Genomic DNA, 120,403 nt, shown 5'->3' on the forward strand with positions numbered 1-120,403 from the left:
TTTGAGAGCAGCAGGTAGGACATCGATTGGATCACTGATGGCAGCTCTCGACCACAAAGGTCCTTGAGGTGAGCACATGAAAATTCCACAGCAACAATGCAGGTATGCAGTCCCTGCAACAGTGCCACCTCAGTGCATGCCCTCACAGTGTGAATGAATGGCCAGGCCAGTTATCACTACACCTTTGCCTTCTCACCAAAGCCCCATTGTGCTGTTGCTGTGGGGACAATGGTCGACTGGGACAAGTCTCCAAACATCCCTTATGACTGAATGCTGAAAGAGAATGTGAACCTTGTGTCATGGTGTCAGAACAACAACCTAGAACTTAACGTCGCAAGACAAAAGAGCTGGTTGTTGACCTGAGGAAGCAGGGGGGTGAACTCAACCCTATCCTCACCAACAGAGCTGCTGTAGAGATGGTCGACAGCTTCAAGTGCCTTGACATTCATATCGCCAGCAACCTCACCTGGTCCCTTCACACTGTAGGGCCATGCCCTCTTCCTGACGCTGTCATCAGGCCGGAGGTAAAGGAGCCTGAAGACCCACACCTCAAGATCCAACCACAGCTTCTTTCCCTCTACCATCAGGTTCTTGAACCGATTTGAAAAACTCTAACACTGCCTTGGACTATATTTCTTTACCTCTCTCTCAATTTGCACTAGTGTTGTTTTGTTTATTTTGTTGCGTAAGTTATGTATAATTTATGTTATTTTAAGCTTACGTTAACATGTTTGTCATGATTGTAATGTACTATGCTGTTGCTGCAAAAAACTAATTCCCATGGCATTTATACCCTGTCTATGTATGTCTATGGGAATAAACTTGAACTTGAACTTGATGCAGTGGTCAAGAAAGCACAGCAGTGTATTTACTTTCTTAGGCGTCTGAGAAGATTCGGCTGGTCCATGAGAATTCTCTCGAACTTTTACAGATGCACCTCAGCCTGGTGTGGCAACTGCTCTGCTCTGGACCTTCAGAACTTGCAGAGAGTGGTAAACACTGCCCAGTCCATCACAGGCTCAGCACGTTCTTCCATCCAGAGCATCTTCACGGTGCGTTGCTTCAGGAAGGCTAGTAGTATCGTCAAGGATGCCTCCCACCCTGGCCATTCCCTTTTCTCCCTTCCACCTTCTGAGAGAAGAGAGAGAAGCTTGAAAGCTTGGACATGCAAACTTAAGTTTCTTACTGCTATTAGTAAGAATACTGATTCCTCATCTTCCTCACTGCTATCAAACTTCTGAACCAATCACTTCCCCTTCCCGGTGGTGCTGCCATGTCCTCGTCCCCTTAACTCCACCTCTCTTGTTTATTCCATTATTGTCGCTTTATTATTTCTTTTTGTGCTACTTCAGATTGCTTGACAATCTTTGAACAATTCTGTTGTTTTATGTCCGTCGCTGTATTTGTTGTTGTATTTATTATTCCCACGTATACTGATTACACTGTGAGCTTCATGCGAACAAGGAATTTCATTGCACCCTGGTCTATATGACAAATCTGTGAAAAATAGAATTTCCCAAGCAAAGGGTTAACTGTCACCCAAGGTAGACACCGTGAGTAATGCAGAAGTCCATCTGCTGGGGGTGCCAATGTTTAGTTGGATATTAATGACGAGGGTAAAATTGAGGAATGGTCACTGCTCCTGACGTATGCACAGAGACCTCCTTTCCTTTACTATACCTTCATTTTTTGACAACTACAGCAAATTCCACTCTGGCACACATTAGACTGTAACCAATGTCAAAATCTTCCATGACCACAGTCTCACCATTGCCAATTTTTTTTTTCCCACAATGACACACCAGTTAGAGGTAAACACAAGTTGAAACCACTTTGGTCTGTAACCAAGTGTAATTGCATGCCTCATGTACTTATTGATTCACACTGCTGAATGTCAGTAATCCCACTGATCATTAGACCAAGTCTTGAACTGTTTCCATTAATCCACCCTCTGCCCACGAAGAACTTCTGTTTCCAAGTAACTGTACCCAGTTGGAAGGATAAGGGATGGGCATACAGACCTGTAGGTGATATGCCTATAACACTAAGGAAGTAATGGTATGCTTGGCACTGTACCAGCAGAGTGGTGCAATACCTTCCAACGTGTAAGTGATTTTCCTTGGATGTGCGTCTGGTTGGTCTCCCAATATCCACAAATGACTCAAAATAATTGCCCATTGCTGTCATTTTTCCTTTAACACCCATTAGCTCTGTGAAATGCCTTTGTGTTGAGGTGAGCTCCGTCTAACACTTTTCTTCCATTCCGAGAAAGGTACAAGAAAAAAATAAGCATATACTCTCTCGCTTCTGGCTTCCAATGTCTCTCACGTCTTTCCAGGTTGCCTGAGTATCTTATCTGCTTTGCTGCTGTTGTCATTTCCCCTTTAGGAATACAAGAACATAGAAGCAGGAAAAGGCTATTAGGTTGCATGTGCTTATTCAATGAAATTGTGGCTTCCCTGTCACCTGACTCTTCATACTTGCTCTTTCTCCATTTCCCTGAACAAAAATCCATCGGAGTCAAGATCAACAAGTGACCTATTTGTTGATGAAAATTCTGAGCTCCTACTACACTGTACCTGTAGAAATGTTTTCTAATTGCTGATGTTTATTTGTATTTCTTCCCTTGTTCCCAGATGTATGGAAATTATTTTTCCTTAAATCCAGTTGAAACCTCCGATCACACCTCCTCTTAATCACACAATACAAGCCTAGTTTGGGTAATCTCTCAATCAACACTTGGGTCCAGGTTTCATTCCAGTGAATCTACACGGAACTCTCTCCGAGGTCCATATACCCTTTACAAGGCGAGGTGTTCAGTACTCACATCTCCTCAGTTTTCTAAGCAAACACAGAACTTCCGACCCCCTTCTACTGTGGTTCCAAGGTAAACACAGATGAACAGATAGCTTAGTGCATCTATAGGGGGCCCTAATTGTGTCTTAGCTTATTCCCAGTTTCTTATAACATAGAAGGAGGTCATTCAGCCCACCCAGTCTATGTTGGAAAATTTCCCATCAGTCCCCCATACCTCCCTACAACCTATTCTCTCTCACATGCCCATTAACACCTCACTGATTCTCCCACCGGCCACTTGTATTAGGGATCCTTTACAAAAGCCAGTTATCCTAACAACCTTATGTTCGTCCTACATTAATCCTATTTTCTTCTCCCCACGTTCTCATCTGTCACCCCCCCCCCCCCCCCCTCCAGCTTCTACCACTCACCTAGGAGGAATTCACAGCGGCCAATTAACCTACTGACCCACACGTCTTGGGGATGTGGGAGGAAACTGGAGCACACAGAGGAAAGGGTCCCAGTCACAGGATGAACATACAAACTCCACACAGACAGCACCAGAAATCAGGACTGAAGCCAGGTCATACTTTTGACTGTTAAAATCTTCATATAGAGAGGCAAGGGAAAGGAAAAGGCAAGACCTGCACCTCTGCTTATCTTTTATGACCTCAAGAGAGTTTTATGGGAAACTAGGTGCCTTTATCATGTCATTTATCAGTCAACAAGGTTCTGTGACCAGCAATGTAATCTGTTTGAGGAGTTATCAAGGTGTCAGGGACTCAGATGATGCAGAGGGAGAGTTTAACACCACACCCAGGAATACCACTCTTCCCCAGTCCTGCACTGGTGCGCCCATCTGGACTTAGTGTTCAGTTCTCTGGGGCTCGAACCCCGACCCTTCCTCAGCCACATTAACTCCCGCACTTCACATCAGACGCCTGGTTATTCAAACTCTCGTGTGTTCAAAGACAATCCTTCAGACAGAGGAAAACAAATAGGCCTCAGCGTGGGTTTATTCAAAGGCTGGAATCCCATCTGATGACTCACGCCTCTTTTACAAACATCAAATATAACATTCTCAAACTGAATCGGGAAGCATCCATGTGTATAGTGTACTAATAAAATCCACTCGCAACACATCTATCAAATCAAAGTGAAATGTACAACCTGACGGCCCCTCATGTTTCTAATCAAAGTGGCAGATCCTCCTGATGATTGCAGGGAGGTTTCAAAGTTGGCCATCTAGGCCTGTGATTCCGTTTGTTCTGAATCCCATAAAATGGTCACTGTTTTAACCCCTTTCTGACCCCAACTATTGTTCCTGGTGCAGATACAAATGTACTCAACTTACGATCTACCATCAATCTCTTTGATTTCCTTGGCATGGTGTTGGGACTGTTCCATGACACTTGACATTAACAATCACCGTGGAGACTGAAGATTCCTCCTCCCCCATCTGGCCTGAATTTCAACCCACACTGCAAAATTACTGGAGGGGCTGTCCCTAACAGAGTACACCACCCACTCTTTCTTAGGAAGCAGGAAAGTCATTATCCCCTCTCGAAGGATGAGTTTCCAGCCAAACTCTTGTAAACATACGGCATATTGCAGCTGTCAGCAGAGACAGCCCACTCATCACAGCATACAGAGTGAGCTGTGCATGCCATGTGGGTACATCACCCAACAATGTTACCCCATGACAAAGCTTTCTCCTCTAGAAGATGGAAAGCTAGCTTACCCAGATCATCATAGGATCCTGCAGCACAGAGCCATTACACCCACTGCGACTGTGTTGGCTCTTTCAAACAGCCATCCACCTGGTCTCACTGTCTCCCATAGTCATTCTGTAGAGTCATAGATCAATACAGCACAGAAACTGAGCCTTCCACCCACTGAGGCCTCACCGACCATCAACCACCCATTTACACTAATCCCACATGAATCCCGTTTTTTCATTCTCCTCACATTCTTATCAACTTCCCCCCCCCCCCAGATTGTACCACTCACCCACACACTGGGGGGCAATTTACAGCAGTCAATTAACCTACCAACCCGCACATCTTTGGGACGTGGGAGGAAACCGAAGCACCCAGAGGAAACCCACTCGGTCACAGGGAAAACGCGCAAAGTCCACACAGACAGCACCGGAGGTCAGGATCGAACCCAGGACTCTGGCACTGCGAGGAGGCAGTTCTATTGGTTGCACCACTGTGCTGTCCTCAGCCATTTATCCAATTATGCTTTGGGTGATTCAATTGTCACCACCTGTGCTGGACCATAACAAGTCATTACGTATGTGAGAATAGATCTCCCCGTCTTTGTAATCTGGTTACCAACCCTCCTGCCCTGCTCTTGGGTTCTCCCCCATCACCTCTATTACATCTCCTCAGACTTCTCTCGCTATGTGCCTGTGATGCCGCTGCAAGTAAGTTTTCCATTCCATTGGTGCATACATGTACTTGTGCATATGATAATAAGCTTGACTTTGACTTTAGTGGGGAGCAGTCCCAATTTCCCCTGCTTCCCATATAACAGAGGTAACTCATTCTTGAAGCTAGTGCTAAGCTATATCTCTTGGAGAGTAATACAATATATCTCTATCTATATAAATATATCTCTATCTATATCAGCTATATCTCTTGGAGAGTAAAAAGAGTAATCATATTTGTCTATTAAGATTACCTGCGCCCCCCAAGGGGCAACTGCTACATTTATTTTATTTCAAAAATAAACATTATTCATAATAAGAAAGGTATATATATGGGTCTATACATTCATGTTGCTGATTCTATACAACAGCTGTGTTAGCACATAGTACATAGCACCATTGCCACTCATGTGGCCCCCCTGTGGTGATACACCCTTCTGTTGTCTGAGGGACTTCCCTACTGAATTCAACCCCTCCGTGTGTGGTAGCGGAAGGAGCCTAGACTGTCATCCTTCCCCACAGAGCCTTTGTGTTGGCTGCACTGAGCATCAGTGCATCCCTCAGCACGTACTCCTGCAGCCTGAAATGTGCCATTCGGCAGCACTCCCTCATGGACATCTCGTTGTGCTGGAAGACCAACAAATTTCAGGCAGATCAAAGAGCGACCTTCATCAAGTTGATGATCTTCCAGCAGCACATGATGTCTGTCTGTGTGTGTGTTCCTCGGAACAGCTTGTTATACAGCTGTTCGGGATGAACCGTAACAAGGACACTTTTCCAGGCCGCCTTTAGCAAATCCACAGTCATCCTGAGGGCAGCGTGCATTGGGAGTAATATTCCGACTGTACATGAAGGATCTGACCAGGCGGGCCCCTCTCACCGCCAGCCAAGTGCTTGTTGGTGAGTTCCGGTGATGAGGCATCCTGCCAGATGATTTGGATAGTCTGGTCAGGGAACCATCCCACAGTATCCCTCGAGCCCTTGTCCACGCTGACCACTGCCTGATGGACCTGTGGTCAAAGGTGTCTGTCTGGAAGAACTTTTCCACGAAGAACAGGAGTTTTGGCAATGGCCAACTGACCGGGACGTTGCGCTGCAATGGGGTCAGGCCCCTCCTTCACAACACTGGGGACAGGTAGAACCTCAGCACGAAACAACACCCGGTGCCAGTGTACTTTGGTTCCAAGCTGATCCTGATGCACTCACACACAAGGGCGGTCATCAGGATCCTGAGGGGTTGACGGGGTACATGTGGAGTGGGTGTTTCCTCCTCTGGGAGAACCTAGTACTAGAGTCACTTTTGAAAAAAGGGGGTTGCCCAATTTATTCAGAGATGAGTGGATATTTTTTTCTCAAAGGGCCGTGAGTCTTTGGAACACTTTTTGAAGGTCAGTGGAAGCAGAGTCTTTGAATAAATTTTAAGGCAGAGGTAGATAGATACCTGATAAGCAAGGCAGTGAAAGGCTATCAGAGGGAGATGGGAAGGTAGAGATGAGGTTACAGTCTCATTTAATTATGGAACAGACTCAAGAGGCTGACTGCCCTCCTTCTGCTCTTAATTTGTACGTTTGTACGCAGGACCTTTTCGCCTCCATTGGTTGGACTTGGCTGAAGTATTGTCTCCCAATTCTGGAAGCCTTATGAAGGATGATGAGGATGTCAAGAAGGTTTTCTCAAAATGGAAGAGTGTTGCCTGGAAAGGGAATTGTATAGGGCTGTGGGGAGCAGCAGAAGGCCTCGGATGTGATGGATTGAATGGCCTCTTATATTATAAGACTCAGTGATTCTCCATGGTGCTATCTTTCCAATGTCCCAGCCATGGTGGATACAGGGGCAGCAGCCAACTGGAGTGAAAGGCTCATCCAGAGTCCTGGTACCTCTCAGCCTGGGTCACTGACCAGGTAGGTGAACTGCACCAGCCCTCAGTTCTCATGGTGACCTGGGACTTACCTTCAGTGCAGAACTGGTCCGATGTTAATGAATAACTGGACTAAAATGATTGCCTTACATGGCACATACAGCAGGTTCCCCACATGTTTGCTGCAGTTGCCTGTAGTCCATTAACAACTACAGTGAAACTTTACGTTGGAACATTGCCAGCAGGTGATTATCCACTGGGCAACTCTCCACAGTTGTGTCCTGACACCAGTCTAAGAGTCAATATAATTTGCGATACCTTCAATAATGTGCATTTCTGGAAGCAGTAGGGTTTGAACTGAACTTAATAGGGATTATATTTTCTACAACAGTTAATCACTAAATTGCCATGGCTTTTTGTGACCCCACAGAGATGCATCTCTCATCATGCTATTTTTGCCTCATGGTGTGGCGGATTCCCTTCCAAAAGCTCCTCTTGTGTGTCCAGTATTGGGCAGGGAATTACTCCACTCTATACTATAGAGACAAAGTGATCAAGGAACCCAGGTAATTTATAAGCATAGCAATGGGCCATTTAATATTACAGGAGAGGACAGTGGTCTAGCAACTCTCCAACATCATAAATAGACTCCAGCCAGCAGAACTCAACAGGGACAGCATTTTTTCTCAACCAATGGAGTCCCATGTTGCTGCCTCCAGTATAACTCTGGTCTAGTCAGCCATCCTTCGTAATCTGCTGTGATGAGCAGCACAATGCTAATGAGTCTCTGCATTTGATTTGCCCCTACCCTCTATCCTTTCCCACCGTCTAACTTCAGAACACTTAATCCAAGAAAGGATTTGGAAAAAAAATGTCAATGCTTGGCTTTTAAAAACCAGTGAGTTGAGTCATGGGTTTAGAAGAAAGCATAATAAAGGGTGGTTTCCTACAGCAAGCAGAAGTTATTTTCCCAAATCTAAACAGTTTCTAGTTCTCAAGTTTATGTGTACATTTGAGAAAAATGCATCTTACCCATTGTGTTGGAAAGTTTTTGATATCCATCTGCTGGGAAAGTAAGAGAGAGAGAAACAGAGAAAGAGAAAGAGAAAGAGAGTGCCAAGCAGCAAATAAAGGGGGCTCATCTTTTCAACAGAACAGCTGCAAAATCCTTACAAGAGTAACCTCATGTCATTGGTTCAGTTAAGTCAAGTAAAGTGGGGAATGGTAGCACATTCATTGTTTTCATGTCATGGGCATGGGTTTTATTCATTGACCCAAGTGAACCAGAATAATCACTCTGACTTGTCAACTTACTGTGGAACAATAGTCTAATGACTGTCTCCGAGCCCTACTATCCAATATTAAGAGAGACTGAAGTAAAAACATGCATCAGACAGGGGTGGAGATTAAATTTGGGTGGAGCAGAAGATGGTTCTACTATTATTTTCCTGTTTCACTACCACACAAGCAGATACAGGGAGTGTGAGCAATGTATGTAGAGATAAAGAAGAAACTAATGTTCCTGAGCCTTAGAAAGTATCCCTCAGATAATTCCAATTCACATCAAGCATCAATTTTCAAGTACAGTCATGCACCAGAGGAATTTTCTATCAAAAGCAATGTTTGGCAAGAGTTTCAGAGGTTTTTTTTTCCATTCTCCTTATTTAAATGGGTAACAAAAAACCTCATAATCCAGCTCTTAGCTGGAGACAGAAAACAATTGGTAGTTACTCACTGATGAAATATTTCTCCGCAGCATATGGTTTTTATTTATGTTTATCATCTCCTGGATGTAGATCGTGAACAGATGAGGTTTAACTTGTTAATGTGAGCAAATTTTTCCCAAGTAACCAAGATTCATCCAAGGCATCTTCAAGCAGGAGAAAGGCCTCATTCATTCAGCATAGAGCGTGGCACTTGCCTCCTCCTTCTGTTATAGTGGCTCCTGGTCTGACAACTCTCCTGTGTCTTCACCCTCCTTAGTTTTGCAAGCTCCCCCAATCCTACAGCCCACCAAGATTTCTGCTCCCCCTCCCAATGCTGGAATTCCATGCCCCTCGATTTGTCTTTCAATCATTGGAAGGTTAGCCAGGGCACTGGTGAGCCTCAGCTGGACTACCGTGTACAGTATTTGTCTCCATATTTAAGGAAGGACGTTAATGCATTGGAAGCGGTTCAGAGAAGGGTCTGAGATAGACTGATGCCGGAGTGGGGCAGGTTGTCTTGTGAGGGCAGGTTGGTCAGGCCTGCCCTGAATCTGTGAGTGATGAGGTGACGTTGCTAAAATCCTGAGGGGTGTTGACAGGGCAGAATGTAGAGAGGGTGCTTCCTCCTCTGTAGAATCTGGAACTAGGAATTACTTTAGAAGGAAGGAGCCACCCACTTAAGATGAAAATGAGGTGATTTTTTTTTTCCCTCAGAGAGTTGTGACTCTGTGGAACTCTCCTCCTCAAAGTGTGGGTGGAAGCAGTGTCACTGAATATTTTTAAGGCAGAGGTAGATCGATTCTTGATAAGCAAAGGGCGAAAGGTTACTGAGGTAGATGTGGATACAGACTGGAGGTTACAATCAGATCAGCCAAGATCTAATTAAACTGTAGAGCATGGGTTGAGTGGCCCTGTCCTAATACTGTGTGCGGATGTTTGTTCTACGCTCCTTCAATCAGCTTGACCAATACGATACTAGCCGTGTCAAATATTTTCAATTAGACTCCTGACAAGCACCTTGGGAGGTTTACCAAGCTAAAGGTGCTAGATCATTGCGCATTGTTGGCATTTATCACCTCCAATCTTCCGTGTCCTTCCTGGTAACACGTTGTCCATTATCGGGCTTAGTTTGTGGGCCCAAGTCTCTGTGTTGAGTGGGATCAGGTCAGGATCCCTGAGAGCATGTGGACCCGTGCTGGCAGAGCCTAATTTTTACAACCTCCCCCACCTCCTGCCTTTCACCCAAAGGATGGCGCCACAGGTGACATTGGCCAACTCTCCTCTGGTTCACATCAGAATCTGGGAGACTGTCATAGAGTCCTGCAGTCTCTATGATACAGCATGGGAAACAGGCCCTTCAGCCCACCGAGTCCATACCGACCCATCAACCACCCATTTACACCATCCTACATTAAGCCCATCTTTCATTCTCCCCACATTCCCATCAACTCCCTCCCAGATTCAATCACTGACCCATACAGTAGGAGCAATTTTACAACGGCCAAGTAACCCACTAACCTGCACGTCTTTGGGGTGTGGAAGGGAACTGGAGCACCCAGGGGAAACCCGAAGCGATCACAGGGAGAACGTGCAAACTCCGCACAGAGAGCAACCCGAGGTCGGGATCGATCACTGGAGCCATGAGGCAGCAGCTCTACCAGCTATAGCCACAGGAGGATGAGAGCTCTGGCCCAGGCAGAGAATGGCCGAGGTCCCTCTTGAAGGTGTCCTATGGACAGCGATACATTATCCCAGACACCATCACTCTCAACCAGAATCTGTTACTACCTCCAGGGAGATTTCCCACACCAGACCTGTGGACCAAGCCTCACTCGCTTTCCATCAGTGACCCTGTGGCCCAGTTTCCCTCTCTACGGAGCACCAAGCAGCTTGAAGGAAGGTGATACCACCCATCACCAACTTGTTGCTGTGTGCTGTGTTGACTTAATAGAACATCTGTTCCTACAATGTTTCCCACTTCCACTTCCACTCCAGCTCTCTGTGTGGAGGTAGAGCTGATCACTGATATTTCTCTGTGGGAGTCCCAGGTGCTCTGGCTTCCCAAAGGTTCGAGGGAATTTCTCAGATGGAGTGAAGTCATGTGGCCAGTGGGAACAGATTAAGCCCCGTGTGGAGTGTAATTTGTTGCTAATGTGGTACTAGACTAATTTTCTAGCAATGATATTATTTAAAAACAGAGCAGTCTTTGGCAAAGCGCTGTCCATGGGGACTGTGAAGACCCACTGCCTCCCACTCGTTCATATTTCTGGTGAATGTTTTGCACAGCACTTAAGGATTCACTTTGAAAAATGTTCTGGCTTCACATTGGGAATATTTGTTTTCAACACTTTCTCTTCAAGTGAAGCGATTTGACTATTCGTTTCGCTGCGAGCTGTGTTCCAGCTCACTGGGGAGTGATCACAATCAATAACAACTGACTGACGACCCACACATAGCAGATGTGGGGGGGGGGGGGGCACGGGTGGGGGGAGAAAAGCGGAGAACTCGGAGGCTGGTCCACATGCCTCGTGACCTCTACATCAATCATGCACCGACCAAGCTCACAAGCCCACAGCCTCGTAGTTCGAGAGACCCTGGTTCGATCCTGACCTCGGGTGCTGTCTGCGTGGAGTTTGGCAGCTTCTCCCTGTGACCGTGTGGGTTTCCCCCGGGTGCTGTGGTTTTCCAAAGGCATTTGGGGCTCTTTAAGATTAATCGGTACTGTAAATTACTCCTGGTGTAGGTAGGAGGCAGGAGTATCAGGGAGGGGTGGGGGGGAAGAGGAGAGAGACTTGATGAGGATATAAGGGGATTAGCATAGATGGAAGCTTGATGGTTGGCTCAACGATGCAGTGGGAGAAAAGATGTGGTTTCCATGCTGGATGACTCTATGATGACAAGGTTGGTCACAAGGTGGCACCAGTGGATACCTCCACTGTAGAAACACAGAAAAGAGGAAGAAAGTTAAACAAAAGGGAAAAGTATATGTCTGTAACCTTGTCACAACCTGAAGTATGGGGTACGTCGCATGGTAAGGTGGGAACATAGTAAGAAACATTCCCCATAGGAGAGGTGTCTAAAAAACCAGAGGCCACATACTTAAGGTCAGGGGAGTGGAGGTTTAGAGGGGATCTGAGGAAAAACTATTTTTCACTCAGAGTAAACTAAGGAATACAGAAAGTAATGGAAGGGATGGTTGGACCCTGGAACTACTGCTGAGAGGGCAGTAATAGAAACAGAGGCTCTCACAACATTTAAAAAGTATCTCGAAAAGCTCTTAAATCACCAAGGTATGGTAGGCTGTGGAACAAGTGCTGGAAAATGGGAATGGTATAGATGGGGCAACACAGCAAGGAGCTGGAGGAAATCAGCGGGTCAGGCAGCATCCATGGAGGGAAGTGGACGGTGGACGTTTCGGGTCGACACCCTCTTCTTCTCTTCCAACCTCCACTTCGGTGGGTGGACCTCCAGACGTCCATCCGAAAATGTGACGCCTCGGCCAGCAGGAGCCATCCAAATACGTCCTCGTGGGGACTTCCCGAGGATTGTGTTCCGGCTGAATGGCCGCTGCTAGCCCCCAGGCCGGCTCCCAATCCACTGTCATCGAGTGCCCCTCGACAGCCCCCTGACCATTTGGCCTGGCCACCTGGCCCTTCATTGCCATTTAGGGTCTCGACCTGAAAGGTCAACTGTCCACTTCCCTCCATAGATGCTGCCTGACCCTCTGAGTCCATCCAGCTTTTAGTGTGTTGCTCCAGATTTCCAGCATCTGCAGTCTCTTGTGCTTCCATGCTGTAGGTGGGTACTTGATGGTCAGTACAGACATAGTGGGCTGAAGGGCCTGTTGCTGTGCCGTATGACTCCATGACCCTTATCTTTAAGATTTTATAATCCCACAAATAATGAGATAATTTCTGAAACAAACATCCATTCTGCTGAAGGGTCTCATAACTGTAATTGTTAACAGTTTCTCTTTCCACAGATGCTGCCTGACCTGCTGAGTGTCTGTTTTTTTTTGTTTCAGATTTCCAGCTCCTGCAGATATTGGTTTGATTTTTGGAGGTAATTTCCGAAGTGTTGCCCCTGCCCTAATGTTAGACACAAGACAGTCATCTGAAGCTCAGCAAACTCCCATAAAACAGCAGTATGATAATGACCAGATAATCTGTTTGGCTGACATTGCTATTCTTAGTCAAAGAAGTGTCCTTTTTCTGTCTGGTCTGCAAGGACCTTGGTTTAAGGTGCAGCCATAGAGGGAGGACCTATGGCCCACCGAGTCCGTACCAACCATCAACCAACAAATGAGATCCATCCAACTCCCCTCAGATTCTACCATTCCCCAACACACTGGGGGCAATTAACCTACCAACCCACAAATCCTTGGGATGTGGGAGGAAACCCACGCTGTCACTGGGAGAATGGGCAGACGCCACACAGACAGCACCCAAGGTCAGGATCGAACCCGGGTCTCTGGCGCAGTGAGGCAGTGGCTTTACCCGCTGCGCCACTATGCTGTCCATAAATTCAACAGTTCAGAGTTTACAGTTTAGCCAAAAGGTAAACCCGGTGGTAATGTGGTAATGTAGGTAGACATCTCTCCTGGATTTCTAGCCACCACTGTCGTCCCCAGCCCCCTCCTGGGATGCACTTGGTACCTGGAATGGGCAAATGGTCTTTGGAGGAAAGGTTGGATGGGTAAGGCTTGTAAAAGATGGAGCCTGGAAGAGGGAGAGGGGACGACTTAAACATATAAGATGCAAGGGGTGAGTGTGGAGGGGGTGTTTCCTCTTGTGGGGAAGTATCTAGAACTAGGGGCCACTATTTCTCGGTTTATTGCCTGTGCCACTGTAATGTTATTATTTGGTGGCCTATAGACAACTCCCACCAGTGACTTTTTCCCTTTACTATTCCTAAGGGCTGGCACGGTAGCGTAGCAGTTAGCGTAATGCTATTACAGCGCCAGAGACCCGGGTTCAATTCCGGCCACCATTTGTACGTTCTCCCCATGCCTGTGTGGGTTTCCTCCTGGTGCTCCGGTTTCCTCCCACATTCCAAAGACGTACGGGTTAGGAAGTTGTGGGCATGTTATGTTGGCGCCAGAAGCATGACAGCACTTGCGGGCTGCCCCCAGAACACTCTATGCAAAAGATGCATTTCACTGTATGTTTCGATGTACATGTGACTAATAAAGATACCTTGTCTTGTCTTGTAACGCCTGACCCGCTGAGTTCCTCCAGCTCCTTGGTGCGTTGCTCCAGATTTCCAGCATCTGCAGTATCTTGTGTTTCCCTGGTATAGATGGGTACTTGATGGTCAGTACAGTTAAGAGAGATGATGTCAAATTTTTCTCTCGGAGGAGCTTTGGATCTCTCTTGCTTAAAGGGCAGTGTAAGCAGAATTTTGGGATATTTGTTAAGGCAGAGGTAGGTGAAAAGCAAGTGGGTAAAAGGTTACCAAAGGTAGGTGGGAGGGCAGAGTTGAGGTTACAGTCAGATGAGCCACAGTCTCACCGAATGCCAGAGCAGACTTGAGGGGCCTAGTGGCCTGCTCCAAATTCAGATGTTTGTTTCTTTCCAAACCACACACGAGATACTGAGCAATGAACAGAAAGATCTTACCAAGATAATCATTACCCTATGGTCCAGTTATTTGTGGTCCTCATAGAACATAGAACACGACAGCACAGTACAGGCCCTTCAGCCCACAATGTTGTGCCAACATTTTATCCTGCTCTAAGATCCATCTAACCCTTCCGTCCCACTTAGCCCCCTATTTTTCTATCATTCATGTGTCTATCTAAGAGTCTCTTAACCTCATAGATAGAGAGGGGAGGGCAGGTTGGGCCCTGAGCCTCTGTCCATTAACCCTTCACCCAGGCAACCAACGGGACATCAGCCAGAAGAGGAAGAGCCAGACGATGAGTTGGACCACAAGGTCCCTCTGGCCAGAGACCATGGCATCAGTTCCCCAGTGTGTGACTGTCGGAGGTGCCTCTGGGGCTCGCTGGCTGACCCCAGCTCATAGCTCACCTTGCCCCAGTTCCTGGGGACTGCAACCCCCTTCAGGGAGATTTGGGAAGGGCACCAGGAGATGAGATGGTTTAGTCTCCTTGCCATTCTACCCCCCGTACGAAAATGATAGTCTCAACCAGATGATGATAGTGATTAGTTAACCAAAGTGAATACTCTGTGTGCCAGCTGTTCCACTTTAGAAGGTGTCCACTAATAACTAGCTTGGGTTAAGATTGTTCTCTGTGGCGCATTCTCACCATGCTATGCAATTAGAAAAGCCAAAACTTGTCGTTCTACAGCACCTTTTGTGACCTCAAGACCTCCTGATGCACTTCAGGGAAGTGTGATTGAAATGCAGTCACTATTTTATTGTGGCAAGCACAGCAGCAAATCTGTGCACAGTGAGCCCCCACAAGCAACAGCAATGGACTACTGTTGGCAGCTTTGGTTGAGTGGAGGGATCCACTGCTCACAATCAAGTCATTCGATGGAATCCTTTGGATCGATGCAAGGGAATAGAACAGTCCCCGGTTCCATGTTCCTTCAGGGAGATGGGAACTCGGACATAGAGTTTATTGTGCCCGGTCCTGGAGAACGAGAGGATGGCCATTCCGAGTCAAGGGGTGAAAGACCTCCCAAATGAGGCAATTCTAACCCCAAGCAAGATCAGAGACACACTTTGATGGATCAGACTGGACTGAGAGCTGGGCACAGATCCTGGGTGAACTGATGTGCCAGTCATCTCCTCAAAGTACAATCTAGCTCTGTGTTTAGAAGTGGAAAGCCAGCCTTAACCTGCTGACAGAACATCAAAGAAACCTGACATTCAGGTGAATAGTTATCGGCTAATTTAACATGATGGGTACATCAGAATTATCAAGTGGACTGTCTAATCAAGTCAGACGATGTAAGGAGCTGAACGAACATTGTCAGTGCATTACTGGAAAACTGCATATCTAATTTTTTGTAAGTGTTCGGGGAAAGTTAACAGAAAGATCTGCGCGACGTGGGGGCTGAGGGAAGCAGTTGGAATTGGAGCTGATGGTTGGCCCTTTCTGGAGAAACGGCGCCGCCTGGTGATCGCAGGCGGGAGTTTGGAACCCTGAGAAGGGGGGTTTGGGACCAGTGTGAGTAATGGATCTTGGAAGGCACTTTGGGTAGGTTGAGTTCGCCTTTGCAAGGCATTTAGGCTGAGTATAATTTTTTGAGGTCCTCCCAGTTTAGAGACGCCCAACTCTAAGCTGGTTGCATTCCTCCTCGCTTGGAAAAAGAATCCCCAAAAACTTTACGCTTCCCATTTTTGTTTAATTTGTTGTTGGGCCATGTAAAAACAAAATCTCGAGGAGAAAGTTACAAAGGAACAGTCGCTTTTTGAAGGTTTCATCGTCTTTTGAGAGAAGGAACGACATACCGTTGGCAGGTAGTAAAACACTGTGTGTATGTGTGAGAAGTTCTGAAACTTTGCTTTAAGTAACACGAGCACTTTTTAAAAATTAGTAATTACAGCTTCTAGACTATTTGTGAGTATTTTTGCAGAACTCAGTAAGATGTATTTCTAAGTGGCAGAATATGATTAACGCTAGAAGATATGTGGGGAATTCTTTCTATAGTTTGAACTCAATCCTTTTCAAAAAAAACTAAAACTAAATATTAAGAGTTTGCATGACTGTTGTTTTGTAGTGCTTTTTTGTTGGACTTGCATTATATTTCTGCTGCATGTTAATTTGTTCTCGATTTGCCTGTCCCATTAACCCTTTAAGGAGCTACTGAACGATGTCAGACGCACTCCCCAAGCTTTAAAGTGGTACCATAATTCCGTTCTAATAATTGGAGAGGTTATTATTAATTGCACAAAATGTTGCGATTATTTTGAATTGAATACAAAATCGTGTGTCCTCTTAAAAGTGAATCACAAACAGGCTTCGTTTCTTCCTCAAAGGGAATTTAGTTTTCTCTAAACTCGTTAAAATCTGTTTCCCCACTTCTGAAAAATATTGAAACAATCTATCGCAATGTGGAGTTTGAACAATGAATTTAAGGTACAGTAAGTGGCTTTCTGGCTGTTTACAAATTGCTTATTACAAGTTTTATTTTAAAGTGCATCCCTAGTGCGTTTAATTAACATCTTACCCAAAAGAGCAGACTCGAGATGTTTGATTCCGACAAACCATATATGTAGGTCTGTGCCATGGCATTTTTTAACAGTTTCGTTTAGAAACAAAGTTTTGGATTTATATTAAATTAATTACACGATTCGGAGCTGCTGCAGAGACGTTTCTTGAGATGCCTGCCCTCTAGTGTTGCCACTGTGCTCTGCAGCTCCAAGTAAAGTCATTCATAAACTTGCCATGAACTGTGAGATCAAAGTGTAAGAACTGTTCATTTAATTTTTTTTGATTATCGAAATATTTCTGATTTATTCCGTACCTGGGAGGAACGGGTTTTTTTACAGCATTGTGCCATCTTGAATGTTGTTGGAGTGTTCTGACTAAATGTTGCTGCAGTTTTAAGGTGGCTGAGAAATACTTCCCTGGGCACTCAGTCTTGGCCCTGCTTCTAGTTGCTAAGGCTATGTGACTCTGTCCCTTGCCTCCGACATGGGCCCAGCTAGCCCCCATTAACTTCTCCCCTCACCCAGACTCTAGGGAAAATAGAACTTGTGTATGCAAGGTGCTACTGCCTTGCTATCTGCCCACAAGCTCACTAGAGCAGGTTTGGAGGCTGGTGATTGAGGACCTTGGTGTGATCTGCCATCCCACTGACAGTGGACCAGAGCAGCCTGTTTTTCTTGTAGTTCTTGAACAGTGAGCAGTAACAAGAGCTTGCACCTAACGTCAGCAGCCAGAGCTGCTTGTCGTAGACAAGGTCATAGAATTGGACAGCACAGAAACAGGCCCTTCGGCCCACCACGTCCATGCCGACCTTTTTGCCCATCTACACAAATCCCATTAGCCCCCATTAGGACCGTATCCTTCGATGCCTTGCCTGTATAAGTGCCGGTGTAAATGTCTGTTAAATGTAGCGATTGTATCTGATTTCACCACCTCCTCTGGCAGCACGTTCCAGATGTCAACCACTCTCTGTGTAGGGGGGAGAAAGCTTTCCTCTCAGACTCCCTTAAAACTCCTCCCTCTCGCTTTAACCCTATGCCCTCTTGTTTTTGATATCCCTGCCTGGGAGAGGGTTGGGGGGAAGATTCTGATTATGCCTTTTATGAACCTCCATGAGATCACCCCTCAGCCTCCTTTGCTCCAGGGAAAACAAGCCCAGCCTATGCAATCTCTCCCCATAACTAAAGCCTCCTGATGAATCTCCTCTGAACTCTCTCCGGTGCAATCACATTCTTCCTCTAAGTGTGGTAACCAGAACTGCACACAATAATCCAAATGTGCTCTAACCAGTGTTTCGTAAAGTTGCAATATAAACCTCCAGTTCTTATATTCTATGTCTCAACCTACGGAGGCAAGTGTGCCATACACTTTCTTCACCATCCTGTTGACCTGTGTTGCCACTTTAATGGAACAGTGCACTTAAACCTCAAGGTCTCTCTGTTCGTCAACATTCCTTACCACCCTACCATTTACTAAATGTGTATCACCCTATTTGACTTTCCAAAGTGCATTGCCTTCCACTTGTCGGGATTAAATTCCGTCTGCTGACGCTCCACCCAACTTCCTAACTGATCCATAATGTTGCCGAAGCCATTGATGCAGTCATCAGGGTGACCAGCGAGGCGTGGTACTTGGCTTTATCAGAAGCGCAGGAGTCTGCCTGGGATCTGGGCTCCGATCGTAGGTTAGACCAGTAACCTTCATTTCTATAGCAACTGCATGACCTTTGGGTGTCTGCAAGTGCTGCTCGGCCATTGAAGCACTTCTGAAGCTAAACCGTGTAGGGAACATGGCGGCCAATTTGTACAGAGCAAGATCCCACAAACAGTACTGTGATGGCGGTCGGATCATCCATTCACAGTGACGGTGGTTGAGAAATAAATATTGGCCTGAGACAACTTTGTGTTCATCTTTAAACTCGTACTGGAGTATTTCACAACCACTGGGCACAACCCTGGTTTGACATCTCATCCGGAAGTGCGGCACTCCCTCCAACCTGCACTGGGAGCACCAGAGGTGTTCAAGTCCCTCTGGAGTGGGACTTGAAGCCCTGATCTTCTGTCTTGGAAGGGATACTGAGGTGTCTCTGCCCCTCCCTGTCTCTGCCCCTCCCTGTCTCTGCCCCTCCCTGTCTCTGCCCCTCTCTCCTCACCACTTGTCCCTCTATTTCTGGCTAGTTCCGCCAGTGTGCAGCCCTTCTACACATCTGTAATCAGCTGTGGCACAAGAAGGCTTCATGAGCAGTGATTCCCTCTGTCACCATTTACTGAAATAAGCCCCCCCCCCCCCCCCCCCGTCATACTTTTCAGAATTGGGGGCCTAAAAGGGTTAAATTCCAACAAAATGTTTCTCAGAACCAGGAAGATGAGGAGCTGGTCTAATGGATTCTCTAGAAAAAGACAGAGAGAAAGTTCTTCCTCTAGTGGTGAGATATGATTCTACACAGCTCTCCAGTAAACAGAAGTGCTGGTGTTTAATGGTATCTACGGTATTGCCTTCGTTTCTGGCAGCCTTCTCTGCGAAGGGTCTGTCAGCCTCGGAGGCGACACAGGGTCCTGGGGGGTGGAAGAGTGAACTGTGAGAAGGGGTTGGACTCCCCGGAGTATAGAAATTTGGCCAACGATAAGTGGAGGTAGTGAGAAACTCTGAAGGAGTCCAGCAGCAGGGGAGAAATTGGAGTGAGATTATGAAGGGCGACATCAGGGAGCATTTCCTCAGGAAAAGGTCGGTGGAAATCTGGAAGCCACTCCCTCCACAAAAGGTTATTGGGGTGGGGTGGGGGGGTGAATAACATATAAAAGATTTTGGATCGTTAGGTTGTGTAACAAAGATGCTTGAGGTGGAGCCAAGGCAGGTTGATGGAGGCAAGGTATGGATCAACCGTGATCCAAGGGACAAGATAAGATTTCTTTATTAGTCACATGCACATCGAAACACACAGTGAAATGCATCTTTGCATAGAGTGTTCTGGGGGCAGCCCACAAGTGTCGCCACGCTTCCGACGCCAACATAGCATGCCCACAACTTCCTAACCCGTACGTCTTTGGAATGTGGGAGGAAACCGGAGCACCCGGAGGAACCCCACGCAGACACGGGGAGAACGTACAAACTCCTTACAGACAGCGGCGAGAATTGAACCCGGGTCGCTGGCGCTGTAATAGCGTTACGTTAACTGCTACACCACTGTGCCTGAGTGGCAGAATGGACTTGAAGAGCAGATTGGCCTCCCGTGTCCTTGGATCTGCTTTGGAGCCTGGTCAGCTTCCTCCGTGGGTGGTGTTGAGGGCTCCACTTGGGATTGGATGGGGCTTCGTCGGTCCAGCCAATAGGGTTTGGAGGCCCATAGATTAGTTCCATTACGTTGCTCCGGGGGTGGTATCAGATGTCCCTGCTGGGTGGCACCCCTGCTTCGCAGTCGGGTTCCCCAGTCCTGAGGGGTTGCTGCACTGTCGATGGAACCACCTTTCAAATGGGAATATTAACCCAGGCCCCACCCCGTCCCAGATAACTCCCCTGTTCGTGTTTTTCTTGAAGTTGAGCAGGGGCAGTTCTCTCCAATCTCATGGGTTAATATTTTCCCCCTCAGTCGACCTCACCTAAATAGATGATCTGCTCAATTACCATGTTGCTGTCTGTGGACTCTTGATGTGCACAGATGGGCCAGTGTGTGTCTCCCCTGTATTCCCACTGTGGCTGGGGCTGGCTGGCCGGCTGTCAAGTGCTTCAAGAGATCAGTGGCACTTTGGAGATTCCTCATTGCAAACTGGAGCGCACTGTATAGGGCAGTCGTTGGGCTCCGCACAGAATCTCTGGAAAAGATGGGGGAGGGCCCTTTGCTACGGCTTGTTCTGCAAAGAAGAGGTGCCCCTGTCTCAACCCAGCCGTGTTCTGAGAGGTGCTGCCCGTGTCTCCGTGGTGCGTGGAGCCAAAGCGATTCTTCATCCCAAGTATCCGCAGGATACTTTTTCAATTGAGGAACATTTCTCAATTGAGGAACAGCTGCCCCAGCTGTTGAGTTACTGAGTGCCAGTGCATTGGACTATGTGCCCCCCCCACACACCCCCCCCTTCAATGGTCTGGTTATTCTGGTTGGTAAGAGTGGAGATGTCATCTCAGGAGTGGAGCCCTGGCAGTAACTCTTCCTTCGCCCCACCCTTTGGATGCAGAGTTTGTTGCTCACGGACAGACGATCCCAACTCCATGTTCTCTCCCTCCTGCTGTGGTCCACCTCGAGCAGGAGAGTAAGTCGATACAGAAGACCTGATTCGAACTTGGTGGAACTTCCACGTCCACACTGCACTTTCTCTGTAGCTTTACTCTGTGACACTTTACTCTGTACTGTTATTGTTTTTACCTGTACTACATCAATGCACTCTGTACTGACCCAATGTAACTGCACTGTGTAATGAATTCACCTGTACGATCGGTATGCAAAACAAGTTTTTCACTGTACCTTGGTACAAGTGACAATAATATACCAATACCCTGCGTCCGCCCAGCTACAGCCGAAACCCCTCATCCGCCCCTTTGTCGTGTTCTGGACGTAGATATTCTTAAAAATTCCCAGCCCCACCACCCCCTCCCTGAGAGCCTCCTCATCTCTACACCACTTGTGAGTGTCAGCTCAACAAACTCTTCCAACCCATGCCAAATCACGGAAACGCTCAGCAGGTCAGGCAGCAGCAATGGAAAGAGAAAACAAGAGTCATCGTTTGAGGTCTGTGACCCTTTCTTAGGTGCTGCCTGATCTGCAGAGTGGTCCCAGCATTCCCTGATTTTATCTCAGATTTCCAGCATCTGCAATTCATTTTTTCTCTCTAATTTTCCACACCGAACCCTGTTTGCCCATCACTGGTGGACCAGTGTGCATTGGCCTGCAACCTCCCAGCACCTCCAACACAGAAATTACCTCCTTGTATGTAGATTACCTATCACCCTTCTTCATCTCTGCAAGCTCCACCAACAATACACCCCCTCCCATCACCCATCCCTGTCTTGCTTCTTCCTTTGCCCTTGGTCTCCCTCCGTTGGGAAGACCTTGAGCTCTGGATTTCTACCCAAAACTTCTTGCTTTGCTACATTTTCCCTCCTCCACTCTCTTTAAACCTTTCCTCTTTAAGCTTTCCGTTCCTACTGTGTCCTTTACCTTAGCCTTCAGTTCATCTATAAAGAATTTGGGCCATTTTTTTTGGGATATGGGCATTGCCAGCAAGTCTGTTCCCTATTACCCTTAAGAAGGTGGTGGTGAGTCACCTCTTTGAACCCTCTGCAGGCCAAGCGAGCACACCAATACCTCTACTTCCTCAGAAGGCTAAGGAAGTTCAGCATGTCCCCATTGATCCCCACCAACTTTTACAGATGCACCATAGAAAGCATCCTATCACAGTTTGGTATGGTAACTGCTCTGCCCAAGACTGCAAGAAATCGCAGGGAGTTGTGGACACAGCCCAGTCCATCAAGCAAACCGACCTTCCCTCCACTGACTCCGACTACACTTCCCGCTGCCTTGGGAAAGCCGCCAGCGTAATCATGGACCCCTCCCACCCCGGTCATTCCCTCTTCTCCCCTCTCCCATCAGGCAGAAGATATAAGAGCTTGAGAGGACAGCTTCTATCCCACTGTTATAAGACTCTTGAATGGACCTCTCATTCACTACAGAAGAACTTTTGATCTCCCAATCTACCTCGTCATGGCTCCTGCATTTTGTCTACTTGCACTGCACTTTCTCTGTAACCATAATATTTTATTCTGTATTCTGTTTTCTTTTTTACTACCTCTATGCACTTGCATATGGAATGATCTGTCTGGGGTGGCAGGAAAACAAAATCTTTTCACTGTATCTCAGTACATGTGACAATGATAAGCCAATACCAATTATCAATATGGGAAAATGAGTAGCTTGCTCAGCCATTGAAGACTTGGAGGACCTGGAGTTGCATTAGGCTAGTCCAGGTACTGATTTCCTCCCCTGAAGAACATTAATGAACCAGATGGAGTTTATAAAATCAGCACAGCAACAGGCCCTTCAGCCCACTATGTCTGTACTGACCATCTATTGACCATCTATTACCCATCTATACCATGGAAATGCAAGAAACTGCAGGTGCTGGAAATCTAGAGCAACACACTAAAAGCTGGAGGGGCTCAACGGCTCAGGCAGCATCTATTGGAGGGAAATGGATAGTTGACGTTTCGGGCCGAGACCCTTCACCTGGACTCGAGCTGAAGCATCTTGACCCAAAAAGTCGACTGTCCATTTCCCTCACAGATGCTGCCTGCCGCGCTGAGTCCCTCCAGCGCTTTGTGCGTTGCTCCAGGTTCCAGCATCTGCAGCCTCTTGTGTCTCTAGAGTTTGTAAAATGGTGGTTTTTGTGGTCATTATTTCTCATGACTCATTTTATTAATTCCAGATTATTAACTGGAGTTAAAGTTAAATGAACATCCACAGCTACCCTACAGGATCCTCAGTGGGATTTGAACTCGAGGCTCTGGACTTGTAGTCCAGTAGTTTAACCACTGCACCACCGTTGTGTCATCGTTCTGCTAACCCTGAATAAGGCCAAGTGGTGTGACTGCGCCAAGCCTTCCTGGCTCCAGATTTGTGACTCCCTCTGTGTCTATTTCGCTGTGTCTCACAGGCCCTGTGGATGAAGATGTGGCTACCGTTCTTGGCATTGCTGCTGACCAGCGGGGCCTTCATTGAACCTGTGAGAGGACAAGCTTTAGATTACAGCCCTGATGATCTGCTGCCCACTCCTGGCCCCCCTGGATGCACAGGTAGGACACTCGAGAGGGGTTTGTTGTTCTGGAGATATTGCATTGAATGGTGTCACTCAGGAGGCATCCACCCTCCGTGATAGTCGCTGGGGGAAGACAGCGCCTGGTGTTGTCAGTGAGCCATAAACCCCAAAGAGCCCATTCCAGAGTTCAACTTGTCCTCGACACCCCCACGCCCAGCCTGAATGTGTGACCAGGGGTGTGCATACCAGCGTCAACACGGGGGCGGCCTCTACGGTTTGAATCACTCCCTGGCTATCTCGAGATCTTAAAGGTCTGTCCTTGGGATGCGGCCATTGTTTGCAGTTCCCTAGTTATCCCTGGGGGTGGGGGGTGGGAGGGGCGTCGGTAGGCATAATTCTTCGACCACTGCAGTCTATTAGGTCCATGCATGCTGTTGGGTTTGAGACAGCGTGTGGCCCCAGTGTGGTGGTCCCGTGCAGCTGGTGCATGACTTCCCAGCAGTTTTTTTTCGGCACTCCCTCTAGGTTCTGGTTGAGTCAGGGAACCAATAGCCTCGCTGTGTTACCTCCCACTGGATGTCCACCCACAGTGTGAATCTGATTGGCTGAAGGCTGGAACTTATTAGGAGGCCACTTGCTGAGATTATGTTTGGTGCAGAACCTATCCACTCTCATCAGGCATATTTCCAAAAGTTTCATCATGTGATGTCCTGCATTGAACTAACCAAACCAGAGTCTTGCCATTGAGTCCAACCAACGGTGCTTCCCAGCCTAATGGGAAGCAAATAGGCTATTGATTATCTGATAGGATGTTGCAGGAAATTTTGACCCAAGCATGTGAGGGAAGTGAGAAAAAATTCATCAGTGTAATGTCCTCTAAATATCTTTCCCAAGCAGCAGGCCCCAGAGACTGTAACTCAATCCTAGCAGATTCCCCTTGAATCCCAGCATGACTCTGTGGGATCAAAGTTCACCCTGCTGCCGGAATGCCGTGCGTCAGTTGCCGCTCATTGGAATAATTGTGGGGATCAGGCAGTCCCCAGTTCCCTGGGCAGTAGGCAGCAATTCCATCCAAAAGGTTCTGGTCCTGCCTCTCAATCAGGCCAATGATTCCCCTTCAATCCCATAAAGAAATCATTGGCCTGATTGAGAGGCAGGACCAGAACCTTTTGGATGGAATTGCTGCTTGCTGCCTACCGCCCAAGGAACTGGGGACTGCCTGATCCCCACAATTACTTCAACCCGAAAAACTTGTACAAAGGAAGCAGTTTTAAATAGACTACTTTAGATCTGAGCCTTTCATGAAACCCTGAGGGAGCTACCCATTCTAATTACTCTGACCAAGAGGGCCTTAAAGTCCAGATGCACCTTCTAATATTGATCTTTATTGGCCGGGATGTTCGTCGTCTTCTCCAGACCACCAGGCAGAACACTTGGGTTGATGAGAGAGGGCCCATCACATCCAAAGCCATTAAGAGGCTCCTGTAGCATGCTGCCAAGGCTCCTTGGTACTTTGACAAGCAGCAGCCAGTGACTGAATTGAACTTTAGTGTTCCTGTGATATAAATGTTCTGATTTGACGTAAAATTAACGTAAATGGAACAGGGGGAATGAAAAATGCAGCAGGCAAAGACAGCAACAAACCCTCAGCAAGATGGCTTGTGCACATAGTTTTAATGGATGAGAACAATGCAGAATCCTGACTATAGTCTTACAACATGCCCTCAATTCAGGAACTGTTCTCTAGATTGGAAAATGCCACTCTGAGAGATGAAAGTCGGAGAACTAGAGACTCGTCAGACTAACGCCCATTGCTGGAAATTACTCGAGTGTATAATTAAAGGGCAGAGTGACTAAACGTAATGAACATTTGATCAGAAAGTCAGCTTGATTTGTCAAGGGTAGGCCATGCACGATAAACCTAATTTTTAAAGAGATGGCTAACAGGAATGTATATGGATGTTACTTTATGGATTTCTGAAAGCATTTGATAAAGGTCCTGACAAGAAACTGTGACCTAAGATTGAAGTTTATGGGACTGAAGAGAAGTCATTGGCCTGATTGAGAGGCAGGATGCAGAAAGAAGAGGTGATTGGCAAGTCATACAGGAGAAGTATCTCTCCGGTTCTCTGCTCGGGCACACTAATCAATAGATTTGTAAACGATACAGATGGTGAGATGGAAAGCCAAGTGCCCAACTTTACCACTGGGATGGATGTCACTGGTTTTGTAAGCAGTGTAACTATTGATTTAAATAGATGTATTAATAGATAGAATAAAGAGATCATTATTGGGGGTCTGGCTCTTTGCATCTTGTTGAGCTAACAGCGTCGCGATCGCTGTCAACTGTTGGAACCCTTTGTGGGCGAGCTTTGGTAGTGAACCTTTCTGTCCATAAGGTTGGCCTGATGGGTTGTCCCTCCCCCAGTGGTCTGGAGTAGAACTGTAGTGGGTGCTCAGTTTTAATCTCCAGGAAGACTCGCTACTGCCCCCTGTCTCTCGGCTAAGGCTTCCACCTTCTGCATTTTGCAGAGCCCATTAGGATCACAGTGCTGTGATTTATATTTAAAGGCCACCACTTGTAGCGAGTAAACTTCATCTCTGCTATTTGTACGCAGTGAGGGTTTCATCTGTGCTTGGCATTTCTTAATATTTCAGGGTCTTTACCAGACTTTTTGCTGTGTTTTGGTTGTGTTTCAGAGAAGCTGGAATGTCCAATCAGTGTGTACTTTGTCCTCGACACTTCGGAGAGTGTGGCCCTGCAGTCCCGTATCCATGGCAACCTGGTCACCAGCACCAAAGAGTTCACCAGACGCTTTGTAGAGAGAGTGACAGACGGGGTCTTCAAGGCCAATGTGGAAATCATCTGGGAGTTTGGAGGGTTACACTTCTCTGACGAGGTGTTGGAATTCAGCCGCATAACCCCCGTCAAAAGAAACTTCCTATCAGCTCTGGACGGAGTTGATTACATCGGCCGTGGCACCATCACAGACTGTGCCCTGAGGAACATGACCAACAACATAAAGCAGCAGGGCCGGCCCGATACCCGCATCCGTTTTGCCATCGTCGTCACCGATGGTCATGTGACAGGAAGCCACTGTGGTGGCATCCAGCCTGTAGTTGAGAAAGCCAGGGACTTCGGCATCAGGGTGTTTGCCGTCGCTACTGATGACATACGCGCCAAGGTGGATCCCAGCTTTGAGCAAACCCTCAAGACCATTGCTAACTTCCCGCACGAGCTGTACCGAAATAATTACACAGCCACATCTGCCTTCGATCTGAAACAACCCGAAAATACAATTGATCGAATCATTCAAGTCATGGTAAGGTGTTATTTGTTGAAGAGTATCTCCACTTGGGATTATTTCTGTTTTTTTGCTAGAGATTAGAACCTTTGGGATAAAGTCAAATCCAGAAATTTTTATGGCTGTTTTAGTCAGGGCACATGAGGTGTTACTATAGTGTAGGGAGTTATAAACAACAGCTCTCTTGGGTTAAGGAATTAACAGGTTGATCCCAGGTTACTAACGTTTCCTGTGAACTGTTAGTAACGCGGACAGTTCACAAGTCGGGAAAGCAGCTGCAAACAGAATTCCCACACAGCAGAAGATGCCTGCAACCCTGCAGCAGCCGGCAAATCCATCCCACCAGTCCTCAGTCTTGAGTTGTACATAAGTTGGGCATTTGTAAGCTGGGGAAGACCTGTATTCTCTGTTCTGAAACCAACAGATGTATAGTTATGGGTACAGTACTGTTTAAGTTTATTCAAATTTTAAGTTTATTGTCATAGGCATACATACCCAGGGTATAAATGCCATGAAAATGAGCTTTTTGCAGCAGCAACACAGTAAGATATAAGATATCTATTTATTTGTCACACGTACATCGAAATACACAGTGAAATATGTCTTTTTGCTTTACTGAGAATGTGCTGGGGGCAGACCGCAAGTGTAACCACTCTTCCGGTGCCAACATAGCATGCCCACAGCTCCTAACCTGTACATCTTTGGAATGTGGGAGGAAACCGGAGCACCCGGAGGAAACCCACGCAGACACAGGGAGAACCTACAAAGTCCTTACAGGCAGCAGTGGGAATTGAACCCAGGTCACTCGCGCTGTAATAGCGTTACGCTAACCGCTATGCTACCATACAAGATACGTTACAAGATGAGGACAAACATGATTTAGCATAAACTTAAATTAACATAAATTATATATAACTTGCATGACAAAATAAACGTAACATTAGTGAAAGTTGAGAGAGAGAACAAATATAGTCCGAGGTGATGTTAAGGTTTTTCAGATTGGTTCAAGAACCTGATGGCCTTAAGGTAACAAAACAATTCAAAAACCCTTAAGAGCATTATATAAACTTAGTAAATGAAGATCAAAAAATTACAGATGCTGGAACTCTGAAATAAAAACAGAAACTGCTGGAAACACTCAGCAGGTCAGGTTGCATCTGTGGAGAGAGAAACAGAGTCACCGTTTCAGGTTGAAGACCCTTAGTCACAACTAGGAAGAGAGAACGTGATTTGGAATTAAGTTGCAGAGAGGGTGGGGGAGGGTAGAAGAAGGACAAAAGAGACAAGAAGAGAAACGGAAACCACTGAGAATGAACAAGGGAAGAGAGAGACACAGAGAAGAGAGGAGCCTCTTCAAGGTTGTCATTGCTGCAAAGGGAAGCGGCAGTGAATTCAACAGTAAATGAAAATCAAAACTTTTGATCTTTTCAACAAAGTTCAGTCCTCTTTTGGAGTTCCGGTCTCCATGAGGACACATTGAACTGTGGGCCCTTCATTTTGGGGATGGGCCTCACCTGCATCATGAAGGAACAAGGAAGTTGTACTTTGCAAGGTTGGCAATGCTTTAGAAGCAGCGCATGAGGTTGTAAAGGGTGCTTGTGAGGAACAGCACCCTAAAGTTTGGGAATCTCAGTCCTTCGGAGTTTATAATTCGGAGTTGTATAGTTTTAAGAATCAAGGGATCTGATTGGCTGTTATACTTTACAACATTAGCCGTACCTCATTGGCCACAGAGTGTTTGGAGTATCCTGAAGTCATCAAAAGGTGCAATGTAAGTGCAAACCCTTCCCATTAGGGGGTTAGAGATTGATAGTTACTTAAGGTTAATGATCGACAAACATTGCTCATGCGTAACAGCTAATGAGGTACTTCAGAGGTGATGTCAGTGTAACGAGGAGTCGTTGATCCTCTACAATTTGTCAACCCTGTTGGATTGTTCATGAGTCACGGAAGAAACATAAGAAAATAGGAGCAGGAGCAGGCCACTCAGCCCCTCAGGACTGCCCTACCATTCAATATGATCATGGTTGATCTGCCCCAGACCTCATCTCCTCTTCTGTGCTGATTACCCACAGAGCTCAATACCCTGATCTACGATGTTTGTGTTGAGCAGTCTGACCTTGACTCAGTGCAGCTGTTGCCCTTTGCCGCAGTAAGGAGTAACAGTACTGCCCAATTCTTCCCAGTTAAGGATTGCCTGTTGTCCAGGCCCACTGCAATGCTGGCAGGTCTACAGAGTGAAGAATTGACAATTCATCTTCTTAGGCTCTTCTTAAGCAGTTCCTTGGGGTTAAGGATGACTTCCTTCCACTTCGGCTCTGAGAGGCCAGTGTGGGACAGGTAGACTCTTCCACAGGTGGGGCAGGATGTAGCCAATGGGTCAGGTGGTGGGAGCAGTTGTCAGGAACAACGTGCACACCTTCTCAGAATCAGATTCATTATCACCAACTTGTATGACGTGAAACTTGTTGTTATGCGGTAGCAGTACAATACAAAGACGTAAAATTACTTTAAATTACGAAAATAAATAGTGCAAAACAAAAGGAATAACAAAGTCATGTTCATGGATCATTCAGAAATCTGATGGCGGAGGGGAAGAAGCTGTTTCAGAGTCATTGAGTGTGGGTCTTCAAGTTCCAGTACTTTCTTCCTGATGGTAGTAACGAGAATAAGGCATGTCCCAATTGGCGAGGGTCCTTAGTGATGGATGCCACCTTCTTGAGGCACTACCTCTTGAAGATGTCCTTGATGGTGGGGAGGGTTGTGCCCCTGATGGAGCTGGCTGAGTCTACAACCCTCTGCAGCCTCTAGGGACCCTGTGCATTGGAGCCTACATACCAGGCTGTGATGTAACCAGTCTGAATGCTCTCCACTGCACATCTATAGCTTGCGCTTGGCTTCCACATCCTCCTATCATATCAGGGTTCCCAGTGCCAACCCAGATGCTCCTCCTCCTCCATTTTGAGGGGCCATGGGCCAAAGGTTCCCATAGGTCAGTAAGGTTGTAAAAGTTTTTTTCAAGGAAAGCTTGAGAACAACCTTGAAGTGTTTTCTCTGTCCTCTTGGTAACCTCTTGCCATTGGCAAAGCTTGGAGCAGAGAGCCTGTCTCAGACACGTGAGACGTGGCTAATCCAGCAGAGCTGGTTGATCCTGGTCACAGCCTCCGTGCTAGGAATGTTGGACCAGGAGAGGAGACTGAGGTTGGTTCGCTTATCCTGCCAGTGGATTTGGAGGACTTTGTGGCGACACCGTTGGCAGCACATCTCAATGGAGTGACAGCCAAGACTTTTGTGTTCATGTCTCTGGAGTGGGATTTGACCCCAAAACCATGGCTGATGGTTCAAGCAGTTGTGGATTTTTCTTTTAATTCCAGAGGGTTAAGGATTGGTTACTCTACATGAGTGACATCATTGGCGATGGTTTGAAATTTGTGGCTTTAAATTCTTACATACTGATAATTCTATGGTGGTCAACAGGTAACAGATCAACATGGGGTTAAGGATTGGAAACTTTACAGCTGTAATGATCAGCAGTGATACAGTATTATGGATTGACTGTTCCTCACTATTAAAAGTTGATGGAAAAGGGAAAAACGCTTAACTCTTATTTGTTATTCACACTACCTCACATTTTTCGGTCAACATAATTCGAGTCTCTCTTTCATTTATTGTAATATTTTATCTCTAATGCTCAGTGTAATGTAATAAACCTAATGCTCAGTCCCATGTCTCTCCTAGAATCACTGAGTTTGAGATTGATACTGCATACCAGGAGGCCATTCCGGCCATCCTGCCGGAAACATCCCTTTGAAACACCTATCCAAATTGTCCCACTGCACCATCATTTCCCATGGTCCTGTAAACTTTCCCCCTCCAATTCCCATCTGGAAGAACTTACTGATTCTGTTCCAGAACAATTTCAGGTGATGTCTTCCAGAAAGGAAAGTTCCCTCTTCTGTTCCTTTCACGGTTACCTTAGGTCAGAGTCCTTTTATTACAGGTATTAGAAAACTACTTGATTACAAATGAGCCTCCATGATTTCGTGAAGTCCTTTATCAAATCTTCCCTGTTGCTGCCTTCTTCACTGGTTTGGGTCACTCTGGACTTCCTTGGATAAGTACACATCTATAAGGTGAAATTGTAGTATTGATAAAGACCTACTGAACCCTAGGGATGAAAGGCTGGTTCTTTTAAAGTTTTACTTAAGGCAGCCAGTCAGGTAACTACTGGCAATGCTGCGACACTCTGGACATTTAGTGATTTTGTTAAGCCTTTTGTTTAATGGTACAATTTTAATCTGATCTATGTAATTGTGACCTCCTTAAAAAATGTTTTCTTCTTTGTTTTACAGAAAACAGAAGCCTTCAATGATGTAAGTCAGTCTACATATATGATTAACATTGCTTCACTTATGACTGCTCAGTCCAGTTAAATCTTACGGCTGTTTGTTATGCACCAGTCATTTTGATGGCATTTGGTGGGAGATGTTGCTCTTAAAGCAACAGTTACAGTTTTTTGGGTGGAACTTTCAATTTTGTTGTAACCTGGTCAATTTGCTGGCTGTTAGACACACCCTTCCTGTTCCCTGCCCACTCCACACTGCCAGTTTTCCTTCCCTCTTCACCAAGATCATCCTGGCAGTAGAGACGGAGTTAGTTGTGATGACCTCGTTTTGTGGAGTCCCTGAGAGTACTGGGATAATGGGAGGATAGAAGAGGTGTATCTTTTTATTGAGCATTGTAGGTTCAAGGAAGTGGCTCTATCACCAACAGCTGATTTTATATTTTCACCTGGTGAATCAGTGACAATTTACCATATTCTTGCCCTTGCCATTTTCCTTGGAGGAAAGTGCATGTCCACTCTTGGGAAAATTGGACCTCCATCATTAGCCAGAGTTCTGCAACTTACTTTGCTAAGAAGTAGCTGTTGGACGCAGGTCAGTCGCAAGCAAGTGGATAAATATCGGAGAGAAATGCAAAAGGCTGCGGGGGGGGGGGGGGGGGGCCATGGAGAAGAGAGGAGTGGGGATGTAAAATTAGCACTGACAGCCCTGGGTTGGTGCCTACTCCAGAATGGGTGCATTGGTTTGAATGGTGTCCTGCTGAGCCAAAGTGTGCTAAGGAACAGAATGTGTGAGTGGTGTCAGCAAAACATGGAGGGCAAGGATAAGACATCATAAGATTTAGGAGCAGAATTGGGTCATTCAGCCCATCAAGACTGCTCTACCATTCAATCATGGCTGATTTTCTTTTCAACCCCATTGTCCCGCCTTCTATCCAGGCCTTTCAGTATCTGGTAGGTTTCAACGAGATCCCCCCTTCATCCATCTGAACTGCAAGTACAGGCCTCAAGACATCAAACGCTTCTCGTGTGTTAAGCCTTTCATTCCTGGGATCATTCTGGTGAACCTCCTCCGGACCCTCTCCAGGGCCAACACATCCTTCCTTAGATACGGAGCCCAAAAGAGTGAGCACCCTCAGAACTTGGTCAGTTCTTAAATACTGGGATTGCTGGGATAGTATGTTTGTGCTGTTATTAAAGCTTGTGCCTGTACTTCCCCACCATGAGGTCCCTGGCATGAGTTTGCAATCGCCACTTTCACTTGCGAGTTTCAGCTTGAGTGCTCTTCCAACAGTTTTGGAATTAAATGAAATAATACTCAACACCCCAACCCTGTCGTTTGTTGAAGTAAAGAAGAGCATGGGTGAGATGAATAGATGTTTTGAGGTCACCAGGGCACCGATATCCAGCCCAGTGCTGGTTATCATTGTTTAAGTCAAGCTTAGTAGGGAAATCAAAACTGGAGGAACGGGAGTAGTGATCTTTTTACCCATGGGAAAGATGGTGAGCTGGGCTTAAACGTTGCCTTTCCCTTGTGGAGAGTGAATCCACCACCCATCCTCCCAGCTCCCAACTCCTGATGCCTCTCTCATTGATTATTGGTCCACAGCACCAACCTACCCAAAGTAACGCAAGGGGATAGGAGCAAGAGTTGGCCACTCAACCCCCAAGCCTTTCCTACCATTCAATATGATCATGACTGACCTACCCCAGGCCTCATTATCTCTTCTGCGCCAGGTCCCCTTTGCCCCCAGTCCCCTGATCTTTCTAAAATGTATCTACCTCCTCCTTAAATATCCCTAATGATCTAGCCTTCCCTACCTTCCAGGGTAAAGAATTCCAGAGATTAATCACCTTCTGTAAAAAAAAATGGATTTCATTTTCCTAGATCTCCATTAATTTTGCAGCTCATTAAGGAAAGCCTTCAAAGGAAACGAAAGAAGGGCCACAAGTTTAATGCCATTGCAGTCATTCTCCTGGATTGCTTATAGTAGCCCCCAGGCCATTGATGCTCAGTCCCTTGAGTCTCCATTATTGAAAATCAAGAATGTGACCTACATCGTTGACGAGGAAGTGCATGAAGGCCTTCTGATCCCTGTCGTAGATCTCCAAAGCCTTGCCCCTACTGTAGGCATTAGCCAAGCTCTGTCTCATCAATTTCCACTGCTCCTCTCACTTCCTTGGACAACACAGAAGTAGCAAAGGTCTGTGTCCTGGTTAATGAGCTTTGCTCTGGAGATGCAGAAGTCACTGCCTGCATGATTTCTTTAGCAGCAGGATGCACTTGAGGATTAGGCTGGCACTGTTTAAATTGAAAGGATTTCGAGATCCCCTTTATTAGAGTTTTCCCTCAACAGCTCTGATTGTATAAATGGCTGTTGCTCATTTGCAGTCATGTGCATTTCCTGCATTAACCATGACTTTTCTGTGACTTCCAGTGTTACAAGAGGAAGTGTCTGTCGTTTACTGGAGGTCTTGGTCCGAAGGGCTTCAAAGGACGGAAGGTGAGTAAATCCAAGTCCCTCGCATGCCTGTGATAGAGACGCCTTGAGCTCCTGTCTGAGGAACCTCAACTTGTGCTTTCACCCCTCTGTAAGTCAATGGCCTCGGTCAACAGGGAATATTTCTTCTGCCTTAAGCTCCTCTGTGATAAATAATATCACCCTCTCTCCATTTTTGCAGAATTGCCCCTCACTCCCTGGTATTGCTCGGATTCTCCCTCTTTCCCCCACCCCCTGGCAGGGCTGACATTCTGCCCTGAGTTAAACGAGCCAGGAGAAATATCTCCATGTGGGGTTAATAGATCCAGGGCAGCACTTGGGCTCTCTAGTGACATGGTGGCTGGTTGTAATGTCCATGTTGCTATCCTGCAGTCCCTTCCTATGGAAGTTAGCTTTAAGCATGGTGTGTTTGCAGAGTTAACTCAGCCCCTGGGACACTCGCCTCCGGAATGGAGTCCTGTTCTGAGACTCAATGAGGAGAAGTTCGAGCTCCCGTGCTGAAGGCCTGCTGCACCGAGGAGTCAGTTCACAGCTGAGATGTGAAATCCAAGATCCACCTGTCCTCTCCCACTGAAGGGGAGCCTAGTTCTCCCCGCCAGTCCTAATTATTCCCCTCAGGAACTGAAGATTAACTTCCTAAGCCTTCATGGAATGCAAGTCGGTGATAATACAAGATGCCTGCCTCCCCTATATGGCAGCAGTCGCTGTACGTGAAGCACTGGGACAGGAAATATGTTGCCATGTAAATACAAGTCTTTCTTTTCAATAGGTGATGCACTTGAAACCAGTTATAATACATTTATGTCTTTTACAGGGAGAAAAGGGAGGAACTGGTCCCACTGGTGACCCAGGTCCACCAGGTCGTCAGGTGGGTCTTTTTTTTTATTCAAAATTTCTTGAAAACTTGAGCTTTAATTTGTTTTTCACATCTGAAACTAAAATTCTTTCTTTCCGCACAGGGTGATCCCGGTATTGAAGGACCCATCGGCTTCCCTGGTCCTAAGGTAAGATGCATATCCAGCATTGGCTCTTCTGCTGGCTCGGGGCCATCTCAAGATTTGGGCAATGAATACCCATCCCGAAAGAATTCACCACAGGACTGGGTGGAGTTGAGACTTTACATCTTTCCTGATGTTGAGTTTCTGGTTCCTAACTGAAGGAAAAAAAACATATTGCAGATACTAAGAATCTGATGTAATATCAGAAAATGCTGGAAACATTCAGCAGGCCAGGCAGCATCTGTGGGGGAAGAAACAGAGTTAAAGTTTCAGGTCAATGACACTTCACCGTAACTGGGAGAGTTAGAAAACAAATTTTAAGTTGTAGCGAGGGGGAGGAATGGAGAGAACAGAGGGAATGTATATTATAGAGTACTGTCTAAGAAAGAAAGATGAATGCTTATTAATCATAGTTGATTTTCTGACCAATAATTTTCCTCAGCTATGACTACCTGATCCTGAATTCCAAGCATTCTTGGCCTCTGCCCTATCCTGCTCCCTGATTAGTTTTGAATTTGTCGGGAGGTAGAGAATGCCAAGTAGGGTGGTCTCAGATGCTAAATAGATAACAGGTATGGCCAGTTTTGAGGCTGAATTCACACGATGGGGTCAGCAATGTTTATCAAACACATGGCTTATTTTTAATCTTTTGGCTGTGGGAATCATCTTTTTCTTCCCCCAACAATATACATTATTCATAACATTACCAGTAAGTACCCCAGTTGCACAAGACCTGCCGTTGCATTTGCTTATAAGATTCTTATCATAACATCGTCGTCTTTCACATACATTCCATGACTGATAGCTAAGGGTATGTTTTACATGCATTCCAGCCCCTCAGTATGCGGTGATGGGAGGGCCTTTCTCCACAGAGCCTTTGTGATGGTTTCCCCAAGGTTTCAGTGCAGTCCTCAGCACACCTGTAGCTTGGGATGCGCCAGTCTGCAACATATGGCTGTGAACGGGCATTTATTTCACATCACTGGTTGTCCAGGTACTGGTGGGCCAGTATGATCCCATACCAACCACATCGATGTGAGGCTGCATGTAGACCAGTTCAGGTAGAAACTCCGTCAACAATATTAGCAGACCGGTCAGGCTTTGGCAATAATTCAACATACTTCATGGTCTCTTTTACTGGATCATCTTATTTCATTTTATTTTCATTGAAATATTATCCTCTTTACACTGGATTCAGCTGTCATAAAAGTGCAAATTACTGCAGATGCTCAAAAGGTCAGGCGGCATCTGCGGGGAAAGAAAATTTGTTGATGAACTTTTATCAGAGCTGCTGTAGTGAGATGTGAGGGCACCTTCTCGCTAGTCCAGACCTCTGGATTTCTAGTCTGGTTAAGTAATCACCACACCGTAGACTGTGTCAGTTGGTCTCAACTCAGTAGATGCGGGAGCTCAAATGAAAGACGTCCCCCCCCAATCCCACCTATGGCCAACAGTCTTGTAGGATCATAGAAAAGTAAGAGCAGGAGTAGGTCATTTGCTCCTTCGAGCCTGCTCTGCCATTCAATACAATCATGGCCAACCTTCTATCTCAATACCATATTGCTGCTCTTGCAACCCCCGCCACCCCTTGATGCCTTTTGCATCTGGAAATCTATTCACCTCCTCCTTGTAGTAGTGACTTGGCGTGCACAGTCATCTGGTAGCAAACTGCATAGTTTCTCCACCCTCTGAGTAAAGAAATACACTTCCTCCAAGTGCTGAATCTCTTGCTGTGTAACCTATGAATATAGACCCACCCCTCCCCTGAATTGGGGGAAAGATTCTCCGCACATCCAGCCTGTCAAGTCTTTGACCCCTTTGAAGGTCCTCCGAATACAAGCCTAGTTGACCCAATATCTCCTTGTACCTCTGTCCCACCATCTCAAGGGCAACTCTCTAAAAGACCCTTGGGGAGGGCTGCAGTGGAGGTGGTGAAGAAAATTCAATGGCTATCTAAGGCTTGGGATGATGATGTGCAATTCCAGGAGAATCAGGAGAGGCATGCAGGGGAATGCTTAATTGTCCAATTATAGGACACCAGTGAATGGGACAGGTAGCCAGCTGAGTCCAGCCCTCCAACCATGCTGCCTCCTACAGTTCTTAACATAGAATTTACAGCTTATTAACCCAGTCAGTCCAACAGGTGTTTCTACTCCACAAGTCTCCTCCCACCCATCTTTATTTCATTATCATATCATTTTCCTTGAGTACATCCCCGCCTGACTCTCTAGCTGTTAAGTTCTCCAAGCTTGCCTGGGACAACCTAACTGAGTTTGGACCAGTGGTAAGGATGTTCTCAGCATCATGGTGTTACCGAGGAGAGAACGCGTTCCCAGCCTCCTGCTCCTCGTTGAGTTGCAAATTGAAATCATCGTGACACTAAAGGAGGCCAAGGTGTCGGAAGCGCAGACTACAGCTAACCACTGCCCAACCCTGGGAGGCCTTCAGGCAAACAACGTGAGCCCTGCGTGGTCTGGACACACCAACCTCCGTAGTGCAGTGCCGCCGAGTGACCTCAGCAGAGGGAGGAGAGTTCCTACACCCAGCACTTCTGGCTGCACTAACATGGGAGGGGCCATGTAGAGAGTAGAACGCCACTTTTATTAGCCGAGAAATAGTCTGGTCCAGTGGATCGCCTGGCCCCTGATTGTGCAGGATCTTCAATGGGTGGGCTGTCTCTCTATCAAGTTGGTGTCTAGGTACCCAAGTTAACCCATGCTTAGTTAATGCTCTGCTCTCCATCACTATATCTCCTACCCAAGCCAATGAACCCTTTGTCCAATAGCAATGGTGCCATCTACACATGGGTTACCATGTAGGACTCAAGTGATTGAACTGCACCAGGAAGCTGTGCCCTAATTGGTTATGCTAATGCCATTTCTTTTATCTCTTTTCCAGGGTTATCCAGGATTGATGGGAGACAAGGTGAGGCATCTTCCAATTCTCCACTCTTTCAGAATGTTGGTGTGGTGATGACTGTGGTTAGTTGGATATGACTTCAACAATTCTGGGGAGCCCCTGGGGACTTGGTCAGGAGCTCAGGTTTACTCGGGTCTGAACATGAAAGCCCAAACTTCAGCCTGTCGGCCACATCCTCCCACTGGTAGCTGGTCGGAGCTCGGTGCCTGACATTAGGAAGGGTGCTGAAGTGCAAAGCTGCCAGGTTTGTTGTTGGTGCATTTCAGAACTGTCCTGCTCCTAAACCCTGGGCTGTATGCGCCAAAATACGTGTCAAATTAGCAGTACTCATTGGCAATATGACCTACAGCAAGTTGGTGTCCCGTCTTCCCTAGATTCTGTCAGCCAGTGGTCGAAACCCCCCTGCCCATCCCCACAGCAGCAGGTTGAGCCTGTTGTGGGCACCAATTGCCTCCTGTTGCCCAGCATTAGGACCCAAGATGGAGGGGGCAGTGACAGAGGGAAAGTCAGGGTCCTGTAGTGGGTTAGTGAGCCAGCAAGGGGGAGCATTCCCGCTCCTAGCTACTGTAAGTTTTCCAAATTTTGGGACCTATTTTCAGCCTCCTGCTGCAGCCTGGCTGATTAAGACGATCTGAAGTTGAGAAAAGCCTGATATCTTGGCTTCACTAAGCAAGAAGTGGGAATTACAGGTACAGTGGGTGCATGGAATCTTGAACCTCCACCGAAGAAGTTGCCACTTTGCCGTTAAACAGAAAATAAACTCAATTTAAAGCCAAACCTTGGCCACAAACCATTTAATTCTAAAATTGCAGAAATTGAATGGATTGTGGAACAGAATTCAGAGTTGTGTTGCTCACTCTGGTGTTTAAAATGATCTGTCATTGCTGTGAAGTGCTCCAGTAACCACACAATGGATGCATGCAACTGATGCAACATCATCCCAAAACTTGTTGTCCACATTGTTAATTTTGTTATTGACATGTTCTGTGTTTCATTTTCAGGGTGAAATGGGAACTGATGGAAAGAGGGTAAAACCTTTTTATTTTAAAACACTTGAGATTCATTGTAATATTTTCCTGTTTCCTGTATGCTCCCTATCTGCTCCTAATGTGTCTGTCTTCTTCCTTACGAATCCTCCAGGGTATCGCTGGATTGCCAGGTCGAGATGGGATTGACGGACAGAAGGTAGGCTCTTCGTTCCCACCTGGGGCAGAGCGATTTGAGTAATCACATATTCTACTTTGGGACGCAGTCCTGTTTGTGGCCTGCCTGAGGTGGGGCCGGTGTCTTGGTTCCAGGAGCTGGGTGCAGATCAAGCACCGACTGGTGGGAGAGTTTAGGCCCAGGCAGCCATGCCATTCAGGAGAGCAGATAGGAGGCATGCTCCATGTTGGAGGACTGTGGAATTCCTGCCAATGGAGAGAGTAGCTCCATTAAAACTTTAAATCTGAACAATGGATTGTTGCCAGTCTGGGGAGTAAAGGATATGGAGCCAGAGGTGATAGATAGTTTACTAATTCTATCTGCCCGTGGTCTTGCTGAGTAGGATAAATGTTTGAGGGTCTGGATGGAATCCTTTTTTCCCGTGCTTTTCAGGAAACACCCAAGATGTGAAATGAGTCCATGCTGATCCAAAACAGGTTCCATGCTGATCCAAAACAATTTTTTAACATCCCCCTAATGCCCACCTAGACTAATTGGTGGGGGGGGGGGGGGGGGGGCGGGGTCTATGGGAAGTTAGTCACTGAGTTGTACAGCATAGAAACAGGCCCTTCAGCCACTGCCTCTATGCTGCTGACTATGATACCTATCTATACTAATCCCACTTACCTGCATTAATTCCAGATCCCTCTATGCCCCACTCATTCAAGTATCTGTCCAGATGCCTCTTAAATGTTGTTACTGCCCCTGCCTCCACCACCTCCTCTAGCAGCTCATTCTAGATATGACTACTGTTTGTCTGGGGAAAAGTTACCCCTCAGATCCCCTTTAAACTTTCTCCCTCTCACCTTAAACCTATGTCCTCTTGTTTTAGACACACTGTAATTTTGTACATCTCTATCATATTCTCCTTTGTAATGTTGATATGCTTCAGGATATAACTGTTCAATTCCCTGAACTCACTAGTTTCCTGTCCTTCTCCATGATAAATACAGACCAGAAGTATTCATTTAAGACTTTGCCCATTTCCCATGTTTCCACTCATAGGTTACCACATTGACCTTTAAGAGGACCTACTCTCTCCCTAGCTACCCTTTTGCTCTTAATATACTGATAGAATTTCTTGGGATTTTACTTTTATTTGCCAGGGATCTCTCATGGCCCCTTTTTGCCCTCTTAATTTCCTTCTTAAGTGTACTCTGACATCCCTTGTACTCTTCAGGAGACTTCCTTGATTTCAGCTGCCTATACTTAACATACACCTCCTTCTTTCTCCATACCAGACCCTTAACATTGCTCATCAACCAAGGTTCCCCAATCTTGCATGCTTTGCCCTTCACTCTAACAGGAACATGCTGACCCTGAACTCTCCCTATCTCAGCTTTGAAGCCTCCCACTTGCATGCAAACAGCCTTGCCCAATCAACTTTTGAGAGTTCCTGTCTGATGCCATCAAACTTAGCCTTGCCCAATCCAACACTTTGACTTGAGGACCAGTCCTATCTTTTTCTATAGGTATCTTAAAGCTAATAGAATTATGGTCACTGGTCCCAAAATGCTCCCATGCTGACACATCAACCACATGCCAAGCCTCATTTCCAAGGAGGAGATTGAGTGTAGCCCCTTCTCTAGTAGGGGAATAGCTACCACATCCTACAGCTACTATTAGAACATCCACATATTGCTTGAGAATACTTTCCTGGACACGCTTAACAAATTCTGTCCCATCTAATCCCTCAGCACTAAGGCAGTCCCAGTCAACTTCTGAAGTTAAAATTGCCTACTATTACAAAACATGTCTGTGATTTCCAGATATATTTTCTCCTCTAATTCCTGATGATTACTGGGGGACCTCTGGGATAATCCCATCAAAGTGATCATCCATTTCACATTTCTAAATTCTACCCATGTGGCCTCACTGGACATTCCTCAGGGCTATCCCTCTCTTAAGTACTGCCATGATACTCTCCCTAGTCAATAGTACAGCTCCCCCTCCTCTCTTTCTTCCTCCTCTATCATGCAAGAAGCATCAATATCCTGGAACATTGAGCTGCCAGTCCTGCCCACCTCTCACCCAGGTTTCGGTAATAGCAATAATATCACAATCCCATGTGCCACATTAGAATAGAGCATCTTCATTGCTTGTAGAGTAGAGAATGTTCAATGCAAACCCAGCTGATCTACAAGGAAGTGCTTGAAGAGGTGCCAAAAGTCGGACCTGATGCACTACTCTCTCCCGCCTCATGGTGTTGGAAGATTTGCTTCCACTCCAGAAGAGAGAGTTGTGTCTTGGCTATAAATTATGCTGTGAAGCTCGAGACTAATTGGTTCAAACATGCATATGTAGGTAAAACCACGGCAGTGGATCTTTGGAACATCTTTCCTCATCAACCAATCCCACTACTGTGTTTAAAAATACTCTACTCTCCAACCACCTTGTTAAACTGTTGAAGAGGCAGAAAGCCACAATGCAAATAGATGCACCATACCTATGTATTAGTACTTTCTCCATGGGGTAAGCATAGTGTTTGCAATAGATCCATGTTTAATAACACTATTCAGTATGGAATTCAGAGTGTAAAACATATCCATATTATTGCTTTGCTTGCTTTATATCATTATGTCATGCTATATGTGACAAATGCATACAGTGTACCCAAGATGTTATACCATTGCAATTAGCAGCACAATATTATTGATTGTGTGCATCGTGTGTTGTATACATTTGGATAACATAGATTACTAGTAGTAACTGGAATAAAGGTTGTCTTTTTATGTTGATTTCAGGGAAAGCTGGGACGTATTGGACCTCCAGGATGCAAAGGAGATCCTGGTGACGTGGTAATTTATTCTTCCCTTTTGATTGTTCTTTGGATAATTGTGAAGCTACATTCATGTTGTTACACTCAGTAATTCAGATCATCTAATTTGAGATTGCATTTGAGCTTTGGGAAATGCCACGCAGTGTGGAATGCCACACTGTCTCTATGGTCGAGAACAGAGAACTAACTCACAGCCTCGCACCACCTTTCCCTCTTTGTTTAGCCCTCTGTAGCCTTGCTCATTAATTATCCATCTCTGCCTACTTGCTGTTAATTCGACCTTTTGCTCCAACTGCATCCCTTTTAATGCCGACTCAGTGTTGTGATGCGTTCATTTTCCTTCACCATATACCTTCTCTGCACACACAGCTCCACCCCTCTGATGCATCCAATTCCAGTGGCTGTGTCTTGATCTCTCTCTTGCAAGAAGCCCAAGTGGCCATTGTGGACAGAGTGCAAGTGCCCACAAAACAGTCAATTTAGCCAGAGTACCTGTGCTCTCTCCGCAACGGCCACTTTCAGCTTTCAGTCGCATGTTATTTCAACTCACCGCCCCATCCCCACACCGACCTGTCTGTCCTAGAAGAACGGCACCTCTTTTCCACTTGGGTAGCCTGCAGCCTAATAGTAGAAACGTTGAATCTTCCAGTTTCAGGTAACCTGCACCCCCTGTGTTCCTTTCCCATTCCTACTGGTCCACCTGGGTTCTCTCTCCCTCTGTTCATCCTTTCCGTGCCCCCCCCCTTGTTACCTAGATCCGTTACCGTCCCCCACCCAATTCCATCTGCCCATCGTCTTATCCACCTGAGTTTCTTCTCCTTTGGCCTCCCTTCCTATATACTCCCCCACCTGGTTCCATGGGCATGTCATCCCTCTCTTTCTGGTTACACTTATCACCTTCCAGCCTCTGTCTCTACCTTCCCCTTCCCCCATTTGGCTCCATTTCCCACCCCCACCCTCCCACCTGATTCCACCTATCACCTACTGGCCCATGTCTCAGCCCTCCCCCTCACCTATTTATATTGGCCATCTCACCTCCACGCTCTCTTAGTCCTGATGTAGGGTTTCCACCTGAGATGTCAACCGTTCCTCTGCCTCCACAGATGCTGCTTGACCTGCTTAGTTCCTACAGCAGTTTGTTTTTTTTTCCCCACCTACTGATGTTCTTGGTTGTGAGACATCCAGTGGAATCCCATGTGCCTACCATCACTACAAGTCCCTTCCAGAAGTTTAATTTCTGGTTCTGTGCTGAATGTTTCTGGCCAGCTCTTAAATCTCTCTCAGGTCCAACTCCGTCCCAGTTGTCTGATATCTGGCACCCACCTCACATACCAGGATACGAAACAAAAGAAGCTTTGCTGAATCCTCCAGCTTTTGAACCTTCTTCGCCCTAGTCATTTCCATCAGTTCTTTTTGCAATCCTACTCTGGTTATTGCTGTGTAAATTTGTGCCTCCTGAGTGGTAAGTGAACCATGCTATACATGCCTCTTCATTGCATCCTATCTGTGCAAGAAATGAGACTTGAAACAAACTACCATTTACCCCAAGGACACCTCCATGGCTTGGTAGACGTGAGCTGATTATTATCTGATTTACTTCGCCTTCTCCAATTATTTTCAACATTTTTGCTGTCCAACCACACTAACACCCTAAATTTATTAAGGCACATCTACCAAAGTAAAATGTTTCAAGGTTCTTGGACAGCAGTGTGGAACTTCACCTTGATGACTCATTAAAATAGGCATGCCTTTAGAACCACAGCTCAGTGTGTAACAGGTCATGTTTTCAAAAGTCAGAAGGCAGAACGTCTTAGGCAGAGCGGGGCAAGCATTTATAACACACTTTCTGTAGTAGTGGAGCTGATCTTGAGAACTCATGAGAAACTGTTCAAGCTGTGGCAACTGCACTCCAGGAGCAAGGTCATCCAAACCTCAGGCATCAAGCCGCAGTATACAAACATTGCTTGCATTTGCGCATACAATGGCACCAAGCTCCAAACTAGTGTTGTTGCTTCCTCTGACACTTGAAAGAGGATGGGCTATGCATTTGACATCCACAAGACAAAAGTCCACAACTGACCAGTCTCTACGGCAACACACTTGGTCAATTGGAGAAAAGGGAATTTGCAGGTCAAGAGAGACACAAGACTGTAGATGCTCTATTCTGGAATAAAAAAAAAGCGGCTGGAGGAATTAGGCCGGTCAGGCAGCATCTGTGGAGGCGGGGGCATAGTTCACATTTTGGGTTGAGACCCTGTATCAGGACTGGGAGTGTAGAGGGGAGGATAGCCAGTGTAAAGAGCAGAGAGGGAGGGGTGAGGCAGGAGTTGGCAGGTGATAGATAGAACCAGGTGAGGAGAGATTGACGGGCAGATGGAACCAGGGGAGGGAGGGGAAGGATAGAGGTAGGATCAGAGGCTGGAGGGTGACAGCGGAGATAATAGAGGGCTGCAGATTCTGGAATCTGATGAGTAAGGAAGGTGATAAGTGGAACCAGATAAGGGATGGGTGATGAGCAAGTGGAACCAGTGGGGGAAAGGATAGGGGACCCAGTGGGTTGGGTGTGTGGGTGAGGGGCAGATGGGGTAGGTAGGGAGAGGGGAAACCTGGGTAATGGGGGGTGGGATTTGGAAAGAAGGACGGGGTGGTGTTGGGGGGGGGGGGGCGGTGGGTGGTTGGTGTGTGGGTGAGAGAACCTGGGTGGATCAGAAGGAGAGAGAAAAAAAACACTGATGTGAGTTATAGAAATTGGAAATTTAAATATTATGCATGAACCAGATGCCACCACTTCCTCTCAGTTTCTCTGTCTCCGCTGCACTTGTACTCAAGATGAAGCCAGGACAATCGAGATGTTCTTTTTCAGGAAACTCGGCTTCCCCTGAGATTGATGGAGTCCTCACGTATCTCCTCCTCCATTTCCCGCACTTCTACTCTCATGCCCCCCCCCCACCACCCAGACAGAACAGGGATAGAGTTCTCTTGATCCTCACCTTTCACCCTACCAGCATCCAAGTCCAGCACATCATTCTTCAACATTTCCACCAGCTACAACGTGATCCCACCACCAGTCGCATCTTCCCCTCCCCTCCCCTTTCTGCTTTCCGCAGGGACCACTCTCGAGACACTCTATTCCAAGCTTGGACATGGGCAGGGATTACCTGATGGACAGAGGAGGACATTTGAGGATGTGCTCAAAATCAACATGAATTGCAACATTCCCACCAACTGTTGGAAATCTCTGACCCATGACCACTCAATAAAAGTAGAAGGAACATTTGGGATGGGAGTGAGAACTTTATCCATGCATCAGGAACACACAAATGGCGGAAGGAGCGCCCCACTTCACTACCTACCCAGTCCATCAGCCACTGCTTGTGGAAGAGGCTGCAGTTCCCACTTTGGTTTCATCAGCCACCTCATCAGAACCAGCCTATAAGCAAGTCATCACCGAATCGAGAACTGCAGAAGATCATTTATTGCCACTATTATATGCTGTGAGGGAAAGATGTGCAGAGCAATTGAGGGCACACCCCATGCCTCTGATTTTTCCTTACTGACTTATAGGAGAGTGAACAAAGTGTGCACTTGATATGATGTGGCCATCTTTGTGTTGCCTTTGAGGTGGCAGTTTCCATAAGTCTGTCATATCCTCTCTTAACCCTCCCACTCCCTCCCTGTGGACATTACATTGTCCAATTTCCAGACCTACATAAGCAGCAATAATCCCCCATTAAACACCGAAGACCTTTAGTTCCTCCCAGCCTGTGTCAGAAAATCTAGACAGGGACTCCCTGGGTTACAAATGACCTGCCTTATGGGAATCCAACTTTATGCAAATTCTCCCATGCATTTTTAAAGCATTTTTCAAGCTGCTAATAATAAAATATCCTGTGGTATTCATTAATGATTGGATACATGATATATTCTATTAATTTAATTATAAATAGTTGTAGGGTGATACTCAATAAAATGAAAGAATTACAGCAAGTGTATGTGGTGTGATATGATGTGGGTTACTATAGAAAACCAATGTTTCCAACTTGCAGAGAGATTGGCTTAAGGACATTTCTCAGGAATGGGGCCCTTACATAACCCAGGGACTGACTGTACATCCTCCATCCAATTCATCTCTGTTTACCCTCTTGGGTAAAAGAAAAACAGACAGTTAAAACCTCAGTGTCGCACTGGACCTTGGAGTGGCTGTGGCTTCGTAGAGTTGCCTGGTTCCACCTGCTCCTGAAAACATTCGTCTGCCCTCCTGTTACCTCCAGACCTCGCTGTTCCACTTCTCTCCTGTGTCTGCGGACACATGAGCGCACACCCCCCCCCCCCACCCAAACCAGGCCTTGTAAAGCCCCACCTCCGCCAGGCTTCGCGAGGCCCCGCCCTGTGTGGTCCCATCTTGGCAATGCCCTGCCTGATGAGGCCCCATCTCCACTAGACCACCAGCCCCTCTGAGGCCCCGCATTCTGAGATCCTGTCCCTGCTTGGTCCTTCCCCTGCCTAGTCCCAGCCCTTCCTCTGCCAAACCACACCCACCCCGACTAGCCCGGCGAAGACCTTCCTCTCTCCCACGGCCCTGTTATCTTCCACTCCTGGCCACTTGTGCAACCTCATTCCCTTTGCTACACTCCTACTGAGTGTGACCCAGAACCCACCTGCAAATCTCTGGTGATCTCTTTCTAAGTCTGGCCTCAGCCCCGAGCCCTATTAAATAATGGATGCAAAGATATCCTCCTGATTTAAAATGGAGCGCAGCTGACTGGAGGCCAAGGTTCACCAATCACAGAGCAGGAATGAGGGGAAATTTTAACACCAAAAGGGGTCGCTGCTGTTCCTCCATTCACCCATGATCTTTGCACTAATGAAATTGTGGTTTCACTGTTCACAGGGACCCCCTGGCTACCCAGGAGATGCTGGTGAGAGAGGATTCCCTGGTGATCCTGGGACTAAGGTGTGTATGTGTTCACGATGAGAATTTATTTCAGTTAAGTTGTCCAAGAAACATTGCCACAGGAGAAACAGCCTGACTCACCCCCACAGGTGCTTGGCCTGTAGATAATGCATTAGTCAACCATCTGGCGTCGAGGTCCTGGGTCAGTTGGGAGAGGTAATAGATACTCACATTGGGGGTTCCCCTGATATTTGGGTTAAAGTGCAATAATAATTGAGCCCCGCTCTGACGATGCTACAAAACTCACAAGAAAGATGATGCTTAATCCAAAACTCACCCTTCAGGTGAAACCGTTGTATATCTTGCCCCCATCAACACTGATATGGAGGTGAAATCAGTGGTGAATAGAGAATGCTAAAAGGTGCCGGGCCGTACATCTGCGAGATGCCTCATGACCTGCACCTTCTGCCCTGCATGAGGTGTCTAAAAGGGGTGGCTGGTCTAAAATGAGGCCCTGCACCTCAAACCTTTATCCCCAGAGCTGCCGCTGCCTGTCCCATCTCCCTGGGCAGACTGCGTGTTGTAGGTGGCACATATCAGACCGCCCACCTCAGCGAGCAGAAGAGCCACGTCCTGAACGTGGAGCAGGGTGGGGTAAGTATCTCAATGACTGTAGAGTGCTCTTGCAGAGTGGGTGGTGTAAGGTCCATAGTGATCCAGCCTCTCATCTGCTCTGCTCCTCTCTGGCAGATATCTGCAAGGGACCTAATATAGCTTATTCAGCTCCTCAAATATCCTGTTGTTAAGGACTTCCAGTTATGCCTGAAAATTGAGTAGACTTGATTCTACATCGATCATTTCAAAGGAGTCCTTGGGATGGAAGTCATTAATTCCCCCAAATCAGGCCCATTATTCACCCATAAACGAAGTCTAAGTGCTAGCCCATTCTCTATCAGTGACGTTATTGCTTCATTCTGGTGTGTGCCAAGGAAAGGATTGAGGGTGGAACTGAGCTTGCTGGTAATATCCTTAACTGACCTCAACGGCACCTTGGGCTGTAGTTTGCCTATTTTGTGTCCAGATTGTCCAGCGACCCACAACAGACGTGTAGATAGGGGCAGCAGCTAGTGCTGCTAACTAGGTTGCAGTGACCCAGGTTCAATCCCAGCCCTTGCTGCTGCCTTGTGTAGAATTTGCATGTCCTCCCTGTGATCCCACAGTGCTCTAGTTTCCTCCCACATCCATGGTTAATTGGCCACAGTAAATTACCTCTTAAGTGTAGGTGTGTGGCAAAAAAAAGAATCAGAAGTGAGTTTATGGGCACATGTAAGGGAATAAGATGCAGGGAAATAAGGAGAGGGGGAATGGGGCTAATGGGATTGTTCCCCTAGCATGGATCTGATGGGCCTCTATGCACTGGAAGCCTCATTAATTCTTTGCATTGACTCAACAGTCGATTATATAATATCCCAGCTTTGTAGGAGTGATTATTCCATCCAGCCATTGGGTCATCAGTGGATGTGTTACTGAATAAGACTGTGTTTCCTTTCCCTTTCAGGGAGATGTTGGACGTCCAGGAAGAAGTGGCCCTCCTGGACCTTCAGGAGACAAAGGTGCCGAGGTAACACTGAGGAAACCAACTGGTGGTTCTGAATGCTGATGGTGGTAGCCCATTTTACTGATAACCCTCTGCTAATTGACTGGTGGATTGGATGGTGGGCCGCCCATCCCGTTCTTGTGTTTCCTGATGTTTCCCTGCATGCTTTGAACTGTGGGCCTGGGGATGCTTCAGACCAACCTGCCTCATTCCCATTCAGGGCTGCTAAACTTGAGGATGCAAGAAGAGTGTTTGGGAGTTTCTGCTGGTTAGGATGATGTAATTAGACCGACGTATTTGGCCATAACACCATTGTTCATTTCTTTCTTGTGGCAGGATGTGGTTGGCTGGGTGTCAACCAGTCAGAAAGCATTAAGAGTCACCCTAAAGTCAGGGGGTTTGTTTTCCCCTTTCCCACCTGTTGGTATCCTAAGGTTGAATTGCTCTTTTGTACAACCTGCCAAAAAAAAAATTGTCCTCCTACATGTGCACCAAACTTCACTGGAACAGAATAGGAGGACAGAGAATCAGAGTCAGAGTCAGATGGAGAATTAAAATGAGAGGCAACTGGATCCCTTGCAAACTGAGCGCAGGTGCTCTGCAAAGTGATCACCCGGTTTTCCCAATGTGCCCACACCGTGAACACTGAATACAGTATGTTTCTCGAGTTGCGAAAGGGATGTGTCGCTGCAATACGTTCTGTTGAGCAAAGGTTTGTAAATCGCAAAGGCTGTATATACTGCAAATTGGGAATTTTGAAGCTGTGTAATCCCATACACACAGAGTGGCATGCTACTATGGAGAAAAAATAGCTTTATAAACCCAAAGGCAATCACCTCAAAGAATCAATGCCATTACAGTGACGTTTAAAGGAATTACTGTGCGCTAAATTGGGAGAAGTTCAAGTGAATTGCTTCTTCACCTGGAAGGACTGGTTGGGTGTTTGGATGGTGGGAAGGGATGAGGTAAAAGAGCTGGTGTTGGGTCTCTTCCAATAGGGTGGGAAAGTGCCTTGAGAAGAATGATTGGTGGAGGTGGAAGAGTCAATCAGTCAATAGTGTTATGGAACAGTCCCTTTGGAGTGCTGAAGGGGAATGGAAGGAGTGATGGAATCTCATTGAAGGTGACAGAGGTTCTGGAGAATCATTCATTGCAGGCTGGTGGTGTGGAAGGCGAGGACAAGGGGAACCCTATCCTTGTTCAGGGTAGGGGAGATGGGGTGAGAAGAGCAGGATATGGAACCTGGTTGAGGAACCTTGAAATGGTTGAGGATCCTGTCAACTGTGGGTCAAGGGGAAATCACAGTTATGGAGAAGGAAGCAGGGTGTGGAAGGTGGCGTCATTAGAACAGATGCGATGGAGACAGAGGAACTGAGAGAATGGAATGGAGTCCTTACAGGAGACAGGGTGGGAGGAAGTATTGTTGCGGTAGTTCTGGGAGTCTGTGGATGTGTGCTAATTTATCTTTGAAGCAGAGACCTAAGTCAAGGTAGGCAGGTGGACCACGTGAAAGTGAGACCAGACCAGGGTGGAAATTGACAACAAAATGATGTGTTGCACAATTTATATACAAGTGCAAGAAGCAGCATTACTTGAAACTTTACCCGGAATGAGTGAGTGTCCTCTGGTTTTGTTGTCCTTTTGTACCACGAGGGCCAATGATCTATGTTTCCAGCTCTGTTGTAACACAGATTGTCTCTGAGACTGAAGTTACGAATTGGAGTTCCATTCCAGGAATTTGTGTCAGCCTAGGCCATGCAATCTCCAGCACAGGACTGATGGAGGTGCCGCCTCCGGATGAGCAGTGAAACTGAGCTCTGCCAGGCCCTTAAAGTGGACCCAAAGGATCCTGATGAGCTCTGCCAGGCCCTTAAAGTGGACCCAAAGGATCCTGATGAGAGTAAGGGAATCCTTCCACTGTCCTGAACGATGATCATCCCTCCACCAACAGTGCTGAAACAAAGTATCATCACCTCAAACTCAAACAAAAAATGGCAGATACTGGAAATCTGAAATAAGAACGCGAAACTCTCAGACTCAGCAGGTCAGATGGCAGCTACGGAGAGAGAAACCGAGTTAATGGTTCTGGTTGAAGGATTATCATCTAGATGGAAAAAGCAGTTTTCCTGGTTCTGATGAAAGGTCATCAACCTGAACCATTAACTCTGTTTCTCTCTCCACCAACACAGCCTGACCTGAGTATCTCCAGTATTCTGTGTTATCATCTTGCTTCTCGTTTGTGGAGACTTGCAGTGCGCATATGGTGGTCCCATTTCTGAAACCGCAGCGGTGATTAAACTTTAACTATTAATGAATTGGCTGTAGAGTCCTTTGGAATGCTCACCAACTGAGAGTTGTTGCACAGGTAAAAGCCTTTCCACCTTCCTTTAGTGGAACAGCTTGCCTGAGTGTTGCTACTCCGGGTCTGTCACATCCTGAAACAAATGCTCCCTTCTTCACCTGAGGATAGCAGTGGGACTGCACCTTGAGGAGGAGGAACAGCAGTCTGCAGAGCTATTATGACATTGCCCCTTCACCTTCCTTTTATTTACTGTGTTTATTTTCCCTAGGGGCCAGTTGGACCTCCTGGGCGTCCTGGACTCATGGGCCAGAAGGGAATAAAGGTAATTATCAGCAGTCTGAATCAAAACTAGTCCAGCAGTTCCTGAGAGATGCACTGCCTACCATCGCACCATGTTCGTGGGTTCAGCTTCGACCAGATGGGTGGGACGAAGCTGTTGCCTATTCACCGTTAGAGAATCTCCACAAGCACTCCTGTAAAGTGTTTGTTACTCCTTCACTGGCTCTTTATTTATAGCTCATATTTTCAAACTAATGCCGGACCCCTCTTGTTTTCATGTTTGTGACTCTTCCTGATTAACTTGGAACGACCAACTTCTACCTGTGCATCTGATTCTTCCAGCATCTTGTTTTTGTATTGCTACTGTTTCGTCCTTTCCTTTTCTGATCCTGCCTCTTTCTCCTTATCTCATTTTCCAACTGCTTCTCTCATTCTTTCCCTTCCTCTTTTGTTCTTCTTCCAATTGTCTGTTCTTCTTCCAATTCTGTCTGTTCTGTCCCTTATCATTGCTGATCAATTGTTCACTTCAATTTTAGCTCTGCATTTTTGTTTCTCTTCCTCCCTCCAGCCCAATCCCATTTTCTTCTCTCTCCACCCATACCTCTCAATTATTTTCCCTCTCTCTGCTGTATTTGACCTTGTTCTCCCTCTGCTCTTTTTCCCTCTGTCAAAACCATTCTCCTTCCTGATTAGTTTCTCCAGCTCCCTTTTCTCCAAAATCTCTTGAATTTTATTTCCTCTGCCGTTACTGGTTGTTTTTAAATATTATTTTGTTTAATTTCACAATTCATTCATTGGAGAAAAAAAGCATCTGAATAAATTTTGTTTTATATTTGCAATTTCTTATTAATATACTAGCATGTAATACCTGGGAATGAGAATAATTAACATCAATCTATTCCAGTAGTACAGTCATCATTTACTTAGCTGGGGGAGGAATGACAGTGATTCACAAAAGGTGTTCTCCTGGGATGAGGCTAGCTCTTTGCACATAACACCTGCAGTGTCTTCAAATGCAGGATATTTGACTACAACGTTGTGGTAGTGAGGGACTATGTACATCCTTTTTAAATAAGAAGTAATATTTAACCTTTATATACTCTGAAGTAACTTTTAACTTGGCGTGGACCTAAACCTATAGCTCCAGGATTGGATGCCAATAGATATTCCAGACCAGCCTCTTTCCATTGAACGCACATGATCACTCTTCATGTGTTGAACTTAAACTGAGAAACAAGGGAGTTTTACCTCAGTTGGCCCCAGCATTTCCTGTACAGAACCAGGACAGATCTCTAGCCAATGCATTGGGAGGTCTGGGAGGAACCAAGCCAATCCTCTTCTTTTGTTAGACCCACCCCTAAGTGGGATTTCTGCCCATGTCCATTGTACCAATGGGTTCCGTCAGGGATTTCCCAAAGTATTAAATGACTTCTAGGAAGCTTCTGCCTGGTATGAGCCAGTGTAATTCTCAGTACTCACCACAATACATCCAGGTCTTGCCAAAAGTAAGGTAACTGGTTAATTTTTTTGGGTAGAGGTTAACCATTTTGGGTAAAGGTTGGCATTATTTGTGTTTTTTATGAGCACCATATGTCCCCACCCTGGACATGTTAATGACCCTGTCCATGCCTTCTGGGATGGAATTGGCATCCTTGGCTACAGGTGGCAAGGTGTGACAGTCTACCACTTTCTGGCAGTGAGAAGGAGGATTGAACATTCAACCAGACAGGTAAAGATGCCATTCCTGAAGGTTGTGCTGCACTTGATTGGTGTAAGAACATAACCAAAGAAATGGGAGCAGTGGTAGCGGGTGCAGCCCATCGAACCTGCCGCTGACCAGATCTGACCTTGGCCTCTGTCCACTTTCCTGCCTGTTCCCCATAACCCACCAATCCCCTATAAGTAACATAGCAGCCCAGACAGTCTCAAGACAAATTGAGGCACTGGGGAAATGGACTACCCAGTTTCCCTTTTGCTTTCCCTATTATAGAAGAGATTCCATCATGGGTGCAGAACAGTGTGGATTGGGTATAATAACTGTGCATTATTGTTCTTCAGTGTCTTATTATTTGACATTGTTCTTTATTTAATTCCACAGGGAGTCAAAGGAACTCCAGGCCCTAAAGGAGATGTGGTAATTTTTATTGAGTTTATAAAACCATATGTTATTTACTTACAAACAGTCTCTTAAACTCACAGATGTACCATGGAAATGCAGCCAAAAGCTGAAAATGTCACACACCACACTTCACTTGCACAGGAATGTGACAGATGCTAATCCATAATGTCACCCATCTGTGTGTATGAGTAAGAGTTTTGTATGGTCCTAATGCGAGCAAATGGGGCTAGTGTAGTTGGGCAAAAAGGTCAGCATGGATGTGGTGGACCGAAGGGCTCCATGACTATGGGTAGATGGCAAATCTTATATTTGCATATGCAAGGATGCATAGACACATGCAGACATTCACAAAGATACACAAGCATGCAAGTGGGTTCACTGATACATGTACAAAAACACCAGACGTGCCTAATACACCCACAACGTTGTCACTGGGGTTTCCGGGAGCAAGGACTGGCCTTCTGACACAGTTCTGGCGGGTGTTTTTGTTGGGCTAAACTGTAGCAGTGCAATCTGACGTTCACGGCTGTTGATTCTTTTTTTGTCACTCTTCAATGTCAGGGCCGCCGAGGTGACACTGGACCCAAAGGAGCACCTGGAACAAGAGGGAGCGCAGGAGAAAAGGTGAGGATGTTACTTTTCCATCCCAAGGCGTTTCTTAGCAACGGGTGATTAAATGCAGGAGGTGGGTGGATGGTGGAAACAGACAATATTCAGTGGGATTTTCAGCACGAGGTAACCAGTCAGGAACCTTTTAAATGGTGGAACCTGTAAATGTGGCACCATAATCGGTTTGAGTGCTTAATGATGTGGGATACATATTTTTGACAGATGGATTTTGATCCTTACTTTTGTGGGGAAGGTTCCACCTCAGAAGATCTGTAACCACCAGTACAGGAATCACAGCATCACTCGCGATGGGGGTGAGGGGTCAGAACAATAATGGACTGATAATGACTGACCGGATATGTTCTTGTGTCCTGAAAGGGTGATGTTGGAATGGAAGGTAGTGCGAGGTTTGCCAGGGAAGCTGGACTGAAAGGAGAGAAGGTAAGGAGCTGCCTGCTAACACCTGAATGAGCATGATAATAATCTGACAGCTAATCTAATAAATATTTCTGTAGGTCAAAGGATGGAGGAGTCCAAGTAGAGAGATGGCTAAAAGCCATTGGATGTACAAAAAAATAGCATATATCTTCACTGGAATGTTTCTTTTTCCAGTGGGAGAAAGTGAGGTGTATAAGTAAAGGGAGGGGAAAGATTTCTAAGCCTGCAGAGAAAGGACAGATTGGTGGAACTGGAGACTTCCTCTGGTAGAGGGCGAGCACTGATACAATGGACCAAATGGCTGTCTTGTGCTATAAGCATTCTGTGAAACGTACAGAGCTCTGGTCTGTCCAACTTTAAATCCTTTTTTGAGATCTGAGTGTCACCGGCAAAGGCCAGTATTTTACTGCTCATTGCCCTGGAGCAGCTAGTGGTGAGTGTCCTTCTGAACCATAAGAACATGAGAAATAGGAGCAGGAGTAGGCCATCTGGCCCCGTCGAGCCTGCTCCGCATTCAATATATCATGGCTGATCTGCCGTGGACTCAGTTCACCTACCTGCCCTTTTTCCCCATACAATTCCCCTACTATGCAAAGATCTATCAACCCGTGTCTAAAATATATTAATGAGGTGGCCTCTACTGCTTCCCTGGGCAAAGAATTCCTCAGATTCTCTACTCTCTGGGAAAAGCAGTTTCTCGTCACCTCCATCCTAAATCTATTCCCCTGAATCTTGAGGCTATGTCCTCTAGTTCTAGTCTCACCTACCAGTGGAAACCACTTTCCTGCCTCCACCCTTATCTATCCCTTTCATAATTTTATATGTTTCTATAAGATCCCGTCTCATTTTTCTGAATTCTAGTGAGTATAGTCCCAGGCGACTCAATCTCTCCTCATAGGCTAACCCCCTCATCTCCGGAATCAACCTGGTGAACCTCCTCTGCACCACCTCTAAAGCCAGTATATCTTTCCTCAAGTAAGGAGACCAGAACTGCACGCAGTAATCCAGATGCAGCCTCACCAGTACCCTGCACAGTTGCAGCATAACCTCCCTGCTCTTAAATTCAATCCCTCTAGCAATGAAGGCCAACGTTCCATTTGCCTTCTTGATAACCTGTTGCACCTGCAAACCAACCTTTTGCGATTCATGCACAAGCACTCCCAAGTCCCTCTGCACAGCAGCATGCTGCGATCTTTCACCATTTAAATAATAATCTGATCTTCTATTTTTCCCTCCAAACTGGATGACCTCACATTTACCAACATTGTACTCCAGCTGCCAGGACCCGTGCCCACTCACTTAACCTTTCTTTATCTCTCTGCATCCTCTGCACAATTTACTTTTCCACTCAATTTAGGTTCATCGGCAAACTTGGATACATTACACTCGGTCCCTTTTCCAAATCGTTAATGTGTATCGTGAACAATTGTGGGCCCAGTACTGACCCCAGCAGCATCCCACTCACTACTGAATGCCAACCAGAGAACATCCATTTATCCCAACTCTCTGCCTTCTATTGGTTAACCAATCCTCTGTTCATGCTAATACAGTACCCAAACTCCATGCATCCTTGTCTTATGGATAGTCTTTTATGTGGCACCTTATTGAATGCCTTCTGGAAATCCAAGTATATAACATCCTTCTGTTCCCCTCTATCCACTGCACTTATTGTATCCTCAAGAACTCCAGTAAGTTTGTCAAACAGGACCCTGCCCTTCCTGAATCCATGCTGTGTCTGCTGATGGAAACCACTCCTATCCAGCTGCAGTCCTTCTGGTGATGATACTCCCCACAGGGCTGCTGGGAGGGGCTTGCATGGTTTACATTGAAGTACAGGTGATACTTTTCCAAGTCAAGATGATGTCCAAATTGGAGGGGAACCTGCAAGTAATGTTGCTAAGGGAACTGGAACCAAAGAAAGTAGATGGAATTAGAACATGGAATTAGAGCATGGATCAGCCATGATCTGACTAACTGCCAGAACAGATCTGAGGAACTGTCCTAGCAGTCTCCGGTACTTCTGAATGAAAGCCCCTCCTGATATCACTGTAGTATTGGGAGGTTATTGTGCGTTAGAACTAGAAAGCTGAGAGTTTTGTTATGGTCAGTCTAGGACAGGAATGGTGATGCCAGGCCAAGCTGAAGATTAGTAACCTAGGATCCTGATCTACTGAGGAAGGCACCCACTAGCTATCATAGAACATTAGAACACTACAGCGCAGTACAGGCCCTTTGGCCCACAATGTTGTGCCAACATTTTATCCTGCTCTATGGATCTTAATCTAATCTAACCCTACCGTCCCACATAGCCCTCTATTCCCCTATTCATCATGTGTCTATCTGAGAGTCTCTTAAATGTCCCTAATGTATCTGCCCCCACAACCTCTGCCAAGCAATGCATTCCACACACCCACCACACTCTGTGTAAACAAAAAAAAATTACCAATCACCTTTAAAATTATGTCCCCCCCCCCCCCCCCCCCCCCCCCCCCCCCCTCCCCCCACCCCCCCCCCCCCCCCCCCCCCCCCCCCCCCCCCCCCCCCCCCCCCCCCCCCCCCCGTGTATAGTCATCTGTCGCTCTGGGAAAAAGTCTCTGACTGTTCACTCGATCTATGCCTCTTATCATCTTGTCCACCTCTATCAAGTCACCTCTCATCCTCCTTCTCTCCAAGGAGAAAAGCCCTAGCTCACTGAACCTATCCTCATAAGACATGCTCTGATCATTCAACTACTTGGCATTATCAGTTCGAGGTGTTGAGGCTTTGGAGTAGGAGGCCCAACTGTTACCAGCTGACTCACTGAAATTTTCACTTTGTTCACAGGGAGATGTTGGCCTCCCAGGACCAAGAGGAGCCCCAGGTGTGCCTGGAGGATCAGGTTTGAATGTAAGTCTCACTTTCTGACCATCAAGCAACAAACTCCATTCCTGGGTTTCATCACATGATCTCCCATTCTCCATTTGCCTGCCTGCTTACTGTTAAACATAGGTAACAAACAAATGTGTTCAAAAGGATTGCAAAATAGATGCAGACGATTTTTAAAATGACTCCACAGTTTACCTCCTGGGTTGCTGACTACTGAATCCATGCAGTCAATCAATTCCAGAAGGCTCCAGAGGCTTGAGCTGGGGTAGTCCAACCTATCAGTAATGTCCAGTGTTAGAAGTGTGTTTGATGTACGCCCTGTCTCTCGGGGACCCCAACTAGTTGGTTGGAGAACATGCTCTACAACATATCTAGTGCATGGTGCCAGCCTTGTGAGTGGTATTTATGGGTCCCTGCATGAACTACTTCTGAGGTGGATCTGTTCAATAATATAACAACCTATGCTTCAAAAGCCTACATTAACCCCACTCTCATGCTCAATCTGGACACTGATTGGATTGAGTTACTTCATTGAGGTGTGGGTCGATCCCTAAAGAAGTGGCTAGAGTGGACACTAGATGTGCACTCATGTCCTGGGCTATATATCAGTCATTAGCCAATAAAGAAGGGACATAAAACTTAAAAGGGCTTCTCAAACTATATCATCGCTTTGCCAGCAAGCAACTTGTTTTGCATGTGCTCCTCTCCTCTTCCTCAGCTTCCTTTTGTTTTAAGTTTGCGGCATTAGCTTGAAGCATTTGGTGATGAGCTGAATGTTCAGGTCCGAGGTACGCATAACATCACAGCTGGATCTGTGTGTTACTGGGCAAGCTAAAGCTCTCCGTATCTCTGGGGTTACTCTGGAGATCACATTAATGGTCAAATTTCATTCCCTTTTGCATTAGTTACCAATTGGTCAGAGAAGTTGTCATGTGGCCAGATACAGCGCCAACTCGACCTTTAAGTTCTCTGATGACACCACTGTTATAGGCTGGATCAACAACAATGATGAGACAGAGTGCGGGAAAGAGATTGTGAACCCTGTGGCATGGTGTCAGAACAACAACATAGCCCTTAACGTCAGCAAGACGAAAGAGCTGGTTGTTGACCTCGGGAAGGGGTGGAGGGGTGAACACAACCCTGTCCTCATCAACGGAGCTGCTGTAGAGATAGTCGACAGCTGCAAGTTCCTCGTTATCCATATCACCAGCAACCTCACTTAGTCCCTCTTTCACATCCCCTTCCCGGTGGTGCTGCCTCGTCCTCTGACTCTCAATTCTACCTCTCTTGGTTATTCAGTTATTGTCACTTTAACATTTCTTGCACGACTATCTTTGTACCATTCTGTTATTCTGCGCTCATTGCTGTATTTATTGTTATATTTATTATTACCATGTATACTGTTTACTCTGTGAGCTTCACGCAAACAAGGAATTTCATTGCACCCTGGTGTATATGACAATAAACTAACCTAAGCTGAAATTCTCACCAAGCCATGATAATGGAGGTGGAGAGGATAATGCTGTTGGAAAAGGGAAGAGTCCAAAACTTATTGAGGAAAATTATAGAGGAAAACAAGAGGGAGGGATTGGAATGAGGGGGAGACTTTGGATAGGAATTAAATGGTCGAACTTTATGGTGTGCATTGTAGGCCACTGAAAGAAGTCCATGAGGACATAATAATGAGACGCCCTTAGACGTGCCAGTTACACTGAGGAAGTAGCCAGTGTAATGCCTCCTGATCAAGAAGGGACCAAAGGATGAGCTAGATTTGGATCTAAGGTTTATCGTCACTTCTGATAAAACCAATGATTATTCAAAATAAGTTTAGTCAGCCTTCAAAAGTGTACAACATTATCGAGGACAGACAAAAGGTGCCTTTGACGAATTAAGGGATTACCTGTTGAGGAGTTGCTGTTTTGGAAAAATTGCTAGACATGAAGCCGAAGGTTTTTCAAAAGGTGTTTAGTTAGGAGCCTTACAAGAGGTCCACCACAAAGCCTTGGGCAGGATCCAACACAGTACAGCAGCAGGGGTGGGGAGGGCGGATTGGTTGACGGTCAGCAGAACCTTTCTCCAGTTCGTGGGAAGGGGGAGAAGGGAAGAATAGTGGAAAGTATGGTTGAGGAAATATTGGCAGTGCAACTTCAGGGTAAAGTTGATCACTGAGAAAATGAGAAGAGTTTTGGATAGATGTTTATACGCAGAAGGTTGTGGGAGCATCAAGTGCTTGACCACAGGACATGCTCAAGGCAAGGACTATTGCTTCAGTCGTTAGCATCAATATTTGAATGACTGAAAAGTGGGCAGTTGTGGAGAAAGCCAGGGAGACTTGGATTAGTTTGAATTATTGAAGCAAAGAGAGGCCCTGCCTCTTACACTACTCTCTGTTACCCCTTCCCACCTTGCTCTCACTTCCTCCCATCTCACTCTCACTCTCTTACCCCAACCCCACCTATCTACTCCCATGCCCCTCTCCTCCCCCCACCATCCCAATCGCTGCCTACCAGTAATGGGATGACCCAGACACAAAATCTATATCAGTTGAGTGTTCTGTAGTTTCACTTGCTGTATGGTTTATGGATTCTACAACCAATTTAAAAACCTACCTCTCCCTTGTTGCAGGGATCACGAGGAGACACAGGCGAGGTTGGACCAAGAGGTGACCCTGGACCTCCCGGCCCCAAGGTACGCATTTGGACAGTTGACCATAAGCATTGTTGGTATGTTGTCAAATGATGTCAGGTAAGTGTGAAGATTGCCATTGAGTCAGGTCCCTGACTGACGATGGATAATGATAATCTTTGAATCTAAGCAACTTCTGCAGTATTTTTTAAAAGTTTAAAAAAAACTGCAAATCTCAAATAAAAGCAGAAAATGCTGGTAATACACAACAGATCAAACAAGATTTGCACGGAGAAGCACGGTCAGTGTTTCAGATGCAAGATCCTTCAACAGCACTGGGTAAAATTCTGAGTTAATATAAGTGCTGAGTTGTGCAGAAAGGGATGAAGAGGAGAGGAGACAGGAGAAGGTCACTTATCTTCACCTGCTGAGTTTTTCTAGCATTTTATTTCTTGTGATTGCAGCTTTATAAAACTCTGCTTAGGCCACATCTAGGGTATTGCATTCCGTTCTGGTCACCCCTTCATAGGAAGGATGTGGAAGCTTTAGAGAGGGTACAGAAGATGTTTACCAGGATACTGCCTGGATTAGAGGGCATGTGCTATAAGAAGAGCTTGAACAAACTAGGGTTGTTTTTGCTGGAGTGGTAGAGGCTGAGGGGAGATCTGATGGAAGTTTATAAAATTATGAGATGCATGGATAGAGCCGATATTTTTCCCAGGGTCGAAATGTCTCACACTAAAGGGCATGCATTTAAGGTGAGAGAGGGAAAGTTCAAAGATGTGCAGGACAAGTTTTTTTACACAGAGAGTAGTGGGTGCCTAGAATGCGCTGCCAGGGGTGGCAGTGGAGACACACATGATAGAGGTGTTTAAGAGGCTCTTAGATAGGCATGTGAATATGCAGAGAATGGAGGGATATGGACCATGTACAGGCAGAAGGAATTAATGTAATTAGACATCATTAGCTTAATTAGTTTGGCAAAATGTCGTGGGCTAAAGGCCCTGTTCCTGTGCTATACTCTTCCATGTTTTATGTTCTAATATACTTGGTTGGCACATGTAGTGGTGGGTAGGAGAAGGGGGGAGTGGGTTAGAACTAAGAGTCCTCCACGTTTAAATTGCACAGACACAGGTTCTTGTGCTGAATATACCATAAGGCTAAGCCTAATAGTCAACCAGATGAGCTACAGGGAAAGACTAGAGAAAGGCCAATGAGACAAGAAGATGCTCATTGAATTTAAAATGAACTTCAAAGATGATGTACTTTGAACAAATCTACCAAGTTGTTGTCAAAACTTGAGGGAGTTCAAGATATATTGAATGCAAGAGAGGCTGAGTGTCAAGAAGGAGTAAGCTCAAAAGGCCAAGTCTTCTTTCCTTGTTGATACTCTAATGTTTGCCTCAAAGTTATCTCGCACCAAGAGACCAGAGTAAGTTAGGTGCCAGTGGCTATCCATGCACTGAAAGAGGTAGTGCTGAGGTCCACCCAGTGTTGGGTCGTGGGGCCTCCTTTCCCCCAGTCTGATGAGGTGCAACTCTCCATTGGGTGTCCGCAGGCCAACCACTAACCAACAGGATTTCCCTTTGGGCTCGTACCCAGGCCGGGAAAGATGCAATTGGGATGGACGAGGGAGGTCAGGAAGGGGCAAAGGTTCAGCTTAGAAGAGAAGGGCCAACTGAGAGAAGCGATCGAGAAGGGGAAATACTCCAGAGAGAATTGAAATGAAGGGGAAGCCATTGAGCATGATGCTGAGAGATGACATGATGGGGTGGGGGGCTGGCTGCTGTCATTTCAGATCACAAGGAGGTGGGGAAGCCTTTGGGAACTGGAAGTAGAGTGATTAAGGTCGGGGTGAAATGAGGAGGCAGGGCCAGACAGAATTCAGCACAAAATGTTCGGCACTGCAGTGAAGCCGGAAGATTCACTTCTCTGCCTGCTCTACCTTCTGATAACTACGTTTTTTTTAAATGTGACTTTTGTCTTTTTGTTGCCATACTTCCTTTAAAATTCTGCCTCATTCATGTTTTCCAAAAGCGAAGAGGCTTCAAAAGTTCGTCACTATCTAGGTGTCATCAAATATGCTATACCAATGCAAGTCTTTAGTTGATCAGGTTCCTGGTCTGTGTTGCCTGTGTAACTTTCTTCTTCAACTTGTTTTTAGGGTGACAAAGGAAGGCAAGGATTCAGTTTCCCAGGACCCAGAGGAGACCAGGTAATGGGGTGATGTGTTCATTACTTTTCATTAAATCCTTCCCTGCTTCAGAAATTTTCTTCCATATATGTTGAACAGGCAGGATTTTCAGACTATTTGGAAGCTGCTTATGTAACCTGGATGTGGAGCATTTCGATCATTTACAGCAAAAAATATTTCTAACAGTAAACACTTAACCAATGGCTACAAATTCTAGTATCTATTCAAACAAATCATAACCAGTTGCAGCTAATCTGGCGTTACAACACGGGCTGTTTAGTTTGGAAATTCTGGAGTGCGCTGATGGTGTTTGAACATGTCACGTTCATCCTGTGAAAAATGTTAATCTTCATTGCAAATGGATTAATGTTGGTAAAGGCGATAACAGCAAAGAACTACTTGCCTCTTCCTCTCAATCTATCTCTACCCTCTTCTCTCCTCCTCTCTTCCCTTTTCCTCTTATCCCTTTCCCTTCTTCCACCTTTCTCCTTCTCCTTCCCCTTCCCCTCTCACCCCCTTCCCTCATTCTCCTCTGCCCTCCTCCCCTCCCCCATTCCCTCCCACCCCCTTCAACTTGTTCCGGATCCACTTCTTCTAATGATCCAAATTCATTGTTTTTCTCATTCTCATTCACGCTTGACCCCAATCGATCAATGCCATATTTTGTGCTTAAATGCTTGAACGTCGCTCTGATTCTTGATGTGTTACCCCTCTCTGTGTATCACTCTGTGGTAGGACAAACCTGAACAGAAAGGCATTACTGTTTCTTTCCCTTTGCTCCTTAGGGTGATGAAGGGGTGCAAGGACCTGATGGGTACATGGTGAGTTGATGTCTCCGTTGGTTTGAAACTGTTTGCAAGCACATCTGTTAATCTGATGAATCACGTGATTGAATTTCGAGTGAGGCAAAACAGAAGTCCCTGTAAGCTGACAGTGGTTAGCACGTGAGTTGACCTTAGAAAAGGAGGCTGGATATTATGGTCCAATGAATGTTGATGATCTAGTATATGATCACTGGAATCAGTAACAGACCAGTTAAGAATTCAAGATCATGCCTAAGACTCTTGCTGGAACACAAGAGAAAAGGAACAGGAGTAGGCCTTTTAAACCTGCTCCACCGTTCAATGTTGATCATGGCAAATCTGCTCCAGGCCTTGTTTCCTCTTCTGTGCCAGTTCCCAACAGCTCTCAATTCCCCAATCTTTCCAAAGTTTACCTACCTCCTCTTTAAATACCCTAATGATCCAGCCTCCACAATCCTCCAAGTAAGGAGTTCCAGAGCTTCACCACCCTCTGTGGGAAGTTACTACACACCTGTATTTTGAAAGACCATCCCCTAATCTTGTAACCATGTCCCCTCATTTGAGAATCTCTCACAGGGGAAAACATCTGAACATCTACCCTATCATGCCCACTAAATATCTTATTGTTTCAGTGAGATCACTGAAACAAATAAGATATTTGTTATCAGACATTCTTCAAATAAGACATTCCTCTAAACTCCAAAGAATTTTTTAGCCGCTCATAATATGACAACTCTCTCATCCCAGAAATTAGCCTGATGAATTTCTTTTGGACGACCTGTAATACCAGTTTATCTCAACTGATGCACTCAAATTGAAAGCTTAAGAATTTACCATCTCTCAAGATGTGTTGTAAATTATGTACCAAGACCCCAGTGTAGTGGTCAACAAGCCTGCAGACTTTCTGTCCAGCAGTGTGCTTTCCACTATGTTGGGTGAGAAGCATCTTTTACGAATGCCAAGGGAGATATTATGCAGTCATTGATACCAGTTTTAGCTACTTTCTGTGGAGGCTGAAGTGTCCTGCAACAAGGCTGATAACTACTTTATTTGAAAGTTAACTCTGGCAGAGCAGTTCTAGTCCACATTAAAGCACTCACTCATCCATTGTCCCCATAGTCCCCATAATCTTGGATCCAGACCTAACCCCCACAATCCTCATTCAATCTCTCTCCCGTATCAAAAAATTAGGACAAGAAAATTACAGATGTGTTTAGCTGTAATCTTCCAAAACACTCGAATGGTGGAAGGGGTACTAAATGCAGCACATGTTCACACTCCAAAAATAAGTGACATCCAGTTTCAGGGCAAAGGTCACTCCACAGAAGAGCAAAGTCAAATTATCCAATGTTAAGACTTTTTTTTCCCCTTCAGGGTACCAAAGGAGAAATGGGACGCAAAGGACAGCAAGGAATCAAGGGGATCATTGGTGAAAAGGTAAGTCTAATTTCCCAGAATCCAGTCAACCTTGCGTCCAGAAACTTGCTCAGATCCAATGTTTGGTGCCTTTCCAAGTTGCCAACTAGATACCCTTTCTATTGATAGTTCAACATATCCACTTGAAACAGTCATAATGTGGATCACATGAATGTGTTTATAATTAAATAAAAATCACAGTGCAGCTTATTTCCTTTTGTTCTAGGGTGATCCTGGACCAATGGGTGAGCCAGGAGAGAGAGGGCGACCAGGAGAACCAGGACAAACAGTGAGTGACACTTGGCCTGACCTGTAACAGAGGACTGAAAGTTGAATTTGTTTGCGGCAGTGTTATGTGTTACGTAAATAGGTTCAGATGCAAGTATCCAGAACTGCCTAGTTGAAGTTCAACATTCACAGCATGAATGGCATTGTGGGTTTCTCACATTTCTCATGTTTTCCTGCAAAACAGGAGGCATTCAGAGCATCAATTCTGTGCTGCTCTCAGCAATCCCATTCCCCAACTTATTTCCCTTGTAACTTAGTTTCATTCACATGCCCTTCAACTTCACTCTAAATCTCATGCCACCCACCTGCACCAGGGTAATTTACAGCAGACAATTAACCTCCTAACATGCACATCTTTGGGACGTGGGAGGCACCCAGAGAAAACCCATGCAGTCACAGGGAGAATGTCCGAACTCCACAGAGACTGTGCCCGGGGTTGGGATTGAACCTGGGTCGCTAGAGCTGTGATGTAGCAGCACCACTTGCTGTGCCCTGTGCACCCAAACCTCACCTGCTTTTCTTCCATGTGGCAAGGTTGATGAGTCTGCTGGTGGATAGGGCTGGATTGTGGATGGCAGGCTGACTTCAGTTATTGTTCAGTTTCTAGGCTAGGCAATGAGGCTCTGATTTTTTTTCTCCCCCCTTTTGCCAAAGAGAAAGCTGGAAAAGCAAACCATGAGGCTCAGAGGTGGGAGTACTGCCCGAGAACTCTGGTTAGGCCGCAATTAGAGTATTGCATGCAATTCTGGTCACCTCGCTATAGGAAGGATGTCGAGGCTTTAGAGAGGGTGCAGAGGAGGTTTACTAGGATGCTCCCTGGATTAGAGGACATGTGCTATCAGGAGAGGCTGGACAAACTTGGGCTCTTTTCTCTGGAGCAGCAGAGGCTGAGGTGTGATCTGTTGGAAGTGTATAAAATTGAGGGGCATAGATAGGGTGGACAAGCAATATCTTTTTCCCATATTGAGTGATCCAATACTAGAGGGCATGCATTTAAGGTGAGACAGTGTAGGTTCAGAACAGACGTGAGGGGAATGTTTTTTTCTGAGTGGTGGATGCCTGGAATGTGTTGCCTGATAGGGTCGTGGAGGCAAATTCATTGGGGGCTTTTAAGAGGGGCTTGGATGGGCACAGGTATGAGAGGAAAGTGGAGGGATATGGGCATTGTGTAGGTAGGAGGGAATAACTATGTCGGCACAGCATTGTGGGCCGAAGGGCCTGTTCTGTGCTGTACTGTTCTATGTTCTTTGTTGGAGGTCAGACCAACTTACCAGGACCCCTAATGTTTTACGTCTCAATGAGATCATCTCTCATTCTTCTAAATTCTGAGAGTATGGGCTTAAATCTTCCCGCAAAGATTCAGGAGCTGGAGGAGAAAGATGATGGCAAAGTCTTTCACATGAATTGTCCAAAGCCTCCATGAACTAACCACAGCAGAGAGTGTCTCCCTGAATCCAGACTGTATCCCTTCTTCTGGATCCCAGAGCCATGAATGCCTATAGACCTGGATCATAAATTTCAGGAATTACAGGTGAAGATGTTCGGCGTCTACTGCTTGGGTTTACCAAAGTCGGGTGGAAATGTTGTTTGATGCACCAGTCACAAACTAGAAGGTGGTGTGTTGGGATACTGATGGCAATTACTGTACAAAGTGAGCAGATATGTCCCCCCCAGAGAGTGAACGGAAGTGGATGCATACACTGAACCAGCAAATTTACAAAGTGTCTAATCAAATTCACTACAAAACCCTATGGAGCATTAGTCATTCATCAAAAGGAACACGCAGCTCCAGATCACTGCCATTAGTGTGAAGGAGTAGAGGAACAATGGGCACGGTAGGTTGGGCAGGTCACGTTGCAGTGATTGGAGATTGAATAATCTTTGAAGATTTTCATTCTGGTCCATCAATACCACCACCAACACCCCACCCCCCACCCTGACTCCATGAACTGGGAACAGGACTCGGGGACAGGGACTCAGGACCCAGCCTCTCCCCACCCCTCCAGGGTTTTCTCAGAGCCCCCATGGTTCAGGCGACCAACCTTGGTGGGGCCCAAAACGTAGGGCCCTGCACTGTCAGGGGAGGGGGGTGGGCATTGGTCTGGTTCCAGTGGGGGTTGGGTGCACTGGGATCTGGGTCCAAAGACTGCAGAAAGTGTAGACGTGACCTGAGCTGGTGAACTGTGAGAGCTGTCATTCAGCTGAACAAGTTCAAGGCTCGGACGTTTAAGCATTGCCATAGGACAAGCAATTGCCTTAACGTCTAACTTTGCTGATTTTCCTTTACCCTCTCCCCACCCCATCTCTGGCAGTCCCATCTTGACCCCTCCCCTGCCTGCGGTCATACTGTGCCAGATGAGGAGAGCAGCACTGGGGGAGGTGCAGCACTGTCAGAGGAGCAGCGCTGCTTCTCCCGCACTGCAGTGCTTTCACTTTGTTACTGCAGAGCTCCTTTGGCACGACCCGTCCCACAGCACGGTGCTCCCTTCCACAGTGCAGTGCTCCTTCCTCACTGCCCCCATACCCACCGCCCCACAGTGCGGCGCTCCCTCAGTGCCGCCCTTCCTACAGCACGGCACTCTCTCCCAGAGTATGGCGATCCCTCCGCACTTCCACTTTCTCCATCCACAGACACCAGTCCTGTCATCTTTCCTGCTTTCCTGGTGCTGGCATTCATCACATCCACATGTGGAAGAAGACCACACAGCCATTCCCATCACTATGACTTTGCTCCCTGCACAGGCCAGTGTCCTGATCCCAATTCCTTCACCATTGTCCCTGTTATTTCCACACATGCTCCTCTTCTTTTCCACCACCAACCACCCCACCCCCCAAACACCCCCCAAACACCAATCCTCACCAACAGCTCAAACACCTTTGCTTGAACTCCCTCACTTGCCAGTTGTACACCAGGCAATCCCTCAGCACACGATCTAAAGAGGGCTGGTGTTGCACCTTTTATCCCGTGTCTTTACTTGGCCTTATTTCTGTCCACTATCTCTTCTGATCCCCAGTCACACATACCCAATGCATCACAAGAAAAAATCTCTGTAGGTGCTGCATTAAATTATTCCATTTTACAATATAATCCCCACAAAATAACAGTGATAATAATGAGATAATTCAATATTTTGATCGTGGTCATTGAGAGAGAAGTTATTGCTATTTATTGCACTATTTATTTAATTTATTTTATAGTTTAGTAATTTTATCTCTTTGCACTGTACTGCTGCCATGAAACAACAAATTTCACATCATACAAGTCAGTGATGATAAATCTGATTGAAAAGTATTGTCCAGTGATGCAGCCAGTTGAGCCGCTGCCTCACAGCTCCAGCAACCTGGGTCCAATCCTGACCTCGGGTGCTGTCTGTGTGGAGTTAGCATGTTCTCCCTGTGACCACACGAGCTTCCCATGGGCGATCCAGTTTCTTCCCACATCCCAAGTATGTGCAGTTGATGGGCTGATCAGCCTCTGTAAATTGCTCTAAATCGTTATACGGATCAGGGGGAGTTAATGGGAATGTGGGGAGAGTAAAATGGAATTGGTGTAAGTGGTTGGTGGTCAGCACGGACTTGGTGGGCCAAAGGGCCTGTTTCCATATTTCTCTATGATTCTACTGGAGAGAATACTATAGCAACACTCTAAGCTGGAGGAACTCAGCAGGTCAGGCAGCATCCATGGAGGGAAATGGACAGTTGACCTTTCAGGTCAAGACCCTTCATTTGAGTCCAGATGAAGGTTCTTAACCTGAAACAATTTCCCCAATAGATGCTTCCTGACCCACTGAGTTCCTCCAGCTTGTGTGTTGCTCCAGATTTCAGCATTTGCAGTCTCATGTCTCCAGTCTCCAGAGTACTATAGGTTGGTGACTTATTTCAAGCTAATGGTGTTTTGTTTTACAATGCAGGGTACCCACGGGCCTCCAGGCGACCCTGGTCTAACAGTAAGTACTTTCTATTCAGGGACTTGGGTGCTTAGGGGTCAAAGGGAAAATCCCTAACCAAACCCCAGCTCTCTTTCTACGTACCCAAGAGGATTCAGCACCAGTCTTCAGAGATCCCACCCTCCTCCACTTGCCATTGGTTGCCCACCACATCCACTGTCATGGTACCTCCAGCTTTCCATTCTGACTGGAAAACTCTGTAACCTGATTGACTGACTCTTGACTGTTGGGCAAGCAAATTACCACCATCACCCATCTGCCAAGCGCTCTCCCTCATAGCCTGCACCAAACAATATTTTTACAGATTTAAAAAAACCAGAAGGGTTATTCAGGGGAATTGGGGAAGGAAACACTAGGGCAGAAACTGCTACTTGCCTACACCAGTGCATAAACTGACCCTGTGTTGGGGGCCAACTCCCATTTTATGTTTGGCCTGCAACTGCAGTCCTATTCTGCACAAGCCTCGGGGTGCTGTGTGCAATTAAACCTGCCTTCCTGACTTGCCCGCACAAGGGGATATCGTCTGCTCGTGGAGGAAGCACCTCAGACACACATCACAGAGTGGGTTGTAATGGTGTGATGCCCAAAGGGTGTGGAAGAGGGAGAATTAGAGCTTCAATCATGGAAGCAGGTGGAGATCAGGACTTTGAGGATCGGGTCATCATGAGGGAAGGAGGGTGTGATTGGTTGGCATCAAAGAAGCAGCACGGGGAAGTTAACCTGTTGACTCCAGCATCAAACTCTGTAGCAACTTGGTCCACCTGCCATTCATAAGCAAAAGATTTTTACACGGGTGTTGAATAAGGTTTGCTCCCACTCAGTGACATCTGCACCAAGGTAAGCATGCTCAATGTTTCAAAGAGACTTGGGTGCAAAAGCTGTGCTGGGCGATAGAATTGCCAGCCCAATATTACTTAATGCTCCCCTGTTGCTTTTTGCTGCTGTTCTTGGACTATGGCATGAAAGCATTACGGTTAGTCCTTTAGACTAGACTCCTGGACCATTGATCCAGAGGCACAAGTTCAGATCCCATCAGGTCAACTCAAAAATGTTAATCCAAATAATTAAATAAAGGTGGAGTAAAAAGCTGATATCAATATTAGCATCCTTAAATTACCCAATTATTGTAAAGAGCTGTCTGGGTCACTAATGGTCCTCCAAAAAGGAAATCTTTCTGATCTGGCCTGTATGCGATTCCCGACCCAATGAAGTGGTTGCATCTTGCGCTGCCTCATTACAGGGGGAAATTTGAGGGGGGGGGGGGGGGTAGTTGCAATAAATGCTGGTTCTCCCAGTGACATCCACATCTAATGAAAAATAAATAATACAAGAAAAGTCCCAAAGCAATCCAGACCCAACCCTGGGGCTGAGCAGTGAGACTTGAGGCAACTACAGCTTTGTGTTGAACCCCTTACCCTTTGAGCTGGTGAGTTGACGACAGCTGGATGGAACCACACATGACAAGAAGCAGAGTTAATATTTCTGGGTCAGGTACATCTCTCCAGAAAGATGTGAACCTTTCAATGCTAGATTTCTGATGGAGGGGCAGTGCCTTGATACATTAATTCTGTTTCTCTGTGCTTCCAACATTTCTGTTTTATTTCTGATTTCCAGTATCTTTTGGTTCTGTTTTGCTGGAGGAGAACCAACCACTGCAATGGAAGGCGGTGATTAATTATTAAGTCCTTCCTTGCCCAAGGTTGGGACCTGATGGGCAGTGGGCTGGGGACAGGGATGGAGCAGGGTGAAGCATTGCCATTTCCTATTTTAAATCCATCTGGTAAGCATTAACTGGTCATCTCAAGTTCCACTGAATCCAAGCTGTAGCCCACTGCTAGCACAAGAGCAGTCTCCTTGGTTGGACTTAATGCTGTCAGCCCTGCAGAACTCGCAAATTTCCTAGATACTGCTCAGAGAACAAAATTGTATTTCTTCCAAATTCTTTGACTGTTGTCATCAATTAAATATTAAAATATTAGGGATGAGGTTTCACCAGCTGTTAATAATAATCCGACAATGGACTGATGGGTTCTCTTTCCAAATGGCCTTGAGAAGATGATGTCCCTGGTGAAGCAGTGGAGGGAGGTGGAAAGCTGGTGTGTTTTGTTGAAAGAGGGAATGTTATGAAGTTGTCGGCAACCTTGGAGTTTCCAGAAAGCTTCCGCCACTTCATTCGGTGCTCACAGCCTTCTCCCTGGGCTCGTCTTTTAGTTGGGTTTCTGTGGAAGGCTTCGGATTGTGCTCCTCTTATTGCTCCTGACTGTCACTTCGTTCTCTAGGACTGTGATGTGATGACGTACATCCGGGAGACGTGTGGATGTTGCGGTGAGTCTGTTAGTCCACAAATTGAAGAACTTAATACGCAGTCAATTTGCAGAGGCATTTTTCAGTGGGTCTTTCACAATAAAGGGGAACTGATGGAGGGAACCATGCCTGCAGTACATGTACGTCAACACATCGTGGTGCCAGCTTCTCACTGGGTTTCCACTTGACTGATCTGGATGGAACATTGGGACAGATCTTCCATCATTGGAGCATTGGCTACTCCTCTGCTACTTTTTCCAGTAGAGTCTTGGGTGCAATTTTCCACTGGGTAGTTGGCTCTCTGTCTAACTGCAGGGCTGCCCCCAATGTAAGTGGCCCACTGTAGTGATAAGAATGGGGCTGACAAAGGTGGATCATCTCACTGGCTGCCAAGCTGCTGGTTAACTTCTTTTACAATAACAGCACAAGTGGTGTACCTTCCCAACACCAGGATAGTCTACAGGATTGGCTGGTTCTGTTGTCCTCCAGCAACCCCATTTCCCTATGTTCTTGTGGTGACTAGTGGGGGTCACTGAATTGACCAGTCAATGCACTGGATTCATAGATTTTGGATTAGTCTGCTAACATATCAGATTGTTCAAAATGTTTGAGGAAAAAAATAGCTTAATTGTGTTCAGTTCTGGTTGCCTCATTATAGGAAGGATGTGGAAGCTTTAGAGAGGGTGCAGAGGAGATTTACCAGGATGCTGCCTGGATTGGAGAGCATGTCTCATGAGGATAGGTTGAGTGAGCTAGGGCTTTTCTCTTTGGGGAGGAGGGGAGGATGAGAGGAGACACATGAATGATAGAGAAATGGGAGGGGGGGCAATGTAGGAGGGAAGGATTAGATAGATCTAAGAGCAGGATAAAATGTCGGCACAACGTTGTGGACCGAAGGGCCTGTACTGCGCTGTAATGTTCTATAAATACACAAATCTTATCAAAATGTGTTTCAGAAATGTTCATTTGGCATATTTAAACTTTTGTTTCTTTCCTTCTTTCCTCTCTCCAGACTGTGAGAAGCAGTGTGGACCACTGGATATTGTGTTCGTCATTGACAGTTCAGAGAGTATTGGGCTAACCAACTTCACCTTGGAAAAGAATTTTGTCATCAACACTGTGAGCCGATTGGGCACATTAGCCAAAGACCCCAAGTCTAAAACAGGTCAGCAACTCAGGAAGGCACCCTTATGCAAAGCTACCCCCTAATCAGGTTAATGGAAACCTGTCTTCACGTAATCTTATGTTTGGAATCCTCCCTACTCCATAATTTGGATCGCCATGAAATAATTCACGGCTTTATTTTTATTTTGCCTGTCTCATTCATAGAGTTGCACAGCAAACTTCGGCCAACCATGTTGCCTATTGGCAGTAATCCTCTTTGTCCACGTTAGGACCGTATCCTTCTATGCCTTGCTGTTTGTCATAATACCTCCAATGTGTAGTAATTGTACTTCATTCTACCACCTCCTCTGGCAGCGCGTTCCAGATACAACCTTCATCTGCAAACGCTCGGCTTTCCGCATGTGTGTAAACCTAATCCTCAAAGGGAGTTGATCAGGACCTAGAGTTAGAATGTGACAGTCCTCCATGTCTTGTGCCCTGTCCTTTGCGTTCTTCCTGTCCATTCTGTTTGGCTCCCAGTGGAGCTTCCTCCTGACCTGTTTACTCTCCATTATGCAATAACCTTACAGCATACGTTGAATTGCAGGAGCCCGTGTTGGCGTCGTCCAGTACAGCCACAATGGAACGTTTCAAGCAGTACAGCTCAACGACCCAAAAATCAACTCCCTCTCGACGTTCAAGGAGGCGGTCAAGCAGCTGCAGTGGATTGCAGGTGGGACGTGGACCCCCTCCGCCCTCAAGTTTGCCTACGACACGCTGATCAAGGCCAACAAGCGCGACAATGCAAAGGTCTTTGCCGTGGTGATCACCGACGGGCGCCACGACCCGCGGGACGATGACACGCTGCTCACCTCCCTCTGCCAGGGCGACGTCATCGTCAACGCCATCGGCATCGGTGACATGTTCTACAGAGCGGAGGATGACGAGACCCTGCAGTCCATCACCTGCAGGCAGGATGGGCGCGTTCAGAAGATGAACCTCTTCGCCGACCTGGTGGCTGAGGAGTTCATCGACAAGATGGAGGAACTGCTCTGCCCTGGTAGGTCCAGCTTATGGGAAGCAGCTCAAGCATGTCCTTTGGCAGCTTGGCTTACTCCTCAATGTCGAACAGTTTCCCCACCCACCCCTCCTATAGTGGCTCATAGACCTCTGTTGTAAACCCTAACATTAAATTTTTTGACTAACTCATCCTCGTGAGATACTTAGACTTGCCACTGCACGGAGTGGTTAAGGTCAACGGTGAAGGGTATTGAAGGGGGAGCCCTGTACACACACAATCGTCTCATTGATGGGATAAGATGCAGAAGAGTGGGGGAAAGCTCTTGTGAAGTTGATAAACACCCCGCTGATGTTGCTGCCTTGGTTGAACTGACAGCAGGTTATAAATGAGGGACTCCTCACTTCCCTTCACTACCAACCATTTCCTTCAATGTATCGCAAGCTTTCAAAAGCCCTTCAAAGGTGACACAAGAGACTGCAGATGCTGGAATCTAGAGAAACAAACAATCTGCTGGAAGAAAGCATCTGTGGGAGGAAAAGAACTGTAGGTCTTTCAGGACTTGATGCAAGGTTTCGACCCGAAATGTTGACAATTCCTTTCCTTCCACAGATGCTGCTCGACCCACTGAGTTCTTCCAGCAGAGTGTTTGTTGCGCTAAACCCCCTTTAAATGTTGATGTCAAATCATCACAGTGCCTCCAACACCCACCTTGCCCACCCCTCCTTCAACTTCTTGAACCCCTCTCTGTTTCACTGCCCTTCCAGATGCCTGCCAGTAAATGCCTTGTTCCTTATGTCCAAATTCAAGACACTTGAAAGTTAAGCTAGCCTCGTATGAGGGTGGTGATGAAGGCAAAACTATAGCAAGGTATTTAAGCCAGATTTGGGTGCATGGTTTGGGCTGAGGGGAATTTGTGTTGAGGAACCTATTACATCTCTTTCTAGGTAAAGGTGGCTTTTTCTCCTTTCTATCCATCTGACTCTGCAAGTGCCTGGTTTAAAGGTGCATAATGAAATATTGCACAAAGCTACATGGGGTGGGTATACAAGATCATCAATCACCATCAGATCAAACTCTCCATTGGGGAAACTATATAAAGAATGGGGCCTGCAATTGGTTTACTGATTAGGGAATGGTGCACATTACATGATAGGCAGGGGAATAAATGAGTTTAATTGAGGATATTACTCTGTTAAATTTGTTTTTAGGTCCTTACCAAAGGTGTGAATGATTTTACATCCTGTTTCTCTTTCTTTCAGAACCTGAGATTATCTGCCCTGATCTCCCATGTAAAACAGGTATGTTCCACATAAATCAAAGCACATTGAGTAACAGCATCACTTTGAGACATTAGACTATACATAGAGAGGAGGCAAGCTATACAAGAGGAAATTCCGCATTTTGACTACATGTAAACAGTTTATAGAACTACATGGACTACTTTTGACTGAACACACAACATGTATAAGTAGACCATAGCACACAAGGTGTAGATATGTAGGCAACAGAATGTCTTCTCTCACCCATTACTTTCCCTTGTGTTTAATCTTAAAAGAAACAACTTTGACAGAAAACAATAACAGCACATAAGTCTTGAATTGTAAATATTAGGACCCTTTTCCCATATGGAATTGTAGAGACACTTACCAAATCTTTTTCTTTATAATCCAGATCCAAAGGTAAGAATGTTTGTGTTTTTTCTGTTTGATGAATAACTCATCGCTGAAAGGATGGATCATTTGCCATGAAATGCAACTGACCTCTTGAATTGTATAAAATAAAATAATAATCCAGGTACATAAAATTGCTAGCTGGAACTGGACAAGAATGGTGTAAATGAAGTGCCATCCCTTTGGGCATCTAGTCATGGAGGCAGATGGAAAACATGGGCACTGCATCCTGATCCCTGTACCCTGCTGAAAGGAAGGTCCAAATGGTCCCCAGGGAAAGAAAGGCTGAAACTCCTTTTGATCCTGTGCTCAATCCTCTCAGTAAATTGACCTGCCTGCCTATTTTATGAGCGGCCAACTGGTGGAGCACACAGGCCATTCACCCTTTCCCATCAGCCAATGGTAACCCTCGTCCTCGCCCTCGCCCCATGATCTTGAGGTCCCGGGCTGGCTTACATTAGGCTTACCTGGTTCCCCTCACCAGGCTGAGGTCAGTCTGGGAAAGCCTCTGTCTAGCCGAGCTGTGGTGGAGGTTTGTGTTCTGAGCTAGCAGTGGTCCAGGTTACTTATGTGGGTCCCAGAGTAACCTCTCCTGATTCCCTGGGACCCTCATTGATAATTTGACTGCTGCTTTTGCCAGTCCTCTCCTGTTCCACCACTTGTGGAACTTGTCAGTCGGTGACAACCTGAAGTAACGTAGGACACCATTTGAAGTTGAAAATTGACCTCTGGAGCCGTACATGGTTGACTGCCTGTGGAATACTAGCTGGCTCAGGCCAAAGTCTCTGAGGTATCATTCCAGCTGCAGCAGAATTGGGAGCCATCTCTGGATACTCGAACAGTCCAAATTCTTGAAATCAGCCAGTCACCTGTGTTCTTCAGTTACTTTTGTTTTTGGGTTTCAGTTTGAAGTGCCACTGCCAAAAAGCATTGGTCATTGGGTCTGTACACACAATAGCTGTCACCAAGTCCCATCTTCCTTCAGACACAGCAAGCGGGGAGAGTTTTGGGGACCAATATCTCAGTCTTTTCTATGGAGTGGTCACCACTGATAGAAAGCTCCCTGCCTCCCAGCTCCAGGGAACCTGGGTTTGATCCCAGCCTCGGGTACTGTGTAGGCAGAGCTTGCCCTGCAACTGCAGGGGTTGCCACTGGGTTCGTCCCACATCCCAAAGGGACGCTGGTAGGTTAATTGGCCTATGTAAACTAACCCCATTGTAAGAAGGTGATGGAGGGGAGGTGATCTGCATGTGTGAAAGAGAATAAGTAGCAGGGCTACAGAGAACTAACAAGAGGGGGTGGGATTGAAGGGATTGCTCTTTTGGGAGCTGACATGGACATAATGAATGACCTCCTTCTGTGTCTTATTATTGTGGTGGGGGTGGGTATGAACCCTGAAATGGACAGGGCATGTGGGTATTACCATGGATGTGTAAACCTGACTGGCCAGTGGAAAGATCGGTGATGCTGACAGAGCCTCTTAAACTAAAGTGAGGTCACTGTGGAAGTGGGAAGGATGGTTGAACTGTGTATGAACGTAGAGACCAAGCATGAAGCTAACCGTATGTTCCGCTAACGGAGATGGCTGCATGCGCTCGACTGCTCTTTACAGCAAGCAGGATGCAGTGCCAGAACATGCACTGTAAGAAGGGCCAGGACTGAGCTAAACATAAAACGTAGCTGTATGGACAAAACTATGGGATGCAGGAAGTGGGCTGGAAAGGTGAGGGGAGGGCTTGGTGTGCAGTGAGCTATGTTATAGGAGCATTGTCTGCCAGTGTACATTACAGGAGCATATGATCTGTAATTGAACCAGATTTGTTTGTACTTTGAGAAGGATCTGCCAACATGTCAACAACTACAATAGCTTCTGAACAACTTGGTGCATAAAGTTACTTAGTACCATTTAGGGTGGCTTTTAAGGAGTCTTGTGCATGCACTATTATTACAAAGCTACATGCACAACCTTTCCTGTTCTGGCTGTAACCCTAACCTCGCTGCTGACCCTCCTTGGTAACAATGGGGTGTGGAAGACATTTGTCTTTGAACGGGAGTACGTTGATTGGTTGTTGTTCTCGCACCTCTCCCCATTCAAATCCGCAGTGTTACCGAATGTTGGGAGGTGAGTAAGCTCACACCTGCACACGATTTCAGTGCTCGCAATAAAAGACTAATTGCTCCCCTGTGATTGCACATCACTGACTTGCCAACCCAAGGAGACGGCGTTCCATACTTTTTAAAACAACAATGTAGCTTTAGAAACTTCAATTAAATCTCCTCATTTCCATCCAAATACTGTGGGTTGTGGCTTAGCAATAACACTCTTGCTCCCAAGTTAGATGGTTGTGGACTTAAGTCAGATCCAAAGCAGAGGTTGAAGATTGGCACTGGGGTGTGGAACCGAGGGGAGTGCTGTGCCATCAGGAATGGCATCGTTGAATAATACACCAAACATCTACTCTCTCAAGAGGGGCATCAACGTCTCCCAGGAAACTGTTCTGAAGAAGCATGCTGACTTCTCCGTAACTTGGCGAACCACTGATGTATTTCATTGCTGTTTGTGGGACTTTGTTGCAACGCTGCAGGACTTCATAACATCAGGCATCTTGAGAAAGTGAAAAGCACTATGTAAATGCAAGTGCCTTCCTGCCTTTTCCCCTCCTTCCCTTAACCTCTTCCTTTTTGTTCTTTATTTTTCCTTTTGATTCCTGTTCTTCTCTTGCATCCTCTTTCCTCCTTTTACTTATTCCACAGTGGCCTCTGCATTGGTATTCCATACTTCGGTATAGACCGTGATGCTGTTTCATGGCACATTGAGCAATTGTCTGTTCTCTTTGTAAGCTGTGGCCAGAAGGATTTTGATAGGAGCTGTGCAGGTTTACTGGTAACTGAGGGAATGGTAGTCTCTGACAGCCAATGCCAGCGAGCCTAAACTCTTCTTTTTAATCGTTTTCAGATGAATTAAACAGTAACGATGCAAAACCAGGTAACCCGTCCTTCCCAGGGTTTGAGAGCTACCCTGAGAACTGGTTTTCCACAATCCAGGAACTTAAAGCAGCCATGCAAACTGCTCAGCACCCAGACGCCTACACCAAACTGGTGGCAACCATGGCCTACACTGCAGGGATGGCCAAATTTGCCAGCGGAGAGGAACGCAAAAATTGGACAGAATTATTCATAGATTCTTTTAAAATGGTTTACAGTGACCTAACAGGGAATGTCGACAAAGCAATGGGGCTTTGCTAGGGGAAGCGTGCGATTATTCCGCAGCTGTGACTGCTTCACGGCACGCGCCGGTTCCCACTGTTGAAGGACGATGGAAAGCCAGCTTGTTTCCCATTCTGAGCCTTACATTGTGGTCCCTCTGAGTCATTCGCAGCTGCTCAGGGGGACTGGCTAACTGGGCATCAAAAGCCACCCACTGCAGTTATGCCCAGGTTTTCCCAGCTGCTTAACAGTCCGCCATTGGTTTGGGATGGATCCCAGGATGCACACAACCCATGGAGCCTTTTCTGCAAAGGAGGCCATTCAGCCCACTGACTCCCTGCTGGCTCCTGGTCCCATTTGCACTCCTGAATCTGACTTGCTTATCCTGACGAAACAACCAGACGGTCAAAGAAATCTGAGTACATGAATCGTCTGCCGGGGTAGGGGGAATGGGATTTAGCAGTGCAAAGGCCACAGGGTCTAAAGTGGATCTCCTGGAATCCAGACTGAATGCAGACCCATTTAACTAGAATCGGAGCATTTGGGCAATGGGGTGGGGGTGAGGTGACCTGAAATCTATACTTGGCTTGGACTTGTGAAGTAAACACTTGCTCCAATGAGAAGTAGAAATTGTTGGAGGTGAAGTGTAGGCTAATCATTATCTAAAGAATCTGCATGTAGACTCTCCAGTTGGACCTTGAAGCTCCCAACTCTGGTTTGATATATCTCCAAAGGTTACACTTCATCACTTCTAGCATCCCACCCCCCCATGATTGGGCTACTGGACCGTTGGGTATCTTCCCAGGTTGTTTGGAAAGGGAGTGGCCTCTCTTTATCCCAACTCCAGTATTTTAATAACTGAACCTCGGAGATATATCGATTTTCAAACAATGCACACTTCATGCACCACTCTGTGAAAGTACTCCTGTGATTTTTTTTTTCTTCTGGCACAGCTGTGTCCTGGGAATTGATCTCCAGGACCTGCCTGGAGCTTAGCAACCCTAACAAACTGAGCTGAAGGGGAGCCTCTGGAATGTGAACTGTCTGCTCCCCCTCCTCAGATGCCCATAGTCTGTGTAGTATTCCCAGCACTTTCTGATTCCCATCACTCCCCCACCATTCTGCCTCTCTACCCCTGCCCCGCCCACACAAGCGGAGGAGTCTGCTGGCGATGCTTGCTTCTGCCTTTTTGGATGCGATTTTCAACATGTATATGTATTATTCAATAAACAATTCATTTTATTCTCAGATGCTGGATGATGTTTTAATAGAAAAGAACAAACTTGTATTCTTCTACTGCCTTTAACCGTGGTCAATGTTCTAATGCAGAAAGGCCAGCAGCCTGTTTTCACACAGTGAGATCCCACAGACTGATGATCTACTTGCAGTGAAGTTGATTGAGGAACAAATATTAGGCAGGGTACCGGGAAGAATTCCTCCTCTGTCGTCGGCTGTGAGCATGTGATGTGATGCCATGTTATTGTCGAACTCAGCCTTTGCAGTTTGGTTCTTATGATTTTAAAAGCGTGATACAACAGTGGACAAATTTCTCCCCTCCAGCTTTGCGCCTTGTGCTAGAGGTGACATCTTGCTGGAGTACCCAGCAGTTTATGTGCTCGGGTCTCTGGAGTGGAACTGGAAGGAGGGTTTGGACTCTACCTCTGACCCACAGCCAAGGGTGTGGGTTTTGAGGAAGGCCGGTTGATGAACCTCCCAATGGGAGCCCTGGGCAGCTGGTTTTAGCCCTGCACTGCAACTGCAGAAACTGTCTGTACCTCAGTTTAGGGAAGCTTCCGTTCATAGCCTGTGCTGGCGGTGATGTCCACCCCCAAGAGCTGGTGCACTGTGATGGTGAATGTAAAAACCTTACCACTGTTTCTCGTCCACCCTTGTGAGTTCTACTAAAACTCTCCATTAATCCTCCTGCAGCAACTTGTTGAATGCAAAACAATAAAAATTCTGAAAATACACAGTCGGCTTTGGTAGTGGGGAATAAGGGGGGTTCACCTTTTGGTGCACAGATTTGGTGCAGATTGATCAGAGCTGCTCCAGTCAAGGAGACAAACACACCTTCCTAAATGATCAACCTGTCTTCTCACTTGCACCTTAGACGTGCTGTGTATGTGCACTGTTCCGAAGGTGTCTTGGTTGCCAATTGGCACTGTGCTCTGCTCCATCCCTTCTGTGTACAAGCATGGGGCAGAATGGGGGTGGATCCAGGCTTTTGGAGCCAATTGATGTTCACCATGCAAGTATGCAAACCAAGGTTTCCAGTAAGGGGCAGTGTTTGCTGATACTAAGTTATCTTGGTGTTCCGATCCAGGGTTGACCTCTCATTGAGACTCTAGTGCTCGGAAGAGGTCTTTCCCGAATCCTCAGGTCCAGAAAATTCTGGCTGTAACAAACCAAACCAGCAAAACTGAGATGGGCCACAAATGGGAATGAGGTTGCAGTCTACAGGGTCCAAGTGGCTGTGTCAGTGGGCTTTGTGACTCTAGGTTATGATGCACACGGGTAACACCAGCCACGTAATTGAGTGTTGGTTCAGTTGGGTCAACAACAGGAGCGAAAGAGCTAAAGCAGGCATCCTCTGGCATTGCCTCTCTGGTGGGCCTAACAATGGGTTAATGTCACACCCCCAGTGAAAAGGAGGGAGGAAGGATGGACAGTAGGTAAAGGTCTCCTTTCTTCACCACTTCTGGTGGTGTTCCTCACCAGCAAGGTAGAGCCTGAGCTTCAGAATCACTTGTCCGAAGCTTTTAGAGTTGAGCAGAACATTGGTTAGAAAGTGCCATTGAGTGAAGAGGTGATCCTATCCAGGACTGCTTACGATCTCACTGGATCTGTTCGTGGATTGGTTTTGTTCATTCATGCTTTCATGAAGTCAAGTTATCAGGAGCCGATAAGCTCCAACTGGGTTACTGGATTAACTGCAGTGAACTGGAACCAAACAGGGTATCATGATTGGCATGTGGAGAGAAGGTGTTCTACTCACTCTCGCTGTGCTGGTTACCCACACCCCCTCTCCTCGCCAACCCTCACTGGAGCCAGAGCAATGCAACCATTGTTAGAAACTTGCCCTCCCAAGAGAAATTTGGAATCTAATTCCAAATGGGGAATTTCCATAAACCTTTGTTGTTCAAGACAAAATCCATCATGACACTATCTGGCCATACATCTATCATGTCAACTGAAGTATGGATGCCTAGAGAGGACATGTGTCTTCAAAACAACACTGGAAACCCTCTCTTTACCGAAATGTGTACCAGTTGCTAAGTGATGTTTTCTCCCCAGGGCCTCAGTATGATACTTAACATTGGTTCAACTGGTTTACACCCATGTTTCAGCTGCTTGGCCCATGCAGGAATCCATATCTCACTTCTCAGAGTGTCATTGTACATCCCAGGGTTACAGTAACATGCATTGTGCAGGCTTCTCCTTAACTGAATCTTATCCAGGGTTTTAAGGAGAATGGAGAAGGGAAATGCAGATGAAGTCATAATTCTGCAAATGCCTGCTTGATTCAAGAATTGTTCCTTTTGATTCAAAATTGCAAATGTAACTGTTATTTAAGGGAGGCAGGAGGGCAGGCGTGGAAATTATAGGCTGGTTAGTCTGTTAACAGCAGTGGGCAAGTTATTTGAATTTATAATTGGAGCAAAGGTAGGAAGCTAATGTGCATTTGTAAAGGGTGAGTCTTGCCCAAGAAACCTCGGTTACTTTTTCAAAGTATTAAAGGGTCAGAGGATATAGTTGCATTGATGTTTAAAATTTATTGGGTACGATCTGGCATAATAATAAAGCTGGTGGAATTGAAGACAAATCGTTGATTTGGTAGAAGCATTCATTAGTCAATAGGAAACAGAACGGGAATAATTGGCTGTGGTATATCTCGAGGATCCGTGTTGGAGCCTCAACTAATCACTGTTTGATGACTTAGGTGGCACGTAAAATTATCTAAATTTGCTGCTCAAATAGGAAGTTGTTACACTGAATCATTCAATATAATTTTATATTTCAATGAGCGGGCAGAACTATAGTGAGTGGACTTCACTGCAACCAAATTGGAGGTCATCCACTTTGGACCAAAGAGGGGATTAATGAGAGTGTTATTTAAAGAATAAAAAACTGGGAGTAAAGGAGACCTTAAGAGGTTTAAGGCGTATGTGTACAGATAGCAACTCACAGTCTGAAACAAAAACTAATTGCGAAAGCTACTGGAATGTTGGCCTCTACTGTCAAAGAGCTAGATTGTGGAGATAGGGTGGTTGGCCTCTATACTGTCAAAGAGCTAGATTGTGGAGATAGGGTGAAGCTTTATTTAGACCATCTGGAGTACTGTGTGCAGTCTGGGCTCTCCACCTTCAGAACAGATATATTGGCCTTGGGAGTGGAGTGTCGATTCTAGAGAATGTTGCCAGGGCTCCTCGGAGTTGGATTATTTGGAAAATTGCATTCCTTTCTGAGATTTGGAATTTTCTGGGAGCACTTAATTGGAAGCTGCTCAGAAAGCTGATAGGCTATACAGAAGTAAACGATTTTCTCTGGTGCATGTGGTCTGAATAGAGGGGCTTGGGGGTACTTGGGACTGGGAGCATTTCCTCACACGATACTGGGAGGGATTCTGAAGCACTCTCCGGCAATAAGCTGGAGACCAGATAAATATTTTGGAAATCTTTTGAGATTGTTGGACTTTTGACAGCCAAAGAAGATGAGGCCTGTCCATGGAGAACTAATGGAAGCAGCAGGATTCTTCTTGGCCTACGCACCATAACTTTAGAGTAGATGTGGAGAAATAATTTCCTCTGCAAGGAGAGGAAAGGCAAGAGAACGTAACACCAGAGCTGTGCCACTGAAACAGATAACCTGGCCATTATCCCATTGCTGCTTGCACAGCCCTGCTGTGCACCGATTCTAACTGTGGGTGAAACTCCAAGTAAGTCTGTTGAGCAAATAATCACTTCCAAGGTCAAAGAAAAGAGTGATTTTTAAATCCAATGTTTATTCTAATCTCCTGGTGGTTGCTTTCTTACTTAAAATTTGTGCTGGGTTTTCTGTCAGCAATGCTAAGTGCCTGTGATGCTGCTGCAAGTAAGTTTTTCAGTGCACCTGTGCGTACATGACTCTTGCATAGGACAATAAGCTAGGCTTTGACTGATTTTGAGCCTCTCAGAGGTGGGTGGGTGGGGGACGGAGGGGATGGTAGCTCAATGGTTGCTGGACCTAACACGCACCTCTTGTTTCACCCAGAGCTGGCCGTTGCACCGTGCACGCAGCGTCCGGTGGAGCTGGTCTTCATGATCGACGGCTCGGAGCGGATGGGCGAGACCAACTTCCGTCTAGTGCGTGAGTTCGTGCAGAAGGTGGCGAATGAGTTGCCCCTGGCTACGAGCGACAGTGACGTGTCAAGGGCCCGCCTCGCCGTCCTGCAGTATGGTGGCGAGGCGGAGCAGCAGCTGGTCTTCGGCCTGAGCTACAACCTGACCGACATCCTGGACTCCCTGGCCACCATGAAGTACCTGGACTCGGCCTCCAACGTGGGCTCCGCCATCATCTATGGCATCCACAACCTGGTTCAGAGACCCACCAGGCTGGGGTCGGAGCTCTCCTTCCTCTTCATTACGGACGGCACCAGTGGCAGCAAAAGCCTGGGTGAGGCAGTGGACGCCATGCGCAAGCATAACGTTGTGCCCACGGTGATCGCGGTGGGCCAGGATGTGGACATGGATGTCCTGCTGCAGATAGGGTTAGGGGAGAGGGCCGCCATCTACCGCGCAGATGACTACTCCCAGATCCTGCAGCCAACCTTCTTCGATAGACTTTACAGGTGGATCTGTTAAGGACTTCAAATTCAATGCCCTACGCTCCCCAGAAGGTTGGCGTAAGGTCTGTCCCCAAGTACCTTATATTAGTTTTATGTTATTCAGGAAAAGATAAAACAAGGTGCTTTCTTTTGTACTCATGTAATTATTTTCTTCATCCTCATTTTCCTCCTATCATTTTGTACATTTCTTGCTCACCAAGCCTGAAGACTTGCTAGGGGTTGCCAACGCCGTTTTGGTGTTTCCTTGGGGTGTTGATCACAGTGACCCTGTCTCCAAAGTCCTGTCAGTCACTCAGTATGTCCGTGCCTGTGGCAACTTCCTCACACCCACTGGAAAAGCAAACAGCCAGCTCGTGCCCCACTGGGACAATGCTTCATCATTTTCTTTCTACCAAATAATAATAGAATTTGTCCAGAGCCTACTTTTCTTATTTTTAAGTGCCACTATAAATTTTCTCTTTTCATCAACAGGGTCACCTGTGCAGGTATCCTTACAATGCCAGGACAGTCCTGGATATTAAATAGGAAATTCCTGGAAATGCCAGGACAATCCTGGAGATCAAATAGGAAATTCCTGGGTTTGTCAGGACAGTCCTGGAGGGCTGGAAGCCCTGCAGCTTTTTGGAGAAACAAATGTTCTCCTTATGCCTCCGCCTGCTGTCCTGAGCAGCACATTATTTTTGATGTTTTGTAACTTCTATCATTGAAATGTGCACTGTTAACTCAAATTTCTCTGAGCAAACTAGGGAGTATCACTTGATGCCAAGGTTTGAGATGGAGGCCAGCCCCTTGCATTAAAGCTTCCTCTTCCTCCCACTGCCTTCTAATTGAAAGGTGATAAAAGGCTAAAACCACAGGCAGATACCAGCATCTTGCTGCTGCCACAGCTCCTCCCTCCATCCCAACACTCCTGGGGGAAAAAAACGCATGTAAGGTGACACAATATCCAATCCCAGTGTCCCTTCCCACCAGCACCACCCCAGCAAGCTGCCTACTCTAACATAGGGTATAGGACTGTGGAGAAATACTTGTCACTGTAACTGGATACAGGACCACAGAGAAATACAGCCCATTGTAACTGGATACAAGGGTGGAGAGAATACTGCCCACTGTAACAACACTGCCCACCTTAACACGTTACCTTGGCTCTGTTCCCAGATACCACTACCCTCAGTGCATTACCAGCACGCAGTCTGTGATCTTCCCAGTCTAGTTCCCACCACTTAAAGCACCACTATTTAAATTGTACAGTGGCTTATAACTGACCAATAACCATAACAAGCCATGTCATTCTCAGATTTTGCTGATCTTGGGAGAAACAGTTGTGGAAATAGATTAGTTCACACCTTGAAATGACACAATGAAGGCAAACACAAATGGAAGTAAATCACTTGTCATTAAGGTGCAGTTATGTTTTGTGTAGAGAAACCCTCTTAACATCCTCCCAGTGGGTCGCTGTCTGTGCTAAGCACAGGACAGAGCTTGGGCAAAGCCTGTTGCAGAGTATTAGTTCCTGAGAGCTGCAGTCATCCCATTGTGTGGTCGGGCCATGTTGTTCCTGTCATCCACTATAGGTGGTAAAAAAAACACTTGCACAAACACTTCCTCCAAAATGTTGTGGGAAGTTCATGGATAAAATGAGAGGAATGGAATGGGCCCCTAAACTTTGCAATCACTTGATGTGACTCCACACATACAAGCTTTCTAAAGGTGCTATTTTTATTACAATGGTAACGTTTTATTAGTGGGGTGGGGAGGGGAGGTGTTGTGGGGCTCGGGAGGCTGCTGTTCTCCACGCCAGTAGGTGGCGGTATTGTGCAATGTGTAATGAGGGTCCTTTTCCACTCAGTGAAGTTCAGCTGAAGACACTCAACCAGATGGAGGCAGTTCCATTGAATAAAATGTACCCAAATCATTGGCTCTCCCAGATGCTGGCAAGATCTGCCAAGGCCTCCAGGCGTCTTCGTTGTCCTCAAAACTTTTGGTGTCCAGAAAGTTTAGATGTGGTGTAAAGTGACTTGCCCTTGCCTAGTGCACAAGGTGTGGTGCATTTGAAGCGAAAGCATGCTGAGCCTCCCTCACTAAACAACCTCCTTGTGTGTCCTGCCTATTGTTAGCTCCACGCACAGGGTGACAGCCAAGTCTGGCAGCTGGTGTGCAGGATCCAGATGTTGCCAGTAGGTTCCCACCTCCCCCCACCACCTGCTGCCCTTTGTAACACACAGCAAGGGTGCTGGAGTGGCAGGGCACTCTTAGTGTAAGATGTCCAGCAGCTCAGTCCTCTTCCCTGGCATCCAGCTCAGTGAGGTCCTGTCAGCACAGTGAGGCTCATCGGACTTGCTGGGTGAAGCAGCCACCCTTTGACACTAAGTCCTGGTGGGCTGTGCCTGTTTTCTATTGGAAAGCCGCAAAGCTTTGTAATATACATTTCTAGAGAATGTTTTTTTTTGCGTTGAAATAGTCCTTATCAGTTGTTCCACAAATGTATTTTCATACAGTCTGCTGCATCCAAATTTGAATAGTTCTGTACTAAATACTAAATAAATAAATGGATTTTTCCAAATATCCCTGCCGATCTTTGGATAATTTGTGCAGGAGCCTTGTGAATACTTACAGGTTGAATGTTGTCTGCTGCCCAGTGTGTATGTAAGCTTGTTATAGAGTCATAGAGAGACAGCACAGAAACAGGCCCTTCAGCCGGCAGAGTCTGTTCTGACCATCAACCACCCATTTTTACACCAATCCTCTGTTAATCCATTTTGTTCTCCCCACCTTCCCAGATTCTACCACTCACCTACACACTAGGGGCAATTTGTAGCAGGCAACTAAGCTACCAACCCGTTCGTCTTCAGGATGTGGGTGGAAACCCACGCAGTCACTGGGAGAACATGTAACCTCCACACAGCACCTAAGGTCAGGATTGAACTTGAGCTATTGGAGCTGTGAGGCAGTGGCTCAACTAGCTGCTCTGCACATTCATGTTAAATAAACAGGGCAGATTTCCAAAGCCATTGTTGGGAAGTGGGCTGTCTTGAATCACAGAATTGGCTTATGTCAATGTTCAGTGCCTCCCTGGGTAAGGAATGGGTTCCACTTTTACAGATGTCCGTAAGTCTATTTTGTCCATAAGTCAGAAAATACACAAAAATTACTTGACATAGTAACCATACCTCCACAGTATTGAAATGAATGGCATCAAAAACACAAGGCTGATAAGAAAGAACAATTATTAAAAGTGTCGAGAGAGAAGAAACTAGTTCTGCTGTTCTTAGGATTTAATAATATGGGAGCTAATTTGTGTGTACAGGTGTCCATAAGTCGAGCGTTTGTAACTCGGAGATGGCCTGTATCCAGAACTCTCTTGATCTGTGTTTTGAATGAATTCAATGACTCAGCCTCCACAACTCCCTGAGGTAAAGAATTCCAAAGATTCACCACCCTCTGAGTGAAGAAATTTTTCCTCATCTTATTTCCAGACAGCTTGCCCCTTATTCTGAGGTGTAACTCTTTGTTCTAGATTCTTCAGCCTCGAGAAACCTTCTCACTGCACCAAGCATGTCAAACCATGAAACCATTTTGAAAGCTTCAATGAGATCTCCTCTCATCGTTCCAAACTCAAAAATGTGGGCCTAGTCTGTTCAGTTTGTCCTCATACAGCAAACCCACTACCTCTGGAACTAGTCAAGGGAATCTTCCTGGCACTCCCTCCATGACAAGTCCATCCTTTTTTTAGGTTAGGAGATCAAAACTATACACAATACCCCATGTACAGTCTCACCAGGGCTCGATTTATATGTAGTAACACCTGTACTCAAATAGTTTTGCAATAAAAGCCAACTTGCCATTTGCCCTCCAAACTGCTATCTATATCTGTACATCGGCTTTCAGTGACTTGTGTCCCATTTCCCAATCTGTCACCATTTTAAAAATACTCTGTGTTTTGTGCGCCAAAGTGGATGACCTCACATTTTTCCATCTTGTATTTCACCCGCTAAGTTCTCACTCATGCACTAAGCTTGTTTATATCCCTTTGAAACCTCTAGATCCTCCCCACTAATCTCAACCCCACCTAGCAGCTCCAACAATATTTAAGATGTTCAATGCCTTCTAGGTCAAAATACCCACGACTGGCACCCCAGCCACCAGCCTAAGTGTTCATTCACCCAGTGCTGGCCTGTGTGTCAGCTTCATGACACAACTCACCAAGGTTCCCTTGACAATATTTCCCAAATCCATGAACCCGAACACATGGGACACTTGTGACTGTTCATAAGAAACAGAAGCACATCCAGTGCTGTAACTTATCCTCTTCCCTGCTTTATTCCCATGTTCCTTTGTTCTGAGTGTTGTAAATCCTTGGAATTCTCCACCCAGAGAGTTAAGTGTGTAGCCGAGTATATTCAAGGCGATCGAACTGTGGAGACTGAGAGAACCAGGGAACATCTCCTCATCTTGGAAATCAGCGGCCTAGAGACAGAGACAAAGACCATGACCCTTGTCTCCCAATCTAAGGGGAACGTCATCTCATCATCTACCCCGTCAATCTCTCTCAGAATTCCATATGTTTAATTACACTACCACTGGTTCTTCCAAATTCCATTGACCGCAGGAAAATCTCATTCAAAATCATGCACCAATCTGATTGAAAGTATATCACCATTGCTTCCTCATTGCAATGGTAAAGTCATTAAATCCTTTGACTGATAGCAAATCTATTGCCTGATAACACTAGGCTCCAATGAAAGTCAATTTAATACATGAGGACACCCTGTAAAACCCTGTGGGTCTGTTACTGTATAATGCTGGAGTACAGGACTCATGTTTGGAGGATGGGGACTGTGTAACTTGGGTAATTCAGTGCTGTATTGTCACTGTATAACAGTGGATGAACTGCAGGTGGTTACAAGTCTGTCACTGTATGCTGTCAGTGTATAATGTGGGTGAACTACAGGTGGGTACAGATCTGTCACCGTATAACAAAGAGGTACGCACTGCATGTGGGTACAAGTCAGGTAGTCCATAAAACTGTGATTACCTGTGCCTGTAGTTAATCATTATGTAACACTAGCAAAAATACATGTCAGAAATCGTATAACAGGACTGGTATGTACATGTTTGCCACTGTTTAACACCTGGGTAAGCTCTGGTGGGCACAGGCACAGGTCTGTCACTTTACAACTGTATTCAGTTCTGTTGGGTACTAGTCTATCGTGTTCTGACACTGGGGCCACTTCTGGTCCATTATATTATAACAATGGCATGCGATTGGGATGGATGCAGATCTTTCACTGTATTATACTGTGATGTTGGAAGTAGAGTCCACTCTACCTGAGGAGATGGCTGGCTGTGGATCAGTGGGCAATCAATTCAAACTGCTTTGGGATGAGGGTGCATGGACATGATCTGGCCTTTGCAGAGCACATCAGGAGGTAAATAAAATCTTGGGAATTGCACAGCAATTTCATATTCTGCATCTGCCTCAAGACGGCGAGCAAGTGGGACACAGGATTCAAACTCATAAAGCTGAGCTGAAGGATGGGTTCACCTTTTGCCATGTATATTTGGTGAGTGATTTCCTGTGGTTTGAGTGTTGGGATGTCACCATACAATGTCACAATGTGGGAGAATCAGTTTATGCCTGTGGGGCCCAGCCTGGCATGCACCCTTTTGACAGAGGGATAGGTCATCTCACCACAGAGCATGCACAACTGCAGAACACACTAGAGCAGGGCACCAATTCTCCTACAGTTGTTCACCATACCAAAATGTTTAGAAGGTGGGGACTCCTTCCAGACACCAATTAAGAAGGGTTTATCCATTCTATCCAGCATCAATAGGCATTGGAATGAGGCAACTAAATCTGATACATATAGAATGAAATACTGGCACTGGCACAGCTGAAACCTAGTGGGCATATTCTCTACAAAATGGATCCCTCAGGTTGGGGATCAGATTATGGCTATTAAGGAATGGAAGAAGCAAAGTTCCTCAAGAGAGATTGAGATGGACCTTGCAGAGTGATGGGAAATTACGTTCTTCTGTGTACTTATTCCACATTGTTACTGCACTTGTCCAGGAATGAATTTGGAATGATTCCTAGGATTTGTCTAATCCTTACACCAACTGCTTTAAATCTGGAGAAATGCAAAGTAGATATCATTGTGTCGTGCATTTGGTTGTCGTGCGCTTTTCCTTCCAGGATCGAGTAACACAATCCATGCAAAGAGTGAACCAGTCTACCAGCCAAATGCACTGTCGCAATGAGCATCTGGGGCTTGGTATTTCCCATCAGGTGCTGAGTAACTGTTGCATGGATCTGATCCACGGCTGGCACTTTGCTCTAGCTAGAATTCACACTAAGGAAAATTAGACAAAGCCCCATGATAAATCTGTTCATGTATAACCCATTTCTGGGTTTAGTGCAACGCCGCAGCTATTTAGCATTATTGGGAAGCATTATAGTTACGTGGCCTTGAGTGGGCATTTTCTGGTTAACATTCCAGGGCTGGAGGGCTTCAGTTTTGATGGAAAATGGCTAAGCTGGGGTCACGTCCTTTGAAGCACAGGAGTCTGAGGGGAGATTTAAAGAAAGTCACAGGAGGCCTAAACAGGGTGAATAAGAAGTGCCTAGCGTGCCTAGCAGAGGGGACAGTGACCACAGGGAAAAGGTTTAAGGCAATTGGTATCAGAGGAATCTGAGGAACTACTTGTTTTCCTATCACTCTTTCAGGCAGAGAGTTTCATCAGAGGATGAGGGGAGTCTGAAATACATTTAAATGTACTTGGATGAGACCTGATGCGTGGTACATCTACGTGGATGCAGACCAACAGCTGAAACATTCCATTAGACTCAAAAGCTCTTTTTTGGACAGTATTTGGACAATGGGCCTTATGGCCGCCTCCTGTGCCATACAGGTCTATTCTTTCTGTAATTAACTCAGCACATTCTCACAAATGGGATAATGGTGAATGTCACTAGAGTTCTTCAAGGATAGGTCTGTTGCTGTTTAACATTAGGGGACTGTATGGGACCATCACTGTGTTATTCCAAGGTACAATAATGGTGGGTACAGGTCTGTCATGAACATCTGGGAATCCACTGCTGAGGAAGAATGTCATAGTTTACAATATTGGATGGTGCAATACATGTAGATGCACGTTTGCCATAGCTTGACCTGGGGAAATTACTGGTGGCCATGGAGGTCACAATTTACATATTGACAGGTACAGGTGTCTCACGCTATAATTATGGTACAGAGCTGTGACAGTATAACAGCGTAATCAAACCTTGTGGTTAGAGGTCTGGCATACAGTTCATTTCTGGAGGGCACAGATCTGGCACTGTGTAACACCAGATTTAGCTCTGAAAGGTACAGATCTGTAAAACACTGTAAGCCATTACCAGTGGACAGTGATTAACACTGGAATGTGATACAGCAGGGATCTGTGTGGGTTTCTGTAATAAAAACCATGCTGGAAATACTCAGCAGGTCAGGCAGTGTCTGGTGAAAGAAACAGAGTCAAGGTGCCAGCTCAGTGAACTTTCATCAGAACTGGAGCAACAAACAGTCTGCTGGAGGGACTCAGGGGGTCAAGCAGCATCTGTGGGGTGGGGAAAGGAACTGTTGATGTTTTGGGTTGAAACCCTGCATCAGGAGTCCTGCTCGACCTGCTGAGTTGTTCCAGCAGATTGTGTGTTGCTCCAGATTCCAGAACCTGCAGAATCTTGTGTCTCTGTCTTTCATCAGAACTGTTTCTGGGTCCAGATGAAGGATCTCAGCCCAAAACGTCAACTGTCCATTTCCCTCCACAGATGCTGCCTGACCCATTGAGTTACCCCAGTTCCTTGTTGCTCCAGCTTCCAGTATCAGCAGTCTCTTGTGTCTCTGCTTCAGTGCTGGTGGGGCAGCTGTGTCCCAGGGTGAGAAAAAAATTGAGGATTTGCTTTAGGAGAAATCTACAAGGTGCATGATATATCTTTAGTATATTTGCACACCAATACATGGCTATCAAACTTCTGTTAGTTGCACGTTGATAGCATTAATGCACATTTATCTGCAGCCTATCCAACCACCAGTAATGGAATCAGTGCAATAGATGAAGATACTTTTTTTATTATTTGTGAACAAGAAGAGGCAGTTGTTTGACAATCTTGGTGCTTCTGTCAGGGAGCAACAAGAGATGAGAGACCTCTATTTAAGAAGCTAAGCTCTGAAGCCATCTTATAACAGACATCAATAGAAGGAAAGACAGAACCAGGACACAATCCTTGCCTGCTGTGGTTATGTTTGAACAGTAATTAACAGTGACACGTTAAGCTTACACTGGGTATAAACTTATTCAGGAAGTCTTCTAAGAGAAAAGAAAATCAGAATTCTGCCAGTAATCAGACATACCCACATACCATTACACCTAAAGGTATCATTTCCAAGGTAAATGATGCTCAGTAGTCCATGGACCTTCCACACTGATAGGGGCGAGTTAGTTAAGGGCGTGGTCCTCAACCATTGCTCCTGTTCACTTCATCTAGAAAAGAACAAGGGACAGTGATTGGCAAGAGGTGACAAAAACAGAGAATATTGGAGAAACTCAGCAGGACAGTCAGCATCTATAGGAGGAGAAACTCAGTTAATGTTTCAGGTCGAAAGCCTTCGTCAGAACTGGGAAGGAGAGAAAACAAGTTTGTTGTAAGTTGCATCGAGGGTGAGGGGAAGTATGCTGGGATAAAGGGAATATCTTTGATGGATTGAGGCTCAAGTGGCTGTGGGGATAAGCTGGGGCAGTTAGAGGGTGATGTGTTGCAACTAGCTGGTTAGGGTGTGCTAACGGACAGGGGAAATAGAATAAAAACAAAACTGGGCCAATATCACAGAAGTGAAAATGGCCATTTCTGCTATAGACAGAGAAAGTGAGTTACAAGTAGCTGTAGAACTGAATATTGAGCCCAGAGGCTCGCCATGTACCCAGAGAGAAGATGAGGTGTTGTTTCCTGAGCTTGCATTAGCTTCGTTGTGACAATGCAGGGAGCCACAGACGGTCAGGTCAGAGTGGGAGAAGGATGGACAATTGAAATGGCAGGCAACTGGAAGCTCAGGGTCACTCTTGTGTTCTGAAGACAGATGCTCTGCAAAACCTTCACCCAATCTGTGTTTGGTGTCTCCAGTGTAGAGGTGACCACATTGTGAACACCGAATGCAGTGCACTAGATTGGGAGAAACACAAGTGAATCACTGCTTCACCTGGAAGGACTGTTTGTGTCCCTGGATGGTCAGAAGGGAAGAGGTGAGAGGACAGGTATTGTGTCCTCTGCAGTTGCATGGGATATTGAAGTAAGAGGGGGAGTGGTTGTTAGGGAAGGAAGAGCAGGCCAGGGGTTTTGGACCAAGAGCGGACCAAGGCCAATAAGACCAAGAGCGGACCAAGGCCAATAAATGTTGGTTGGCCTTGTCATAAGTACCCACATCCCAAAACAATGAGCAAATAAATAAAAATAATCCTTGAAAATCTAAGGAGAAAGAATTTGCTCTAGTAAAAGTGCAACTATCACTTACATTTCCCTGTGACTGCCCACAACCTTCTCGCATTCCTCCGGGACCACAGCCATGAGATTTCTGTTGGCCACTGCCACCACCATGGCACCCCCTGTTGCCTTGGTGCCCACGACCTCCACGCTGCTTAGGCTTATGTTTTTGCCCCTGCGATTCATCGTCAGCATGGGGATGACATCCTTCATGATCGGGATGTTCCATCTCCTGACCTGTTTACGAGGAAGGTGAAGTGTAAAAGTTGTGGTGTCCAATTGTTTCCCCAATGGGCACTGTGTACGGGTGAGTGACAGACCCCTGTCCCAGTCAGAATGCCTCATTGCACAATTTGATGGATTGCTCAATGCACTACAACCACCACCGGGTTAATGCATTGTTCCGGCATGCAGAAGATAGCATACCACGCAACCAGTGAGTACAGACTATATCTCGTAGTTGGCGTTACAGAAGGATAAAGAAATCACATGAAACCAATACACCACAATCAGCCCTTTGAAGAAGTATAGCCTGGAAAATCAGGATACTGTATGTATCAGACACTCTACCCCCTTTGTTCTACAGCAGTTCAGTGATATCACAGAGAGGCAGAGCACAGAAACAGGCCCTTCTGCCCACTAAGTCCATGCCGACCATCACCCACCCATTTACACAAATCCTACATTAATCCCATTTTCTATCCTCCCCACATTCTCATCAATTCTCACCCCCTCAAATTCTACTACTCATCCACACCCTGGGGGCAATTTGCCAGTGGACAATTAACCTACCAATTCTTAAGCCTGGGATCAGAAAGGTAACATACCATCATGGAAGCTCACGTGCAACCACATCTCTTCCCTTGCTGGAGAATACCTTCCAACAATTTCTCCCTCGACCTTACTCCTCCCTCCCTGTACAGCTGGACCGCACACAGCCCTAAGGTGCTGAGCATTCCCCAACTAAAGTGGCTTCCACAGTCCCAATCAACAGGAACTTAGCAAGTGGTCTTGGTGACGAACGGTAAGGTGAATTCGACTGAAAATGGAATCTTACCTGGTTCACACATTCTCAAGAGTGATGGTCAGCTGAAATAAAGCAGACATGGGACGTCAGCTGTGTAATCACACAAATCCTTCATAGAGGGGAGGAAAGTGGGAGGGAGAAAGAGGAGGAAGGAAGGAAAGAGGAGGGAGAGAGAGTGAGGAATAAGGTGGGAGGGAGGGAGGAGGAAAGCAAGACAGAAACAAGGAGGGTGGAGAAGTGGGAGTGAAGGAGAAGGTGTGTGGGACCAAAGAGGAGGGGAGCAAGAGTGGAGGGGCAGGATAAGAAAAAGGAAGAAGGAATGGAGGAGGGAGGTAGCAGGAGAGAAGAGGGTAGAAGGATCGAGTGAGCACAAGGGTGGAGAGGGAGCGATGAGCAGAGGGATTGCATTCTGTCTTGCCTGTGCAATATCAATACAGGGTACTCTCAGCCTGGGCTCCTGACCAACTGAGATCAAACCTCAGGCCAGACCAGAGCTGAAGGGCCACAAGACTCCAGCCCACCGGATCACCTGATGTCAGCAGTCAGTGCTGTTGGCAAGGTCGTACAAGCTATGCCCACGGTCAACACCGCCTGCTCCTTATACACGAAGTAATGCAGAGTCGCCAACATGTACTGCAACATATAAAGGACTGGAAGAAGACTGATGATATATGAAACATGGAAGATAGACAAATCATTAATCAGCACAGACAATGAAGGGTTAACCAGCATTGTGGAGAAGGGATAGATTAATGTTTATTGAGAACTTTTTATCCCATCAGTAAGCACCCATTAAATATACATTCACTACCTGTCCTTTGATGGTGTGGGTTCAAATCACTAACATTAGCACAAAGCAGGTGTTGAAGAAAACTGGAAATCAGCAGGAGAATCTTACAGCACAAGGAGAACTTGCAGCCTGTGCTGGCTGCTTGGGAGATTCCAGTCCCACAACTCATATGGCAGAAGCATGAAAAATGCTAGAAATTCACAGCAAGGATAATTAGCTCTGAGGAGGAAGAGAAAGTTTCATCAGACCGTCACCATCACCCAGTGTCCTTTCATCAAGTCATCATTCACACTACAGTCAAGACTCTGCATTGGAACCTCTGGCATCCAAACCTATATTTCCTTTTCCACAAACTGGCAGAGCTCCTGCATATTTTCAGCTGTTTGTCTTTGGATGTCTGGTCACCTGATTTAAACCTAGAACTCCCTCCCAAACAGCACTCTGGGGGGCACTCACAGAAACACTGCAGCAGTTTAAGGCAGTGATTCGAAACCACCTTCCTAAAGGCAACAAACATCGGCATCGGCAATAAATGCTGGCTGTGTCAGCAACACACACACACACACACACACACACACACACACACACACACACACACACACACACACACACACACACACACACACACACACACACACACACACACACACACACACAATGACTTCCTCCGTGAAACAACCTGAACTTCCAGAGAGAACGGCTGAGATTCCAGTTTCCATATAAGTAGATGTTAGCCACAGCGGGATTCAAATGAAGTGGGCAATAAAACACAACACAATCAGTAGGAGCTGCACCATCACTTCAATTCTGAACGGCAGTTCTGAAAGACAGCTGTGCTTTTGCAAAACAGATCTCTTGATCATTAATCCCAGGTTCAAATGGCCACACTAGCAACAGGTGTCCTCTGACAGAAAGTAAAATAAGAAGCTCAGTGAGCTTCTACATGGAGGAACATGCACTAAGCATGCATAAAACTAGCAAAGTGTCGAAGATTCACACTTACCACTGAGCTTCAAGGGAAATCGTGCACCTTTGTTAATTTCAGCTTCTAGAGTAGTTAAAAATACATTCCACTTATATATCAGTGTGAAAACAAAACCCAACCCAGCCTGAGCTGGCCAATCAGCATTCACGAGCTCTCTCAATCTCTACCCCACCCACCCCCACCGGCCATCTCTCTCTCTCTCTCTCTCTCTCTCTCTCTCTCTCCTCCCCACCCCCCCCCCCCACCCCTCTCTCTCTCTCTCTCTCTCTCTCGATAAACAATGAAGTCACACACCATGTCTATTTTTAAGCTTGGACACATAAAACTTGTTTTTTGACTGAGTCAATTCCAGGAAAATATTTCTTGTTTTTGTTTGGTGCCATTTTGTCTCCTGGTTACACCTCTATGTTTGGTGCCTTAGGACATTTCACAATGTTAAAGGTGTTTCTTCAAGCAGAGTCTTGATTCAACAGTATACTTTTTTATATTGAAGCTCTTCATTGCTTCACTCTCTATAACCTTCCCCAGGCCAAAACCCACCCTGGTCTCTGTCCTCTTACAATTTTGATCCCCTATCCACAACCCTACATCTTTCTGTTCCATCAGTGGCAGCTGTGCCTTCAATTGCTGGACTTTAAGCTCTGGTAATCTTTCCATAATATCTTGCCTCTTTACTTGTCACTGCTCCTTAAATTCTACCTCTTTGTTCAAGCCTTTAGTCACCTGGCCTAATATCATCTTTCATGGCTTGAAGTTCAATTTTATCTGAGGATGCTCCTATGAAGAACCTTGAGATGTCCAACTATGTTCAAAGTTTTAGATGCAAGTTATTGTTGTTCTTACATTGATAATTACAAAAATTTAGTTGTTGCAATCAGCACAATCCAAGAAGATTCTACTAAGAGTTGCACCTCTTTGTGTACACTTCCCAGCACCACGTTACATCTTTGTGATGTGATTCAGACTTCCTGGGAAGGACAAAGGTTTCATTCTGTTTGTTCAAGTAAGGGCCATACCAAGTTCAGCTGAGCAACCAAATTACCTTCAGTCAGTCAGGCCATGAAGCCCGCAGGTAAATCTTCTTTTCAACTGCCCAGGGAAGGTGGAATCAAAATTCTGCATCCATTATTTTCAAAAAGTAGTAAGATTTACAGATTTATTGTATGTTCACGTGTGCAAGGAGCTGGACCACACACAACCCAAAATGGCTCTCTGCCTTCACTCCCAGGCTGCACACACTGGGTATTCCTGCTGGCCCAAAACTCACTAGGGAAAAGACTGGTGAACTATTGTGTAATCCACAATTAGTTATGGCCCATTAGAGACTATAATGAATTTGTATTGGTATTAATTACAGCCTCTCACTGATTTTTCTGTTCCTTAAATACTTCTTCTGTTTGCCATGGCCTCTCAGCACTTCAAACTTTGAGTCACAGAGTCATGGAGTAATACTGCACGGAAACAGGCCCTTCTTGTCCATGCTAGTCCCAGATTAACTGTGCTTTTATCCCCCTCTGCCCTCCGTTTATAACCATAGATTGTCTCTTCGACATAAGCCATAAACAAAATATTTAAAATGCCCACTGAGCATTTTAATGTACCCTTGCACAACCTCAGGATGTCCCACAGAGCTGTACAACAAATGAAGTGCTTCTCCGAGGTGTATTTGTTGTTAAAATGCGGCAGCTTGTTTGTGCACAGCAAGCTCCCAACATCAGATTACCTGAAGATTTGATTTCAGTGATGTTTGTTGAGTAATTAGTCTTGGTTGGAATGTCAGGGGCAACACCCTGAACTCTTCTTCCAAACAGATTGCTTACATCCACCTGACAGCCCAGTCGGGGCCTTGGGTTCTTTCAGAGGATGACATGTACTGAAGTAGAGCTCTCCCTCACCACCAGTTAGACTGCTGCCATGGATTTTTTTTTGTGTGCACATATCCCTGGAGTAAGGTTTGACCCCACAGACTTCAGAAGCAAGAGTGAACCACCAGCTGAGTTACAATGACAAGGCCGTGCCTGCCCATTCCCTGTCATGCTTTTGTTGCTCTTCCTGCCCTTAATCTTGTTTCTTCTTCCAGCCTCCGCTACTGCATCTTCCTTGTATCCAGTATTTCACCTTCCATTTCTCCCCTGCCCTGCTTCAATCCCCACTCCAGTAGGTCACTGATCTTTGACCAGCCAGCTCTCCCAGGCTTCAATTTGGTTTGGAGAGGTCCTTGACTACAACCTTTCCACCTTCCTCCATAGGACCCTCCTTGAGAGCTCCAGCCCATACCCTATCCTCCCTCCTCTTCAGTGTTCCTGCCGGGGAGGATCATCCTGCCCACCATTGTCCTCCTGCACTTCCACCAACAACAACTAAGCTTCCTCCCATGTCCCTCCACAGAGCAAGTTCCCTTGCATATATGGCCTTCTCCCAGCTGTAACCTTATTGTGGCTACAATGATCCGTTCGTGGATTCCTTGTTATTGGGCCTTTGCCACGACGGGTAAGACCATCCAAACCTCTTGCACTTCCAGGCTCTCTGGTGTCTTCCTCGGTCACTCCTGGATTTCAGACCTCCTCATTGCGCAGATTAGCAGATACTGTGACTGTGAATCATGGCAATAGTACGAGTAAGTGGAAAGGAGGTAAAAGATCAGCCGTGAGCTTATGAATGGCGTTACAGGTGCAAGAGGGCTGAATGGCCCACTCTTGCTTCTATTATTTATGTTCTCTGGGCCACTCCTACTATTTGCCCAGACCCCAGACACACCAGATTGAGCAGCAACTCCACAGACTAAACCAATCAGTGAATTGCAATGCACCAATGGCTGTCCATACAAAAAGGAGACTGGTTACTCAGGTAGAATACTCCACATGAATGGTTTTAAGGGCATGATTTAAATGAGTGTAAAGAAGTGTTTGTGGTTTAAGCTGTTTGTCCTCCAGAAATGAATATGCCTACTAATTTTTACAAATTACTCCAATTGTGGCAAACTTCCACAATGTTTCCTCTCTTTTCTGCAACTCAGTTGCAAATGCTTTACAGTTTATCTCACAGTTTAGGTGAGATGCCTTTCCCTTTACTGAAGCCTCCCTGCTTGGGTATGGTTTCCGCCGTCTGACCCACTGAAACTTTGCAGCTGATGGCACGTTGCTCTGTCTCCTCTTTTGAGTAGCTCAACTTGTTCTGGGCCCTTTTCCTGCAAAGTCCTCTATGAGTCGCTGAGATATCTTTCTTCCCATCTTTCATCAGGTTTAACACTTGAAGCTTTGCCCTCCTCAATCTCCATCTCAACTCAATGTTCCTCTTGCTTCTCATTTCATTGCCCACCTCCACCAACCTTTTCCTCCCACATCTGTAAACCCCCACCCCGATCTTGACATCTTGTGCTGTTTCCTACTAACGTGGTCTTCCTCACAGACAAAAGTAATATTTCTGCCTCTATTTAACCAAGTGAGTATATTTTATGTGTAAGCTATAAACAGGGATTATTTGACTATGGCAAGGTTTGGGTCTCCCTAACAAGGTCTTCCTCATAAGCTTCACTGATTAGCAATCGGCAAGTGTTGGGTGGTGGAGGGTGAGTGAATCTCAATGGGTCTAGCAGCATCTTTGGGGGGAAAGGAATTGTCAACATTTCGGATCCAAATCCTGCATGAGGACCCCTGATGCAGGGTTTTGACCTGAAGCATCAACAATTCCTTTCCCCCCACAGATGCTGCTCAACCATCTGAGTTCCTCCAGCAGTTTCCTTGTGGCTCCAGATTCCAGCATCTACAATCTCTTGTGTCTCAGGATGATTCTCCCTCTCCCTGGCTGGGGTCACTGAGGCCAAGCCTCTGACTTAAGCGAGTACATTCTCAAGAAACAATTGTCTATCCCCAGGTAGTAATAGTGTAATAACTGCATGAGAGCAATAACCCTTAGTTCTGACAAAGGGTTGCAGATCCCAGGAGTTTCTTCCCGCAGATGCTACCCGACTTGCTAAGTTTTTCCAGCATTTGCTGTTTTCGTGTCAGATTTCCAGCATCTGCAGGTTTTTTGATTTTCATCCTTTATCTATTCTGTTCCTTATATAAATTCTAGACCAGTACAGTCCAGTATGCTAACCACAAGCTACATGCAACCTTTTGGAATCTAGATATGACTAACTACATTAGCTAATTGGTCACTAAAGATCAGATATCATTGTGTGTGTGATCTCAGTCCTGGTTTAAATTAGTGTGTGCAAATGAACCGTTTGTTCCTTTGTCAGCAAAAACAACATCATGAAAAATTGTGTGTGATTGTTTCTTGTATTTAGCTACTTTTACAAGCAATTCATATATAGTTATAATCGCTTCATGGCCCTTTCAGAAAATCCCAAGGCATTTTTAAGACATAGCGTTTCTTTCGAAGTCTCTGTTGTAATAAACTTACTGCATGGTGTAAATTCAGTGCAGTACTGAGGAAGTGCTCCACTGACAACCAAGATATTATAACCACCTACCCACTGAGATGCACATAAAAGGTCCTTCCACTGTCTCAAAGAAGAGCAAAAGACATCTCCCCAGTGCCTGGCCCAATGTCTATCCCTCAACCAAAATCATTAAAAGCAGATCACATGCCCATTATGATGTTGTTTTTGCAGAAGGTAGCAATACTCAAAAAGGCAGATGCATTTTCTTCATTCCAGAACTAATTATTCACTGGGTTTTGCAATGCAGCTTAGAATATTTTAAGGTTGAATCAACAGGGTGTTAGTGAAACTACACCTGGAATAATGTATGCAGTTTTGGTCTCAGGCACAGTAGTGTAGCAGTTAGTGTAACGCTTTACAGCGCCAGTGACCCGGGTTCAGTTCCGGCCACTGTCTGTATGGAGTTTGTACGTTCTCCCTGTGTCTGCGTGGGTTTCCTCTGGGTGCTCCGGTTTCCTCCCACATTCCAAAGACGTATGGGTTAGTAAGTTGTGGGCATGCTATGCTGGTGCCAGAAGCGTGGCGACACTTGCAGGCTGCCCCCAGAACACTCTACGCAAAAGATGCATTTCACTGTGTGTTTTGATATACATGTGACTAATAAAGATATCTTATCTTACCTCCTTGTTCAAGAGAGCAATATACGTGCAGTGGAGGCAGTACAGAGAAGACCCATTGGGTTAAAGGGGTTGACATTGAGGAACAATTGAGCAAGCTGGGTATATGCTCATTAGACTTTAGAATAAATAGGAGCTGATCTTACCGAAGCTTTAAATTCTGAGAGGGATAATACCGAGAGGATGTTTCCCAAAGTGGGGGAACCCAGAAGTAGGAGGCATAGTTTCAGAATTTCCATTAGTTTTCCGTGTTCCCACTAGTTGGGGAATCTCAAACCAGGGGACATAGTAACAAGATTAGGGAGGGGGCAGTGACTTAAAACTTGAGGTCCTTGGGAATTTCTTCTTACAGAGGGTGTTGAATCTCTGGAATTCACCATCCTGATGGTTGTGGAGCCGAGATCATTGGAGGTATTCAAAGAGGAGGTAGATAAATATTTGAGAGATCAGGGAATTGAGGGCTAAAGGGAACTGGCAAAGAATTGATGCCTGAGGAGGTGCAGCCACTGAATGACAGGCTGAGTGGCCTTTCCCTGCTTCTGCTTTCTTATGTTCTTTTGAATAAGGGATCACCCAAGTAAGATGGAAATAAGGAATTTCTTCTCTCAGAGGGTTGTGAATCTTTGGAATTCCCCACTGCATTGAGCTGTGGAAGTAAATATATTCAAGGATGAGGTAGACAGATTTTTGATCTGTAGGCGGAGAGGGTCAAGGATTAGAGATCAGAAAGTGAAACTGAGGCCAAGGTCATCGAATGGTGGACCACACTTGCAGGGCCACATGGGCTACTTATCCTCTTATGTCTTACGCTTTAGAGTCAGGATCAAAATCTTTTTATTGGGTGTGGTTGTTTTTGCTAAAATTAATACTGGGACTAAGAGGAGTTTCCATAGCTACACCATGGTTTATCAGCAAGTTCTGCTATAATATGCTGATCGAGACATTCAGGTAAAACCAGCCTTGGATTCAGAACTATTCAGAAGATAAATTTGGCATTTCTTTGTTTGGCATAATCGATAAATGTACCAATGTGGCCCATGATAATTACATGAATAATAACAACTCTGACATTACATAATCATTTGTTGATCTATTTTCATGCAGGCTAATTGCAGAATCATAGAATCCCAAAAGCACACATGAAGACCATTAGGGTCATTGTTTCCATAGTGGCTACTTTGTAGACTGGTCCAATTATCCCCACTTCCCCAGACCCTCCAAGCCCAACCCTTCCACCACAGCCCTCCAAGTTCCTATCCTTCAAAAATGTATCCAATTCCCTTTTGTGCAATGTATCCAATTCCCTTTTGTGTTCCATTTCTTTCGGCACAATTGGTCAAAATGTCATCATCCTTCTCTGTCGTTTAGTCTTTCCTGCCTTCTCCTTTGCACACACTTTGCTCCCCTCTTTGTATATTGAAACTGAGTATGTCCAGGTTTTTATATTTTTATTTGAAATGTCCAGTTTCTGCCGTGATTCGTTTTTATATTCCGTTAGTCTTTTGGGAAAATGACAAAATAGGTTCTGACTTCAACCATCTGAACTGAGAAAGCTCACCTTAAAGATTAGCTCAGTCTCTCTATCCACAGGTGCTGTGTGTCCTGTTGAGTGTTTCCAGGATGTTCTGTCTTGCTTCAGATTTCCATTATTCGCAGTATTTTATTTCCCTTCTGATCGGTGAGGAGATAGCATCTTTCTTTGAATGTGGTCTAATTGCCTGTCACTGCATAATGCGGGGGCACAGGAATGGTGGGTACCGGTCTGTCACTGTGCAGAACTGGGTACAGAAAACACTGTGATCTCCACAATGGTGGGCACAAAAATGCCACTGTGGAACTGGTGGGTACAGTGCTACACAGCAACAGAACTGTTCCCACCAGAATTATACCCCAGTGTTATAATGTAAGAGATCTGTACCCACTAGTGTTACACAGTAGCAGACCTATCCCCAGCAATACTGTACCCGAGAGTTATGCAGTGACTGACCTGTACATCCGCCAACACCAAAACCCAGTTTTACACAGTGATAGACCACTATCCACCACTACTGTAACTCAGGGTAGCAGTGGACCTGCGCCCACCACTAGCATAACCCAGATTTATACAGCTACAGACCCATCCCCACCAGTACAGTACCCCAGATTTACACAGTGACAGATCTGTCCCCACCAGCACTGTACTCCAGTGTTACACAGTGACAAACCTGGTCCCCAGCACTACTACATGCAGTGCCTACCAGTACTGCACCTGAGTCTTAAACAGTGACAGAACTGTCCCAACCTGTATAGAATAACAGAGTTGTACAGTGACAAACCTGTCCCCATCAGGACTGTAACCAGTGAGAGAACCATCCCCACCAGTACTGTACCCCAGTGTTCTACAGTGACAGAGATGTCCCCACCAGTTCTTTTTCTTTTTCAAGCTTTTTATTAGTTTCCAAATTAATACAGATTAATATATAACATCGATGTTTGTACATGTAATACAAGGAGATCAAGAGAACAATCATGACATAGATAATCATAAAGAATAATAAAATATAAAAAAAATCTGTAGATCTCACGATCTCTTAGTAAATGAATATAATATAAAAGAAAGGAAAGAAAAAGATTTATTGTGTATAAAAGAAAAAAAACCAAATCAATAAAAAAATTAAAAACAATATATCAAACCAAACTAAAAAAAAAATTTAAAAAAAAGACTGGACTGAAATTTCTCAATGGAAACAGAGCAATATTATGTCGTCAACTCCGTTCCTCTAAGTTGGAAAGTTATTGAAAAGGGATCTATATCATATGAAAATATTGAATAAATGGACTCCAAATGTCTTCAAATTTAAGCGAAGGATCAACAGTACCACTCCTAATTTTTTCCAAATTTAAACATGATATAGTTTGAGAGAACCATTGAAAAGTAGTAGGGGGTATTGGATCCTTCCATTTAAGCAAAATGGATCGTTTGGCCATTAATGTAACAAAGGTAATCATACGGTAAGCAGAAGCAGATAAATGGCCAGACTCTATCCTTGGTAATCCAAAAATTGCAGTGATAGGGTCAGGTTGTAAATCAATATTCAATACAGTTGAGATAACGTTAAAAATATCTTTCCAATATTTTTCCAAAAGAGGACAGGACCAAAACATATGTGTCAGAGAAGCCACATTCGATTTACATCTGTCACATATAGGATTTATGTGGTGATAAAAACCGGGCTAGCTTATCTTTTGACATATGGGTCCTGTGAACTACCTTAAACTGTATCAAAGAGTGTCTGGCACACATTGAAGATGTATTAACTAAATGAGAATTTTCTTCCATGTCTCTGTGGGTAAAGGTGTCTGGAGTTCACTTTCCCATTCATTCTTAATTTTGTCCAGTGATTCTGGATGTATTTTCATAATTAAATCATAGATTATTGCTATCAAGCCCTTCCGATAAGGATTAAGACCTAAAATTTTTTCCGTAATTTCAGTTTTGTAAGGTGTCGTAAAAGAGGGTATAGTAGCTTTTAAAAAATTTCTAATCTGCAAATATCAAAAAAAGTGTGATCTAGACAAATTGTATTTGTTAGACAGTTGTTCAAAAGATGAAAAACAGTTATCAATGAATAAATCACGAAAATATACTATTCCCTTCCTTTTCCATATAGAAAAAGCTGAGTCAACTCCAGATAGTTGAAAGAAAAAATTAGATTGAATGGGACTTGACAAGTTAAATTTATTCAATCCAAAAAATTTACAAAATTGAAACCATATTCGTATTGTATGTTTAACTATTGGGTTAATCATATGTTTAGTTAATTTGGTAAGTGCAAAAGGGAGTGAAGCTCCTAAAATAGAAACTAATGAAAATCCAAGTACTGATTGATGCTCAAGGTGTACCCATTTGGGACATTGAATTACATCTAAATCTTGTATCCAAAAAATTAAATATTTGATATTAATTGCCCAATAATATAATCTAAAGTTAGGCAGGACCTTTTTTAGTTTTTGTAAATATTCCTTACTTAACCTTGGGTTTTTATTCTGCCAAATATATGAAAGAATTTTAGAATCAATGGTGTCAAAAAAAGATTTCGGGACGAAAGTTGGAATCGCTTGAAATAAATATAAAAATTTTGGTAAATTATTCATCTTAACCGCATTAATTTGGCCTACCGATGATAAAGACAGTGGGGACCATTTAGTAAATAATTGTTTAACATGGTCAATTAAAGGCAATAAATTAACTTCAAATAAGTCCTTATGTTTCTTGGTAATTTTAACACCTAAATACATAAAATAGTCAGTTACTAATCTAAAAGGTAATTGCCTGTAAATTGGGGTTTGCATATTTAATGGAAAAAGTTCACTTTTATTAAGATTTAGTCTATAGCCAGAAAAAACACTAAACTGATCTAGTAGTGATAGTACTGTGGGTATAGATTCCTCCAGAGTAGAAATATAAAGTAACAGGTCATCTGCGTAGAGATACCTTATGAATCTTCTGTCCGCGAGTGATACCACATATGTTTGAAGAATCCCGAACTGCAATAGCCAAGGGTTCCAAAGCAATATCAAATAATAAAGGACTTAAAGGGCAACCTTGTCTAATACCTCAAAAAAGTCTAAACAAAGGGGATCTTCGATTATTAGTAAGTATTGAAGCCATAGGTATATAATAAATCAGTTTGATCGCAGATATAAATTTAGGGCTAAAATTAAATTTTTGAAATGTAATGAATAGATATTCCCATTTGACTCTGTCAAATGTCTTTTCAGCATCTAGTGAGACAACACATTCTGGGATTTGGGATGGAGGGGTATATATAATATTCATTAATCTCCTAATATTAAAATGTAAATAACGATTCTGAATAAATCCTGTCTGGTCTTCAGAGATAAATTGTGGAAGAACCTTTTCCAATCTAAAGGCCAATATTTTGGAAAATATTTTTGAATCTACATTTAATAAAGAAATAGGTCTATAAGATGCACAATCAGTGGGATCTTTATCCTTTTTAAGAATTAAAGAAATAGTTGCTTCATAGAAGGATTGTGCTAGTTTACCCACTGACAGGGCATCTTTAAAAATTTTTGCTAACCAGGGAACAAGAATATCAGAAAAGGATTTTAAAAATTCGGCTGTATATCCATCAGGGCCGGGTGCTTTACCTGAATTCATTGCAAATATTACTTTCTTTATTTCTTCCTCCGAAATGGGTGCATCTAATGTAGAATGTTCATTTGAAGACAATTGGGGAAATCTTCAAATCTCTTAGAAATTCATGCATTGATGTAGAATCCTCAGGGGATTCTGATTGGTATAAAGAAGAATAAAATTCTTGAAAGGATTTATTAATTTGAACATGATCTCTCGTGTAGGTACCACCTGGCTTACGAATTTTATTAATCTGACGTTTAGATAAAGTAGCTTTTAATTGGTTGGCCAGTAATTTACCAGATTTGTCACCATGTATATAAAATTGACTTCTGGTTTTAAGTAGTAGATTTTCAATTGAAGATGTTAATAGTAAACTATGCTGTAATTGGAGTTCTGTTCTCATTTTATAAAGCTCCAGATTAGGAGTATCAGAATATTTTTTATCAATTTCTTTAATCTTGTCAGCTAATATACGTATTTCATTATGTTTGTTTTTTCAATCCAGCGGAATATGAAATAATTTGACCGCGGATACATGCTTTAAAAGTATCCCATGTTATCCCACTGGAGATTTCTTCAGTAAAATTAGTTAAAAAGAAAAAGGAAATCTGTTCTTTAATAAACTGGACAAAATCTAAGTCTTGTAATAGAGAAGGGTTAAATCACCATCGTCTGACATCGAAGGATACATCTGCTAGTTTAATTGATAATTTCAATGGTGCATGATCAGAAATGGCAATTGCATCGTACTTACAGTCCATAATAAGTGGAGCTAGTCTAGCATCAATAAAAAAATAATCAATCCTCGAGTAATTATGGTAGACATGAGAAAAGAATGAAAATTCTTTATCATATGGGTGTAGAAATCTCCAAACATCTAAAATTCCGGATTCAACTAAGAAGGAGTTAATAAAGGCAGCGGATTTGTATGGAAGTGCAGGATTTGACACAGATCTATCCATTGAAGGGTTTAAACAGCAGTTGAAATCTCCACCCATAATCAAAGTATATTCATTTAAATTAGGAAAAAATGCAAACAGATGTTTAAAAAATTCAGGGTGATCTACATTGGGTGCATAAACATTAACCATAACAAATTTTATTATGGAGTAAACTGGTAATTAATAAAAATCTACCATTTGCATCTGATATTGTCTCATGATGGACAAACGATATTAAGGAGTCTATAAAAATAGAGACTCCTTTCACCTTTGCTTGTGAATTTGAATGAAACTGTTGACCCCTCCAAAATCTAAAAAAACATTGATTATCTTTCTTCCTGATATGAGTCTCCTGCGCAAAAATGATCTGAGCATTTAATCTGTGTAAAACTTTAAAGATCTTCTTGCGTTTGACCGGATTGTTTAAGCCGTTAATATTCCATGAGATAAAATTAATAGTCTTATCCATTTTAACAGATTAAAAAACATATGGTATGTAAAGGGTTAATCTTGCTATACAAGAGGCCCACTAGCAGGAAGAAGTAAAAAAGTTCAAAGAGGAAATCCCCACCAGTTCTGTACCCAAAGTTATACAGTGACAGACCCGTCCCCACCAGCACTGTACCCCAGAGTTATACTATAATATACCTGTACCCAGCACTACCATATCTGTGTTGTACAGTGACAGATCCACGCCTACCGGTGCTGTACCTGAATGTTATACAGTGACAGACCTGCTGCCACCAGTGGTCTACGCCAGTGTGATACAATTACAGACCTGTCATATAGGTACTGTACCCCACACTTATACAGTGATAGATCCATCCCCACCTGTCTTGTACTCAAGTGTTAAACAGAGACAGACCTGCCCCCATCAGTACTGTACCCCAGTGTTATACAGTGACAGACCCACGCCCACCAATACTGTACCTGAGTCTTCTACAGTGACAGACCTGATCTCACCTGTATGGAAGCACAGAGTTATACAGTGAAAAACCTGTCCCCACCAGTTCTGTACCCCATTGTTCTATAATGACAGACCTGTCCCCATCAATGTTCTGTGTCAGTGTTACAAAATTACAGACCCATCCCAATAGTACTGCACCCCAGACTTGTACAGTGATACACCTGTCCCCACCTTTGTACTCCAGTGTTAAATAGAGACAGACCCGTCCCCACCAGTACTGTACCCCAGTGTTATACAGTGACAGACCTGTCCCTACTAGTACTGTACCCCAGTGTTATATAGTGACAAACTGGTGGCCACCAGTATTCTACCCCAGTGTATTACAGTGACAGACCTGTGACCACCAGTACACCTGCCTTTATAAGTTGGTATGGATCTGGATTCAGTGCAGTTCCTACCCCCACATTATCCTTGGTCAATGGATCTTCTGGCTGGACTCTCATTTCCAGGTTAAATCATGCCTCCGGCTCAGGGCCTGGCTGTTAACCTGAGTGTGCAGCTAACTGATTGGGTGCTAGACAACTCTTGCCAGAGACAGCATCAGCTCAATGTGAAAACTTTGCAAAAATTCTGGTTCTTGACAGCTGTAATATGCCAAGTTGGGAAGTGTTCATATTTGAGCTTACATTGAGCCTTGTTTCAATTTATACTTTTTCCTGATCTATTTGTATTCAGTTCTTCATCGAGCATAAAAAAAATTAGGAACAGAATAAGGCCTCTTATCCTTCCAGCCTATTGAACCATTTTAATATGATCAGGGCTAATCCAATGTAACAGCAACTCTGCACTCCTGTTCTATCTCTGGTAACCTTCTACTCCTGCTTATCAAAAATCTGTCTAGCTCTGCCTTAAAAATATTCATGGGCTCTGCTTCCACCATGCTTTGAAGAAGAGTTGCAAGAGAATAAATTTCACCTCATCTGTGTCTTAAATGTGCAATGACTTATTTTTAAACATTCTCCTGACTGTGGATTCTCCCACAAGAGGAAACATCCTCTTCACATCCACCCTGTCAAGTTTTCTCAGGATCTTGTGTGCTTCAAGTTACCTCACAATCTTCTGAACTCCAGTGGATGTAAGCTTGGCCTGGCCAACCTCTCATAAAACAACCAGCCAATCCCAGGTGGTAGTCTAGTAAACCTTCCAATGCATTCACATCCTTTTTTAAATAGAGACCAACACTGTACATGGACGTGGTTTCACAAATGGCCTATATAAATGAAGCAAAGCTTCCTTCCTTCTGTACTCAATCCCCCTCACAATCAAAAATAATATTCAGTTAGCTTTCCAAATTACCTGCTGTACCTGCATACTCGCCATTTGTGAATCACACATTATAAACCCAAGTCCCTTTGCATCTCAGACCTCTGCAGACTCTCATCATTCACACAACATGCTTTTGTCATCCCCTGCCAAAATGAACCATTTCACATTTTCCTCCATTACTCTCCATTTGCCAGGTCTTTGCCCACTTACTTATCCTATTCCTTTGTGGCCTCCTTATGTTCTCTTCACAACTTACTTTCCTCCCTATCTTTTTGCGTCATCAACATTTTAGCAGTTTCCACCCCTTGGAATATAATTTAGGGGTGAAATTAACTTGAACATGTTAAATACAATTGCAGCTCAAGATGAAGTCTTGATCTCTCAATCTACCTCATTGTGGCCCTTGCACTTTATTTGTCTACCTGCACTGTACTTTCTCTGTATCTGTAACATTATATTCTGCATTCTGTTTTTTTTTCTTTTTACCACCTCAAAAAAATAAGATCTTTATTAGTCACATGTACATCGAAACACACAGTGAAGTACATCTTTTGCATAGAGTGTTCTGGGGGCAGCCCGCAAGTGTCACCACGCTTCCGACGCCGACGTAGCATGCCCACAACTTCCTAACCTGTACGTCTTTGGAATGTGGGAGAAAACCAGAGCACCAGGAGGAAACCCACGCAGACATGGGGGAACGTGCAAACTCCTTACAGACAGTGGCCAGAATTGAACCCGAGTCTCTGGCGCTGTGGAGTGTTACACTTATGAATGGAATTATCTGTATGGATGGCATGCAAACAAATGCTTTTCACTATATCTCGGTAAATGTGACAATAATAGACCAATTACCAATTCCATTCAAGCTTTAGATTTAAAGGGAGTTAGCTAGCAAGACTAATTTCACTGTCGTGAAGGTGCATGTTATTAATCAGCATGTGAAGCCCACATCCCTTGAATATATATATATAGATATAGATATATAGACATATATAGATATGTAGCGACTCACCGTCCGAGCAAGCGAACCGGCTCGGCGGTCAGGTCGCGCGTCATCGGAGTGGCGAGGCCCAAGATGGCGTTGGGCCTTCGTCTTCCCCGAGCGACAGGGAGAACCCGCGCGCGGGAAAGGTTTGATGACGTGGTGTATACGTCATTTCCGTGTTCGGTGGGCGGGAACAGTCTCTCTTAAAAGGCCCGCGCAAGGCGGAAAAATAAACCAATTCTTGTTTTACAACCCATCGACTAGTGTCTTGCTTTCACATCACGGTAGCAGCCGCTACAGATCTATGTATATATGTGTGTATATATATATATATATATATATATATATATATATATATATATATATATATATATATATATATATATATATAAACTATATTAAAAGAAAATCACTGATGTTTCATAAAGTTGCTAAACCCTTTGGTTATTGAAAGCTCCTGGGCAGAAGTCTATCAGGTAAAGTGTAATGTGTGCATGAAGGTCAACATTCACACTTTTGCCAACTTTCTGCTAACTGTGGTAACCATCAGAAAATTTAACCCCATGTAACCTACGTGGGTGAATTTTTTTTGCGGAGTATCAGCACAGGTTCAACTGGTAGCACTCGTACCTCATGAGTTGGTCAGTAGTAGGTTCAATCACTTTACAGGGTTTTATGCTCAGAATCCAGGCAACCCTGCAGAAGGAATCTACACTGTTGGGGACTGCCTTTTGGATAAAATATTAAGTGAGATCCCAATCTGAGATGAAAATTAGAAGAGTGTGAAGGTTGAAGGGTTGCAGTGGGACTGAGATAGGGAGGGGAGAGGACACAGAAGGATTTGAAAACAAACATGATAAATTTAGATGCAAATAACTGCAGAAAATGGAAATCTGGAATTAAAATATCCATTGCTGGAAATACTCAGCAGATTATCTCTGGAAAGGGAAACAAAGTTAGTGTTTCAATAAGAAGACCTTTCATCAGAACCATTGTGAGAAATTTGGTACCAGTGTTACCAGATCATCGGTGAACAAGGGCTGATGGATGAACAGCGCTGGGTGTGAGTTAGGAAAGGAGCAGCAGAGCTTTGAATGAGCTTTCAGATCTTTGTTCTCCCCCTTTTCTGGCCTCTTGCGCACCCTCCATTTCTATCACTTTGTCTTCATCAGTACTTTCAGCTGCCTCATCCTAATCACTAGAATTCCCTCTTTAAAGTACTTTCCTCTTCTGAATTGTTCTGAAAATCTATCAAATTAATGTAGCTTTTCGTCACATCCTAATCTATTATGTGGTTCCATTACTTGTTGTTTGATTATGCTCCTGTGAAGTAGCTTGGGGTAATTTAGTTCTTAGAGGTGCTTTATAAATGCAAGTGGGTTTTCTTCCTTTCTCTATATTTATTCTCCTTCCCTTTCTCCTTTCCTTCATCATGGATCATTGAATGAACAATCTAGTTAGTGCCTTCCCTTTGATTTTTATTCAGCAGGACACCCTTGAACAGATTACTTTCGAGGACCAATCTCTAATCTCTAAGAAACATTAACAAATGGCAATTTCTTTTAGTGCTTCTGATTATATTGCTTTGGCTAAGTTTTTTTTCTTTGGCAGTAAAGAACAGTTTGTTCCACAACGTGACATGTAGCAGCTTTTGTCCTTTATTAAACAGTTTCGTTACGTGGTTTGCTATAATGTATGTACATGGAGCTCATCTCCTGTGAATTCTGGCAGGGCTGGTGGCCCACCATTTCAGAGGTGTTTGCTCCACATGCTAACAGTCTACCCCCCCCCCCCCTCCACCCAATTTGCATCCCAGTATAATCTTGTGCATTGAGTTGGTATGTATCACAAGGGTTGAGATTTCACAGGGTAAAATAAATGGAATGTTTACTTATCATTGTGGAATTCCAAAGCACAAAAGTTCAGCAAAATACTGCATAGGACTGATACAGCAATGACTTAGTTATTTGCTTATTAAGGCTTTGGGCTGTATGGAGATGGAGATCCATTTTGTTTCAGACCTATATTTTAACTTGTTGACTTTTATTTAGAACAGTAGAGCCAGGACCAGACCCATCCCTATACTGTGAGGGCTGAAGCAGGGTGGCCCGCTTTCTCCCATTTCAATTAATGTTATTATGGATATTTTATTGTGCTCCTTGCATAGGGATGGTTACAGTTTTTATTTAGGTATGGGCAATTTTTATTGCAAGGACGTGTTGAAGAACCTCAAGATTGTAGAGAGGGTTTTGTTATATAAAATAAAGCAGCTTTGAGGTAAGTATATAAAAAAACACAGGTTTTTGTCCGGAGTTGAAAAGTAACACTACTATTTTTAATGCTGTTAAAGATGCTCAAGTACCAAGTGAGTTAGATTGAAATCAAGGTTGCAGAGCTTAAATGGCCATAGTCCAACCCACTGTCCAATTTAATCCTCCCAAATGCTTTGTCTGAAATGTGCAATTTGTGGCCCATTGTATTTGGTATCAAACTATCCCCAAACCTACATACTAATAGCATTTAAAACTAAAGAAAATAGAACCAGTAGGTAATCCATTGAAAATCACGGCAGCACTATCATGTGAGGAACAAAGACTGCATAGAACTTTAATTTAATGTTCTTCTATAGATTGTGACGTTAGCTTCACATGGAAAGAATTGCCCCTCTGTATTTTCCTATACCCCTACATTTTATTCACCTCACACATGCCCAAAAGCTCCCCTTTTGTTCTTTTTTTCATTAACATGCACGAAAAGCTTATTTTCAGTCGCCTTTAACCTACAGGGAGGGAAAGGGCAAATGTTAGCTGAATTTTAAAGAGAAATTCCAGTGTAGTGTTGAGCAAGTGTTGCAATATCGGAGGTGATGTCTTTCATCTGAAGTGGATCGGGTGCATGTAAAAGATCCCATTGCTCTTTTGAAGAGCAGGCGAGTTCATCCTAATGTTCTGGCCAGCACTTTATGCCTCAGCCAACATTGCTAAATACAGATTATCAGATCATTATCTTTCTACTGTGTGCTGCACCCAAACTGGCTGTTGCATTTGCAATATTACAACTGCAAAGACTGTTTTATGAAATTATGAAAATGATGAAAATGACAAAAATTATGAGATTATGAAAATCACCTGGTAAATACAAATTCTTTCATTCTCTTTTTCCCACCATGAATGACCAAAGGGAGCCTTTTAAGCTGTTTCTCCTCAATTTATTACACTCAGTTTATGAAACCTAGAACAACACAGGAAACCATTCAGCTCATTGGAGTCCATGCCATCTCCCAGGAGAGCAAACCCATTAGTCCAATTGTCCCTCTGTATTTTCCTATACCCCTACATTTTATTCACCTCACCCATGCCCATAAACTCCCCTTTTGTTCTTTTTTTCATTAACCTGCACGAAGAGCTCATTTTCAGTCGCCATTAATCTACCAGCACATTTTTGGCGTTTGAGAGGAACCTGGAGCAGCCAGAGAGACCCACATAGGCATGGAGAGTAACAACTCATCTGTTTAAACAGTTCAAAGACCAGTGAGATTTAAGGCTGCAACGGCATTGTGACTTTTTGCTGTTACATAAATTAATTTTAAGTTGTAATCAATCTTGCCTTATATTCATTTGACTGATACTGGTAAAAGTTTTGACTTTATTTAAGCAGATGGATCAATAGGTAATAGTACTTAAACAAAAGTTTATGGAGTATAGTCGAGAATTACATGCCCCATTGTGCCCTAGGTAAAATTTGTGAAGGTGCAACTTCATAGGATCACAGAGAGCTGCAGTACAGAAACAGGCGCTTCAGCCCACCGAGTCCGCACCAACCATCAACCACTCATTTACACCAATCCTACGTTAATCCCTTTTTTGTTATTCTCCCCACATCCTCTTCGACTCCGCCTAGATTCTACCACACACTTGCACAAAAGGGGCAAGTTAGAGTGGCCAATTAACCCACCAATCCACATGTCTTTGGAATATGTAGGGGAAACTGGAGCACCAGGAGGAAACCCATGTTGTCACAGAAGAACATGCAAATTTCACACAGACAGCACCTGGAGCCAGGATCAAACCTGGGTCTCTGGCACAGTGAGGCAGTGGTTCTACTAGTTGCAACACTGTTCCACTCTTTTCTTCTTCTCAGGTACATCTTGAATTCCCTCCTAAACCTTCAACTTTCGCAATCTGTTCCAGATAAAGTCCCGTCTTCATACACCCAACTACAAAAGCAATTCACAGCATCAAAGTGTGTTCAATCCACAGAATGGGATGCAACTCTTTTTGTCTAATCATATTTTTACATTCAACTTCCTTTGTCCAATATCTTTCCCACTGCCCAACCCATTTGATTTGATCAATTGTGACACTGCTTACACAGTACAAACCTTGAGACTCCTCTATCAGTTTTATAGCTTAAGTACCAGCTTTACTTGTTCATTTTAATAAAGCAACTCAGGACCTTGAAGAAAACATGTCTTACTGTTAATAAAACCCAGACTTCAATATACTTTCTCCTAATTATAATGCTTGAGAAATACAGCACATTAATAATGCAAATATAATTATTTCAATTATAATACAGCAAACCTGTATTCCCAAATAATGTTGGGAAATAGTTAGGTTTGATTATGATTCAACAATTTGCAATATGTGCACTTACAGGCTTAGAGACTATAGCTAAAGCTGTAGACAGCTGGGAAACTCTTCATATTTCAGTTCCCTCATTTCTACCAAAAGAAATCATCTTTTGCAGCAGCAAAGGACGGCACAATGGCACAGCCTTGCAGCACCAGAGACATGGGTTCAATCCTGACCTCAGGAGCTGTCTGTGTGGAGTTTGCACGTCTTCCCTGTGACCACATGGGTTTCCTCTGAGTGCTCCAGTGTCCTCCAATATTCCAAAGATGTGCGGGTTGGTAGGTTAATTGGGCACTGCAAATTGACCCTTTGTGTAGGTGAGTGGCAGAATCTGGAATTATGTGTGGGGGGGGGAAGAATAGCTGAGAATGTGGGGAGAATGAGATTATTGTAGGACTAGTGTAAATTGGTGGTTGATAGCTGGGGTGGACACAATAGGCTGAAGAGCCTGTTTCCATGCTGTATCTCTCTATCTCTTTGTCATAGTGTCAATGAGAAATCAGACTGAGCAGCAGTTGTACAGAACAGTAGCTTGAAGGGACATTTAATTCAAGGTACATTTAAGTAATGCAATGCCCAGATCCTCAAAACACCCCAGAAGGTCCAAATGTGTGCAATATGCATTCAGCATTAAAGGGCAGCAGAATTCAAGAAGCTGCTTTCGGTACTGGAGTCATGAGGTGCAAAATCTGCAGGAATCCCTTTGACCCTGTTCTCACTATAATCAGAAAGGTTGCAGTAGCAGCACTGTATGATGTCACACTGCTGCTATGCAGAATGGAAATTCTGAGCATAATGCATCTTAGAGTTCTCATATACCTTACTAAAGAAAATTAATCACACATTTTCTTCTGTTTTCCCACCCTCTGCCTTCACGTTTTGATGACTGGTTCCACACTGAAAATCGTCAACTGCTCAACAAGTTGGAGCAGTTTTACACAATTTTTTAATTGGCTTTTAATAACACTTTTCATGCCACTTCACAAACCAAAATACATTAAGATTCTCATCATATAAGGAAGCATGAAAACAAAGTCCTCAAAATGGTCTATCCACTTTGTTGATCTGTGTTATTTGCAGGGCATTCTATTAGCCAGGATAACCTTCCTGGATAACAATCTCCAGATGCATCAGGAGACCCCAAGCAATCATCGTTTAATAACTCATCTGATCGTCTGGCATTCCTTCAGCATGGATTTCATGGGTTGAATAGGCTCCCTCTTTTCCATAACAACTTCATGATTCTGTTCCAGTGCAGTTCAGATTATGCCTTGAATGCCTGACCTCCCAATCCAGGGTGATAATAAACCAGATTTCTTGCCATTTTTGATACATATTCAAAACCAGTGGTCTATTTGTCCAAAGGCTAGGTGTGTTTGCTGTTCTTTCCATTCTAGGCCTGCATTCTTCAGTTCTCCCCAGCCCAAGATAATTATTCTTTATTAGTCACATGTACACCGAAACACAGAGTGAAATGCATCTTTTGCATAGAATATTCTGGGGACAGCCCGCAAGTGTCACCATGCTTCCGGGGCCAACATAGCATGCCCACAACTGCCTAACCCATACGTCTTTGGAATGTGGGAGAAAACCAGAGCACCTGGAGGAAACCCACGCAGTCATGGGGAGAATGTACAAATTCCTTACAGACAGCAGCTGGAATTGAACCCGGGTCACCTGCGCTGTAATAGTGTTACGCTAACCGCTACACTACCATGCCGCCCATGGCATGGTAGATGTGGTGATCAGAATTGGTCCCAATGCTGCCAATTTGTAGGTTTGTAATTATGCAATCAAAGCAAAGGTAGTCCGGATTCCTCAATGAAACAAGTGAGAATGGTCATAAATAACGATACTGAACAGCTGAACAAGACCAGAACCGAAGAACTGAGTGGCATCAACCGGACAGATACCCAACTGGTTGGGAAAAGGTATTACGAGAGTTAACTTGGAAGCTTGAAGGCAGAGGAGTTAAAAAAGGAAGATCTTGCATGCATATAGCACATTTTTTTCTGACAAAGCCAATGAGAGGACTTCTAGTGCGAGCATTGGGACCATTTCTGATCACCATATCTCTTGGGCTGGGGAGAACTGAAGAAAGCAGACCTAGAATTTTTTGGAAGAGGCATATTTTTTAGAACGATAATAAGGGAGAAGAGGAGGAATTTGGGAAAGGAATTCCAAAGCAGCTGAAGGCATGGACATTGGCAGCAATGTCATGTCCAGAACAGGGGGATGTCAGGGAGTTAGAGAGGAAGGCTGGTGCGAGACTACACCGGCCTTTAAGCACAAGGGAAGGAACGAAATGTTACCTGACCGGTATGAGCAGGGCTTGGTGGAGTTAGTGTAAGGGGCACAGATCAAAACAAAAGCTGCTACATCCTTCCTTGAACATTCACACTGCGACCAGGAATTCAATGTGCTACTTTATTGCTCTTGAGTCTGTTTAAAGGGGCACTCCACTGACATCAGCTGACCTGACTGAGCAGCTTCACAACTCACTGTGGGCAGCCCAAGCACCTTCCAATAACTTTAGAATGTGATTACACTACCAGGTGGTCCTTTCTCCAGCTCTTAGCTGCTGACCTACTCATTCCTTGTGTGCCTCAGTGGTGACGCCGCTTAAAGGTCTCCATTAATAACCTTTCTAGCTGAAACATGGTGGTGTCAGCAGCAATGCCAGCAGTTGCCACACCAGTGTTGATTATTTCTGCACTATGAAGTTTGGTATCCCCCCTGAATTAAGATGAATTTCAAGAGTGCTGTTGTGTTCAGAAGTACTTGTTACCAAAATAAAGTAAATAATAGAAATGTCAAAAATTGTAACACTTTTCAGCAAAATTGCCTACCCTAGTTTCATCCTGTTTCCCCGCATAGGTTTCCAAGTCCAGCACCATGTCACAGTGCCTCCATTGGCTGCGTTATTGCTGCTGGGAGGCTGCTTCCTTTTACCTTGAGTCTGCACAGATGTCTGTGAATGCCCAGGAGAAGCTCTTGTCCTAGATGGTCAGTTGCAGACTGCTGCCCAGGGTTAATTGAAAGAGCAGTGTGGGACTGCTGGCTGTAGGGTGCAGGTAAACACGTTGTCTGAGGGGCCATGGTGGGAGGTGACTTGCTGCTTTCATAATGGGGGAACATGAATGGCCTGAACCTGTATGGGAGGTGAACACTCAGGGGAGTGGGTAGACAACGGTACAATGATCTGAGAGTGCCCAGACTGCTCTATCATAGTTTCAACCTCTAGACCTGGAAGACAGTGGCAGAAAAATCCTGAATCACAGTCTGGTCCATTCTTCTTCCCTGAGCAATCTGATCAATAAAGCCGAATTGGATTTTATTCATCCTGGGTCGTTTGAGAAGTATTTGAGGGCTAGGATAGACCCTTGGTCAGACAGCTTGAGTGAGGACCCTGTATATAAACTGACCAAGTGGTCATCCAGTCTTGGAAAAGCCAGACTTAAACCTACTCAAAAAGTTGAGATTTTTAAGACTTTTATGATACCTCATTTATAGTATAGTTTAATTTTAAATGTGCTTTCACAAAAGATGTTAAAGAAGGTGTTTGGGAGTGTGTGGAGGGGGGTACACATAGGTCCACCACTGCAGACGAGACCAGATTCTGGGTGGCATCTCTCTGTTTATGCAGGAAAGCAACCTGTTCACGTGTAACTTCTTTGTTCATGGATAACTGCAAGCTGCTCATGCATGGAGTCCCTGAGTCCAGTCAGGGCAGAAATCTGTGCACATATCATCTCACTACTCATCGGGCTGTTCCCAAGTGGCTTGTTGCTGTTCCTCTGGAGTTTCAAGCAGCTCCTATTCAGTAGGGATCAGACCAGGCCAGCTGGATCAGGGTGGGACTGTAAGGAAGCAGAGAGACTTGGTGTGGCCGCTGTCTGTGCCTCCACAATAGCTGTCACTGGGGCTCCATTGTTACCAACCTCTTGCAAAATCATGCTCATACCTGCAAGGTGGAGGTCCTGGTCTCCTGGCTCTGCAGGACTGCATGGGCATAGACTCCTCTGTGCTCCTTGAAATCTCCTGCATTCAGCAGAAACTTGCCTTAGCCTTGTCAGGTAAGTGTCCCAACTGTGCTCCATAATAGGGTGGTTAAGAAGGCGTATGGTGTGCCTGCCTTCATTAGACCGGGGATTGAGTTCAAGAGCCGAGAGGTAACGTTGCAGCTGTATAAGACTGATTAAACAACATTTGGAATATTGTGTTCAGTTCCGGCTGCCACATTATAGGAAGGATGTGGAAGCTTTGGAGAGGGTGCAGAGGAAACTTACCAGGATGTTGCCTGGATTAGAGAACACGTCTTATGAGGAAAGACTGAGTGAGCTGGGGCTTTTCTCTTTGGAGCAACACAGGATAAGAGGCGACTTGATAGAGGTGTATAAGATTATGAGGGGCATAGACAGAGTTGACAGCCAGCACCTATTCCCCAGGGCGGTAATGGCCAATACTAGATGCCATCCATTTAAGGTGCATGGAGGAAGGTTCTGGGGAGATGTCAGAGGTAGGTTTTTTACACAGAGAGTGGTGAGTGCCTGGAATGCACTGCAGGGAGTGGTGGTAGGGGCCGATATGGTAGGGTAATTTAAGAGATTCTTAGATCGGCACATGGATGAAAGGAAAATAGAGGGTTCTGGGATGTGAAGGAGAGAAGGGGATAGATTGTAAGTGAATAAGGTTTATAGAGGCTGGCACAACATCATAGGCCATAGGGCCTGTACTGCACTGTACTGTTCCATGTTCTATAGCTGGTTGCACAATCTAGAGTGGTGTTGACACACAGACCCTCCCCCTCTCAAGCTCCTTCACCAAAACCTCCACCATTGGTGCCACACGCTGCAGCCCTGAATACCCTGAGCATGTTCCTGTATCTTGTGTCCCCATCACCAAGTCTGCTCATCCCTCGCAGTGTCTGGCTCTGAGGTGGTGCTGTGTGGGCAGTCGGGCACCATTATGCGGCGTGGCGTTCTTCATCGTCAACATAAGCCTCATGCTCCTCCACCTCCGCTCTCTCTGGTGCACTCTTCTGTACGACCCACTCCATCTGCTCATCTTCCTGTCTTGAATCCTTACAAAGGCAACACAGAAGAGAGTGGTTCTTGTAATCGGTGCCTAAAACACCTTTATGGTGACGCAGCAGCACAGATGGTAATGAGAGTGTCTGCTGCAGATCAGATCAAAGAGCCTGTTGTAATCACAATGAAATACATATATGAGCATATCTGGCAGATGGCAGGTCACACACAGCAGAGGAGTTTAGGGGCTCAGAGGCCCTTCTGCCCATCGAACACAGGATGGCCTCCTCTGTGTGGCTGAAGTACTGAACTTACACTGGCCTCCTCTCTTCACTGCCTTAGTGTAAATGGAAATGAAGGATGAAGTGGCCTTTACACTGTTTGCACTTGGAGGGTGAACTTCTATATGTAAAGGGTATGATGTCAATGGTGAGGGATGTAGGGTAGGAGAGATGGAAATTGTGGATGCTGTCTGTATGTCGGGATTGAAAGGGCAGTGCTTCTGTAGGTCTTGAGCTCATGCTGACATATCTTGTGAAATCTAGAAATTCCTTTTGGCATTGCTTTGGTTTTGGAAACCCCTCCAATAATTCTTGCCGTCCTCATTGCTGGTGGGTGTCTGTATTGTGGAGGGTCACGGCTGTCACGTGACAGCACTGCCCATTACCTGGTCGAAAGACACACCACTGCCAATCAAGGTTTGGTTCCACCCCAGCCATCAGCACACACCTGACCATTGGTCCCTTTAAGCACCTTTGTACTTGGCCTTGGGCCATTGGCCTTTGTGATCGATTAGTCCTTGCTGGCACCGGGCCATTGGTCTTTGTAAATTACCTGGGCTGGAC

General features: G+C 45.2%; 1 protein-coding gene and 1 long non-coding RNA gene across 3 annotated transcripts; one reads left to right on the forward strand and one right to left on the reverse strand.

Annotated features, from left to right (window-relative positions):
* Positions 1-15,880: 15,880 nt before the first annotated feature.
* Positions 15,881-85,771, forward strand: col6a2 (collagen, type VI, alpha 2). 2 transcript variants are annotated; one of them, XM_052015509.1, is made up of 29 exons: positions 15,881-16,222; positions 23,552-23,690; positions 26,354-26,976; positions 31,311-31,331; positions 33,739-33,804; positions 34,616-34,669; positions 34,761-34,805; positions 37,698-37,724; positions 38,720-38,746; positions 38,859-38,903; positions 41,666-41,719; positions 46,592-46,654; positions 48,153-48,215; positions 50,762-50,815; positions 52,871-52,906; positions 53,453-53,515; positions 53,879-53,941; positions 56,762-56,824; positions 59,429-59,491; positions 61,593-61,643; positions 62,408-62,443; positions 63,800-63,862; positions 64,068-64,130; positions 68,041-68,076; positions 70,356-70,401; positions 71,393-71,545; positions 72,092-72,544; positions 73,765-73,803; positions 82,633-85,771. In XM_052015509.1, exons 2-29 carry the CDS (start codon positions 23,561-23,563, stop codon positions 83,220-83,222), a joined length of 3,090 nt encoding a protein of 1,029 aa, XP_051871469.1. In that variant the 5' UTR covers positions 15,881-16,222; positions 23,552-23,560; the 3' UTR covers positions 83,223-85,771. The 2 variants fall into 2 exon arrangements, with proteins under 2 accessions (XP_051871469.1, XP_051871480.1); XM_052015520.1 differs by lacking the exon at positions 82,633-85,771 and adding an exon at positions 77,132-78,583 and having other exon boundaries at positions 15,984-16,222.
* Positions 85,772-91,304: 5,533 nt separating this feature from the next.
* On the reverse strand, positions 91,305-95,677 carry LOC127574186 (uncharacterized). The gene is made up of 4 exons (XR_007956884.1): positions 95,547-95,677; positions 93,784-93,815; positions 92,758-92,963; positions 91,305-91,732 (listed from the first exon to the last, which is right to left on the reverse strand). It is a non-coding gene; the product is annotated as an uncharacterized LOC127574186 (long non-coding RNA).
* Positions 95,678-120,403: the final 24,726 nt, after the last annotated feature.

Source organism: Pristis pectinata, chromosome 1 (genome assembly GCF_009764475.1).
Source record: "Pristis pectinata isolate sPriPec2 chromosome 1, sPriPec2.1.pri, whole genome shotgun sequence".
In the NCBI taxonomy this organism is placed as follows: domain Eukaryota; kingdom Metazoa; phylum Chordata; class Chondrichthyes; order Rhinopristiformes; family Pristidae; genus Pristis; species Pristis pectinata.

What these genes read in the sequence shown, in the direction of transcription:
- col6a2 (XM_052015509.1), top strand. Translation starts at nt 23,561, where the DNA reads ATGAAGATGTGGCTACCGTTCTTGGCATTGCTGCTGACCAGCGGGGCC. An exon ending in ATGGGATTGACGGACAGAAG is followed by an intron (nt 38,904 to 41,665) that starts GTAGGCTCTTCG and finishes TGTTGATTTCAG; the next exon opens with GGAAAGCTGGGACGTATTGG. An exon ending in CTGGACCTCCCGGCCCCAAG is followed by an intron (nt 59,492 to 61,592) that starts GTACGCATTTGG and finishes ACTTGTTTTTAG; the next exon opens with GGTGACAAAGGAAGGCAAGG.